The following is a 124422-nucleotide window of genomic DNA, read 5'->3' on the forward strand; positions in this document are numbered from 1 at the left end:
GTCTGGAATCTTGTATTGACATATTCACCACCATTATCGGTACGGAGGGTCATAATCTTGGCTGAAAATTGTGTTTGAATCATTACATGAAATGATTTAAACACACCAAACACTTCATTTTTCCATTTAAGTAGATACAACCAAGTCATTCGAGTACAATCATCAACAAATATAACAAACCATTTATTTTAGATGGAGTAATAGCATGAGAAGGTCCCTATACATCCGAATGGATTAAAGAAAAAGACACGTCTCTTTTTGTGTGGCTTACGGGGTAAGGAACTCTATGACTCTTGGCTACAATACATGTTTCACATTTGAAAGATGATGGTTGTAATGTAGAAAATAGGGCTGGAAAGAGATGCTGTAAATACCTAAAAGAAGGGTATCCCAAGCGGTTATGAAGAAGCCAAATTTGTCGTTCTTTATCATTGATGTGCCAAGCGTGATTTGCTTTCCCTGAATTGAAGTCATCCATGTAGTAGAGTCCCCATTTTTTAGTACCACGCCCAATGATCTCCTTGGTGAGAATATAATTAAGAAGACAGAAAGTAGGATACATAAATACAACACAATTGAGATCGATTGTAACTTGACTAACAAAGAGTAATTTATTTGATAAGGATGGAACAAGCAAAGTATGGTTTAAGGAAAGAGGGGAGGATAGGGTCACTGTCCCCGCTCCTGTGACTGGATATTGTACTCCATTAGCATTTGCAATACAAGTTCTCCTAGGCTGAGTGATATGTGAGAAATCATGGGGATCAAAAGTCATGCGATCGGTAGCTTCGAAATCTATAATCCACATGTCTTCATTGTAACCATGGCATGTAGCCAAAGCTTGTCCACAGTTACCTTGATCGCTGAGGGTAGTGAAAGGATTTGTTGATTCTGGTTGAGCAGTAAGAGATAATTGATGTTTTTCATTTGCAACGACTGCCCTTCTCGTGTCTTCATTTGTGCTAGTCCCCTCACATTTTTTCCATGCTTGAAAGTCATTCCACCACTCAGGATACCCATGTAACTTAAAGCAAGTTTCACGAGTATGCTTTACGTTGCTGCAATGGGTGTATTTCGTGCCATCAGATTGAGGTTTTGATCTTGGTTTGCCAGGTTTGAGTCCTTTAAATGCCATAACCGCACCTGAAGCAATATTACTACCTGATGTCATGATTGCTTGCCTAATATCTTCACGTCGGACATGAGCATACGCCAACTCAACTGTAGGGAAGGGTTGTAATTGAAGAACATCACTTCGAATATTGTCTAGTCGATCATCTGAGCCATCAAGGAAGACATGGACTCTATCTTCCTGTAAAATGGAGTTATATTTATGAATATCTCCTGCACATTTCATTAGGTTAGGACGACGAAAATCAATTTTTTGCCATAGACCTTGAAGATCATTATAATATTTTTCAATGGAACCACCCGCTTGGTTCATGCGAGTTACACGACGTCGAAGGTCATATACTTGGGATGTATCAGTCCCATAAAAAAATGTTGTAGCAATTGAGTCCCATACTTGTTTAGCAGTTAGGAATTGAATAAAATTACCAATCAACGAGGGGTCCATTGAGTTGATTAGCCATCCTTTGACAATGGCATTTTCAGTTCTCCATTTCCGGAACAATGGATTGGTTTCGAGAGGTTATGGAGAGTCACCAGTAATATATCCCAATTTGTCTTTTCCTGAGATATGCATCTCAATGACTTATGACCATAAGGCATAGTTGGAGCCATTCAACTTAATGCCAATAGGAGCATTTGGAAAATTATATGGGGTTTGAGAGGAGGTCTGGACTTTGTTCAAGAACTCTGTCATTTTAGTTGTCCAGTCGTCGAGACTGGAGTCTGCCATGGTTGCTGAATGGTAGAAATTTTGATCAGTGGGTGGACGGAGCAAAGATCCTAGGATCTTACTTTGATACCATGTCAAAAGTCTTTATTTTTCTGTATCTCTTCAATAGCAGAGTACAAAAGTATATAAAGATACAAGAAAAGCTATTCTAAGGCATACATGATCTAAGGCTATAGTTATGGTTGACCCTTTAATTGAGGGATTTTACAATGAGATACTTTCTATAATAACTTGTATGACAACTCATGCCAACATAACTTTCATAACAATAAGTAAATAAATAAAGAATTTGAGTCAAATGCCAACACATTACCTGTTATACGTAATTTAAAAAAGTATCTTATCAAATCAAGAACACTGTTGAAAAAAGTTTTGCGGCTCTACTTTATTCAGGTGTGAGTGTTGGTTCTCAAGTTGTTGCTTTCTTTAATTGAAATGGAAAACCTGGATTCCAAGGGGGGGGAGGGGTGCCACCTCCCTATCCCTCTACCTTGTTGATCGCTCAGATTTTTGTTGTTTATTGGATCAAAACAAAATTTATAACCTAATTCACTCTTCTATAGCAATTTGTACCCGATCAAAAAGTGGTTTTAGTACAAACTACTGTAGTATAGTGGTTTTTAGGTATCGTCCACAAGAATGGATTATTCTTGGTAATTAAGGCTTGAATGAGATGATAAGAAATGATTGTGATCAAGTGAAATTGACGTGAAATTGCATGATAAAATTCCAAAATAACAATGTATTCAAATTGAGAGGAAAATGAAGTGTAAAAGAGAAGAAAATTAATAAGATGTGAGATTCTCGGAGTTAGGATTTTCTAGAGAGCAATTTCCATGGTGAATAGGTGTTGAGATCTAATTTTCATCAAGTTAGATTGAAAACCTAAATTTTCATCTAAACCGATTTTTGATTTAGCTTTAGGTCTAGATCTAATTTCTCTTCAAATTAGGTAATCTAATCCAAGAGATCAATTCAAATCATATATTCGATTCATCTTAAATTATCTTCCAATGATTCACACAATGCAACTATTCAATCTCATCAAATCTAGCATTAAGAATTTGACGAATCTACCTAGTTTGCATTGTAGTAATCATTTAAGATAATTTGAAAGGAAAAATCCCCAAATTTCAATTAATCAATCAATTGGATCAAATTACCTTTGCAAATCAAGCTCAATTCTCTAATTCACCATAGATCTTGCCTCTAGATCTTCCTTCCTCCGAGAAAAATGAGATTTAGCCACTCATGATTGGAGATTTAATCTCACAAGACATGTTTGGCTACCGAGAAAATGAAGGAAAGTAGAGAATTATATAAAGAGAAGAAATTCGGAAAGTTCTACAATTAGAAAATATCCAAAAAGTTCTTTAAATGAGTCAATCATGTTTCTATTTATAGGCCAAGGTCAAGTGGACACTTGGCATCATCTAAGAGGTCTTTCGGAGGCTTCTTCATCAAGGAATCTGGAGAAAATGCATTTCGCACGAGCCCCTAGCAATTTCGCATGATGGTGCGAAGTGGAAAGTCTATTAGCTGCATTTTCGTTTTGCTGGGGCGTTTCGCATGGTCATGCGAAATCACTTTTCACATTTCCCTTATGTGCTGCAGCCAAGCCTATTCTGTTTCATTTCGCATGACTATGCGAAAATTTCTCATGGTTATGTGAAATTGAAAAACATGCTTTTCCGACTCTTCCTTGCAATTTCTCCCATTTCTTCATTTTTAATCCATCTCCACCACCTTCAATTAAGCTCCAAATCCCAATCCAAACTGATTGCATTGCTTTTTTCATTATGCATTTGGATCATCATCAACTTTATTTGTTTTCTTCAATTTGATTCATCTCCTCTGTCACCAATTTATCAAAATCATACCTTGAAATGACTCCAAAACTTCATAAAACTTGTTAGTAACTCTTGCAAGGGCAAAAACATGTTAATTGAGTGTTTTAGGCATAATTACTACTCAAAAGATGTGAAACTCATGAGAATTATTATATAAAATATGCTTTTTTTGAGTAGTATGATGAGGCTTTCTCTTTAAGGTATGGGATTTTTTAAAATTTTTATTTTCTTGATCATTACCAAACAAGTGTGGCGCTGTTATAATGATTGATCAATTCCTCTGCATTGTTTCACAAACCGACATGATCAAGTTCTTCAATGAAATTGATGAGAATGGAAATAAGGATTTTTTTTTTTTTCGAATTCTTATTGGCTCCATTTTTTAAACAAACTGATTATTCGATTTTCTGAACAATTTGTGTGTTATAAATCTGGTGTAGATGTTCGAGACAATTTACCATGAGAAGGAAAAACAGCAAACACAATGTAGAGGCAAAGAGATGAAGAGATTGATTGAAGTTCTAAAGCTAGAAGAACCCTCAAGCGAGCTTGAGAAACATTCAAAACCATGCTCTAACCCCATAGCTGATGACCAGAAAAAGAATAATTAGGCATGTCGAGATTCAACCCCGGGCGAGAAAGATGAAAAATGAAACATCAATCAAATAGCCAGTGAAGAGAAAAACGAAATTAATCATGAAAGAAATGTTGGCAATTCCATATTAAACAATTCTATGGCTGCGCTGGAATCCAAATTTGAATCTAAGAAGAAGAAACTCCAAGAATCATATCAAAATATTGAGAAATGTAATTGTTTTCCATTTTATTCTAAAGAAAAGACTTAAAACTTATAATTAATGTGATGGGTCCTTGAAATCTGTTGTCGAACAGTAACGAAGCAGAGAAGGATTCAGGTGATCAACTTTCAACCAATGTCTAAGCAAGTAGCTTGTCATAAAGTCCGGCTTCCCACATCCAAGAAGTGTAATTCACATTTTCTGATCGGCCAACATTAACAAAAATCATACAGTTCGGATTATGGATTTTTACGGTTTAGACAACCTTCCTGTAGACCCCCATTAGGGGCTCACTTTCAGGCAACCTGTTTTGCCAAGTGTCACAATCCCATAGGGCCATGTGTCGCCTCGTGTTTGGTGGTCATAGAATCAAATAGTGCTTTTGAAGAAGCAACCAAAAGGTGACACCTGGCAAAGAATCTGCAGGAGGTTTTCTTTCTGTTATGAGAGAGAGAGGAGCGTATTGGGTTACGGGGTGAGAAGCCAGCTGCAGGGTAGTGGAGTGAGGCAGCTGTGCGAGGCGGGTCTGGTGGGCAGGCCGTTAGAAGATTTTTTGAGAGGAGCGTAGGAGAGCTGGGGTCTTGGAGAGAACCAGGGGGTTTTGGACAGGAGAGAACCAGAGGCCTTTAGACGGAGGGTAGAGTGAGTGAAGCTAAGGAAAAAGAAAAACAGAGAGATTTCTGGAGCGAAGGGGGAAACAGAGAGAGAGAGGAGCTTTTGTTGGGTTTCTGTGAGAGAGAGAGCGCTTGAGAGGGAGAAGGAGATTTTTTCTGGTGAGGATTCCTGGAGCTGAGGCTGCGGCGGAGAGAAGGTGACTAGAGAGGAAAACCAGAGGGAGGCAGGAGAGATTCTGAGGAAGCAAGCTGAGGAAAACCAGAGAGAAATTAAAGAGACAAAAGAGGAAGAGAAGATACGAGAAGCTGAGTAAGCATTGCTTGGAAAAAACTCAGGTATAACCACTATGGTTTTATTTACTTTGGATTGCTTCACTTTCCTTCTCTGTTATTGTTGTTTTTGAGATAATTTGTTGTTGGTTTGGATGTGGATGATCATAGGCCACAGACTTGTTGTTAATCTCTCTGGTTGCTGTGTTTTTGTTATCGCCCTGTTCCCTTAGTTCTGTTTGAGCATGATTTGCCTCTGCCATAACTTTCCTATAAATGTTTGAATAATACCTGTGTTCTCGTTTTAAATATGTTGATTTTACTCACCTTCATCTGAGCCCATTGATGGACGCATGACATGAGGCTCGAATGGTTTCCCTTTGTTCCCATTATTGGTGCTTTGTTTTGCCGTTTTCCTTTGTTCCTGGTTCTCATCTATGGTGCGCACCAGTTCTGTCATCCCTGCCTGAGAAAACAAAGGACTACTAAGGTGCAAATGTAAGGAGACTAAAGCCGGGATGTTAATCGGATTGTGACTATGTATGCTCTGTTTCTGGGACCTCTCAGCTCTCTGTACCCGGTTCTCAAATACTTTCTTAGTTTCATTATTTCTTGGGGACAGTGCTTGGTTGCGCCTGGTGCTTACTTCATGGTTCCAGTGGCCTGCATGTTTGTCATTGGTTGTCAGAGTTGTTGGTTGGAATTACACGGCTTAGGCTTTTGCTTTCCAAGGTTCGGATTATAGGTTTGGTTCTGTTCTTCTGAAGTCATCTGAATCAGAGGTAATATATGCCAAGTTGAAAAGGATTTAATAGCTGCTATAAAGGGGCAAATAAATTGTGTGAAGATTGATCTAAAAAGAATGGAAGTGTGGTAATTTCTTAACAGAATTCCTGAAATGTCTTGGAGAAACTGAGATAATTCAGTTGAGAATCCTGCCCCAGAAATTGATTCATATCTACAACATGTCGGTATTGTGCTTAGAGATGAATTTAGAAGCTTCTCAGTTTGCCAAGACAGTCCAGCATCGGGTCTTATAAGCAATTTATTCTCGATTGTTTTGCCTAAACTAATTCAGCATGCGCTTGGCCTGGAGCTTGATCTTTCAGAGAAAGGCCTTGGCACTCAGTCTAGGAGGTTTGCCCTCTTGGTGGATGACCTTAAGGTGAAAGTTACAAACAATCAGATTTAGCAAGCCAATGCATTCATAAGAGTTTGATGCCGGTGCAGCCACCAACAGTTTAAGAGACACTTAATTTGTCTCCTAGAAAGAGGAAATAAAGCTGTCTTCGAACGACGCCGGCGGCAAGCGAAGTGCCTTCGCCATCACCGGAACGCCAAGCAACCATTGAAGCTCCTTCACTTTCCCTCTTCACCGTCTGATGGCCGTGATCTTTTTCCTGGATCCCACTTCCAGTGCTCCGCTGCTGTGCTGGGTCAAGATCTCCTTTGCCGACAACATCTCTCTGCTTTGACAAGCTTCCAGAAACACCGCCCGGAATGTGGTGCACTGGACCCACCGTGTCACAATGCCAGGTGTAATTGATAATGCTGATAGTGACAGTGACCTGGAAGTAGTTGCAGATTTCTTTACTGTCAATCTACGATGTCCTATGAGTGGTTCAAGAATGAAGGTTGCTGGAAGAATATAAAGGGCCTCTATGTGAAGATGAAGCAACTGATCCAAGTCTGGAAGATGAACAGGGGATGTTTTGTCTCGATGAAAGGTCCTTGGCTGATATGGATTTGGCACTGGTGCAACTGAAGAGGAATGGAGAAAAATTATACGTGATCATGGAAATTTCTGTCTTCGATCAGATATACAAAGAACGTCTCGGTGGCGTGCGCCCAGGTGGTGATAAAATTTACCATGTCTTTGATAACCAACTTCCTGCTGCTCTGAAAAGGTTGCAATTTGATAAAGCAACCATTCTTTCTGATACAATTCAATTGCTCAAGGACTTGACAGCTCAAGTTGAGAAACTGAGAGCTGAGAATGCATCACTAAATGAAGAATCCAATGAGTTAACTCAGGAGAAGAATTATCTAGGAGAAGAGAAGGCATCCCTCAAATCGGCTACTAAGAACCTTAATGTTCAGTATCAGCAGAGACTTAGAGCTATGTTCCCATGGCCTGCCATTGATCCCTCAGTTGTTGTAAGACCACCTTCTTACCTGTTTCCAGTGCCAGTCCTAGTGCCTATCCCTACAGGTTCAATTCCCATGCATCCATCTATGCAACTTCAGTGGCCATCTGGTCGCATTGCTGGTGGATTTCTCTCCAATAAATTGAAGCTGCCCACAAAAGATGAAGATTCCTGTTTGAAGTCTCATTCATCTGTGTCTCCCTCGGAGAAGAAGCCATTGGTTTTCTCATTTATTCTCAGCTTTCAATTCAGGAATCAGTCTCGATCACATGAATGCCCTCATATTGTTGTTGGAACACCTGGAAGGATACTAGCACTTGCTAGAGACAAGGGCCTTGCTTCAAAGAATGTGAGACGTTTTATCCTTGAGGAATGTGACAAGATGCTTGAGTCACTTGACATGAGGAGGGATGTTCAAGAGATCTTCAAGAGGGCTCCTCATGATAAGCAGGTTATGATGTTTTCAACAACCCCACTGCTAGCCAGTTCTGTAAGTGCTGCTGGACGGTTAGGTCCTGACCCCTCACCAGCAACGCATAGTTATGTACCTCAATCCTATAGAAATGCCACAATTGGTAACTCTGTTTCTTCAAGATTCATCATTAGCAACCCAGGTTCCTGATCCGGAGTTTCTCAGCCATCAGAATAATAGTGAGTCGGAACTGTTAGAACTTGAAAGACGGGAAGCTATTGGTGAGATATTGAAGTTAAATCCAAGTTACAAAGCCTCACCGGGTTATAAACCATTGTTGAAAGAGGCCAGAGTTCCTATCCTTGTGAAAGAATATCCTGGGTACAATTTCATTGGCTTAATATTTGGGCCTGGGAGTGATACTCCAAAGCGGCTAGAAAAGGAGACTGGAGCTAAGGTACAAGTATATGGTACCAAAACGGATACAAGACAGAAGGTTAAAATTGCTCCATCTGATGGAATCCAGGCTGCTCATGAAGAATTATATCTTCATATATCAGCCGAGACATTTGAGAAAGTTGATGCTGCAGTCGCACTGATTGAATTGCTAGTCACTCCAGTTTCAGGACATCCAGCTGCTGTTTCCACCACACCAACTTCAGTTTCTGGGGCTAATGCGAATGTTCATAATCAAAGCCATGAGTGGTTTGATGGGATTGATTGGAAGAGGATGGCAGATTCTGAGGGTGCACCCAGTCAAACCTCATTGGCAAAAGCCTTGCATGCCCACCATTAAGCCACGTTCCTTTCTTTTGTTTATTTATTTATTTATTTTTTATTTCTTCACCTTTTATTTTTAAAATAGATCCTAAACTCTAGTTTGCAAATAATTTTTCAAATTCCTTTTTTTTAAAATAATTACATCTCTTTAATTTTTCATCCTTAATTTTTTTGTTTATGTTCCAAAAATCCGCTTTTCAATCAAATTTGGTCGCCATTTTCTTTTCGGTGAGCCATTTTCGAATTTTTCATCACTTTAAAACGTTTTAAAATAAATATGAATTTAAGTTCCGTAATTCCGAATAATGGAATTTATGGAATTAATTCATGCAAAAATAAACGGGCTTTGGTGGGGGCCCCACATATGTGACTAATTGATTGATTGACTGAGTGATTGACTTGATTATCATTGATTTATCCTGCTCTCTGGCATGCATGCTATTATTTCTTAATTGCACACTGACCCTCTCTCTTGATAGCGCATTGATCGTTTGATGCCCAGGTACGCCCCGCTCTCACTTTGGTCATTCATCATTGAGTGCTCTGATTCTCATACTTGCATAATCATTCTGGGTATTTATTGATTTACTCCTCCATTGCCATGATTGCTTCATTTTATTAGTAGAGACCCGACTTTAGGGACTTAGAGGGGTGCTATGGTTTTTACCGTACCTTCCCGATAAGTAACCTGACCCCCGAACCCGATCCGGTTTTTCACAGACCACCTTTTCCAAAATATGGAGTCACACTTAGGGTTTTTCTTTCTTATTTCGTTTACCCTTTTAAAAATAAAACAAAAATAAGTGGCGACTCCAAGTCATTTTCTTAATCAATAAAAATCAATTTTTTTCAAATAAAAATCGAGCTCGCCATCGAGTGGGAAACGCATGAGCCGAAAATGCGGGGTCCACAAAATGGCGACTCCACTGGGGACTTTTAGAGGGTCAAGCTTGAACTTAAAGTGAAGCAAATGTGGCGTTTGATGAGTCGATCGGTGAGTACTCATCTCTTGATTGCACATTGGGAGTTCTCGAGTTTTCACTTGGGACATTGACGTGTTGATCATATTGGTTGATTATTTTGGTTGAGGATTATGATATAGACAGTTTCTTCATGCTTCATTGATATATTTGTATGAGATATTTGACATGTTGATTATGAGATTGATTATCTTGATTGAGGATTTTGATTTTTTTCTGTGCTTCATTGTCATGTTTGTTGAGTACATTGACATGCTGATTATATTGATTGATCATCTTGCCTTGCTTAGCATAGTCATTCTGATTTTGTCATGATTGTTCTGTTCACTTCACATGCATGGATTCACTGATGTATATCATTCGACTTGATGTGTTGTTTCTCTAGCTTGTATATTGCCTTGATTGTCTTTTAAGCATGATGTTTGTATGACTATTCGTCTTGATCGTCATAGTTTGTGTGGACTTGAGTGATATACCTGTACTCTGCTTGACTGTATGGTGCATGACTACCCTTCCTTTGTGTGATTGCGTGTTGCTTGTCCATGTGGGTAACACATCTATCCCCTTTATCTCCAACCCTCTAGTTTCGGTCATTTCCTTCATTTCGGTTCTCACTTTTGCAAGTGTGAGGCCTTGTGTGTGCTTGTACTCTGACCGAGATAGAGGTTAGGAGTAGGGTCTAGCGACGGGCTATACCGATGTTTGGGAGCGTTCTAGAGGAGACCGACATATCGATGCTGATTGGAGTCCGATCATTGAAGACCTGTATAGCCCCGAGCTAGGTTTCATGGATAGTTGTGCGACCAAGGTGTTTTCTCTCTTGTTTTAGCCTCTTAGGGTTTCGGATGCACCCACACCGATCACTGTGCACTCTAGTTGACTTTCGAGCGTTGAGAGTTTGAGAGGTCTCACCATAGGAGCCCCCTGGGATGTCGAGGTAGTGCATGTGTGGATATGATGTCCACCTTGCATGGAAGCGCCCCGTCTCTTCTGAGGCGTGCAGAGGGTTGCGTACCGCTGGAGGGTACGATCGCTTCTGCTAGAGATCTTTTAAAGTCCACCCATATCCATTTAGAGCCACCTTGACCTCGTAGGTTGAGCCATAGATCTTTCTATTAGGACTCCCTTCCTACACGTGGGTGCATCTGAGGGCCTTCAAAGCTTTTGTGGTCATAGTTCAGATTCGACACTTCCTCTTTTTAGTCTCCAGTTGAGAGTGCTCGGAGATTGGTATGAGTTTGAGTATCGGTTGAATCACCTTTGTCCTGTCACCTTGGATTGAGTTTTTCACTCGATGAGTTTGTCATGTTTTCCTCCTTAGGGTTTTCGTTCTCATTCCTTGGCTCGACACACCCTTTCACTTTGTTGACACTCACTTGCTACTTTGGGATATGTTCATTGATCATCTTTTTACACTGTACGCTTATCACGAGCTCAGTACCTCATCATTTGTTTGATCCTTGGTTCGATTTTTGACTCGATGCTCATATTTTCATTACGGAAAGGTGAAAGGCGAATTTTCACATCCACACTTTTTTCTAGAGATTCGCCTTGATCACCTTATTATCTTCCTCTTATGGAGCTCGAGTCGAAAGTTGAGGTAAAGATATATGTTTATAGATGGAGTACTGATCTCGTGATAGTGTGTTTTTTTCACACCTCTTTCATCTTGGATTATTGATGAGAATTCTCTAGTCACATTTGTAGCCACCTCACAGTGGACACCTTTATGACTCCAGAGTTCTCGTCATATGTCCAGATTTCTGATTGCCACCTCAGGACCATGTGCTTGTATGTTGTATTGTCGTCTTTTAGAGTTTTATCTCGTGTCCTTCATCCATCTTGTTTGCATTGTAGGAGTCGGTTTAGGAGTCGTTTGAGTCTGGAGTCACATTCTTGGAGGAGAGTTGGAGGACGATTGATCAGAGCAGATTCATATCCGAGTTTAGACAGTTCAGCTGAGATGTCAGACGAGCTAGCTTCCACACTTGCTTCCATTCAGGAGTTCATGGCCGGAGTCAGTAGACGCTTGGATCAGTTAGAGAGTTCTCGCCAGGATCCCCATCCAGTGGGCATGGTTATTGATGAGACAGTTCCTCATGCATCTCAGACAGCACAGACTTGTCCACCTGGGGTTTCACTTGGTACTCCATTCCATCTGGCAGATCATTATGAGATCATTCCACCACCTACTGTCACAGTGCCGCCTCCCATGGTTCCTACTATTGAGGATACTCGATTGGCTGAGCAGGAGGCCAAGGTTGAGAGGCTTGAGTCCATGATGAGACAGATCAGATTGCAGGACGGGGGCTTGACTTGGGATGACAGAGATGGCATACCGGCGGCTAGCTTGCCCGCCAAGTTTCGCATGCCAGACATTGAGCGTTACAGTGGGATTGGTTGTCCCAAGATCCACTTGAGGCTATACAGCACGGTCATGAGAGCACATGGGATAGATGATGCACAGTTGGTGGCCCTCTTCCCTATGTCACTTAGTGGGGCAGCTCAGAGGTGGTTTGCTTCAGTTGAGCCTTCGAGACTTCGCACCTGGGAGGACGTGGCTCGTGAGTTCCTGACTCAGTTCGCTTTCAGTGCCGATATTGATGTGTCTAGACGAGAGTTGGAGGCCACCAGGCAGAGGCCAGATGAGTCTATTTCTTCATTTGTCACTCGTTGGAGGGCAAAGGTGGCTGGTATGGTAGATCGGCCTAAGGAGCAGGATCAGATTGATATGGTTCTTCGGAATCTACAGCCGAGATTCGCGAGACGTCTTGTGGGCATCCCGTTTCAGGATCTCAGGAGTTTGGTTCAGGCAGCTTTCAGTGTTGAGGAGGCCATTGCTCGAGGATTATGGACAGATCTACTCCTTCCCCTGACAGTAAGGGGAAGAAGCCGATTGGACCATTTAGTAGATCTGGAGAGGTTGGCGCTATTAGTTATCAGCATCGGAGGCCTACGCATCACTCACTTTATAAGCCTCCTACAGTCAGAGCTCCTTACTCTCTTCCACAGTATCAGTATCAGCTGGATTATGCTCAGGAGCCTTACATTGCTCAGACTAGCATGCAGCCGCGACCACCACATCCGAGAGCCGTTACTCACCCGCCACCTAGACCATATGCACAGAGGGCTGCGAGACAGTTCACTCCTTTGGGCATGACTTTGACTAGAGCTTTTGAGAAGCTCAGGGACGCTGGAGTGATTGTTCCTTTGGCGCCGAGGCCTTTGCCCCATCCTATTCCTCCTCATTTCCGTTCACATGAGCACTGCTTGTATCATCAGATTCCGGGGCACGATACTGAGCGTTGTTCAGCACTCCATCATGCGATACAGGATTTGATCGATTCAGGGGTGGTTGACTTGGCTAGGCCAAGTGTGACCACCAATCCTCTGCCTACACATACTACACATGCAGTCCCTCCTCCTCCTAGTCTTCAGTAGATTGATGTGGATGTGGATGGTACTATTTGGCATATGGTATTTCGGGATCTTCCAGGTTGAGGACTTGATTTAGTCGACATGGATACATCACTTTGCAGCAGTTCACTCCAGAGCACCTTTTCATCCTGATTATGGTCGTCATCATAGTTGTTTCCGTTTTGTTGAGTCCAGTTTTCAGTTCGTCAGAGTTGTTTTTGTTTTGTTGAGTCTTGTTTTCGGTTTAGGGTCATTGTTTTTAGTTTCATGTTGAGAGTCTAGTTGTTTGTAGTCCTTTATCATTTCACACATGATGTACTCGTTGATTCATTTAGTGATATGATATTTTATCTGAGTATTGTGGCATTTTTCTTGTGAGTGTGTTTTACATATCTTGTGTTGATGCGTGTTATGCTTTCGATATGATACATCTTTCACTTACATCACGATCACTTTGGCCTGACCTATCATGGAGGATATTGAGCCTATTTGACTTAGGATCAGGAGATCGACCTAGGGAGTTTGGGACTATGACCCATTTCACCTTCTGATTAGAGCAGTACCATATCTATATCCACACCCTGACTCTGTGGACTTGATGACCTACCCATTTTGAGCCTGACATGACACCACTCATTTGTACCATTATGCGACATTTACCATTCTTATTCACCTTAGCATATTACGGTACCATTGCCTATCCTTTCCATCAGTTCATTGATCTGACCAGGTAGTGTCCGAGATGATTAGACCCGAGATGAGCTCTATACAATGATAGACGGATCACGATGAGAGAGTGTTTCGCTGCTTGATGATATTGCTGAGGTAGAGGGATCGCCATGGGGCGTTCAGATTTGAGTTGATGCATATGACTTCAGGTGTTTTGATATGATCAGAGGGACTGATTCTATGACCGATGACGAGTTGGATTATGATGATAGAGTGAGGTGATTGTCAGAGGACATTGAGGATTGTCACAGAGCATCAGTGAGAGATTTCACACGATTTCAGAGGAGTCGCCATGACTTTGTTGAATGGATGCCAATCTTCAGTATTGACCATGTGAGATCTTGAAAGCACGATGTTTGAGGTTGTGGTCAAAGGATGGGTGGCCATCATTTCATGAGCCGATTTATTTGATCACCTTTGCATATAGAGTTACCCGTTGCTAGCCCTTTGAGCCTCGCACGAGCATCATAGCCTTTTCTTTCATCACCTCGTTTACCTATTACACCGGGTTGGGAACCTTGTAGTGCTTGCATGCTATGTTTGGATATGTCATGAGTTCCAGACTTAACATACATATTCAAGCCTCATTCTTCACTCTTCATTGTGATATTTTCCACTTGGACATCATTTCATCATTATTTTCCGATATCACATATCACCACTTGTGATATTCATTCTCTGTCTTTTCTTTCATCATTGCTTACTCGACATTATCCGTGTTTCACCTTGAGTGGTGGTTTCTCACACGTCATTGCATGGAGGATTGTCACGTTCTTTCCCCCGTTCGCCTTATGGGCAGTGGTCCAGAGGTCCTATTTTTGAGAGGTTGTCTTGTTAGTGAGGATTTGTGTTACATCAGTATATGGGGAGAGTTTATTCATTTGGCTATGTATTTCATGGGAGATCATTCATTATTTATCAGAGTATGTGCAAAAAAAAAAAAAAAGATAGCGCATTATTCATTTTATCATTCACCATTGGGCATGTGTATGGACGTGCCCGGTTGCTTCATTGAGTTCACATGATAGAGAGAGTTCGTATGAGAGCTCCTTTCTGGGATTCATCTTGATGTATATTTTGGGTGAGAGTATGAGTCGCCCCTTCGATTTTTATGAGAGATGCGAGAGACCTTTCTTTAGTATCTCTGGATCCTTGCTCTATCCATCATTCCTTCTATTTCAGATGTGACTATTTTCCATGTTTTGATGCAGGTTGACCATCACTCACTTTTCTATCTCTTCGTCTTCTTCTATCACCTCCATTCCACTCTACCTCATCTGATTTCTTTCTTTTCTCATCCTGCTTGATGTTTGACTTGGGTTCAGCATCCACACATCATATTTGTTCATTCGATGTGACCATTCATTTATCATCACTTTTCGTGTGGGGACCCCTAGGTCCGGGACTTATGACGTTTTCTATGCATTGCATCTCATGCACGAGGGGTATGGGGGATTATATCATTGGGATCTTTGAGCCTAGTTTCCTTTCATTTCTTTCACCCTATTACCTTAGCCTACGTTACGTCCCGTGTCTGAAGACCACCCTGAGGCCATTACTTTACATCATGTTTGACAGCTCCACGTGGGCAATACTCGAGCTTGGTCGGAGATTATTTCTCAGAGCATGATGGATGGGGAGTTGAGATGATGATTTACACTGGGGCATACCCCTATTATCAGTGATGGATTTTCAGAGGCGCGGTTATCTACACTGGGGCATACCCCGCTCATCAATGACGTTTTCTTTTGGAATGATGCTTTGCACTGAGGCATAGTCAGTTCGTTTCTTCGCGTGGATTATGATGGATTGGGAGTTGTGGGATGACCCTACACTGGGGCATAGCCATTTCAGAGAGCGCTTTTATTGGAGATACAGTCACTCTACTCGATATTCTGCATTGGGACACACTCTACTCATTGATGGTTGATTTTTGAGATGATGATTTATTTAAGGCGTAGCCCTCACATTGGTGATGGACTTTGATTGTTCATTGGAGCATAGTCACTTCAGGTGGTTTATACTGGGGCATAGCCACCACATTCACATTCATGGAGCCCGGGGATTCTGATTCCTATGGATTACGTTGAGATGTTTCCTTTTTGGCACCAAGAGTAGAGGTTGATTGATTTGTTGACTCGGATACACTACTTTACACTGGGGCATAGCCAGGATGGAGAGTATTTTTCATTGGAGCATAGTCACCCTACTGGATCCCTCACACTGGGGCATATCCATCTTTTGGAGGGAGATCAGACTGATTCTTGACGTTGGAGCATCCGACGGGTGATATAGAGATCATTGGATTATTTCATGTTGTCCTCATTTCATACTGGGGCATAGCCACCTTGTTAGAGGTTTTGACATCGAGATTCGACTTTCTGTTTGTGATTATTGCTTTTGATGGATTATGGAGCTATTGATACCTCGGGTATAGTCTTCTCGGCATACTTGGACGATCTCGGATATATACCTTTCATCTCGTGCTCAGACATTTCACCCTTGATACTTTCACGCCTTCTATCATACTAGAGCCTGATCATCACCTTCTTTTATCCTACGCATCCCACCGTGACACATGACCTCACCCCTTTCTCGATTAGGAGGAGATGTAGATCAGTCCTCGATCACCTTGGTTGTGCTTTCATGCATCTTTCGGACTTTAGGTTCAACATCTTCCATGATGGTAGGGCTTGACAGATTGTTGATTTATTAGTGACGATGTTTTCACTTTGACAGTTGGCGTGTTGAGTGTTGATTTGCTTGTTTTTCGCATTTTGAGCACTGGTCATCATTGTTCTTATTCATCAGTTAGTTTTGTTTTGTCAGCATGGTGTCACGATGCATGGTCTTGTTTGGCATTACCTATTTGAGGTTGGGCATTTTCATTACCTGATGGATGAGCATATTTTAGAGTACAGTTAGTTTTGAGGTACTTTGCATTTCTGTCTGTTCATCATTGCATACTGGGGCATACCCCCATTCCCTGGGATCATCGAACCTTTCATAGGTTTCGTTCACTGATCTAGTAGTACTGACCCTTGTGAGTCACATACTGGGGCATACCCTCCCTCCCTAGATCATTAGACCTTCCACAGGTTTCATTCACCTTTTCGATCTAGTTGTTGACCTCCGAGAGTTGCATATTGGGGCATGCCCTCCTTCCCTGGATCATCAGACCTTCCACATGCTTCACTCACATTTGATCTAGTTGTTGACCCTTCCGAGTGGTCATACTGGGGCATACCCCCTTCTCCGAGAGCATCAGACCTTCCACAGGCTTCACTCACATTTGATCTAGTTGTTGACCCTTCCGAGTGGTCATACTGGGGCATACCCCCTTCTCCGAGAGCATCGGGCCTTCCACAGGTTTCACTCACCTTTGATCTAGTTGTTGACCTCTTCGAGTTGTCATACTGGGGCATACCCTCCTTCCCTAGGATCATCGGACCTTTCACAGGCTTCATTATTTTTCGACCTAGTTGTCGATCCTCGTGAGTTGTCATACTGGGGCATATCCCCTCCCGAGTTTGCTTGCATCATTATCTGGGTTATCCTTTGGCTTTGGGCCATTTGATCAGGTCATTCATCATCTTGTCTTATCAGTTCGAGTTTGAGTCGGGGCCGCACCTATATCGATCGGCCATCTCCTTGTCATGTCAGTTTTCGAGTCTGGGACCGCACCTATATCGATCGGTCATCATCCTATCAGTTTGAGTTTGAGTCGGGGCCGCACCTATATCGATCGGCCATCTTCCTATTATGTCAGTTTTCGAGTCTGGGACCGCACCTATATCAATCGGTCATCATCTTGTCAGTTTGAGTCGGGGCCGCACCTATATCAATCGGCCATCTCCTTGTCATGTCAATTTTCGAGTCGGGACCGCACCTATATCGATCGGTCATCATCTTATCAGTTTGAGTCGGGGCCGCACCTATATCGATCGACCATCTTCCTATCAGTTCAGTTTCTGGGACCGCACCTATATCGATCGGTCATCATCTTGTCAGTTTGAGTCGGGGCCGCACCTATATCAATCGGCCATCTTCCTATCAGTTCAGTTTCTGGGACCACACCTATATCGATCGGTCATCATCTTGTCAGTTTGAGTCGGGGCCGCACCTATATCGATCGGCCATCTTCCTGTCGTGTCAGTTTTCGAGTCGGGACCGCACCTATATCGATCGGTCATCATCCTATCAGTTTGAGTTTGAGTCGGGGCCGCACCTATATCGATCGGCTATCTCCCTGTCAGTTCGAGTTTTCGGGGCCGCACCTGCATCGATCGGCCATCTCATTTTCATGTTAGTTCGAGTCTGGGACCGCACCTATATCAATCGGTCATCATCTTGTCAGTTTGAGTTCAGTTTGAGTCAGGATCGCACCTATATCGATCGGTCATTGTTTTGTCGAATTGAGTTGAGTCTGGTTCACCTCTGAGACGTACCTGCATAGTTGAGTCTGTTTTGATTTTTGAGTCACCATCTTTACGTGTTTTTGACGTTCAGGGTCATTTCTCCTCAGCTGTGTCATTCAGAGTCACAGTTCTTGGCATTCATATCCACTGGCATTGCACGCTTTACCTTCACGGATTTGCACTTATCCTCGTTTTTCCTCACCTCGTTACCTTGTGCTTATCGCATGTTCATCATGTAGTCCACATAGGGCAGTCTCCTTTAGACGCGTTTTGTTCGTACTCTAGGGTGGTTCGACCGTTACTCACCTTTGGCATTGATCTTTGAGTACTTTTGGGAACGTCTTAGAGGGAGCCTAGATCCTTAGTGTGGCTTCAGAGGCATTTTGTGACATCATTTTGTTTTAGGATTAGAGCTTTTGTGTTCATCTATCAGCCTGAGCGAGTTCGTGTTTTGCTAGTGTCCCTATGGGGGTCTCCTTTCTTCTTCGATAGAGTTCACTTCATTCCACTCACTATTCACACTTTTCTTTTCATTCCAGTGTTCATATTCCTTACACTCGTGAACTCTACCGAAGAGGGGCATATTTGTAGATCCCCATTAGGGGCTCACTTTCAGGCAACCTGTTTTGCCAAGTGTCACAATCCCATAGGGCCATGTGTCGCCTCGTGTTTGGTGGTCATAGAATCAAATAGTGCTTTTGAAGAAGCAACCAAAAGGTAACACCTGGCAAAGAATCTGCAGGAGGTTTTCTTTCTGTTATGAGAGAGAGAGGAGCGTATTGGGTTACGGGGTGAGAAGCCAACTGCAGGGTAGTGGAGTGAGGCAGCTGTGCGAGGCGGGTCTGGTGGGCAGGCCGTTAGAAGATTTTTTGAGAGGAGCGTAGGAGAGCTGGGGTCTTGGAGAGAACCAGGGGGTTTTGGACAGGAGAGAACCAGAGGCCTTTAGACGGAGGGTAGAGTGAGTGAAGCTAAGGAAAAAGAAAAACAGAGAGATTTCTGGAGCGAAGGGGGAAACAGAGAGAGAGAGGAGCTTTTGTTGGGTTTCTGTGAGAGAGAGAGCGCTTGAGAGGGAGAAGGAGATTTTTTCTGGTGAGGATTCCTGGAGCTGAGGCTGCGGCGGAGAGAAGGTGACTAGAGAGGAAAACCAGAGGGAGGCAGGAGAGATTCTGAGGAAGCAAGCTGAGGAAAACCAGAGAGAAATTAAAGAGACAAAAGAGGAAGAGAAGATACGAGAAGCTGAGTAAGCATTGCTTGGAAAAAACTCAGGTATAACCACTATGGTTTTATTTACTTTGGATTGCTTCACTTTCCTTCTCTGTTATTGTTGTTTTTGAGATAATTTGTTGTTGGTTTGGATGTGGATGATCATAGGCCACAGACTTGTTGTTAATCTCTCTGGTTGCTGTGTTTTTGTTATCGCCCTGTTCCCTTAGTTCTGTTTGAGCATGATTTGCCTCTGCCATAACTTTCCTATAAATGTTTGAATAATACCTGTGTTCTCGTTTTAAATATGTTGATTTTACTCACCTTCATCTGAGCCCATTGATGGACGCATGACATGAGGCTCGAATGGTTTCCCTTTGTTCCCATTATTGGTGCTTTGTTTTGCCGTTTTCCTTTGTTCCTGGTTCTCATCTATGGTGCGCACCAGTTCTGTCATCCCTGCCTGAGAAAACAAAGGACTACTAAGGTGCAAATGTAAGGAGACTAAAGCCGGGATGTTAATCGGATTGTGACTATGTATGCTCTGTTTCTGGGACCTCTCAGCTCTCTGTACCCGGTTCTCAAATACTTTCTTAGTTTCATTATTTCTTGGGGACAGTGCTTGGTTGCGCCTGGTGCTTACTTCATGGTTCCAGTGGCCTGCATGTTTGTCATTGGTTGTCAGAGTTGTTGGTTGGAATTACACGGCTTAGGCTTTTGCTTTCCAAGGTTCGGATTATAGGTTTGGTTCTGTTCTTCTGAAGTCATCTGAATCAGAGGTAATATATGCCAAGTTGAAAAGGATTTAATAGCTGCTATAAAGGGGCAAATAAATTGTGTGAAGATTGATCTAAAAAGAATGGAAGTGTGGTAATTTCTTAACAGAATTCCTGAAATGTCTTGGAGAAACTGAGATAATTCAGTTGAGAATCCTGCCCCAGAAATTGATTCATATCTACAACATGTCGGTATTGTGCTTAGAGATGAATTTAGAAGCTTCTCAGTTTGCCAAGACAGTCCAGCATCGGGTCTTATAAGCAATTTATTCTCGATTGTTTTGCCTAAACTAATTCAGCATGCGCTTGGCCTGGAGCTTGATCTTTCAGAGAAAGGCCTTGGCACTCAGTCTAGGAGGTTTGCCCTCTTGGTGGATGACCTTAAGGTGAAAGTTACAAACAATCAGATTTAGCAAGTCAATGCATTCATAAGAGTTTGATGCCGGTGCAGCCACCAACAGTTTAAGAGACACTTAATTTGTCTCCTAGAAAGAGCAAATAAAGCTGTCTTCGAACGACGCCGGCGGCAAGCGAAGTGCCTTCGCCATCACCGGAACGCCAAGCAACCATTGAAGCTCCTTCACTTTCCCTCTTCACCGTCTGATGGCCGTGATCTTTTTCCTGGATCCCACTTCCAGTGCTCCGCTGCTGTGCTGGGTCAAGATCTCCTTTGCCGACAACATCTCTCTGCTTTGACAAGCTTCCAGAAACACCGCCCGGAATGTGGTGCACTGGACCCACCGTGTCACAATGCCAGGTGTAATTGATAATGCTGATAGTGACAGTGACCTGGAAGTAGTTGCAGATTTCTTTACTGTCAATCTACGATGTCCTATGAGTGGTTCAAGAATGAAGGTTGCTGGAAGAATATAAAGGGCCTCTATGTGAAGATGAAGCAACTGATCCAAGTCTGGAAGATGAACAGGGGATGTTTTGTCTCGATGAAAGGTCCTTGGCTGATATGGATTTGGCACTGGTGCAACTGAAGAGGAATGGAGAAAAATTATACGTGATCATGGAAATTTCTGTCTTCGATCAGATATACAAAGAACGTCTCGGTGGCGTGCGCCCAAGTGGTGATAAAATTTACCATGTCTTTGATAACCAACTTCCTGCTGCTCTGAAAAGGTTGCAATTTGATAAAGCAACCATTCTTTCTGATACAATTCAATTGCTCAAGGACTTGACAGCTCAAGTTGAGAAACTGAGAGCTGAGAATGCATCACTAAATGAAGAATCCAATGAGTTAACTCAGGAGAAGAATTATCTCGGAGAAGAGAAGGCATCCCTCAAATCGGCTACTAAGAACCTTAATGTTCAGTATCAGCAGAGACTTAGAGCTATGTTCCCATGGCCTGCCATTGATCCCTCAGTTGTTGTAAGACCACCTTCTTACCTGTTTCCAGTGCCAATCCTAGTGCCTATCCCTACAGGTTCAATTCCCATGCATCCATCTATGCAACTTTAGTGGCCATCTGGTCGCATTGCTGGTGGATTTCTCTCCAATAAATTGAAGCTGCCCACAAAAGATGAAGATTCCTGTTTGAAGTCTCATTCATCTGTGTCTCCCTCGAAGAAGAAGCCATTGGTTTTCTCATTTATTCTCAGCTTTCAATTCAGGAATCAGTCTCGATCACATGAATGCCCTCATATTGTTGTTGGAACACCTGGAAGGATACTAGCACTTGCTAGAGACAAGGGCCTTGCTTCAAAGAATGTGAGACGTTTTATCCTTGAGGAATGTGACAAGATGCTTGAGTCACTTGACATGAGGAGGGATGTTCAAGAGATCTTCAAGAGGGCTCCTCATGATAAGCAGGTTATGATGTTTTCAACAACCCCACTGCTAGCCAGTTCTGTAAGTGCTGCTGGACGGTTAGGTCCTGACCCCTCACCAGCAACGCATAGTTATGTACCTCAATCCTATAGAAATGCCACAATTGGTAACTCTGTTTCTTCAAGATTCATCATTAGCAACCCAGGTTCCTGATCCGGAGTTTCTCAGCCATCAGAATAATAGTGAGTCGGAACTGTTAGAACTTGAAAGACGGGAAGCTATTGGTGAGATATTGAAGTTAAATCCAAGTTACAAAGCCTCACCGGGTTATAAACCATTGTTGAAAGAGGCCAGAGTTCCTATCCTTGTGAAAGAATATCCTGGGTACAATTTCATTGGCTTAATATTTGGGCCTGGGAGTGATACTCTAAAGCGGCTAGAAAAGGAGACTGGAGCTAAGGTACAAGTATATGGTACCAAAACGGATACAAGACAGAAGGTTAAAATTGCTCCATCTGATGGAATCCAGGCTGCTCATGAAGAATTATATCTTCATATATCAGCCGAGACATTTGAGAAAGTTGATGCTGCAGTCGCACTGATTGAATTGCTAGTCACTCCAGTTTCAGGACATCCAGCTGCTGTTTCCACCACACCAACTTCAGTTTCTAGGGCTAATGCGAATGTTCATAATCAAAGCCATGAGTGGTTTGATGGGATTGATTGGAAGAGGATGGCAGATTCTGAGGGTGCACCCAGTCAAACCTCATTGGCAAAAGCCTTGCATGCCCACCATTAAGCCACGTTCCTTTCTTTTGTTTATTTATTTATTTATTTTTTATTTCTTCACCTTTTATTTTTAAAATAGATCCTAAACTCTAGTTTGCAAATAATTTTTCAAATTCCTTTTTTTTAAATAATTACATCTCTTTAATTTTTCATCCTTAATTTTTTTGTTTATGTTCCAAAAATCCGCTTTTCAATCAAATTTGGTCGCCATTTTCTTTTCGGTGAGCCACTTTCGAATTTTTCATCACTTTAAAACGTTTTAAAATAAATATGAATTTAAGTTCCGTAATTCCGAATAATGGAATTTATGGAATTAATTCATGCAAAAATAAACGGGCTTTGGTGAGGGCCCCACATATGTGACTAATTGATTGATTGACTGAGTGATTGACTTGATTATCATTGATTTATCCTGCTCTCTGGCATGCATGCTATTATTTCTTAATTGCACACTGACCCTCTCTCTTGATAGCGCATTGATCGTTTGATGCCCAGGTACGCCCCGCTCTCACTTTGGTCATTCATCATTGAGTGCTCTGATTCTCATACTTGCATAATCATTCTGGGTATTTATTGATTTACTCCTCCATTGCCATGATTGCTTCATTTTATTAGTAGAGACCCGACTTTAGGGACTTAGAGGGGTGCTATGGTTTTTACCGTACCTTCCCGATAAGTAACCTGACCCCCGAACCCGATCCGGTTTTTCACAGACCACCTTTTCCAAAATATGGAGTCACACTTAGGGTTTTTCTTTCTTATTTCGTTTACCCTTTTAAAAATAAAACAAAAATAAGTGGCGACTCCAAGTCATTTTCTTAATCAATAAAAATCAATTTTTTTCAAATAAAAATCGAGCTCGCCATCGAGTGGGAAACGCATGAGCCGAAAATGCGGGGTCCACACTTCCATTAGACAAGGTTATGATACTACATTTAATAATCAATTTTAAGAAAGACTTGAAAGCTCGTAGGATTTGGACCCACAATATATATCATACTGCTTTAAGAGTGATGTTGTGCATGTTCTTATACACAAAAACTCATTATACTACTACTTGTTGAATAAAAGTGCTAAATTACTTTGGATATAAGAGCCTTATGTCACAACCTACTAAAATAACCCTCTCTTGAGCTTATATATGTTAGTGGGAAGCTTTCGGAACCTTTGAGTCATCTACAATAGTGGAGGAATGTGGAAGGTTTTGGAGAGACCTTGAGATGTCCACACATCTCTATGCTAAAGTGGAAGACAACGAAAGAGTATGGAGCTATCTATAAAGTTCCAAAGGTCTCTTGTAAATACTTGTACATATTTTTTGTATAGTCTTTTAGAGAATTCTAGGATAGTGAGGAACCTTTGTGGGTTACAAAGAGTTTCACTAGTGCCTAAAAACGAAGTGAAATGCAAACCAACTTTTAAAGAATAAATTGAAATTGTTTTCATCGGTTTTAAAAAATAAAAGGAACACAAAAAAAACATAAAAAACAAATAAAATTGAACAAGATATCATTCTTTTTCTCTTTACAGGATCTAATAACATGATATTTTTTTCTCTCTCCATAATCTATTATCAATACCGGAAATTTTAAATATGATCCTCCTAATTACATGTGTTTTTCTAAATGTCATTTAACTTCTCTAAAATTTTTCATTAAACAAATAAACTACAAATCAAAAGTTGATACATAAAATTTTATTTGATTTTCAAAAATAATTTAAAACTCAAAAATTAATTTTTAATTAATATTAAAAAGTCATAGAACTCAAAATATTAGAAATTCATAAACTAAAATTTATATTAATTGACTTAGTTTCTTCTTTTCATATATCACATTTTTACAAATTTCTTTACCAGATAACTTAAATTCATTAATGGATGCAATAAATTTTTAATAAATAACTTAAAATTTTATATTTTGAGTTTTTTCTACTATGCAAATAAACTCCAAATTAAACAAGATTTAATGTGTTGGATTTATTAATGAGTCTAATAATTTTTAAAAATAAGCTAAAAACTCAAATAATGATCCAATTAATACAAAAAGACTATAGACAAAAATTGGTTTAGAATGATTTTATTGTTTCTCTTCTATATAGAATCATTATTTTTCATTTTTTTTTTTTATCATTAGGCAAATAAACTCTTAAATTAAATAAGACTTAATACGTTGAATTCATTAATGAATCTAGTAATCTTAAAAATAATTTAAAATTCAAATAATAAATCCATTAATACCATAAATTTATAGATAAAAGTTAGTTCATAGTGACTCTATAATTTTTTTTTCTATACATAATTATATTTTGTACAATTTTTTTGCACTAGAAAAATGAACTTCAAATAAAAAAATAATTTAAAACTCAAAAAATAGATATAATCACTATAAAAAATAATAGATTAAAAATAATGTATTATAAGTCATTACTTTTTCTCCTATACACTCAACTCTTTTTCTTTCTTTCTTTTTTTTTTTTTTTTTTTTAATTTTATCACTAGTTTAATATATTATAAATTAAGACATAATTAATAATTTAAATTCTTTAATGAATTTTAATTTATTTTTAATTACAAATTATTTCATCTTTAATAAGACTTAGATTAAATTTAATTAATATTATATAAATTGAATTTATAATGTTTTTATAGAATCAAAACTCAAAAATTATTTTTGAAAACAACTTATTTAAATATTTTTTATTTTTTATTTTAAAAACAACTTATCAAACCCCTTTATTTTTATAAAAATACTAAAAACACCTTTATTGTTTTTGGTGTTTTGGTGTGATCTTGAGCCTAAAGAATTTTGACATTAGTTTTCATTTATGAAGATTACATATTTGAGATATTGAAGAATTAATTTTAATAGAAGGTTATAAATAATTTGAACATAAGGCTAAAATTTCCTTAAGAAAGAAATTTAAAGTAATTGTTTAGAAAAAGAAAGTTAAGTCAATGTAAGGAATGGAAATTGGATATTTCCCTACATGAATTATTTTACCTAATTTTAGTATATTTGTGGACCCACATTTTTCATATGAGTCCCCATTCGACGGTGAAATTCACTTTTAAATGTGAAAAACTGTATTTTATAAAAAAATTGGAGTCACCACTTATTTTTATTATTTTTTCAAGGGAAAATAAATAAAAAACTAAAACCCTAAGAAAAATGACTCCTTGAATTTTGGAAAAGCGTGTCTTTGAAAAACTCTAATTTAGGTCCGAGAATCAATTATCTATCGGGAAGGTACCTTAAAAAGGTACCACATCTCTAAGCTCTAAAAAGGTCTCTACTAGCTAAGTTGAGCGAAGTATGACAATTAATCAATTAATTGAGGTTACCTAGGTAGGTTAAGGTGATTTTAAAACTCTATTATCACTAGAATACCAAACAAGAATTCAAAACACAATCATAAAGAAATGGTAGTATGCGTACCTAAACCGTAACTTAAGCGATATCATAAGACATCAAAGTTAGTTCAAACAATAAAATATATAACATAGAACATGCATTCTATTCTATTCAAGAGACCAGACACTAGTCAAAGCAATTCAAAACACAATCATGCATGAGGGTATTTTACACATAAAACATATCTATTTACAAAACTAAAAGGATAAAAAGGGGGAGAGGTGTACCTGGATAGTATGCATAATTTATAAGGTGCTTCCAAAAATGCTAGAGTGGGTTAGAACAAGTATAATGACAAATAATAATGATAGTGAATCCTAAAACACATTGTACATACATAAGTTAAATGAAATAGCAAGAACTTAGCAAGATTGAATGATAGGGAAAAAATAAACTCGAATATGTACATCTCATGCAATCAAGAAAACAAGCCTTCATACATTGTCCAAAAGTAATTTCTAAATAACATTAACTATTGTATATGACATACATGTAGTTCATACAAATAAATAAAATTCAATCAAAACAATTATTTTATTGGAGCTATTCTGATTTCTAAAACAAATAAATGGGATTCAATCAAGATATTTATTTTATTCAAACTACCTAATCCTCTAAAACAAATAAAAAGCATCAAACCAAACGTTAATGCACTCAAGATTTAAGCTATCCAAATTGCCAAAACAAATAAATAATAATAAAACAAATACTAATGAACTCAAGATATAAACTAATCACATTTCTAAAATGAATAGACAATATTCAATTTAAACACATGTTAAGGAACTCAGGATATAAATAAAATTCAATCAAAACAATTATTTTATTCAAACTAACTAATTTCCTAAATCAAATAAATAGGATTCAATCAAGACAATATGTTTATTCATACTAATAAATTTTCTAAAATAAATAAATAGGATTTAATCAAAACAATTGTTTCATTCAAACTAATTAATTTTCTAAATCAAATAAATAGAGTTTAATCGAAACAAATATCAATGAATTCAAGATATAAACTAACCAAACAAAATTGAAACAAGGTTTTTAACACATAGGATCAATTATGTTGACAAACTAAAAAATTATAAAACTCTTAAACCTAAAGATGAACTAAAACTAAGCAAACAAATATTTATAAACACTAAAACCCGAAGAGAATAAACTAGAACTAAACTAAAATGTTATTTTCACAATTTATTTTAAATATTAAAGAAATGATTTTTTATAATATTTTGAGAAATTATTATTACAAATCCTATCCACAAAAATGTTGTTTTTATAAAATGTTTTGAAGTTATCTTAGATTTTATTTTATTTACAAGTCGGATCATTGGAAATTTATTTTTATAAAGTCTGACTATTATATATATCTCCAATCTATCTCAAATGACCCAAATGCCTAAAACCCAAAATCCCCACAATAATGAGCAACCAATCTCAATCATATCTCCAATCTATCTTCAACTAAAAAAACATCAACCCCAAACAACTAATAGTGCCTATCTCAAAAATTAAAGCCAAAGTTGAAAATTTGCCTCAAATCCAAATTTAACATAAACATAATGAATGGCGTGATTTAATATGTAATATCAAAATAACATAGTACTAAACCCAAGTACATGAAATAAATCTCAAAACCCATATGAAACTGAAATGGGTGTGTTATGAAAAACAAGAATAGACAAGAAGAAAATAAGACACGGATTTATGTGAAAAACATGGGAGAAACCGAAGAAAAATAATTCACCGTGTAAAAAATTGGTACAAAAGGAAAGAGTATCAAGCAACTACTACATAACCCAAAATCCTATTGGCTCAATCCCTCCGCTACCACCATAGACTCCCAAAACATCCATAATTTTCTTCACCATATGTCGCACCGGTGAATTTTTTTATGGGACTAAAAAAGAATCTGGGTCACCAAACTCTAAAACTTTAACAGGGTGAGAAAGTTTACCTTCATGTTCTGATTTTGAAACTCCACAAGCAAGAGATCAACATCGGTGAGGAATGGGTTTGGTGATGGATTGGCGGATTCGTATGACCAAGAACGAGGATGGTAAGCGGAAGTGTCGATTGTGGAGATGGATGCAATCACGGGATTGTGACAGCATGGAGAGGGAAATCGTAGCCACGGTGTCGTAGGGGAGAAGGATTGTTGATGAGGGTGGCGCATGAATGAAGACTGTGGGTGGAGCCCCGCGCGGTGAGGATGAGGCTATGAAAGGTGCAGTGCTTTGAGATGGATGGGGACTGTCATGACGGTGTGGACCGGTGGTTCAGTTTGGCATGTGGCAATCGAAGGTGGCTAGATGGAAAAGAGGCTGTGACGGGGTCATGGAGGTCCTAGGATGATGATGCTGACGATCAGATGACCATGGGGCGCTGTTAATGGTGATGTGCCTACGGAGAAAAGTTGTTGACCCAATCCTGATGTCCCCAAAATACCCCTCTTTAAAAACCCGGACTGTTCCAATTTTTATTTTTTTTAAAAAAAAAGAAAGATCTGCCTCATTCTTATCTTCGAATGCTGCTCCAAATCCCATCCAGATCATCGTGTTTCTTCACCTTCCCATAATGCTGGATATCACTAAAAAAAATCACGCTCCATTCCCCCTACTCTGCTCTAAGATGGCCCCCTTTTCTGCAATCGTAGAAGTTCCAAAGGAGACTCCCAAAGGCATCTCAATCTCCTCCCTTTCCGTGGTTGGTTCCTTCCCAATGTAACCCTCTCTGAGTCCACTCTGGATGGTGCTTGTTCCTCCCAAAAAATCCTTATGGTAGCCGTGTTGACTTCCTCCCCAAAAACTCATCCCTTTCCCAGAAAAAATTATTGTCCTCTCCTGAAAAAATTCCCCCATAATCCTTTTCTTTCCAAACAAACCAAAAACAATACAAATGCAGCCATATATCCCTCCCCTCTGGTGCCTGTCAATCCTCTCAAAAAAAAATTTGCCGTGTAGGTATCCCAAAATCCCATATGCATGAAGTCTTTCTCAATCCTTCCTTAATGTGAATCCTTCTATATCAACCTCATTTTTAATTCAATCAAACACATATATTATCATGATCTCCACAGCTCAAGATCCTCTCAATGTATGCATGGTGCCCCTCGGATCCTCAAGTCTCCACTATCCCATGTACAGCCCGGTCCTCTTAATTGGAACGTCACCAAATTCTCATGCAAAAATAATTAAAGGGAAAGTTATATACAAGTTAAAAACTTGGGAAAAAAAAAATCAATACAAATCAAGCAAATATTTAAAAGGAAAATAGAAGATATCAATACATAGATATATGAGAAAAACTAAAATTTTAATTCATGCAAATAAAAAATAAATAAAATCAACAATCTCATGAAATTTTATGAAAATAATTAAGTAGATGAATAAATAAAAAATACTAGGCACATGCAAGTGTTAAAAATGCAAATCATGCAAACTATGTAAGCCATATATGAATGTGAGCCATGCGACCTAAAGGTGACCTAAATGGACCCAGGTGCATCTAAAATGTGTCTAAGTGAACCTAAGTGATCTAGGATGCATCTAAGTGACCTAAAAGGTGTACCTAAACATGCCTAGGTATGCTATTCTAAAGGTGTACCTAAATTGGTCCAAGTGATCCTAAACAAGCCAGGGTGTCCTAAATGGGCTTGAGTGTACCCTAATGTGAACCTAGGTGAACCTACATGGGCCCAGGTGAACCTAAGTGGGCCTAGTGAACCTAAATGGGCCTAGGGGTGTCCAAAAGGTGTTTAAGTGATCTAAGGTGATCAGAATAGTGCCAAAGTGACCTAAGGTGAAGTACAATGTGCCTAGGTGACCTATGGTGAGCCTAAATGTGCCTTAGGTGAATCTAGGTCAAGTGTAATGTGCCTAGGTGACCTAGGGTGAGCCTAAGAGACCTAAAGTGTGACTCAATGATCCTAAATGACCTAAGGTGATCAATAAGGTACCTAACTGACCTAGGGTGAGTGTGTGTAATTTGAAAGGTGCCTAGGTGACCTTGGGTGAGTCTAAGTGACCTAGGATGATCATAAAAGTGCCTAAGTGACTTAGGGTAATCAGAAAAGTGCATAAGTCATAAGGGTGATCAGAAATGTGCTTAAGTGACCTTGGGTGATCGAGAATGTGTCTAAGTGGCCTAAAAAGTGTACTTGAATATGCCTAAGTATGTTGTCCTAAAGGTGCACCTAAATGAGCTATCCTAAAAAAAATACTGAAAAGGAAAACCCTATATCTAACTTAGGGCCACCAATGGTCACAATGAAGGGCCAAAAAAAATCCCTCTCCAAGGTGACTCAAAAAGATAATTTGTATGAGTAGGAATGGGTCACTAGAGAACTATTGTGGAGTATTGAAATAACACCTCATAGGGCATGTGCTAAGAGGACAAATAGAGGGTCTACAATATTATTAAATAATAAAAATATATATATAATTTGAGTATAATATTTATTAGAACTTTAGTCTAAAAATTCCTTTAAATCTCAAGATGATTCATGGGAAATTTCTACATATGTTCTTTTAGGATTATATGAAATTTCTAGATATGTTCCTTTAGGATTACACAATTCAAGTGAGAGGATTATGAAAAAATATGTTTTTTTTTTCATCATCAATGATCAATCTATATATATTATCTAAAAATATTGATTTTCCTAAAACTAAATAAATAAAGAATTTGAGTCAAAACCTAACACATTAGATATACATATGCAATTAAAAACGTATTATCAAAATAAAAACTCTACAAATAGTAACTTTCTTATAAACCTTATCTTATCAAATCAAGAAATCAAGAACAAGCTGAGTGCAGACTCTACTTTGTTCAGGTGTGAGTGTAGGTTCTCAAGATGTCGCTTTCTTTAATCGAAATGGAAAACCTGGATTCTGCATGGGATCAAGAAGAAGAGGGTTGCCTCCCCATCCCTCCACTTTATGATGGGAATTTCTCTCCTTATCATCCCACCACATTGGCTCTCTTTTAGGTGTCCCATTTTTTAAAATTTTTATTAATTGATTTTTTGAAAATTTTACTTTCTTGATCATTACCAAACAAGTATGGTGTTGTCATACTGACTGATCTATTCCTTTGCATTGTTTCACAATGCGACATGATCAAGTTCTTTGATGAAATTGATGAGAATGGAAGTAAGGATATTTGGTTTTCGAATTTTTATTGGCTCCCACAAATTGATTATTCAATTTTCTAAAAAATCTGTTTGTTATAAATCTGGTGTAGATGTTCGAGAAAACACGGGAACTTCTTATGGTGGGAGAGAAAAGCAGCAAACACAAGGTAGATGTAAAGAGATGAAGATACAGATTGAAGTTTTGAAGCCAGAAGTGTTGGAAAAAAATTTTATATGGGCTAACATTAATTGAATAATTTGTATTTGCAAAAACGGGTTAATGGATAGTTTATATAATGAGCCCAATTAACTAGTGATCATATTTTGGATTGGGTTTTGCATCTTTTGAGTAGAAGTTCAATTGAGTGGCAAGTGTAGGCTATGGGTCTCATTGAAGCCCATTATGGGAGGGCCCAATGAGAATCCAATTTGAGTTATGCTAAGTCCCCTCTCTAATCTAGATAAAAAGGGTTTTTTTTGTTTTCCCATAGGGCCACCATAGTTGTTATCAAGATCATAGAGAGGGAGACTTGGTTGCAACAATCAATCACGGTTTTTTATCATGGCTCAAATAGGTATGTTTTTTAATAATGATTTCCTATTGTTAGTATCCTTTAATCATGTATGATTAATCTATGTGATTATGTAAATATTTTACAAATGGTATCAGAGTCGATCCCCGACCCCGGTGTGGGGGTTTGTTTGGCTCCGTAAGGGGTGTTTGTCTGTTTGACCCCGCAATTCCGTGGGACACAACGAGCACGTTGTGTCTGCATGGGAGGTGGGGGGTGTTTGTGATGTCCCACATCGGATAGGGGAGAAAATTCTTAGCGCTATATATGTAGAGGCTCCTCTTAACCAAGTAGACGCGTTTTAAAGCCGTGAGGGCCCCTTTGGGTCCAAAGCAGACAATATCTACACGGTTGGGAACAGGTTGTTACAAATGATATCAGAGCTTGATTTACATGATTTAGGATCTACAATTGGAAATCAAAAAATAAAATTTTAGTTTCTTATTTTATTTTCTCTTCGGAGCCGAATCTGTGATCCATGAATGTGTATGTTTTTTTTTTTTTAGTTTCTTTTGATTGTGAAACTTTAGGCCTTTTGTTCCTCTTGTCACAAGCTTCAAATTGATATATCATATGTGCAATTTTGTTGCTTAAATTGGGAGTAATTAAGTTTTTAAATTTTCAAAATTTTCTTATTTAAAGATTCAAGAAAAATTTTATTTTTTCAAATTATTGTGTTTTACTCAAATTAAACTCTTAGATTTTGTTGTTTACATATATTATAGTTGATATGTAGCATCAATTTCAATTTTTTGGCTCAATTTGGTGAAAATTGAAAATTCGAAAATAAGGGTATGAACCCTAGAAAATTCGTCTTATATTTTTTTTTAAAATTGAGCAAGATTGAGAAGTTTTTTTGTTTAATTAATTGTTGTAGAGAGATTTCTTATATTGTTAAGGTAAAAATACATGTAAAATGAGGCCGAAATAGGTGTTAAAATAGAGTTTTTCAATCTTGGCAATTGAGGTATGAAAAACCGAATTTTGTTAATCAATTATGGAGATCTTTAAGTTGTTTTTTTTATGATTAAATGTCCTAGAATTGTTAGAAACAACCTAAAGTTTAAAACCCGTCAAGATCCCGATCAAAAAAACCTTTTTTTTTCCAATTGTTTGTAATCCGGGTTGCAACCGGGTCATTTGATCCGTATTGCAGAATTTTTGACCCAATGCCGGAGGTTGAAGATGACCTCCAGCACATGCCACACGTGCCACATATGCCACACGTTCCCCACTCACGGGTCAAGTGTGTGAGGCGCATGTAACCTCATCTGATGTCTGTTTTGAGCCCCATTTTTTCCTATGCGCTCATTTTTTTGTAATCTATTTTTCTAGATATATTATTTTATTTTTTGGGGGTCAAAAATATTTATTAAATAATTATTACTTATTTATGTGATTTAATTAGCTTAAATTTATTTTTTGGTATAATTTTCTATTGAGAATTTACCAGAAATTATGCTAATATATATGGAATAGGAGTGTAGTACTCACTCTCTCTAGATTGAAACCTTTTCAAGCATACTCTCCCACTTGGTCTAAATCACATAAACTAGTTAAATAATTAGTTTAAAGTGTAATTAAAAAAAAAATTGTTGTTCAAATTCTTGCAACTATAATTGATCATATGCATATATATCGCTAATATGCACTATTGTTGTTGGGCAATATTTTTTTTTAATTTACCCAATTTTGGAACGTTGCATGTGAATTATTGAGGTTATTTCACCAAAGTGATTTAACCATCAAAATTTGCAAGTTTATGAATTCCTATTTTGTTGATGGGGAAAATTTTAGATTAATTTGTATAATCGTCTGCCCAAAGGGGGTTATTGTGCAAATTAATTTAACAACATGAGGATATTGAATGAGATAAATAATTTGATAAATTTATTTGCCCAAAGGAAATAAATTTTAATGAATTATTTGTTGATCTTTATGTTTAGAGAATAGTTGTTTATTGTGGACTCTGCCCAAAGGAGAGTTTATGATAGTACAATCAAAGTTTTCAAAGGGGTATCTCAGGCGCGCCTTGAAGCGCGCCTTAAGGCGACGCGGGGCAAAAACACCCTGACGCGTAAATAATAAAACGCAACGCGAGAAAGGCGTACGCCTTTTCCAGTGAGGCGTGTCTGAGGCACACTTTGATCTCGCCTTTTACACTCCGAGAAAAAGGCACATGCATTGTAGAAGCTGATGTGGCCATGAAGAAATTAAAAAAAAAAAACCCTAACTGATCCCTAAAGCAAAACCCGAGTCCCGATTGAAGGCAAACAGAAATTGGGAGAAAACTCCAAAAGGAAACCCTACCTGAAGCGGTGACGGAGTGTTCAACCTCAGGGGGCGACCAATCGCAGAGTATTTTCTCCGGCGACGACCAATCGCAGAGCATCTTCTCCGGCGGCGATCTCTTTCGTTCATTTCCAAGTATGTCGCGATCTCTCTTTCTTCGTCTCCAATGTTTCCCCCCTCTCAGCTTCATATCTTCATCTTTTTCTCCATCTGCCATGGTTTTCTCCATCTTCCATGGCAATCGACAAATTGACACAGAGGCTGGCTCTCTCTTGGCAGTCAGGGTTTCTCACTTCATCAATTTTTTTTTTTTAATCAAATGCCTCTTCATCCAATATATATGCATATATATATATATGACCCCTCAGCCAATAATTTTGACCAACTCTCAGTCTCAGACTCTCAGCCAGCCGTTTCTCCTTCATCAATTTCTATTTTGTAAATATTCCAATAAATCCTTTGCTTAAAATTATTTTTATATTTCTGGTTTAATTTTATTTTTCATCCAAACCATTTTTATTTTCTAAATATTCCAGTAAATTGGCTGCTTAAAATTATTTTTTTATTTTTGGTTTAATTTTATTTTTCACCCAAATTTTCTTTATTTCATTATTAAATTACAATTAAAATATATGTGTATAATTTTTAAATTCCTCTAAAAAAAATATTGGTTTTTTAAAATTAAAACCAATTAAATTTTGAATTTCATTTTTAAATTCCTTTCAATTATGTCTTGTTATTATTTTTTAGTCAATTATATTGTTATATAGAAATTTGAATATTATTATTGGTGTTTTTTTTTAGAATGAGTTCCTTCGATTCAAAAAATTCAAGAAAAGATTTTGTATGGAAGTATGTTATTGAAGTTGTCGGGGAGCAATATTTAAGATGTAAATTTTGCAATCAAAGATGCATGGGAGGGGTGAATAGACTCAAGCGTCACTTAACCGGAACTCATCATGGTATGAAACCATGCAACAAGGTTAGTGAAGATGCTAGATTGGAATGCAAAGAGGCATTGGCCAATTTTAAGGATAAAAAAATGAAAAGAAATGAATTGCTCCTAGAAATTGGTATGGGTCTAACTTCAATTCATGGGAATGCCTTGTCTAAAACAATAGGGACATTAGGGAGTAGGAGTGGGAGTGGGAGTGTAAGTGGGGAACCTATTCCTAGGGGACCCATGGATAAATTTACCATTTCACAACCTAGACAAACTACTTTGAATTCAAAGTAGAAGCAAGAAGAAAGAAAGGAAGTGTGTAGAAAAATTGGTAGATTTATGTATTCAAAAGGTCTCCCATTCAACACTGTGAATGATCCTTATTGGTTTCCTATGATAGATGTTGTTGCAAATTTTGGGCCCGGGTTTAATCCTCCATCTATGCATGAATTGAGGACATGGATTCTTAAAGAAGAGGTGAATGACCTAAGTATCATTGTGGAATATCACAAAAAAGCTTGGAAACAATAGGGATGTTTAATTATGTCAGATGGTTGGACAGATGGAAAGAGTAGGTGTCTTATCAATTTTTTGGTGAATAGTCCTGCTGGCACTTGGTTTATGAAATCAATTGATGCTTCTGATACAATAAAAAATGGGGAATTGATGTTCAAATATCTTGATGAGGTGGTTGAAGAAATTGGAGAAGAGAATGTTGTGCAAGTCATCACAAATAATGCCTCTAATTATGTGAATGCTGGAATGAGGCTTATGGAAAAAAAAAAAGAGAAAATTGTGGTGGACTCCTTGTGCTGCTCATTGTATTGATTTGATGTTGGAGGATATTGGAAAGCTAAATGTCTATCCTACTACACTATCTCGAGCTAGGCAAGTAGTGAAGTTCATATATGGGCATACTTAGGTTCTTAGCTTGATGAGAACATTTACAAAAAATCATGAACTTCTTCGTCCAGCAATTACACGATTTGCTACTGCATTTCTTACTCTCCAAATTCTTTGTAAGCAAAAGCAAACTCTTATAGCAATGTTCTCCTCAGAAAAATGGTGTTCAAGCACATGAGCTAAAAATGTAGAAGGTGTGAAAACTCGAAGTACAGTGTTGTTTGATCCAAATTTTTGGCCTCATGTTGCTTTTTGCATAAAGACTACTATTCCATTAGTTAGTGTCTTGAGAGAGGTTGATTCAGAGGAAAGACCGGTCATGGGTTATATGTATGAGTTGATGGATTCAGCTAAGGAGAAGATTGCATTTAATTGTCGGGGTGTGGAAAGAAAATATGGCCCAATTTGGAGAAAAATTGATGCAAGATGGACTCCGCAACTTCATCGACCTTTACATGCAGCGGGTTATTATCTTAATCCTCAATTGCTGTATGAAAATAAATTCTCTAACGCTGATGAGGTGAGAAAGGGATTATTTGAATGCATGGATAGGATGTTGGATTATCAAGAACGTTTAAAAGCTGACATTCAACTCATATGACCAAGCAATGGGTGAATTTGGGAGTCATATTGCAATTGATTCTCGAACATTAAGAAGTCCTATAAGTTGGTGGATGTGTTTTGAGGGTTCAACACCGGAGTTGCAAAAGTTTGCTATTCGAGTCCTTAGCCTTACTTGTAGTGCTTCAGGATGTGAAAGAAATTGGAGCACATTTGAGTCGGTAATACTTCTATTTTTGTAAATTTTTATACATATATTTCTATTTCAATGTTAGAGAACCTTATTTCATTATAACACATAAATTTGTTTCTTTTATTATTTGTAGATTCATACAAAAAAAAATAAAAAATAGACTTGAACATCAAAGGTTGAATGCTCTAGTGTATGTAAGACACAACACTAGATTGAGAGAGCGAAGTCTACAAAGGAAACAAAATGTTGATCCGATTTTGGTAGAGGAGATTGAATAGATTCATGAAAACAATTTTGAGACTCAAAAAGCTTACGCCCCAACGCCTCAAGGCTTACGCCTCGCCTCATGAACACAAAAATGCCTTGTCTTACGCTTTCGCCTTTAAAAACTTTGAGTACAATTGATTCTTGTATTGTATTGCTTATGCTTATTTATTTTTTTATTTTTTTACCTATTGCCCATAATTGATCTAGTTGCAAAATTTTGTTAATCAATTTCCTTTGCTGTGAACAACAATAAAGCTACAATTGAAATTCTAAGTGGGTCGAACTATAAGAGATGGATATCAGACATAGAGTTTGTTTTAGGAATGATGGACTTGGACATGGCTCTACGTGAAGATGAACCTCATAAGCCTACTAATGAAAGCACTGAAGCTATGAGAGCTCATTATGCAAAATGGCAAAGATCGAACCGTTTGAGTCTCATTTCAATCAAGAGGTCCATTGTTAAGCATCTCCTTGGAGGAATACCTGAGAGCAACAATGCTAAGGAATTTCTCGTTGCTGTGCCAAATAAATACCAAACATCTGACAATGCTGAAGCTAAGCTTTTTATGGATGAATTGATGAATATGAGGTATGATGATATGAAAGGAGTTCGTGAGTATATCCTAAAAATGGTGCATCTTCATACTAGATTGAAAGCACTAGACATTCCCATTTTCGATAAGTTTATTGTTCATCAAGCCCTCAATACTCTGTCATCTTCTTTTAGCCAAATCAAGACTGCATACAACACCCTGAATCAGTCTTGGGGTGTGAATGACCTGATCACTAAGTGTGTGGCTGAGGAAGAAAAGCTGAAAAAAAGAAAAAAATGAATCTGCTCATCTTGTTGCTCTTGGAAAACCGAATAACCAAAATAGAGTTGAAAAGGCTAGAAAGCCCAACTTCCATAGTCATAAGAAAAATAAGAATTTCAAGAAGAGTGGGAGTGAAAAGCAGAAGAATGGAAATGCCAAGAACACAGACCTTAAGTGCTATCACTGCAACAGAAAGGGTCACAAGAGGATTGATTGCTTTAAGTTTAAGAATTGGCTAGAGAATAAAAGAAAGAACAGGGTATGTTATCTAGCTATGTCTGTTTTGAATATAATTTAGTTAATGTTCCTTTAGATTCATGGTGGCTTGACAATGGTGCTACTGTTCATGTTGCAACTTCTTTACAGGGGATAATAAATCTGAGGAAGCTAAGTGAAAAAGAGTCAAAGCTTAAAGTTGGCAATGGCATCGAGATTGATGTTAAGCATATTGGGGTTGCTGTTTTAGAATTAGATTCTGGTTTTCAGCTTGTTTTGGACAATGTTGTTTGTGTACCTTCGTTTAAAAGGAATTTAATTTCCCTTTCAGTACTTGATAAAGTTGGATATAGTTTCACTTTTGCAAATAAAAAATTTGATGTGATTTATGACTGTAAAGTGATTGGCAATTGTGTTTTATCTGACGAGCTTTATAGATTGTCGTTGTTATCTACTTGTTCTTACAATGTTGAAAACAATGTTGCTAAAAGACCTTTGACTAAGAAAAGATCTTCATTGTTATGGCATAAGCGTTTGGGGCACATTTCTAAAGAACAAGTAGAACACTTAATTAGTTCTGGGATTCTTCCCCGCCTTGATTCTGATGACTTAGAAATTTGTGTTGATTGTGTGAAAGGAAAATTGACAAAGAATAAGAAAAATGGTGCAACTCGTAGTCAAAATTTGTTGGAAATTGTTCATACAAACATTAGTGGACCTTATTCCACTACCTTGTGTGGCAACAAGTACTTCATTACATTCATTGGTGATTTTTCCCGTTATGGCTATGTATTTTTTATCAAAGAAAAGGCAAATGCTCTTGAAATGTTCAAAGTCTTCAGAACTGAAGTTGAGAAACAACTGGGGAAAGTCATCAAAATTGTGAGATCTAATCGAGGTGGTGAGTATTATGGGAAGCATGGTGATGCTGGACAACAAAAGGGACTTTTTGCAAGGTACTTACAAGATAATGGTATTGTTGCTCAGTATACTATGCCTGGTAGTCCTGAATAGAATGGCATGGTAGAAAGGCGCAACCACACTCTTATGGAAATGAAGAGGAGCATGATGGGTAGATCAAAGTTGCTAGAATACTTATGGGGTGAAGCCATTAAAACAGCAACCTACATTCTGAACCGTGTTCCTAGTAAGTCTGTGCCTAAAACACCGTTTGAACTATGGACAGACAGAAAACCCAGTTTGAATCATTTTAAAGTATGGGGATGTCCAGTTGAGGTGAAAATCTATGATCCTTCTTTAAAGAAGACGGATTTGAGAACTACTAGGTGCTACTTTATTGGGTATCCTAGTCATTCAAAAGGATATAAGTTTTATTGTTTGACTCGTGGCACTAGAGTTGTTGAGATTTAAGTGGCAAAGTTTTTAGAGTTAGATGTTGCTGATAGTATACCCTCTCAATCCGATGAAAGAGTGGAACCCATGGATGTTATTTATTTACCTTTGCCAGTCTCAAACATTAACCTTGATGTTGGAGCTTTTGATTCTGGGATTCAACAAGGAGTTACTATTGTCAATTTCCCCACTATCGAAATAAACCCTATTGTGAATGAGATTCCTCCTGTGGAAATGAGGAGATCACAAAGAACTAGAAGACCTGCCTTATCTAACGATTATTATGTTTACCTTGGAGAGGGAGAGTATGACATTGGAGAAGAAGTGGACCCTACTACTTATCGTGAAGCTCTCAGTAGTGATAAGGCAAATGAATGGCTGATTGCCATGAGGGATGAGATGCAGTCTATGTCAGACAATGATGTTTGGGAACTTGTTGACTTCCTAAAGGATATAAACCCATTGGATGCAAATGGGTATTCAAGACCAAAAGAGACAACAAAGGAAATGTTGAAAGATACAAGGCTTGGTTGGTTACTAAAGGGTATACACAACGAGAAGGCATTGATTTCACAAAGACTTTCTCACCAATCTCTACCAAAGATTCCTTTAGGCTAGTTATGGCGTTGGTAGCTCATTTTGACTTAGAGCTTCATCAGATGGATGTCAAGACAGCTTTTCTCAATGGTGATTTGAGTGAGGAGGTCAACATGTCACAACCTGAAGGATTTAAGGAAAATGGAAAAGAAAACATGGTATGTAGATTGAAAAGGTCAATTTATGGTCTCAAACAAGCTTCTCGCCAGTGGTACTTGAAATTTGACAAAATTGTGACGTCTTTTGGTTTTATAGAGAACAAGTTTGATCAGTGCGTTTACATGAAGGTTAATGGGAGCAAATACATTTTCATGGTTCTCTATATCGATGACATTCTACTTGCTAGTAGCGATGTGAATCTCTTGAACGATACCAAGCGTATTTTGTCTGCTAATGTTAACATGAAGGATCTTAGAGAAGCATCTTTTGTGTTGGGTATTGAGATTTATCGTAATAGATCTCGAAACCTCCTTGGGCTATCTCAGAGAGCCTATATCAATCGTGTGCTTAAAAGATTCAATATGCAGACGTGTAAAACTGGTGATGTACCTGTTGTGAAGGGAGATAAACTCAGTAATGAACAGTGTCCAAAGAATGATTTGGAAAAGGATGCCATGAAGACTATTCCTTATGCTAGTGCCATTGGTAGCCTGATGTATGCACAAGTATGTACGAGACCTGATATTGCCTTCATTGTTAATGCTCTTGGTAGATATTTATCGGACCCTAGACATGATCATTGGGTTGTTGCAAAGAAAATCATGAGATATCTACAAAAAACGAAGGATTTTATGCTGGTGTATAGGAGGGTGGATAATCTCGAGGTAGTTGGATACTCAGATTCTGATTTTCGTGGTTGTTCTGATGGTCGCAAATCTACTTCAGGATACATTTTTATGTTAGCTGGTGGAGTCATTTCATGGAAAAGTGTCAAACAGAGCCTAATTGCATCCTCAACCATGTATGCTGAGTTTGTAACTTGTTATGGTGTATCATCTCAAGTTGTTTGGCTAAGAAATTTGATTTCAAAGTTGCAAGTTATTGATTCCGTCTTTCGACCCATTGTGATTTATTGTGACAATAATGCAGTTGTGTTCTACTCTAAGACCAATAAGATTAGTACGGGTTCTAAGCATATGGAAATCAAGTACCTTACAGTCAAGGACTTAGTGAAGAAATGAGATATTGTGATTCAGCACATAAGAACTAAGTCCATGCTAGTTGATCATCTAACCAAAGGTTTAAAGCCCATAACGTTCAAGGAACATGTTGTGAATATGGGTGTCATTAAGTCTTTTGATTCTTTGGTTTAGTGGGAGATTTTGCGATTTCCCTTATTTCAATTATTGTTTTATGTAAACATTGATCATTATTGTTATGCGACTTGCAAAATTAAAATCTTTTTATTATGATCATCATAATTAAGTATTATATTATAGCATGTCGTAATTGAATTACATACAACATGGCATATTGAGATATTGAACCTTAAGAATTACAGTTGTATACTATTGGATGTCACAAATACCACTATTTTGAGATCTTGTGGTGCACTTTTGGTGACATATGACTTGAAAAAGTCAAGCAATTTCATATTGTTTAGAAATTACAGCAATTTCATTTTGTTGAGAAATTGCAGCAATTTCATTTTGTTGAGAAATTGCAATTACAATTTCATTTTGCTAGTAAATTGTAATGAGGACTGATAAGAAACAATGCATATAGATGATGATCACATGTTGGCATTGATTTCTTACTACACTACTGGGTTTACGATCCATGTCGATATGGTTATAAATATTCATGACTATAAGGGGCATTATGTTTGTTGAGATTAACATATAGACCATTATAGTCCAATATTAAGACCATGTTGGACTAGATAAGTTTAACAAGATGATACTTATAGACTATCATTTCTTTAAAAAAAAAAAGGTGTGGCCACACAAAATAAACTTTTCTGTACTTAACCCGAGAATCTTATTTTCAAAATGAATTTAATGAATCCTCAAAAACAATTAATGTAGCCCAAGTGGGAGAATGTTGGAAAAAATTTTTATATGGGCTAACATTAATTGAATAATTTGTATTTGCAAAAATGGGTTAATGGATAGTCTATTATATAATGAGCCCAATTAACTAGTGATCACATTTTGGATTTGGTTTTGCATCTTTTGAGTAGAAGCTTAGTTGAGTGGCAATTGTAGGCTATGGGTCTCATTGAAGCCCATTATGGGATGACCCAATGAGAATCCAATTTGAGTTATGCTAAGTCCCCTCTCTAATCTAGATAAAAAGGGTTTTTCCGTTTTCCTATAGAGCCACCATAGCTGTTATCAAGATCATAGAGAGGAAGACTTGGTTGCAATAATCAATCACAATTTTTTATCATGGCTCAAACTGGTATGTTCTTTATAGTGATTTCCTATTGTTAGTATCCTTTAATCATGTATGATTAATCTATGTGATTATGTAAATATTTTACAAATGGTATCAAAGCCGATCCTCGACCCCGGTGTGAGGGTTTGTTTGGCTCCGTAAGGGGTGTTTGTCTGTTTGACCGCGCAATCCTGTGGGACACAACGAGGACGTTGTGTCTGCATGAGAGGGTGTTTATGATGTCCCACATTGGATAGGGGAGAAAGTTCTTAGCACTATATATGTAGAGGCTCCTCTTAACCAAGTAGATGCATTTTAAAGCCGTGATGGCCCCTTTAGGTCCAAAGCGGACAATATCTACACGGTTGAGAACGGGTCGTTACAAGAAGAACCCTCAACTCAAGCGAGCTTGAGGGACATTCAAAACCATGCTCTGTCCCTATAGCTGATGATCACAAGGCATGCAGAGATTCAACCCCGGCCGAGAGAGATAAAAAATGAAGCTTCAATCAGAAAGCCGATGATGAGAAAAACGAAATTAATCATGAAAGAAATGGCAATTCCCTAGTAAACAAGTCCATGGCTGACATGCAAATGGAATCCAAATTTGAATATACAAAGAGGAAACTCCAATAATCGTATAAAAATATAGAGAACAACATTTTTTTTTCTAAAGAAAAGAGTTAGAAACTTATAATCTGATCATGGGCCCTGAAATTTGTTGTCCAACAGCAAAAAAGTAGAGAAGGATTCAAGTGATCGACTTTCAACCTCAACCAAGGCTTAAAGAAGTAGTTTGCCATAAAGTTCGGCGTCCCACATCCAAGAAGTGTAATTCACGTCTTCTGATCTGCCAACATTAGCAAAACTAGACAGTTTGTTATTTGTTTTTCTTCAAATTCTTTCTCCATTAATCATGGACCATTCATCAATGGATTATGGATTATGGATTATTATAGTATAGTTGTACAAGTGATTATGTCTATTCCATGTACTCTGGAAACTCATTATACTGCTATTTGTTAATATAAATACAAATTGAATTTCCATAGGTTGTGCAGACGTCAATTAATTTGAATTTTCATAAGACTATTGTGGAGTTAAATATAAAAAAATTGCATGCTTAAAAGTATAATATTTATCAGAATTATAGTTTGCAGGATTCTTTAAATCTCTTATGTGATCCATAGGAAATGTCTATATTGTGCCTTATGTAAAGGAATTATGAAAAAAAATATATGTTTTTTTTTTGTTATAAATGATATGTTTAGATAAAGTTAAAGTACTAAAATTGGAAATTATTTTTTATTTGACTACAGTTTTGCCTTCTTGTACATTTTGGTTATTTGGCTCGAGTCCACAAGGGAAAAAATGTTGACATTTGTTACTCTTAGTGAGGATAACGATGATCTGAAAATCCAATCAATAGGATAGTTTCTAACTTCTATTATACTATTAGATTGGTTATGATTCTGTCTACCAACATGTACGAAACATATGGGACTAACCATTTTTGTAAGTCCCACTATGATGATTGGGCATTCCATTTACAACCAAAATTTTTTAACATACGCATGTTTTTCAAAAAAATCAATTTGATATTTTTACAAAAATAATATATATAGTAGAAGTTTGTTTTGATTGATCATACTCATGTTACAAAAAATTTATAATATAAGTACAATATCTACACGATTGAAAGCTGATCATCATGCTTATTCAATAACTTTGCCCATACAAAAAAGTAAAGTGTTTTTGGCAATGCTTCTAGTTGAAGTATCCCATTAATGAACCTGATGTATTAAGTTTGCTTAATTTGGATTTTATTAATTTGCCAAGTGAAAAAATTTGTAAAAATGAAATATATTGATAACAAGGATCATTCCATGGTAAGGAAGGGACCCTAAGGATCCCTCCTTCCTCAACGGTGTGTTACAAGTACTTATAAAGTTTTTAAGTAATTCTTGTTTTTGTCCCTATAACTACTTTTCAACAACTTTCTTTCCCAAAGCAAGATTTAAAAAAGAATTGTCATCTACATCCAACTTTCATTCTTTGAATATTTCCACCTCACTTGCATTCCAAGGTCACTTCTTTGAGATTCGACGCTCGACTCACTAGGTTTTTAAAACTACAATTGCAACTCTACGCTTAAGGAACCATTAGTATTTACACATATTTGGTGAAGTCACTCATGTTAAGCCTTTGGGTTCCACACATGAAATGATCATGGTGTGTCATATTAACTAGTTTTCTTCAATTTTGGTCATGACGATTGCATCCTTGGTTTTCTCTTTTCATCATTCGATTTTGGTCATGACAATCGCCTCCTGGGTTTTCTCTTCCAAATGCTTTACATATGAAATGATTGTAGCGGTTATATGGATTCTTGATCTTACCACTACAATCGTCTTTGTTTGTAGTATTTGTTTATGGAATGTATTAATCTATAGGATATTCCCATCATATCTAAGCTTTTATCTTAGGGTTATTATTATTATTTTTTTCTCAAATCCTCATCAAATTAACTCTAAGTTTAAGATTTATGAATTTTAGATTCGCCTAAATATCAATTTATTTATTCACATACTTTTCTATTAATTATTTTTGTTAGAAGCTTTCATGCAAACATCGTTAATCAAGAATACAAAGATAAAATAATCAAAACAAATAATACACAAGGTTTTAACGTGGTTTGGCCAACCATGCCTACGTCCATGGTTGAGATTGCAGATTGACTTCATGGAATTTGGTCCAAGGTGAAGATTGTTAGGAAGTGTCCCAAATTCCTAATTCGTATGGATTTCTTTTTTGTAAAGAATATTATAGAGGTATTTCCAACAATCTTCCTTGTTCTATAAGGAAGTCTAATATTACAATAATATATTAACCAAAAAAATATTCTATATAATATTCTTTACAAAAAAGGAATATATACGAATTAGGAATTTGGGACACTTCTTAACAATCTCCACCTTGGACTAAATTCCATGAAGTCAATCTTCAAACTCCCCATGAACCAAACTTTTTTGTATCATATCACTACGAAAGAGCAATCGACTCCATCTTCACTAAAAATTCCTTTGTCTTCATCTTGTGTGCTTTGTGATAATTTTATTATTCTAGAAATCTTCAACCCAAGCTCTTATACCAATTTGTTACGACGGCGGAAGCTTTCATGCAAACATTGTTAATAAAGAACACAAAGATAAAACAATAACACATATGGTACACAAGGTTTTAACGGGGTTCGACCAACCATGCCTACGTCCATGGATGAGAGATAATCATTTTCAACAACCTTCCTTATTCTATAAGGAAGTCTAATATTACAATAATATATCAACCTATAAATATTCTATATAATATTCTTTACAAAAAAAAAAAAAATCTATACTAATTAGGAATTTGTGACACTTCCTAACAATCTCCACCTTGGACCAAATTCCATGAAGTTAATCTTCAAATTCCATGAAGTCAATGGTCACATTCCATGAAGTCAATCTTCAAACTCTCCATGACACAAACTTTTGTATCATATTACCATGAGAGAACAATCGACTCCACTTTCAACTAAAAATTCCTTTTGTTTTCATCTTGTATACTTTGTGATCTTTTATTCTTCCAGAAATCTTCAACCCAAGCTCTGATACCAGTTTGTTATGACGATGGAAGCTTTCATGCAAATATCATTAATTAAGAACAAGAAGATAAAATAATCAACACAAATGGTACACGAGGTTTTAACGTGGTTTGACCAACTATGCCTACATCCATAGGTGAGAGAGAATCATTCTACTATATGATAGAAAATATTACAGAGGATAGAACCAGAACATTACAGAGGACATAACCAGATACAACTATTGGATTATCGAAACATCCCATGTTTCCCCACTCTTCTTATCTTTACCCTACCACGAGCCATCTCACTCCATTGGGTACCTCCCGTTTTTCCTCACATCTCTATCCACCTCGTATAGTCATTACAGATCCATCTCTATCTCCTAACTTTTTCTTCCTCGTGACCTAGAATATTTATAGAGATATTTCCAACAACTTTCCTTATTTTATAAAGAAGTCTAATATTACAATAATATATCAACCTAAAACTATTCTATATAATATTCTTTACAAAAAAAAAAGAATCTATATTAATTAGGAATTTGGTACACTTCCTAACAATTTCTTTTTCTTCGTGAAACCAAAATAATAATTGTATGTTAAGGAGAAGGAAATTTTTTTGAAACAAAGCCCTTATACCTTGAAACTTTTCACAAAAAGAGAAAAAAATAACATCTTCTTTTCACCTTAGATTTGAAATCTCAACTTTTCTTTGGCCTTTATTCTCTACAACGTCTTAAAGTGTATTTAGAACATGTTTTAAGGTTTTTATATTATTATTGTTGTTGTTGTTGTTGTTGTTGTTGTTGTTGTTGTTGGCTTACAGTCCAAAATTAAACCTATAGGGCTTTAAACTCATGGGGCCTAAAATTTAAGCATATGAGCCAAAAATTATATTTTTAGGCTAACTTGACTCTTAGGTATTACATAAATCATGAGGGAGGTATTATTATAAGAGAAACGATTGTTCATAATCATACTTTTAGAACGATATAGAGTGTTATTATTGCCACAAAAAATACACAAAAACAACTTTAAAAAAATGATTCATTTTTTTAGTAAAAAATTTTCATTGAAAATATTAAAATATAAGGTGGTTCAGGCATGTTTTTAGATGCTTGTTTTTAAAAACTGTTTTAAAGTTAAGGAATAAATAATAGTTTTTTTTTTTTTATTTTATAGAAGTAAGCGCATTTGACAAGTTGTTTTTAAAAACAATTTTTAAAAATAAAAGACAATAAACTTGTTTGGATAAGTTGTTTTTAAATTGATTTTTTGAAAATATTATAAATTTTATTATATAATATTAATTCAAGCCTTATTAAAAATGAAAATAATTTTATAATTAAAAATAAATTTAAAGCAAATAGTTTTAAATAAAACATGAATAATAATACTATAATAAAATTATAAATTATATATTTTATAAAAAAAAAAAATACACTCTTTCAGTATATGTTAAAAATATTAGGATATTAACATCTTCCTATTTTTTTTAAAATGAATAATAACTTAAAAATAATATTTCTTTTAATAATATTTTTTTTAAATGAATGATGAATAAAGTTTAGCTTTTTTAACATGTAAATGAGCTAAGTTTTTTTTTATTATATGCATACATTTAGTGCTCAATTATGAAAATAATATTCTATAATGTTTTAATTTAACAACTCCCTTGATTGGTTTTTTGAATTCCAAATTATTCTTAAAAAATAAAAAATTCATTAAATAATTAAACATTATTAATTGTATCTTACTTGATTTGTTATCTTTTTTTTTTTTTTTTGAGTGATTAGATCTATTTTTTGAGTTTTAAATCCTTTCTAAAAATTGTTGAACCTATTAATAAATTCAATAGAAAGTCTTGGTTGATTTGAAGTTCATTTTCCTAGTAAAAAAAATTATAAAAATATAATTATGTGAAGAAAATAAATAATAAAGTTATTATAAACCAATTTTTATCCAGAAATTTTGTGTATTAATGGGTTTATTATTTGAGTTTTAAATTATTTTTAAAAATGACTAGAATTGTTAATGAATACAACACATTAAGTTTTGCTCAACTTGAAGTTTATTTGTCTAGTGAAAAAAAATAGAAAATAATGATTGTATATAGAAGAGAAACATTATGTAAGAATATAGTTTTTTTTTTTTTTTTTTTTTTTTGCTACGAAAACATTTGTCTTCTTATTTACTTTTAATTAGAAAAGCTTTTCTTTTAGGAAACTAAACATATATGCAATCATTGTTTTGCTTTAAAAAATTAGCTATTTTTTGGGTTCTAAATTACTTTTGTAAAATTTTAAACCCATTAATAAATTCAATACATAGCCTTGGTTGATTTGAAGTTCATTTTCCTAGTGAGAAAATTTTTTAAAAATATAAGTATGTGTAAAAAAGAAATAATAAAGTCATTGTAAACCAATTTTTATCTATAAATTTATAGTATTAATGAGTTTATTATTTTAGTTTCAAATTATTTTAAAATTTCTATACTCGTTAGTGAATCCAATGCATTAAGTATTGTTTAATGAATCTATGAAGAAAACAAACAATAGAGTTGTTTTAGACTAATTTTTATCTATAATTTTTTTTTTTTGTATTAATTGAATTACTCTTTGAGTTTTAACTTATTTTTAAAAATTATTAGATTCATTAATAAATCCAACATATTAAATCTTGTTGAATTTGGAGTTTATTTTCATAGTATTTTATTGAAAGTGTTTTTTTTTCTTTGATGCCATGCTTCTATAAAACACTTTTGTGAGAATCTAAAAAAGTGATTATAAGAGTGTTTTTCACAATGTGTTGCATAAGTACAAAAATACTTTTAATATTAGTAAATTATAAAAAGGACATACAATTTAATTACGAAAAGGAAATACTATAATAAACCAAGAACTTTTCATCAAAAAGAATATATAAATATTTATATTGATAAAAAAAATACTAAAATAATCATTTTTATGATTAAAAGAAAATTTTGAAAAATATTTACAAAAAAAAAGGACTAATAAATAAACATCAATCATAATATAACAATTTTTCAAAATAAAACAATTTTTTTTTATTATAGTAGACTAAAAACAATAAATTTTTATCACTATAATAAAATTTTGAAAAATACTAACAAAAACATTTAAATCAATAAAAAGAAATATTGAATAAAAGATAATCACTATAAAAAATAATAGACTAAAAATTATGTATTATGAGTTTACTTTTTCTCATATACATACAACTCTATTTTTTAATTTTCTCACTAGTTTAATAAATAATAAATTAAGTAAGACTTAATGAATAATTTAAATTTTTTATTTTTTTAAAAATAATTTGGAATTCAAAAGATTGGACTTGCAACTAAAATATTATGTTCGTAATTGAGTATTAAATATATGCATAAAATGAAAAACTTGGTTCATTAATATGTTAAAAAAGTTAAACTTCATTTGCTATTCATTTTAAATAAAATATTATTTATAATTATTGTTTTTAAATAGTTACTCATTTGTAACAAATTTTTTTTAAGAAAATGTTAATATTTTTTGCTATATACTAAAATACTATTTTGTATATATATTTATAAAGTAAAATTATTAATTTTATTATAATAGTATTATTATTTTACTAAATACTGTTTATTTTTAATTTATTATTAATTAAAAATTATTTTTATTTTTAATAAGACTTAATTATCTCCAAGCATAAAAACAGAAGACATACAACAGTTCATGCACGCACTAATTAATTCTGTCTAATTATCTCCAAGTATAAAAACAGAAATATTTAATGTCTAATACTGTCTAATTTATCGCAGAAATTTAAGCATCGTAACAGAAATATTTGAATCTGAAAATTTTGTTTATTGAAATATACCTTGATTTACAGAGAGTTGATGACTACAGGTTGTTGACAGCAGAGGGATGACTCGAACTCAAAAAGAAAATTACAAGAGAAATTTTTGAACTCTCAGAATTTTTGAACTCTCTAATATTTTTTCTTTTGAACTCTTGCAGAACTCTTTCCTAAACTCTTGCAAACTCTTTTTTCCCTTTCCGAACTCTTCTAACTCTTGTAACTCTTTTTACTCTTCCTCAGGAAGGAGCCTTCAATCTCTATTTATAGCAGAGGCTTTGAGCTTCAGGAAGGCATTGTGCCTTTGATTTCTTCCACGTGTATGGAGATTGCAGGAGGTAAGGTTCTTTTCTATTTCTTCACATGGGTGATGAGTCACCTTTTTACTTTTGAGTCATAGTAAAAGACGAATTTCACTATTCACAAAACACTATTCACTTTTTTTTTTTTTTTTATCTGCATTCTTTTTACATCTGCAGACTTTACATACTTTTCTTTTCTTTTTTTTTTTCTTTTTTTTTTTTTTTTTTTTACTGGATAAACATAAGGGAGCAGAATTTACAAAGATACAGATGTACAAAAGATTCTTGAAATCTTTTATCTGGATTGACCCATAGGTCCTCCGTAAATGATAAACTCAGGGTCTACGTATGAATCATCTGATAAGACTGCATCTTCAGTTTCTTCATTTTCTTGATCTCCAAACTGTTTGAGGGTTTGAATGAGTCCTTGACGATATTGCTCTAAATCAGTAGCGGCTGCTAATGAGGCTTGACATTTGCTTTTCGGAGTTAAGAATTCTTCTTGAGTCGGTCCTTGAGAAGAACTGGTTGAATCTTTTGAATTTGATGATCCTGGCCTTGTTGAAATTAATTGCAAAACCTTCTGTTGACATACAAAATCATGATTGAATTTGTCCCACCATTTGATGCTGAACTCTCTCGAAAGAGATAATGGAAATGGAAGAGGTTGCTCTTGCTTTTTGATAATATTCCATGAGAGAATCCATGGAATCCTTAATCTCGAACAGAAAGTCAGGAGTCTGGGCTGAGTGATAGCCTGATATGAAGTCTTGCTCTTGTAGAAGTTGAATTTTTCTTGAATTTCAAGAGGAAATAAGGAATCTAGTAGACCAAAGAAAGTCCACCATTTTTTAAACCAAGCAGGAAATTGGGTATTGCAATTTCTTGAAAATTGGATGAACCAAGAATGCTGGTAGCTCTGTAGATAAAACATATTATACCAAGCATCCATATAATCTATGTAGTTGTAGCTCATGGGATGAAAAGGTTGACTAAAGGCCTTGCAAGTGAAGGGTTTTTGATTCCAATCAGCAATGGTCATGACTCTGAGAATTTGACATTTGGAAAAAGCAATCCTCTGAGGATTGTTTTTGTCAGTGTTATGAGTAATTTCAACTGAATCGGTGTCGACCAAGATGAACTCATAGAATTGACGGGTTTTCAAAGGATCATTAGAATTGAAGTTGACTCCTTGAGGAAATATGTAAGGAAGAATTTTAGGAATCTCTTCAAAATTGAACTCTAGCTCTATGAAAGCAATTTCTAAGGTTTTGGGTTTTTTGACATATTGACTAAAAGAAAATGAAGGAGAAGGAGACTGAGAATGAGAAGGTAATGTTGAAATAGTGTTGGGGATGGATTGTCTTTGAACAACAGTGGTTTTAGGGGTTGATTTAGAAGCTTGAATAAAACTTTTTGAAGGTTGAAGAGGAGGAAACTCTGGACTCAAAACTTGAAAGGAATTTGAAGTTTGTAAAGGAAAAGTAGGACGAACATTTGAAAAGTTTGAAATCATGGCATATGAAGCTTTTGTTTTCTTGGATGAAGAAGGAATTTGAGGCCTAACGGGAGTACCCATTAGGATGGAGAAGGATCCTTACCCTGCAAAAACTCCCGAGTAAGGAAGTCAGGAAGGGAATTCAACTCTCCTTTGATAAATTCGATTTCAAAATCAAAATTTGAAAGTAAAGCTTGCCATCTTGCAAAAATTTGTTTTGAAACCAAATTTTTAACATCTTTTTGTAAAATATCTTTTGCAACTTTGCAATCAATTTTCAAAAGAAATTTTTTATTTATCAAATCACTTTGAAATTTTGAAATACATAAAACTATTGATAAAACTTCTTTTTTGACAGTCGAATAATTTATTTGAGCGCCCAACCAGATCCGTGAATGATATCTAACTATATGCACTTGATTGTTATATTCTTGCTTTAGTATGCCTCCATAACCTAAATTAGATGCATCTGATTCTACAATGAGCAATGCATTTGGATGAGGGATGTTGATGCATGGTAATCGTTTGACTCTTTGTTTAATTTCTTTGACCAAACTAGTATGCTGCTCAGTCCATGCGGGTGCATTTTTTCTAAGTCTTTTGTATAAGGGTTCACAAATGATTCTCAAATTTTTGAAGTAATCAGAAACATAATTTAAACATCCTAGAAATCTTTGCAATTGTTTTTTTATCTTTTATTTCATCAGGAAATTTGTCAGCAAATTCTATTGACCTTTGAATCGGTTTTGTTTTTCCTTGAAAAATTTCATGTCCTAAAAATCTAATTTTTGTTTGAAATAATTTCATTTTTGGAGCAGAACAAGCCATTCCATTGGCTTTAATGACATTGAAAAACTTTTTTAGATGAACAAAATGTTTTTCTAATGAATCAGAAAATACTAAAACATCATCAATGTATACAATTATGAATTGAAAATGAGGATTGAAAATATCATTCATAATATTTTGAAATTCAGAAGGGGCATTTTTTAGTCCAAAAGGCATGACATTCCATTCATAATGACCAAAAGGGACAGTAAAAGCAGTTTTGTATCTATCTTCATCTTTAATTTGAACTTGCCAAAATCCAGATTTCATATCAAATTTTGAATATATTACAGAACTATGTAGTCTTTTGAGTAAATCTTGCTTATTAGGAATAGGGTATCTTATCCATTGTAATACTTTATTTAAAGGTTTATAATTAATGACTAATCTAGGTGCTCCTCTTTCTATCTCAGCAGCATTCTGTACATAAAAAGCGGCACAACTCCAAGGAGATTTTGAGGGTCTGATTAATTTCTTCTTTAATAATGAATCAATTTCTTGTTTACAATATTCTAAAAGTTTTTCATTCATTTGAATAGGTCTAGCCTTAGTAGGAATTTTAGATTCATCAAAGTTTTGAACGTAAGGCAGACTTATCTCATGTTTCTTTCTAGACCAAAAAGCCTTTGGAAGATCAGAACAAATTTCTTTTTGAAAAAGATCTTGAATCTCTTTTATTCTCTTTTGAACCTTTTCTTCTACAAGTTGTTCTTCTATCTTTTTATATTGAATTTCTTTAGATAGATAATTTATATGAGCTTGTTTTCTTTGAATTAAATTTATTCTTTTATTTATTGAATCACTTTAAACTTGATGTATTTCTTTTTTAGTTAAGGGATATATAAAAGGGAAAAATATGGTATTACCTAATATTGTAGTTTTGAGACCTTCATCATTTACTTGAAAAGGGTAAAGTAATGTAATAAAAGGAGTTCCTAAGATTAAAGGTTCATTCATATTTTGTACTTATATAAATTGAGTTCTAAAGCAATAATTATCTTGACATATATGAACATTTTGAAGTTTAAATTCTATTTCTAATTTTTCTTTATTTGCAGCAAAAAGTTCTTGTCCGGTTTGTTCATAATATTTAACAAGAATTAATCCTTCTTGAATACAATTCATATCTGCTCCTGAGTCTATTAATGCTACTATTTCCATTTCAAAATCTTCTACTATGAGTTTTATATTTGTATACCATCTTTGAAAATCTATTTTTGTTATTGTATTTATAAATGATTCTATAGGAGTTTGTTTATTATGTATAATTATTCCTGGTTCTTGATTATCAGAGGTTTCAGCAAAATCTTGTTTATATTGTATTACATTTCTAATTTGTTCATTTTCTTGTTTTATTATTTCATTTTCTATTTTTATTTGTTCATTTTCTAATTTTAATTGATTTATTTGAAGTTTTATTTCTTTTATTTCTTCTTCCAAGTCTTTAATAGTTATTGGCCTTTGAGTCTTTTTGAATCTATTATAAATTTCATCCATTGAATATTGTGTAGGTTTAATTTGAATTTTATTTGAGTCTTCATTGAGAATTAAATTTTTCAAATTTTTTAAATAATTTCTTTGTGTTTCTTCATCTTGAATTTTATCTACTACATCAAAAAATATTTGCTTATCTACTTTTGAAGATATTACATTTATTGTTTTTGTTTTTTCTTTATTTTCTAATTTTTGTATTTCATTAATTTCTTTTATTGTTTTTTCTTCTATCTTTGCTTCCTCCACCTCTCCCGGGGCAAAAGAAAACAAAATTTGATTAAATTTTGTTTCACTTGACTCTTCATTTGATTCTTTACTTGACTCTTCTTGATTTAAGTTTTGTTTTTCTAACAGTTTTTTATTATGTGGAGAGTTTTCTATTGCTTTTCTTGAAGTTAATGTTGCAATTCTTTTAAGGGGTTTCCTATATTTGAAAAACCAAAGGAAAAAAGGAATAGTAATCCTAACTTGTTGCATATATTTTTCATATTGTTTTCTTAAAGCATTTCTAACTTGAGGAGGTAGTTGTTGAAAATAATTTCTTTTTGCAGTATTTTCAGGAGAAAAATAATTTGCTTTGATCAATTCTACATCAGGAACAAAAAGATTTCTCTTAATATATCTTTTCCTAATGATATTTATGTTTAAAGGAGTTTTTTCATGAGAGAAATTAATTGACTCAGACTCTTCTTTAAAAAGAGGAATTTTCGGAACAAAGTTTGACATAATTTTTAGTTGATTTTCTATTTGACTCATTTCTTCATCTAATTTTGAAATATTAAGTTTTATGTGATGACTATAGAATGATGCAGATGATGATGCAGCAGGTGATGATGCAGCTAATGATGCAGCTGATGATGTAGTAAAGCTGATTATCTTATATGAAGATCTTTCTAAATCATATGCAGAATTATTTAATGCAGATGCAGAACTATTATGGGACCTAAGAGATCTGGAAGAACTATTTCTACTTAATTCCCTAATAATATTACTCATTGTCACAGAAAATAATCACAATTTTATCCTTAATCAATTCAGATAATTTCCTGAACAGGGACCACCACAAGCGGATCAACACGGGACTTACGCTCCTTCTGCCCTTAAACACCGCTTATCACAGGCTGACCAACCGTTCATAGGAAATTCAACCCGAACTAAGTCAAGACGAAATCTGCGATTAATTACTGTTCCAACTCGTAACACCACTCGGTTCTCAAGCAGAAAATGGCTCTGATACCATTTGCACCCAGGACATACAACAATTCATGCACGCACTAATTAATTCTGTCTAATTATCTCCAAGCATAAAAACAGAAGACATACAACAGTTCATGCACGCACTAATTAATTCTGTTTAATATTTTTATTTTTAAAAATTGGTTTTAAAAACAACCTGTCAAACATCTTTACTAAAATGCTCAAAACACCTATATTTGTTTTTGGTGTGGTTTCAAGCCTTAAAGAATTTTGACATAAACATTTGTACGATATTAATCTAAATAGAAGTTTAAATAAATAATTTGAATGGGTGGATGTCAAACAAACATAAGGCTAAAATTTCTTAAAGAAAGAAATTTAAAGCAATTGTTTAGGAAAACAAAGTTTAGTCAACTTAAGTAATAGAAATTGGATATTATGAATTATTTTACCTAATTTATTATAAAGTTAAATAATAATAAAAAAATATATATACTTAGATCTGTCAGTTTTCCTTTCAATCTGTCAAGTATTCATAGGAAATTTTTACATCCCTTCCTTTGGAGTACCTGAAATTTCTACATCCATTGCTTTGGGATTTTCAAATAAGGGGATTTTGAGAAAACATGGTTTTTTTTTTATTATTATTATAAATCATAAATATATTAAATTTTGAAAATATTGATTTTCCTAAAACTAAATAAATAAAGAATTTGAGTCCAAACCCAACACATTAGATATACATATGCAATTAAAAACGTATTATCAATAAACTCTATAACTATTAACTTTCTTATAAACCGTATCTTATCTAATCAAGAAGTCAAGAACATGTTGTCTGCATACTCTACTTTCTTCAGGTGTGATTGTTGGTTCCCAAGCTGCTGCTTTCTCTGATCGAAATGGAAATCCTGGATTCCGCATGGGAAGAAAAAGAGAGTTGCCTCTCTATCCCTCCACTTGATGATGGGGCTTTCTCTCCTTATCATCCCACAACGTTGGCTCTTTTTCAGGTATCCCATTTTTTAAAATTTTTATTTTCTCGATCATTACCAAACAAGTATGGCGCTGTCTTACTGACTGATCTATTCCTCTGCATTGTTTCACAAACCGACATGATCAAGTTCTTCGATGAAATTGATGAGAATGGAAGTAAGGATATTTGTTTTTCGAATTTTTATTGGCCCTATTTTTGAAACAAACAGATTATTCGATTTTCTAAACAATCTGTATGTTATAAATCTGGTGTAGATGTTCGAGACGACACGGGAACTTCTCGTGGTGGGAGAGAAAAGCATAAAACACGATGTAGAGGCAAAGAGATGAAGAGACTAATTGAAGTTCTGAAGCCAGAAGAACCCTTAAGCGAGCCTGAGGGACATTCAAAACCATGCTCCGACCCCATGGCTGATGATCAGAAGGCATGCATAGATTCAACCCCGGCTGAGGGAAATGAAAAAGGAAGCTTCAATCAGAAAGCGGCTGATGAGAAAAACGAAAGTAATAATCATGCAATAGAGGGTGACAAGTCCATACTAAACAAGCCCATGGCTGCTTTGGAATCCAAATTTGAGTCTACGAAAAGGAAACTCCAAGAATCGTATAAAAATATCGAGAATGGTATTTGTTTTCTTTTTCTTTTTCTTTTTCTTTTTTTCTAAAGAAAAGACTTGAAACTTATAATCTGATCATGGCCCTTGAAATTTGTTGTCCAACAGTAAAAAAGAAGAGAAGGATTCAGGTCATCGAGTTTCAACCTCAACTAATGCCTAAGCAAGTAGGTTGCCATAAACTCCGGCGTCCCACATCCAAGAAGTGTAATTCACGTCTGATCAGCCAACATTAGCAAAACTAGGCAGTTTGTTGTTTGTTTTTCTTTAAATTCTTTCTCCATTAATCATGGACCATTCATCAATGTATTATGGATTATTATAGTATAGTTGTACAAGTGATTATGTCTATTCCTTGTACTCTAGAAACTCATTATACTACTATTTGTTAATATAAATACAAATTGAATTTTCATAAGATGTGCAAACATTAATTAATTTGAATTTTCATAAGACTATTGTGCGGTTAAATAAAAAAAATGTATACTTAAAGTACAATATTTATTAGAATTATAGTTTGAAGAATTCTTTAAATCTTTCATTTCATTCATAGGAAATTTCTCAATCATTGCCTCATGTAAAGGGATTATGAAAAATATATATATCTTTTTGTTATAAATAATATGTTTAGATAAATTTGAAGTACTAAATATGGAAATTATTTTTTTATTTGACTATAGTTATCTGGCCCTCATCCATAAGAGAAAAAATGTTGACCTTTGTTACTCTTAGTGAGGCTAATGATGATATGAAAATTTAGTCGATAATTGTTGGCTTCTAGTATACTATTAGATTGGTTGTGATTTCGCCTAGCAACATATAAGGAACCTTTGGGATTAACCATTTTGTAAGTCCTTCTATGTTGATCGGGCATTCTATTAACAACCAAAGTTTTTTTAATATATTCATGTTTTTCAAAAAAATCAATTCGATGTTTTTCAAAATATATAGTACAAGTTTGTTTTGTATGATTATACTCATGTTACAAAAATTTTATAACATGAGTACAATATTTACATGATGGACAACGAGTCATCATGCTTACTCAATAACTTTGCTTTAGTTACACTTTCATGACTTCACGTTGATGGCCTTAGAGAGCAAAATATTTGTCTTGTAATTGTAGTTCATCTCTTACAAAACTTATTTAATGTAAAAGAAAAAAAATATTGTAGATGCAAGTCAACTTTTCATTGTATAGGAAGGTGTCCCCCGTGTTCTTTTTATGTGCTAACTCATTTGTTTCCTTTATGGGGTGGAATGTAGAGGTGGTTCATTGGAAAGATGGTAAGACTACTAGCCTCTAAGGCAGAGAACCTTGCACTAAACCTTGCTATATTGCTTTAAAATTTTTAGGCATTTTTATGATTCTTGGCATATTCTCTCATGATATGTCACAATGCTCCCTGATGTAGGTCCCTACTGCATCATCTAACCATTCTAAGAGTCACTCCATCTCCATCCATGAGTCCTCCAAATGGCATCCATGTTTTTTCTAATGGTGTTTCCACTCTTTGCCATCTAACACAACAAAAATATTTTCTATTGATCATATCGTTTATTATAGATGTAAAAACCTAATATTTTTATATGTTATTTAAACCCTTTTTACTAATTTTAAATTTGTTATACAAACATTAAATAATTTAAAAATATACTGGCTTTTAACTAATTTGAATTATATTTAGTTTTCTCTTGTATTTTTTAATGTAAAATCAAACCTGTGAAAATCATTTTTCTTATTAGTTTTTTTAGATCAAACATAATCCAATGGGTTGTCATTCTTGGTTTTGGTATATCATAACCAATATACAATTCTAGGAATTTTGCATACCAAACTAAATGATTTTGATTTTTATTACATAGGTGTTGTTTCCTATCGCTTAGGCACAACTATAACTTCGAAAAACATCCCTCTAAAATGTCTTTATTTTGAAAGAGATAGAATTATTTCTTTATAAAAATTAAGTGTTTGATAATTTTTTAAAATTCACTTCTAAAAGCTTGGAGAATCACCTAAAGTAATTCGTGGATAATCACTTGATAGCTACAAACTAAAAGTGTTTTAATCAAAATCCTTGTTATGTGAAAATCTTGGTTGAAAATTTCAAAATCTCTTTCAAGAAGCACCTTAATAAAAGCGTCTTGTATCTAGGCTTTCTTAGTCTTTCCAATACCTCGATAGCATCATGATCAATAAAAACTAATCATAAATAGTGAAAATAAATATTTAATAAACTAATAATCAATCTTGCTTAAATAATAAAATATTTTTATCAAATCTTGGATCAATGTACTAAATTAATAACCTCCTTAAATGTATATGACAATAAGTTTTCTAAAAATCCTTTAAGGACTTACATAAATATAAATTAATAACTAACGAAGTATACAAAAATAGTAAATAAAAATTTATAATATAATATTAAGTAACTTTTAACCGTTTTTATTTTGCACAATTCAATACTTTCTCGGAATCATCACATACTTAAAACCTCTTCCTCTTTTTCTTTTTTTCTAGGGCATTAAGTTTTAAAAGACATTTCTTCTTTTTAGGAATCTTTCTATCTTCTATAATTAATGATCATATTTTCTTTTTTTGAAATTTCTTATATTTTTATTTACTAACTTTTGACCATAGCTATTTTTTTATAAGGCGTATATGATAAAGTATTATATAATAAAAATATAATATTCTCTCTAAATTAATAAATATTCATTCATCAATAAATCAATAACTTTTTGCACCATATGTATTCTCATGAATTAATAATAGTTAATACTATTATATTTTAAACTAATATAAAAACAAATAATTTTTTTTAAGGTATAAATAAGTCAATTTTTTTTACAAAGATCGTATTCAGAATTATTTTATTTAATCCATAATTAATTAGTCAATTCTTTGAATTTTAAATTATTCTTAAAAATGATAAGATTTACTAAAGAATTTAAAGTATTTAATTATGTATGTTAATATTTATATTCGTAGCATATATATTTTTCAAACCGAGAGATTGTGGTTTAAACTCTTTCGTCATCCGAAACGACGCCGTCTTGCACTGCATCCAGGTAGCCCTAACCCTAGGCCCTTTCCACCTCCTGTTGTTTCTCAGCAACAAAACATTGCAACGAAAAGAAAGAACAAAGAATTTTTCTGATTGTTAGGTTTGATTGCAGATGAATTGAGCGAAAATGTTTAAGAACACATTCCAGTCAGGGTTTCTATCAATTCTATACAGCCTCGGGTATGTTTCTTCCCTTTTTTTTTTTTTTTTTAATTCAAGTTCTGCTACTTTTCAAAGCTCTGATTTTTTTTCCCCGATTTTTTTTTTTTGGGTATTATAGGAGCAAGCCTTTGCAGATTTGGGATAAAGAAGGTGAGTGTTTCTTCTTGTCTTTACCGGTGATACTGTTCATATTCACGCTATTAGAATGGGGTATTTGGGGGAAAGTAAAGGAATTGGGAAGGGATTTCTAGGAATTCGAGTCCGTGTTAGATTTTTGGAAATTTAGATATTTGGCACTTCAAAATTCTTGCACTTTGCTATTATTTGTGTGCAAAAAGAGTTAATTGGAAATTCTTCTGTGTTTTTGCTACTATGATAAACGAATGAATTCCAATTCCCTCCCTCTCTCTCTCTCTCTCTCTGTCTCTCTCTTTTGCATTAACGAACTTTCTTTCTTTCAATATTTTTCCCAATTGATTGTTAGTTGTCAGATGAATTTCCTCATCCTGTTGGCTTTTTATCCCTTTTCGTCCCTATTAGAAAACTTATCATGCATGGAAAAGAAATGATAAAAATCTATTTTGCATGAAATGAGCTTGAAAATTTTTGCAAGTTTCTTTTGTGTAGGCAATAAGTTGTTTTATTTTTATTATTATTTTTATAAATCCAGTTGTTATTTTGATTGAAGTCAGAGAAGAATGTAAGAATTATAGTTTTCTCACCTTATTTTTCATTTTTTTATTTTATTAATTGTGGAAGGCATTCTAGATAGGGTGAAGATGTTTAGTTCAATAATTTAGGCCTTGAACATGCTGGTATATAAATGTGTAAGGATTCTATTGACAACCAAAGAATTGTGGGAAGAGAGATATGTTGAGGCATCTAGAGGTAAAGTAATGAAAAGTAGATAAGCACATGCACACACAGAGACAAAGAGGTGGTAAAAATATTTGCTTCCCATCAGTGCCTTGAACTGAAAAGTTTCAATCCAATATAAACATAGTTGGGTCTTAGGTGCTAAGTAAGAAAGGAGGTTGCTTTGTGCTAGGTAATAAAGGAAGGAAGTGCCCTATTTTTCTGGATTCAACAACTAAAGCTTTTAGACAACTTAGTGATAAATAATTTTCAATTCGAAGCGACCAAAGGTTGTATTTATGAAAACTTGCCTAATGCATCTAGAGCTTCTAAATTGCAAAAACATTTCATTAAAGTAAATTTTAACTAACCTTACCTTTTGTTCCCTTAAAGTGGTATTTATCATGTGGCATCCATGATGGACCTTTGGTACCCTGGGCTTTGTGAATTTTTATCACACCACCTTCATCATGACATTCATGGGTGCTCCCCCCTACTCATGGGTGCTCCCCCCTCATTGATGCTCCCCCATCATGGTTGCCATGGGCTTTTGTTGTTTGTGTTTCCCTCTTAGCCTTTTGGTACCCTTTGTAGCTTGTATACTTGCTGTGTCCTGCTTTGTATCCTTTTTTTCATTAGGTGCATCTTGATAAATTCATTTTTGCCTGTCAAATTTTTATTTTTTTTTTAATTTAAAAAAAGACAAAAATAAAAATAATATATTTTTGTTAACATATAATTACCACTTAAAATAACTCAGATTATGAAACCTGTTCCCAATTCTCTAAGTGTGACTTGATGTTAAGCTTCTGCAAACTCAAACTTCGATTTGGTTTGTGGGTTACACTTGGGTAACCTTTTCCCATGAAGCAAATTTCCATGTATTAAAGGGAAAACATATTTTATCCATTTCGGATGCTCTGCTTTTATTGGTGTTGTGCCTTTAATTTATTTGACCTGATGATGACACAAGCATTTAATTTGTCAAAATAAATGTGCAAAATGCCTCCTTTTCTGGATTTTTTGCAGTTGTCAATGGCCAGATAAAACGAACTCAAGATGAAGATATACACTCCAATGTCCTTGAAATAGTTGGGTCAAATGTCCAATCCACATACATTACATGCCCAGCAGACCCTGCTGCAACACTTGGTATAAAGCTACCGTTCTTGGTTATGATTGTAAAGAATCTAAAGAAATATTTCACGTTTGAGATTCAAGTGCTGGATGATAAGAATGTCAGGCGACGTTTTCGTGCTTCTAATTTTCAAGTGTGTAAGTCTGCCCAATTGTTTTAATACTGTGCTATTTTCTCTTGATTTTCTTGTTGTGACAACAATTTTCACTTGACAGGATCTTATTAGATTAGTTTAGTCTTTAAGGAATATTCTATTATTGGCAGCATGAATTATTTGAACCAAATGATCGATTTCTAAGTAATGAATCCTAGGAAGACATGTGATCAATTATCTTGGCTGGATACTATGGTTTCCCAACACCATCAACTGATATGCATATAGCCTTTAATTGAGGTTCTCCTATTTGTTTGGTTTCTAATAAAATCTTATGAATAGCCGTACCATTGTTTGGTTTGGTTATGCTATAAAAATTGTAATCTATGTATTTTCCTTTTCCATCTAAGATTAGCTGATCTCCCTTGAGTTCCATATGCTTCAAAACAAGTGGTTGTCCATGTTGTCAATAACATTTTTTCTTCAACATCATACCAAGAGTTTTATGGACTGAATAAATGTCTCATTTGACCTTTGGTTTTACTGAGATGGCACGCTTATCTTAAGCTTTAGTGGAGTTTGGAAGGACATGTTTCTGTTCCAGCTGGCATCCACAATGGGCTGATAAGTGAGTAGATGGAAAACTTAAGGTGTTAAAGACTTAAATATGTGTGTGCTTGCTCTTTTGTTTCCCTTGGAGATGTCACCAGATAGCTTTTGTTCTTGCTTGTGAATCCCTTAGAGATTGTCCACAATGATAAGTGAGAAAACCTGTACACACATGCACAGGCAGTCTAGCATACCCCTGCACCAACCACACTCACACATACCTATTTTTTATGGGCACAAACACACACACATGCAGGAGTATGATAAAGAATTCAGCTCATGATTTTTATGAACGGTCTAGAATAGTTCAGTTTCTCTATTCAAGCAGTTGAATAGAACTTGCCTCTATAGCTTAGTGGTATCTCATGGCTCCCCATGGGAAAGGCTTTGGGTTCTACTCTTGGGAAGGTGGTCTTGGTCTATGGAGTAGGTAAATGGGTTCTCTAGTGCTAAAAAGGGAGGGGAGTGAAGAGCTTGTCTTCAACATGTTGTTTATGTTTACTGCAAGAGAACTTTATTCTAGTATTATTCTGTGAATGCTAAGATTTTTGGTGGAGGTATTATAGCCATTCTTGAACAATGGGAAAGCAGGGTGTAAGATGATAGTTGTATATTTTTACTGCAAAAAAAGTATGTGTTGGCAAATGTTCTTGCTTTAGTAGTTTAAGGATACTGAAATATGAATTGGGCATGGTGATTTGTTTTTCCTAGATACTCTTTTTTGTGGTTAACTTTGCTTGGTTTGTTTGTGTGGTCTTTCTTTGTTTGAGGTGTGTTTGGCTTGTTTCTGTGTATACAACCTGTATACGTAGGGCGCGCCCCCTCATTTTTGGCGCTTTTTAATGCATGTTCTTGTTGTCTATAAAAAAAAGGAGATCATATAGCTGTAGTTTTAAAAGAAGTGCTGTAAGCATACCTAGGCTCAAGGTGCAACCACTTCCTAGTTAAAGTGCCTTGCTTGCCAAGACATGCGCCTTATTGTAGAGGCACATTTTGTCGACTTTACTCTTCCTTTTTAAACACTTCTATTCATGAAAATTTTAATTTTATATTGAAATTTATATAATTTTATTACTTTTTTTATTAAATGTTTCTTTTAAGTGTTTGGAATCTTAAATTTTTTATTAATTGGATTAGATTTTGAATTACATTTTATAAAATTGATATGCATCCCACGTCGCATTTCACTTCACTCAGGTGCACGTCTCTGTTACACCTTGTGCCTAAGCTGTAGGCGACTTTTGTGTCTTTTAAAACTATGCATATAGCAACATAGGTAAAAATGATGCAAGTATGAATTTGGTTTTTTATGCTGTAGGCTGTGACTCGAGTGAAGCCATATATATGCACTATGCCATTGAGGATGGATGAGGGATGGAATACGATCCAGTTGAATCTGGCTGATTTTACCAGAAGAGCATATGGAACCAACTATGTTGAGACATTGCGAGTTCAGGTTCATGCAAATTGCCGGCTGAGAAGGATTTATTTCTCTGACCGCCTTTACTCAGAAGAGGAACTCCCACCAGAATTCAAACTGTATCTCCCAATGCAGGTACCATAGCCAATAACTATAAACTTGGATTTTACCACCTTCTCATTGGCTGTCAATAACTATAAATCACTTTCGTTGCAGAAAGCATGATGAGTTTCAGCAAAACAATCGCATTTGGAAGAGCTGGCTGTGGTTGATATTCATGTTTTGTGCATTTCCTTTGAGTCAGCCAACTGGTTATATCCAAACTGGTCTCTGTGAGTTCAGAAAACATACAGTAATGTATCAGGTACCTAGATCTATTCTTGCGGTGGTTAAAAAAAATTATGTTCAGCAGCTTATTTGACATTAGGCTATGGAAGTATGGAACCCATACTAGAAGTACTGTAGCTGCTTTTCTTGATCCCAGAACCTGTACCTCTTATTCATATCATCTACTTCTTATGAGTTCCTTGATATGTTGTTTTGATGTTGGTGATTTCCAAGTGAGGATAACTCCCTAGGTTCTACAGCAAGATTGTTTTATTGATTGATCTAGAAGAGGTAAATAAGGGGCAGGTAGTGTGTAACTGAATGGGTTACTCCTGAGTAGGCGGTGGCACAATAAGCTAAGGGGCTTGTGCCGCCCATATTTTTCTAAACAAAATATCATCAAAATTCAGAATGTGTTTCTTCACCAAGGGATGGCATCTAATCCTGCTGAGATAAACACCATCATGATTTCAGCTTTAAACTGAAGCTCATATTGTTAAATGCAACTTAAGTTTTTTCAATTGAAACCTTAATTACCAAAGACCCAACAACTTCATGTGCTGGCACCGGAATCGGAAGTCATCTTCACAAACTGCTTCACACCCATCTGTTTCTTCTTTAACTTCCTTCTCATCCCTCCTTCTCTGCAATCTGCATTTTCCCTTCAAACACACCCATTTCCCATGGAGGTCGTTGAAGAGTTGCTTCTTTTTGCCGCCTTTCTAGTGCTGTTTGATAAGTTGGCCTCCTCTGATTTCCTCGGCTTTGCCGCCAACACCACATTCATTCTCAACTCAGCCAATGGAAGACTCAACTTTTGAGCATTCATGATGTGCTCAACGACGCCGAGGAGAAGCAGATAATGAGTCCCTCTGTCAAACTCTGGGTTTCTAATCTCCGGAACTTGGCCTATGACCTGGATGACATACTGGACGACTTCAATACCGAAATGCTGCGACGCAAGCTGGCACTGCAACCTCATGCCGCAGCCACCACCACCACCACCACAAGCAAGGTATGGAGTCTCATCCCTACTTGCTGTACTCGTTTCACCCCAAGTCATGTTTCTTTTAAGGTTAGCATGGGGTCCAAGAATCAAGGATATCACCAGAGGCGTAGAAGATATTTCCACTCGCAAAACTCAATTGGGTTTGGAAAAGGTTGCATGGACAACGACTTCTACTGGGAAAAGACCACCCACCACATGTTTGTTTAATGAACCATAAGTTCATGGCAGAGATGATGACAAAAAGAAGATTGTTGATTTGCTGCTCAGCGATGAATCTGCTGTGATCCCCATCGTTGGTATGGGTGGGGTGGGTAAAACTACACTTGCTCAATGATGGTAACCACACGTGATCAAGGAGTGGCATCAATGATGGAACCGTCTGTTAACTACCACCACTCTCTTAACCATTAGCAGATGATAATTGTCGGTTGGTACTTGTACAATATGCTTCTGAAAACAGAAATATTGAACAACACCCGAATTTAAAGTCTAATGTGGTTTCATTTTCAAATGATGACTGCCGCTTTCTTCTTCCCACATCTCACTTACCTTAGTATAGGAAGATTCCTGAATCTGGAATCTATAGCCTCCGTGCCTCTCCAAACCCTCATCTCTCTTGAGTATCTTCATCTATATGGCTGTCCAAAGCTCCAGCAGTTTTTGCCAAAGGAAGGGCTGCCAGCAACACTTGGATGGCTTCAGATCATGAGATGTCCTATTATAAAAAAAAAAAAAAAAAAAAAAAGTGCTTAAAGGGCAGAGGACAAGATTGCCCTACAGCCCACATCCCCTTTATGCCAATATGAGATTATTGATGCAATTTAAACTCACTCTGTTTTCTCCGTGCAAAACTAATGAGAGCAGACACTATTCAACCAGGTACTCCCCATTCTCAACACTCAAAGCACAAAATCCTCTTTTCAAATTCCTACTTATGAATCTACAAATCTCACTACTTATAATTTGCTTACTCTATTATTATTTATTTATTTGAAATTCAACCAGGAGAAAGCTTTTGACATGAATTACAGGTGGAATTAATTTTTTTTCTCTCTTTTCAACTCTTTTTTTTTACCCTGAGTTGTTAATATCCCACAATTGCATTTAAGAATCATCAGATTAGCGTCTCCAAGATAAAATTCGATTTTATGGTATAATTTTGAAGCGTCACCAATCCCCCACCAATGCATTCTAAAGGATTTCGTGTTGAATGTGAGGGGTGATATCAGATAAGGGTGCATAAAAAATATAAACTTGCTACTTGGTTCAACTTGAGTTTTCAATTTCCTTTCACAATCAGGAGACAGTTAACGCATACAAATATGAACTTGCTTGCCAGTTGGTCTTTCTTTCTTCTTTTGGAATTTGCAGCTCTGTCCAAGATAATTTTGGCTTCATGTTGGAGACTCCAAGTTTGGAGTGAATCTTGTGTGGCCACTTGCTATTTCTCAGTTTGTTTTTGTTCTTTACAAAGTCAATGTTTACAGTGCAATGGGAGAATCAAGGTGGGTCAACCCAGTGAGGACAACGTGGGTCACTTTCATTTTGTTTATTTATATGTTTATTAATTTATTTGTTTTCCTTTTTCCAAAATGATCATCCAAAATTTCAAACTCTTGCTGCAGAAGGGACTTTAGCAGTAGTATTATGTTACACTGATTGTACCTGAAGTCTTGCCTTCTTGATTTTGCCTGAAGTAAATATCTACTGGAACAATTTTGTGTCTGGGATTTGGTGGGAGCAGATGAATAATTATTTACTTTTGACACTTTTATAAAGACCCAGAAAGGCATACAGTTTGGCAATTCATTTGATTTTAGCTCTGTTTTTCAATACTTGAGATGACCACACAGCAATGGTAGTTTTCCTGAATACTGAGAGATGAAGTTTTGTTCACCTCTGATGTTGCTTGAGAGAGAGGAGTTACAAATGGATTTGGAAAATCTTCAAGATTCTGGTTCAAGTATATAATATTGCTTTAAGGAAGGTTATATGTTACAGATTGGTACTGACTTGAAGGTTCTCACAGTCAGGTCTGTAGGAATGAGAAGTTTAACTGGGTGCCTCTGCTGACTCTTGCATTTAATTGAACCTTATATCTGCTGACAAGTACAAGTAGAACCCTCCATCCCTCTTTACATGCAATCAGGTACATTGTTGGCAATGAACAACAATGATCTTCTTTAATGTTAAAGAAATTCTCTGCAGTACATCAGCACATGGAGGCTCTGGAGAAGGAAATAATCTCCTAAGAAAAATGTATTTGTTAATAAGTCTTGAATGTGGTGTTTTTTCAGTTTGGCAAATCATACTATATTGTTACTTTCCTAATTCAGTTTCATTCAAGCTTCAGTCCCTTTTTTTTTTTTTCCTTTTTACGGAGTTTGTGGGCTGCTACAAGGCAGTAGGTTCAAGGACTCTTAAGAGTTTCCCCAGTTCGCAGCTTTCTTGAAGTATTATGGATTGAGGATCATCCTAAGTTTTTGATATTCCTTTCTATAAGAAGGCCAGAAAGACACTCTCAAAACTCAAAATTTGGAGTTGTTGCTCTTCTAAAGTATAGGTCCTTGCTAGAGTAAGGAGAAGATTGTAGTGATGATGACCACATCCCCTATGCATGCGTTAACAATCCTAGTTTCCCTTCATGGAAGTATGAGCAGAGACACAATTCTTACCTTACCTGGTATGAAACTTGCCGCTTCTTTCATATTCATTGAATTCCCAACTGTACATGAAAGATGAAAAATAAGAAAAGGTGAAACCCAGGTGTGGACCCCGCATTTCGTGCTCATGCGTTTCCCACTCGATGGCGAGCTCGATTTTTATTTGAAAATTTGATTTTTATTGATTAAGCAAAATGAATTGGAGTCGCCACTTATTTTTGTTTTATTTTTAAAGGGTAAACAAAATAAGAAAGAAAAACCCCAAGTGTGACTCCATATTTTGGAAAAGGTGGTCTGTGAAAAACCGGATCTGGTTCGGGAGTCAGGTTACTTATCGGGAAGGTACGGTAAAAACCGTAGCACCCCTCTAAGTCCCTACAGTCGGGTCTCTACTAATAAAATGAAGGTGACGTGGCAATTGATGAGTAAATCAATGGATATTGAAAATGATCATGCACATGTGAGAATCAGAACACTCAATGAAGAATGATCAAAGTGAGAGCGGGGCGTACCTTAGCATCGAACGATCAATGTGCTATCACAAAAATTGGGTCAATGTACAATAAAGAGCATAAACATAACTCACATGTCACTAAATCGAGTACAAAAGTCATCACATGTCACAATTCATTCAAATTGATTTTTATTTTAAAGAAAATTCTTTGATGTAGGGCCCCCACCAAAGCCCGTTTATTTTTTAGTGAATTAATTTCATAAATTCTATAATTAAGAATTACGAAAATAAATTCACAATTATTTTAAAACACTTTTTTTAAAAATAGAAAATGTGAAAGTGGCTTGCCGAAGAGGAAATGGCAACCAATTTTATTGAAAGAAATGAGATTTTTGGGTCCTAAAAATTCTAAGATTGAGAGATTGAAAATTTGAAATTATTTGAGGATTGAAAATCTAAAAAAAAAAATAAAAAAATAAAATAAAATTGTTTGGAAATTGGAATTTGGGGAATTATTTTTAAAATCAAAGATGAAACAATGGCTTAAGGACATGTGGCCCTAAAGGTGGCCATGCATACCATGCAAAGTCAATTCGCCAAATTAATGGCACCCACTTTAATCCTGGCCCCGCATTTGAAAGCCTGGTTGTAGTTGTACTTCCCACCATGCCCACAACAGACCTTAAAAGGGTCCATGAAGCCCTGCTTCCTCGCTTGGCTGATTAGGCGGTACTTCACTGAATACACATCCACGTAGGTGATTGCAACCTCTGGAAGGTCCTTTCTGAGTTGGGCCACCACTCCTTTTAACCTACTGTTAAAATATTGGGCTACCTCCTTGTACGGGCTGGCGCAGCCATGCTTATCCACCTGGGCCGCAGTAATCGGAAAACGATCCATAACGTAAGGATAGCAGCCCACTGGGTCAGTGTTGTGTATCCAAAATGACCTTGCTCCTCGTGCGTGTACGTACTTGATGATGTTGGATAAACTATCCAGTAGATCAGGCACATATGCCTTAACCTGCTCCGTTGTCATATTGAGCTTGTATCCAGCAGTGAGATCATTCTGGCCTATATCAAATGTGTACAAAGCACCCGCAAAGTCCTCTTCTTTTGGCAACAATTCTTGAAATACCTCTCCTCGGTTGCGAAATATTTGTGATCCGTTTCGAAAATCACTGAACTCTACAAACTGCACGTTTAATGAAATTGGGCTGTATCCACTTTGGGCCATAGTGGTGTTCTGGGAAGTATCCCCTTATCTTTAAAGTCCAAAAACCGTGCCTTATCCAAGTGAATATCACGCCTGAAGACGTTGCATGCAATCATGATTATCAACCTCACTGTGAACCACATTGAGAATAGCATCAATTAACTGTACCCATTCGGTATAATGATCTTAAACCCATTTGTACCATGCATCAGATTGTTTTAAACACGGTCGTCGGGATGAAAGACCTGGTCATGAAGATCAGAGCGCACACTGTCCATAGTGACAGGCTCCAAATTCTCGACAATGACACGCGGAGCAAATCCCCATAAGAAACCTCGTTGTAGTAGACATTCGTCCGTTCTAATCGTGAATCAAAGGTCTCAACATATCATCCAGTTAGATCAATGCCATGCTCATTAGGAACAACTTCCCAGGACTTGGATCTAACCTGGTCTCCATTTGGTCTACCTTGAACTTGAGGGACATCTCTTGGCTCCAACACATACACCCCGACCCTGGTATTTCCACACTTAGCCTAAGCGGATCCTGTTGTAGCATTAAAGGTAATGGGAGAAATATCCCGGTGGGCATGGAGAATGAGTATGATATGAGTAGGAGGATATGGGTAAGGGATTAAGGATGGATGTATGAGTGATAGGTGAGATAGTGGTAGAATCACGGATGATGAATGCAATGGGTATAATGATATGCATGAGGGTATGAAGGATGGCAGTGTATGCATGGGGATTAATAAATGGGTTGAAGACAGTGGGTTCGGAAAATAAAGACATGGGTGTGGTTAGTGGAAATGGGTGTGAGGTGGCGGAAAATGGTGAACTGAAGGGGACGAAGATGTTGTGGTGATTCGATCCTGTGAAGGTGGAGTATAGGAGTTCATGGGTGAGGTGAATTCAGAATTTAAATGGAGGCTTGGAAGTGATTGGGGGTGGCCATGTGTAGTGCAGGAAATGGGTATGGAGAGTGGTTTAAGCTAATGAAGGTGAGTATGGCATGGGTATGGTGGGTATGTGGGGTTTTTGGCATGAGAACTCAGGGTAAAGTCTTCCGGGATCATTCCATAACCAATAACGTGCATCTTTCTTATTACCTCATCAAGGACGAGTCCATTTGACTGGTCCACTGAACCTGGGACCATTTGACCTGCGCAAGTAGAGCATGCTCCAGCCAGGCGTGAATAAAGTAGCTCAACACTTGCATTCTCAGCTGAGTCTAATATGTATGCATCATCTGGGTCACCAAAACTCGGGTTCTTCGCCTTCAAACCCAATCAGAATAAGCTTGTATACTTACCATTGCCATGGCTCTGAAATAGGACGGAGATTCCAAGCCCAAAAGTTTCTCATGAAAACAGTGGCAGTTTGGCTCTGGGTTGCACTTCTGAGCATAGTTTTCCCTTGAAGCTCTAAATTAGGCCCAATCACTCCAAACCAAACCCATAACAGTTCAATGAAGAGAACCAGTGACGTGCTAGTGAAGGCCAGTATTGAACAGTACTCAAAGAAGTCACCAAAGAACCATGAAGATGAGAGGAAAAAATGCAAATGAAAACAGAGCATAACCACGGGAAAACAAACAAGTCTTCGAACTAGATCCTGCTTCATACATTAATCAGGGGATCTAGGAAAGGTGGATGAAAAATGGAGTAATGATATGATTAATAAAAAGATTGAGCAAACAAATCAGTACAATAGTTACTCATCAAACAAACCCATGCAACTCAGTATGTAATGAGATCAAATAACGATACTCAAGTAGCAAAATCAGAGATGATTAAAACCAGTGACCGTGAAGAAGAATGCATGAGAAAGACACCAAGGATTCATACCTGAGATGCTCTCCAAGACGTTCCTCTAAAGCTTCAGCAGATATCGTCTCACTCCTTCTCTCTGCAACAACTTGTTTTCCCTGGAGAAACTGAAAGCCCCCAGCCTCCTCGCTCAGAACTCTCCTCACTAAGGGCAATGGATACCTCACCGGAAAAACTCTCTCCCCCTCGCAATAGAAAAAAGACCCCCCTCAAAAATATCCTCCCACGGCAATCGAAAACACCCCCCTCAGAAATCTCCCAACGGCAGCCCAGACCACCTCTCCCTGCAGCTGCCAGCCTCCACTCTCCCTTTCAGAAAACGTTTTCTCTCCTCCTTGCTCTCTGTCTGCCAATCCTTTTTTTCCCCCCAAAATATCTCTAACCGTAGCACTCAAGACCTCCAGCAGCTGCCTCTCTCCACTAGCCTGCCACTGCCATCCTCAACGGTTTTCAACTTTTTTTCTGCTGAAAGAAATCTCCACGTGTCCAGCTTTCATTGGCTAACAAAGCCATTAGCTTGATACCTTATCAACCAGTCCTGGAGTGACACGTGCCCATCCCAGATGATGACACTTGTCATAATCGGGCTGTAGAGATGTCTCCCCAAAATGGGGGTCTACACCAGGACACCTTTTTTACGTTTGTGTTTAATCTTGAGCAAGAATTGTTTTTTGGAAACATATATTAATTTATTTTCCATCTTGCCAATATCTTCTGTATCCCCATTTTCATCTCTCCATGCATTTGTTGGATCATAATTCTCCTTCAAAAGAAAATTTTTCAACTAATGTTGAGACGAGAATCAATGTGAACATGGAAAAGGCATGGATCAATCAGTGCCCTTGTCACTGAAAAACAAAGTTTGTTCGATAATTGCCATGATCTCTACTTGTGCTCTTTCAGGCATATCTATTACTGGCACAATTATATGCTTGATACCAGTTTTGGTTTGTTATATTATTTGAAGTCGTGCTATTAAATGTGAAAAAGGATGCAAAGGGAATCCAAATTTTCTAGTTTTAAAGAAAGAAAAGGAGTTTTTGAATGTTTATAACGTCAAGTCCTAATATTAGATTGTACTTTTGTTTCTTTTTATTTTTTGTAAGCCTGATTTGAATGAACATGCTTAACTAGAAAATTTAAGTTGGAGGGGGAATTTGACAGAAGCTGCAGGGTTTGACCACAGATAGACTCATTTCTGTGAAAAAGATTCCTCATATATATGTTTGTCCTTTCCATTTTCTTGTTCCTATGATATAACTTTTCTTAAAGACTCCTGATCCTAAAATCTGTCTTCAATGGGCCTGCTAAAGTTCACTTTAACAAATATTTATTAAGGGCTTTTCTTTTCCAAAATAATGATGCTCAAAGGAGAAAGAAGGTTGGCTTCAGAACATGGGCATCCCCTGCATGTAAGCTGATGGTGTCCTTGATAATAAAGAACTTCTTTTTTCTACTTGAATTTGATAACAAGGAATGCTTTCTAATTGACTTTGGCTTGTATATTAATATTGCAGGAAACCTATCTTATTTTCATGTCAAAATTGAGGAAGATTCTTCCACCAACTTAAAAATGTGGTCTGCAGCAAGGGGGAGGTGAAAGGTGTTGATTTCTCTAACTTTTGAATTACTCATGTTATGCAACAGTTTGGAAAATTTTCTAATGCTTTCCAACTGTGTTCAATTTATTGTTTTCCACCTTATCTATTTAGGATTACATCACTTTCTTTCCTTTTTCTTCTCTCTTGAAGGCTATGGATCAAGGAGTGACTGAAGTTTTGACTTTCTTTGTTATAGGAAAAGTTGTTTTCTTGCTCTTCTTCAAGACGAGATCCAGTATCCCCTTCTGAAATATATGTTCTTCGGAATGATAGAATACTGAGTCATCCTTATATATCCTATTTCTCTTCACAGAAATATTAGCAGAGACCATTTTTCCCTCCTTATATTCACCATTTAGAACACACGTGTCCTGTATTATCTGCTATGCCACTTCTTACTTTCATGTTCATCAAATGATCCAATGTAAATTTAGAATGAAAAGGAGAAAAAGATGAAGGTGGAAGATGTTCAAAATTTCCTAACCATGCACACGAGAAATTATTCCTGGTAATTTATTCATATATGATTTATTTTCTTTACATGTTTCTAATGTATTTAATCTCAACATGCATCCTTATGGAAACCATCTTTATATGAGCTTCCCTTTTTTCTCGTACTAAATATGCATGCAACTCCTACTAAACTAATAACAGTGTGCAACTTTTCTTTTTTTTTTCCTTTTTTTTTTCATTTCCTTCTTTTGGCCTTTTTCCAAGTAATTGGGAACATTAATTTGCATAGTAATCTGTCCAACATATAAATTTTTCAATTGATTAACAGACTGAAAAATTTTCAATTCACTCCTTCTCTGCTCCTCTCTGTAGGCTAAAAAGTTTGTTTTTGATGTGTAGTATATCTTTGTTAATATCTTATTCACATCTAATCTTTTCATTACATTTTTTGTTGAACAATTTGACTAAAGGGAGGCTTTTGAAAACACTTTGGGATTGGCATTCTCTTTAGAGGGAGCCAATTGTCTTTGTATAAAATTTTATTCCCTTTTTAATCTCTTATAACATACAAATAATAACATTATATGAGCTTTTCCTTTAATCTCCCCCCTTGTAATGTTTTCCCCTGAGACTTCTGCATCATTCCCTCTATATTTTCACTAATGCAGTGAGCACCATGCATGCAACTGCAAATTCTTTTTGACTTGAAATATAATCCACATCTTAAACTGCAGTAAGCTTTCACCATAATTGAACTCATGGAGTTTCTTTGTTATTACATCTTGTCAAGGCATTTATCCTTTGTCATTAGTTTTATGTCTGCACTCAAATAGTTACTTCTATCTTTAATTGGGAATACTTGTTGAACTAAAATAAGATAAAATAGCAACTGTAGAATTGGATGACATCTACACTCTCATCTTGCCATCAGCAAAGACAATGAATGCTAGTACAAATAGTTTTTATCAAAAAAAATTTCCTAGTTATGACAAAATAACTTCTTCTTTTTTTTTTAACTTCAATAATGTACTGAAATTTTATAGCAACAACTCCATCTTTTTCTTGGAACTTGAAGGTTTGTCAAAAAGGATGGATTACCATCTTTTTATTGTGTCAACTGCTGTTCTCTTGATTGCATTGTTTTTTACAAGGTTAATGTTACTTTCATATGTTTATTGATATTTTCACTCATATGATTATTTTTATGTCTTTATAATGATCATTACTTTTTATCTGTTTATTAATATTTTTACTAATAGAATTTTTTTCATATAAAAGTTTCCATCTTTAGAACTTCGGCTATTCTTCAACAATCACTGCAGCGGGCTCTTTTCATAAGTCTCATGCAAGGATATATGGCCTCATTAGCTTTCCAAGTAAAGGCTAGGTGTTCATTATTCTCAAGGATATACATTTTTTGAAATTGAAATAAGTCCATGGGATTAATATGCTGCGTGAATTATGCATGATGTTCCTTTTTCACGTTGTTTCAGAGAGACGAGTTGACCTCATTTTTAAGAAACTTGATATTCTGGACTGCAAGTAACTAGAGTTTGTTTAAGAGAGGATATTAAACAGATCAATATGTCACGTGAAGGCCCTGCAGTGTGATTAGGGTGCCTCCACAGCCTCTTGCATCTAATCGAATATCATATCAGTGAGAAGCCAAGTATAATCATCCATTCCCACTTTAGATGCAAGCAGGTGCACCTATTCGTGATATACAACTCATATCTTCTTTACTATTGGTTTCAGGACTTCATATTAAGTAGAAAATAATGCAAATGGAATCCAAATTAAAATCACTTCAAAAGGGTTAACTGCTGAAACATGAGAATGTTTTATCTCATGCATCGTTTTACTGTAATTTTTCTCATTCAACTATATTCCTTTCATTTAGTTAAGCTGCAACATTTTTTTTTTTTTTTTGTACAGTATGTCTCAAAGAATTGCACCTTGATATCCTTTTCTAAAGGAAGACCAAAAAGATGCTTTTATGGCTTGAATTATAGTTTCTTGAGGAGAAATTGTCTTCATGATGACTCACATCCCCTATGTGTGGAGAGATGGTTGAGTTGTTCATTAAATCCTAGTTTCTCCCTATGGACGTTTATGTAGAGATCATTCTGTCCTTATATTGAGTGAGGTACAAGTGTTCCCAACAAAAATCTTTCCAAGAGTTTTACTCTGAGTTTAAGCAGGTGCATCATACCGATAGTTTTATGGAAAGAATAAATGCCTCGTGTGCCCTTCATTTGACCTTTGGTTTTACTGAGATGTGTGCTTGCTCTTTTATTTCCAATGGAGATGTCACCGGATAGGTTTTGCTCATGTTTGAATCCATTAGAGATTGTCCACAATGATAAGTGAGGAAACCTGTAGGCATATGCACAGACAGTCTAACATACACCCAACCACCACCACCACACACACACACACACACACACACACAAGCATCGAGTGTGATAAAAAATTCAGCTCGTGATTTTTATGAACAGTCTGTAATAGGTTAGTCTCTCTATTCAAGAAATTGAATATAACTGGCATCTGAAGCCTAGAGGCATCTTGTGCCTTGCCACTAAGGAAAGGCCCAGGGTTCTCTATTGGGAAGGGATCTTAGCCTTTGGGCTAGTCAAACGGATTCTCTTGTGCTAACAAGGAAGGGACTGAGTGAAGAGCTTGTCTTCCGTAAGTTATTTGTGTTTTTATTGCAAAAACATAATTACAGAGACACAACTTTATTCTAGTATTCTGTGAATGCTGAGAATTTGGTGAGGCACAGCTTTATTATAGTATTCTGTGAATGTTAAGAATTTGGAGGTATTGTGACAATTCTTGAACAATGGGAAAGTAGGGTGTAAGATGATGCTTGTATATTTTTACTGCAAAAAGTATGTGTTACAAATGTTCTTGCTTTAGTAGTTTAAGGATACGATTTATTAGTTGGACATGGTGATTTGGTGATGTGCAATTCCTATTCATTCTTTTAAGAGATAGTATGGAATATGTTCTTTTTATGTTGTAGGCCATAACTCGTGTGATGGCAGATATATGAAGTATGCCATTGAGGATGGATGAGGGATGGAATACAATCCAGTTGAATCTTTCTGATTTTACTATGTTGAGACATTGTGAGTTTAGGTTCATGCAAATTGTTGGATGAGGACTTATTTCTCTGACCACCATTATTTAGAAGAGGAACTCCCACCAGAATTTTGAACTGTATCTCTGAATGCAGGTATCATAACCAATCACCTGCTTAATAACCATAAACTTGGCTTCTACTGCTTTCTCATTGGCTGTCAATAACTAAATCACCTTTTTGCAGAAAGAATGATGAGATCAACAAAACCGTCGGTATCAGAAGAGCTAGGCACCCTTGATATTCATGTTTTGCACATTTTCTTTGAGTCAGTCAACTGGTTATATCCAAACTGGCTTGTAAGTTGAGAAAATATGCAGTAATGTATCAAACTCCTAGATGTATTCTTGTGGTGGTTAAATTATTATGTTGAGAAGCTTGTTTAGATGTCAGGGAATGGAAAGATGGAACCCATACGAGCATCTATGTAGCTGTTTTTCTAAATGCCAGAACTTGTATCTCTTATTTGTAGCATCTACTTGTAATCAGTTGTTTAATCTGTTGTTTTGATGGAAGTGGTTTCCAAGCGGGCATAACTCCTTGTGTTCCACAGCAAGGTTGTTTTAATGATTGATCTAGAAGAGGTAAATAAGGCGGAGGTAGTGTGTGACCGAATGGGCTATTCCATACTTGTTTGTGGCACAATAAAAGCTATGGAACTTGTGCTTCTTCGCCCATATTTTCTAAACATGATATCATCAAAATTCAGAAGGTGCTTCTTCAGTCCTCACCAAGGGATGGCGTTTAATCCTATCGGGCTTCAGGGTTGCATTTGAGATGAACTCCATTCTTTCTAGCTGCTTAGTACTTGTCTAAATATTACCATTTTAGGATTTCGTGAAGTGACTCTATTTATCTCGTCTAGCTCATTTTGTGGGTCAGATTCATGACTTCATGATTGATTCAAGTATTTCTATTTCATATTGTATTTTTGTGGTTATGACCACGACCATATTGTAATCTCAATATCTGTATGAATTATATTCAATTTTCTCCACGAAATCTTACAATCATCATTGAGTTTGGTCACCTTATCAGTCAAAGATCAACTCCACCATCTTTCCTTTTAACCTTGGCTTAGGCGACAGACCTTATACCTTGTCTTTAAAGTTGAGCACATATTTCTGTCCCGCATAGTTGCTTCTACCTCCACTTGGGGTTGATCCTCTTGTTTCTTTTTAATTACTTTCAGCTCCACATTAGGCCCAAGCACCCCTAAAAGTACAACAATAATTTTAAAAATATCATTAGATCGAATTCACAAAAAATTGACTATAAAGTAAATGGGGTTGGCTCAAAAAGTCAATGGCCACTTATAAATGGCATTGCCATCATCCTGCTTTCAACAAATGGCTGGCAAAAGTCTTATTAAATTGGATATTTAAGTGCATCCGTCGGTAGGTAAGAAGATAACCCATATGAGAAGGGAGCTGGAAGTCCACCTGGAAAATTTAATTTTAGTCACTGCCACAACTTTAATTTGATTCCTACTCTATTATTTTGTACGTCACGACAATTAAAAGAGACGATGATGGGCCAAAGTACAGCTGGAATTCATAATTGGTTGGCAACCGATCTGTTTCTTCTTCACTTCCTTCTTCGCTCTCTGCATCTCTCTCTCTGCATTTTCCCTTCAAAGTTCAGACCAACCATGGAGGTTGTTGGAGAGCTTCTTCTTTCTGCCGCCTTTCAAGTGCTGTTTGATAAGTTGGCCTCCTGTGATTTCCTCACCTTTGCCCGCCAAGAACACATTCATGCTCAACTCAACAAGTGGGAGACCCAACTCTTCAATATTCGTGAAGTGCTCAACGACGCCGAGGATAAGCAGATTGCAAGTTCCTCTGTCAAACTCTGGCTTGCTGACCTCAGGATCTTGGCCTATGACATGGAGGACATCCTCGACGAGTTCAACACCGAAATGCTGCGACGCAAGCTGGCAGTGCAACCTCAGGCCGCCGCCGCCGCTACCACGAGCAAGGTATGGAGTCTCATCCCTACTTACTGTACTAGTTTCACTCCCAGTCATGTTACTTTTAATGTTAGCATGGGGCCCAAGATCAAGGATATCACCAGCCGCTTGGAAGATATTTCCACTCGCAAAGCCCAACTGGGTTTGGAAAAGGTTGCAGGAACAACAAATACTACTTGGAAAAGAACACCCACCACATCTGTGTTTAATGAACCACAAGTTCATGGCAGAGACGATGACAAAAACAAGATCGTAGATTTGCTGCTCAGCGATGAATCTGCTGTTGTCCCCATCGTCGGTATGGGCGGGTTGGGTAAAACCACATTAGCCAGACTTGCTTATAACGATGATGCGGTGGTGAAGCATTTTAGTCCAAGAGCATGGGTTTGTGTGTCTGTTGAGTCTGATGTGGAGAAAATAACAAAGGCTATTCTCAGCGACATCTCTCCCCAGAGCAACGATTCCAAAAATTTCAATCGACTCCAAGTTGAATTAAGCCAATCATTAGCTGGAAAAAGGTTCTTGCTTGTCCTGGATGATGTTTGGAACAGGAACTATGAAGATTGGAATAACTTGCGATCCCCTTTCAGGGGAGGGGCTAAAGGAAGTAAAGTCATAGTAACCACACGTGATCGAGGAGTGGCATTAATAATGCAACCATCTGATAACTACCACCACTCTCTTGAGCCTTTATCAGACGATGACTGCTGGTCAATATTTGTACAACATGCATTTGAAAACAGAGACATCCAAAAACATCCCAATTTAAAATCAATAGGCAAGAAGATTGTGGAAAAGTGCGATGGTTTGCCGTTAGCAGCAAAGGTGCTTGGTGGTCTCTTACGCTCCAAACAGCGAGACGATGAATGGCAGCGTATATTGAATAGCAAAATTTGGAGTTTATCAGATACCGAATGTGACATCATTCCTGCATTACGGTTGAGTTATCATCATCTTCCAGCGCAACTAAAAAGATGCTTTGTTTATTGCGCAACATTTCCTCAAGACTATGAATTTAGGGAAACTGAGCTAGTTTTGTTATGGATGGCAGAGGGATTAATTCAACCATTGGAAGGAAATAAGCAAATGGAAGATTTAGGTGCTGAGTACTTTCGTGAATTGGTGTCAAGGTCATTTTTCCAACAGTCTAGAAATGGTGGATCACAATTCGTCATGCACGACCTCATTAGTGAACTTGCTCAATCAGTTGCTGGACAACTATGTTTCAATTTGGAGGATAATAAGAACCATACCATTTCAAGAGACACTCGCCATGTGTCATACAATCGTTGTCTTTTTGAGATCTTTAAAAAATTTGAAGCTCTCAAGGAAGTGGAGAAGTTACGAACATTTATAGGGTTACCAATTTATGGTATACCTTATTGGTGTAGCTTAACTAGTGAGGTGTTTAGTTGCTTGTTCCCCAAACTAAGATATTTAAGAGTGCTATCTTTGAGTCAGTATGGCATAAAAGAGTTACCAAACTCAATCGGAGATTTAAAGCATTTACGATATCTTAATTTGTCCAGAACTGATATTGAAAGGCTACCAGAATGGATAAGTCAGCTCTATAATTTACAAGCACTAATATTGTGTCAATGTGATTCTCTTAGAATGTTACCTATGAGCATCGGGAATTTGGTTAATCTTCGACATCTGGATATTACCGATACAAGGAAGTTAAAAAAGATGCCTCCGCACTTGGGTAACTTGGTAAATTTGCAAACGCTATCAAAGTTTATCGTGGAGAAAAATAATAGCTCATCAAGTATAAACGAATTGAAGAAGTTGTCGAATATTGGAGGGACACTTTCCATTTTAGGGTTGCATAATGTGGTGGATGCTCAAGATGCAATGGATGCGGATTTGAAGGGGAAGCATAACATTAAAGATTTAACAATGGAATGGGGCAATGATTTTGATGATACTCGCGATGAACAGAATGAAATGCAAGTTTTGGAGTTGCTTCAACCCCATAAAAATCTGGAAAAGCTCGCCATCTCATGCTATGGTGGAGGAATATTCCCAAGTTGGATGAGGAACCCTTCATTCTCACTGATGGTGCAGTTGTGTCTCACAGATTGCACAAACTGCACACTGTTACCATCTCTTCGGCAATTGTCCTCGCTCAAAAACTTGTGCATTGGAGGAATGAGTGGAATAAAAAGTATAGGTGTTGAGTTTTACGGGCAGAATGTGGAGTCTTTTCAATCGTTGGAGTCTCTAACCTTTTCGGATATGCCAGAGTGGGAAGAATGGCGTTCTCCCAGTTTCATTGATGAAGAAAGATTATTTCCTCGCCTCCGTGAGCTTATGATGACGCTATGTCCAAAATTGGCTGGGAAGTTACCCAGTTCGTTAAGTTCCCTCGTAAAGCTAGAGATAGTGGGATGTTCGAAGTTGATTCCTCCGCTTCCAAAAGTTTTATCTCTCCATGAATTAAAATTAATAGCATGTAACGAAGTAGTGTTGGGCAGAATTGCAGTTGATTTCAACTCCCTTGCAGCGTTAGAAATTGGAGATTGCGAAGAGGTGAGATGGTTGAGATTAGAAAAGCTCGGCAGGCTGAAGCGTTTAAAGGTGTGTGGATGTGATGGACTCGTATCCTTGGAGGAGTCAGCTCTACCATGCAGTCTTGAATATCTGGAAATAGAAGGGTGTAAAAATCTTGAGAAGCTGCCAAATGAATTGCAAAGTCTCAGGTCAGCAACTGAATTAGAAATCCGAGGGTGTCCGAAGCTTATGAACATTCTGGAGAAAGGGCGGCCGCCCATGCTAAAGAAACTTAGAGTGGATAATTGTGAGGGTATCAAGGCACTACCAGGTGATTGGATGATGATGAGGATGGATGGTGACAACACCAACTCCTCATGTGTCCTTGAAAGAGTGGAAATTAGGAGGTGTCCATCTCTCCTTTTCTTTCCAAAAGGTGAATTACCCACCTCACTTAAACAACTGATAATTGAAAATTGTGAAAATGTCAAGTCCCTACCGGAGGGTATTATGCGCAATTGCAATCTCGAGGAGTTGAATATCAAGGGATGTTCATCTCTCCTTTTCTTTCCAAAAGGTGAATTACCCACCTCACTTAAACGATTTATAATTGAAGATTGTGAAAATGTCAAGTCCCTACCGGAGGGTATTATGCGCAATTGCAATCTCGAGCAGTTGAATATCTGGGGATGTTCATCTCTGACCTCATTTCCAAGTGGTGAGTTACCCTTCACCCTTAAGAAACTCGTCATTTCGAATTGTGGGAATCTGGAATTGCTGCCGGATCACATGCCCAACCTCACATTCCTTTCCATTCACGGATGTAAGGGTCTCAAACATCATCACTTCCAAAACCTCACTTCTCTTAAATGGCTGTATATAAGTCGATGTCCGAATCTAGAGTCATTTCCGGAACGGGGTTTGGGTCTCTCCCCCAACTTGAGAGCTGTTCGCATTATCGATTGTGAGAATCTGAAGACGCCTCTGTCAGAGTGGGGACTCAATTGGCTCCTCTCTCTCAAAGAACTCATCATTGCTCCAGGTGGATATCAAAATGTGGTTTCATTTTCACATGGTCATGATGACTACCACCTTCGTCTTCCTACATCTCTCACCTATCTACAAATTGAAAATTTCCAGAATCTGGAATCCATGGCCTCTCTGCCTCTCCCGACCCTCATCTCCCTTAAAGATCTGTATATCTTGGATTGTCCAAAGCTCCAGCAGTTTTTGCCAAAGGAAGGGCTGCCAGCAACACTCGAACGACTTGAGATCCGGGGTTGTCCTATCATAGAAAAGAGGTGCTTAAAGGGCAGAGGAGAAGATTGGCCCCACGTTGCCCACATCCCCTACATTTATATAGGCCACAATTGAGACCTTCACTCAATTTTCTCTCTGCAAAACAAATGAGAGCAGACGTTATTCAACCAGGTACTTCCCATTCTCAACGCTCAACAAAAATTCTTACTCTTTCAATTTATAATTACAAATGTCACCGCATATAATTTTCGTGCAATACTTTATTTATTTATTTATTTGAACTTTGACTGGGAGATGCTTTCGACAGAATTACAGGCATTATGGACCACAATTATTCATTCAACTTGAATTTCAATTTCCTGCATAATTGGAACACAACTAATAAATGCTAATACAAAAATGCTAAATCTTATCATTTTTTCCCTCATTAGACATGTACTCAAAGTAAAATGTTTTTTTGCTTTTAATCTATTTATGATAACACCATATTTCTTTCTTCTTTGGAATTTGTAGGTCTGTCCAATTGAATTTGGACTTCATGTTGGAGACTCTAAGTTTGGAGTGAATCTTGTGTGGGCACTTGCTATTTCTCGATTGTTTTTCTTCTTTACAAAGCAATGTTTACACTGCGATGAGTGAATCAAGGGTAACCCAGTGAGAACAAGGTGGGCTACTTTTCATTTGTTTATTTTATATATTTAATTAGTTTTGTTTTACTTTTTCCATAATGATCATCCAAAGTTTCATCATTGTGACTCGAGCTATTTTCTTGAAAACTTGTTGCAGAAAGAGTTGTTGCAGTAGCCTTATGCTGCTGATGCTATAGTTTACCATCGAACCTAAGAAGTCTTGTGCTAAGTGATTGTATTTGAAGGAACCACCTACTGGAATGATTTTGTTTCTGGGATTTGATGGAAGCTGATGACTATTTATTTATTGTTCACACTTTTGTGAATATCCAAAAAGTCACATCTTGGCCATTGATATGATTTTGACTCTGTTTGCTCTGTTTTGAATACTTGAGAAGGCCACATAGCAACAATAGTTATCCTAAATACCGACAGATTAAGTTCTGTTCACTTTTGATGTTGCTTGCGAGAGTTGAGTTACAATTGAATTTTGAAAATCTTCAAGATTTTGGTTGCAAGTAAATAGACTTGTTTTAAGGGAAGTTATATGTTACAAATCGGTACCTTAAAGTGTTTCACAGTCGAGTCTTTAGCAATGGGAAGTTTAATTAGGTGCCTCCGTAGACTCTTGCATCTTATTGAACCCCATATCTGATGACAAGTACATGTAGAAGTAGAGCCATCCATTCCCTCTCTTGTATGTAATCAGGTATATTATTGGCAATGTACAACTCTTACCTTTTTCAATATTAAACTAATACATCAGTACATGTAGGATTTGCAGAAGGAAATAATCTCCTAACAAAAACATAATTGTTAATAACTCATGTACATGGTGTGTTTTTCAATTTGGCTAATAAAATGACATTGTTACTTCCTAATTCAATTTCATTTAAGCTTCAGTCCTTTTTATGCAGTTTGCTGGCTGGTACAAGTTAGTAGGTTCAAGGACTCTAAAGGATCTCCCAAGTTCGCAGCTCTCTTGAAGTGTTATAGGTTGAGAAGGATCCTAGGCTAACATTCCTTAATTTGTAGAGGAAGGCCAAATGACAATCTTAAATATAGGTGCTTTCAAGAGAAAGGAGAAGATTGTAGTGATGATGACCACATCTGACCACATCCCCTATGTATGCATTGAGAATCCTAGTTTCTCTTCATGGAAGTCTAAGCAGAGATGATCTCACAACATATAATTCTTACCTTATTGGGTATGAAACTTGCCACTTCTTTCATATTCATTGAATCCCCTACTGTACATGAAAGTTGAAAAAGAGGAAAAAGTGGAACCCAGGGCATCTTTTTCACTTTTGTGTTGAATCTTGGGCAATATTTGTTTATTGGAAATATATATTAATTTATGTTTCATCCTGCCAATATCTTATGTATCCCCTACAAGGAAATTGATGGCGTCCTTGATGATAAAGTTTATTTATTTATTTTTTTCTAATTTTGAAATTTATCTGCTTGCATTTGATAATAAGGAATGCTTTCTAATTGACTTTGTCTTGTTTGTTAATATTGCAAGAAACCTATCTTATTTTATTATCAAAATTGAGAAAGATTTTTCCACCGACTTGAAAATGTGGCTTGCAGAAAGGGAGGTGGGTAGTGTTGATTTTCTCAAAAATCATGTTTTTCAGCATTCTGACAAATTTTGTAATGCTTTCCAACAGTTTTCAATGTATTGTTTTTCATCTTATTTGTTTAGGATTAATTACATCACTTTCTTCCCTTTCTCTTGTATCTTGAAGGCTATGGATCAAGGAGTCGCTAAAGTTGTTTATTTGTTTTAGGAGAAGGTGTTTGTTTGCTCTTATTCTTCTTAAATACATTTTCTTTTAAATGATAGTTTACTCAGTCATCATTAAAGAATCCTATTTCTCTTCACATAAATATTTTCCCTTCTTATATTCACCATTTTGAACACACACGTCCTATCTTATCTGTTATGCCACTTCTTACTTTTCATGTTCATCAAATTCTCCCATGTAAATTTAGAATGAAAAGGAGAAAAATAGGAAGGTCGAAGAAGTTCAAAATTTCCTAACCATGGGCTCAAGAAGTTATTCCAGGTAAATGCTTTCATACACAATTAATTTCCTTTACATGTTTCCAATGTATTTAATCTCAACAAGCATCCTTATGGAAACTATCTTTGTATGAGCTTCCCTTTTTTCAAACTAAATATGTGTGCAACTCCTACTAAACTAATAACAGTGTGCAACTTCCCCCCCCCCCCCCCCCCCCCCCCCCCTTTTTTTTTATTGGGCCTTTTTCAAGTAATTGTGAACATTTATTTGCAAAGTAATCTATCCATGATATTAAATTTTCAAGTGATTAATAGATAGTGCTAAATTTTGAAATCACCCTTTCTCTACTTTCTAGGCTAAAAAGCTTGTTTTTGATGTAGTATATCTCTATTAGCGTCTTATTCTCATCTCATCTTCTCATTACATTTTTCTTTCAACTATTTGACAAAATGGTGGGTTTTCAAAATAGTATGGGATTGGCATTCTCTTTATATGGAACGAATGCCCTTCCTATAAGGTTTTATTCCCTTTTTGATCTCCTACAACATGCAAATAATAAAATTATATGGACTAGATTCTTTGCCTTTAATCTCCATCCTTTTTTTTTAATGTTTTCATACTTCTTCATCATTCCCTCTATATTTTCACTAATGCAGGGTGCACCATACTTACAACTACAAATTCTTTTGGACTCAAAGAAATATAATCCACATAAGTCTTACTGTAGTAAGCTTTCAGCAAAATTGAACTTGTGAAGTTTCTTTGTTATTATATCTTGTCATGGCATTTATCCTCTGTTATTAGTATTATGATTGAACTCAAATAATTACTTCCCTCTTTATTTCTGAAGACCCTAGAATTGGAAGATATCTACACTCTCATCTTGCCATCAGCAAAGACAATGAACAAACAGTTTTTATCAACAAATTTTTCCTAGTTACGACAAAATAAATTTTTTCTTTTTAAATTTAATAATGTACTAGAATTTACTGTAACAATTAACAACTCCCATCTTTTTTCTCCTAGACATGCAGGTTTGTCAAAAGAATGAATTACCATCTTTTTATTGTGTCATCTACTGTTCTCTTGACTGCATTGTTTTCTACCAGGTTAATGTTACTTTCGTATGTTTATTAATATTTTTAGTTATATAATTTTTTTTCCCATTTTTATAATGACCATTACTTTCATTTGTTCATTAATATATTCATTGATGGAATCTTTTCCTGTTTTTATAGTTATCATATAAAGTTTCCATCTTTAAGACTTATTCTAAACCACTCCCTGCAGATAGTCTCTGTCATTAGTCTCGTGCAGGATGCATGGTCTCATTAGCTTTCCTAGTTAAAGGCTAGGTATACATTATTATTAAGGATCCACATTTTTTGGAATTGAAAGGAGTCCATGGGCTTAATATGCTGACTGAATCATGCATGATGTTTCTTTTTTTCATGCTGTTTCAGAGAGACAAGTTCACCTTGTTCTGAGGGTGCCTCCACAGCCTTTTACATCTAACTGAAACTCCTATCGGTGAGAAGCACAAGTAGAACTGTCCATTCTCACCTTAGATTCAAGCAGGTGCACCTATTCATGATATGCAACTCTTATCATCTTTGGTATTAGTTTCAGGACTTTGTATTAAGTAGAAGATAATGCAAATGGAATCCAAATTAAAATCACTTCCAAAGGGCTAACCGCTGAAACATGAGAATGTTTTATCTCATGCATCATTTTATTGTAATTTTTCTTATTCAAACTATACTCCATTCATTTAGTTAAGTTGCAGCATTTTATCTCATGCACCTTGATATTCTTTTCCAGGGAAGACCAAAAACATGGTTTTATGGCTTGAAAGTTGAAATTTAGTGTTCTCTTCTAAACTATGTATACATTTATATTGAATACATGTGTTATTGATACATATATATATATATATATATAGTCAATCTCCAAAATTTATACTTTTGATGTTCACCATCACATTCTCACAAATAAATAAATAAATCAATTTTTGAATTGAACATGGTGTTTTGGTGATGTGCACTTCCTATTCATATTTGAGAGATCATATGTCAGCATTATGGGACGATAAGTGAAAATGCTGCTTGTATGAATCTGTTTTTTCTCTTCTTTTTATGTTGTAGGCCATGACTGGAGTGAAGCCATATATATGCGGTAATGGATGAGGGATGGAATACAATGTAGTGGAATCTTGCTGATTTTACCAGAAGAGCATATGGAGCTGACTATGTTGAGACATCGTGAGTTCAGGTTCATGCAAATTGCCTGCTGAGAAGGATTTATTTCTCTGACCCCCTTTGCTTCAAAGAACTCCCATCAGAATTCGAACTGTATCTCCCAATCAAGGTACCATAGCCAATCACCTGCTCAAATAGCTATAAATTTGGATTCTACTTGCTTCTCATTTGCTGTCAATAACCATAAATCACTTTTGTTGCAGAAAGAATGATGGGGTTTGTGGCACAGTAAGCTAAGGGACTTGGGCTGCCCATGTTTTCAGAGCACAGAATCTTCAAAATTCAGAATGTGTTTCTTCACCAAGGGATGACATTTGATCCTGCTGAGATGAACACCATCGTTTCCACTTGCTTGAGACTTGTTTAAAATATTACCATTTTAGGATTTCATGAAGTGAATATATCTTATTTCGTCAAGCCCATTTTGTGGGTGGAATGGGGATTTCATGATTTGAGTATTTGTATAGCTTAGCTTGGTGATCACTGATCCAATGGTATAAATAAAGTCTGTCTTGGTAGTTTTAGAGCAAATGGAGTCTCATTCAAATCGAGTTAAAGATGCAAAAGAATCATACGGATAATAGACAAAAGGCCCTTAAATCAGTTATTTTTATACATGGTTCAGTCATTAATTTAGCAGGATCGATGAACAGATGAAACCCAGTTAGCCCTATTGGCTCTGTTATATTCTCACTTTTCCTCAACATGTTTCCTTTTTGTTTGCCGAATTTCCAAGTTTAGTTATAGCCTATCAACACTCACATGATACAGCAAGGATAATGGAATATTCATCAGTGAATGTGATCTGCAACCACCTGGATGATCTACAAAGATCTTGGCAGCTGTTAGAAGGCGCCAATTTTATATAAGTTTGGAATTAATGTTACAAAGAAATGTTCCTAAAAAATTGCATTTATCAGTGATATAATGCTTACTGCCTTGTTTAGTAAAGAGAGATAAACAGCTAGCACTGTAATTTTGGCTTTGGGTCAACTACTAAGGCCAGTCCAGAAAGCCGGTCCTGCATGTCTCAGCCAACTGCATCTAAATCAACCTCTGCATCTGTCTCCCCATCTATCATTCCAGCCTCTGCTTCAGCATCTGCTTCTGACTGCCCTGCCTCCTGACCCGCATCGGTGTCAGAGCTTTGCTTCTGATTTTCATCTGCTGTTGGAGTTGTGGCTGTGACATCAGTGTCCATTGGTGCTGCTGAGGCTTCAAGATCAACTCTGGTTCCCTCCCCATCAATCTCACTCGCAGGTGTTGCGATCTTGCAATAACAATAAAACAAAACATCTAAAAACCACCAAAAAGGCAAAAAAATGACCATACAAACATCAATCTCACTCGCAGGTCATTTTTTTATAAGGCAATACACTACTTATACAGAATCCACTACAATTTCTGAAAATTGATGCATATAACCTCTTAAAACAAAATTCTAGCAGCTAAATTTTAGAAAAGGTGGCCAACTGTATTCTTACAAGTTATAATTCAAAAAGGGCAGGTAATACAGGAGGAAGCAGAGAGATATAAAAGGTTGACACTCCATAATTCAAGGCAGGCTTAACTCATAAAATTAACATTCCTTCAACGGTTGAACTTATACCTTACCTATCTTAAACTCTCAAAACTTACCAAATCAAAGATGATCTATCCTGAAGTTTAAAACACAGCAAGGTTCTTTTTTGAGAACCACAATCATAAGGAATAAATAAATGAGTTGGCAATCTTACTGCAGATCCCGGCAAATCTACCATACGACCATAACTAGTTCAAAATATGCCCAAATTGGTACCAATATTTATACTTTCTAGCAAACTCTGACACAGAATAAAGTAGGCATCAAATGTGTGATTTCACCCTTCATCCATGCATTTCAGTCTTGTTTCATACTGCTTAGTTTCTACTAAGTTTAGCCAGTAATGTGACTGCACTTGTGTTCAACACAAGACCAATCAAGGCCTTCGGCAGAAGATTTTCATAGTACAAGCTCCAAATATTGTTCTTTGACCTTAGGACCTACATGATATTGGCTGGCTGAGAAAGTATCAAAAATTCAATATATTCAGAATGAAGTGACTCAATTTGGCCAAGAGGATCCTCAGCCCCAGTGAAAGATCAATGTAGGGCCCCTGGCTTGTTATTAAGGGCACTACAAAGGCAGAGGTTATAAGCTTTTTTCAAATTCCCATTAAAAAACAGTACTGTAAAATCATGTTAGCTTCACAATCAACTTTTCAGGAATGATTAAAATAAAATAAATTGGAAAGCTTAATACTGCCAAAAATACCTGGTTTTCCTCTGCTTGTTGTGCAGCACCTTTTGTTTCTTCTTTTTTAGCACGTTTAGACCTGTCACTTGGTTTAGCTTGATATTTGGACCGGACATCTGAAGGCAAAAGTTCCATAGGCACAACCCCTTCAATTCCATACTCAGTAAACTGCAGCAAAACCAACCCATTCTGTTAAATCAAATGTTAACCCACTTCTTTAATTAACTAGTATCTTGTAGAAAAAGTAAATCATACTCTAGAAAATCCATCCAAGTCCTGCCGAGCTGCAAATCGAAGACCTTTCCAGCAATAAACCTGCATCATAAATAAGCAAAACATTTTTATATAAAGGAAAGTTGACATAAAGACAAATGACCAACATTACAAATATAATAACATACTAAAATTCATGCTTTGCATAACACATGAAAAACTCAATGCACCTTTTGAAGAAAGCAAGATGGTGGATCTGTCAACCACATTTTAATGTCGACAGAGCACAACCTCTTATGTCAACATTTTGAGACATCCTACTTTATATATAGGTATAGATATATAGATATAGGGAACTCTTGAAAACTCCTTGGCAATTGAAATATAGGAACTTGTGAGAAGCCAGTTTTCTCCCACAATGCAGTCACTGATAACTTTCTATACTAAGAAATCCTCATATTTGCTCATTAGGATAAATAAGATCCCAAATGAAATTTGATAACTCAATCTAAACGTTCATCCAGAATTTCAGGATTCTGGTAGCAGTGCAGAGACACCTCAAACTCAAAAGAGAATAAATGTGATGGAAGAGATGGCATAAGGGATGGTCTTCCCAACCATAGATAATTCTAGAAATGAATTAAGAGGATCCATCAGTGACAAGAAGATGAATATGACTAATGAAGTCAAGATAACATGGGGCTATAGATTTTCAGGGGTATTGATGCAATTTTCTGACCACAACATTGGCAATCTTACCTGATGCTACACTCAGGGTCAACAGTGCTACATTTTCCCTTTTTTTTTTCTGTTCCTTTAAGGGAAATTTTATCTTCTTCCAGAACCTCTCATCTTTATAAACCCAAGTAAACCAACAAAGCACAAAGCTCAAAGAGAACGAGAGAAAAAGGTCATTAAAAGTTCATAATTATTTTCTGACATGACTTCAAACAAGGGCCACCCAAAATCTAAGCATTTGATAATGGAAATTTTGGTCCAACCCCAGCTCCTCGCCTTTCACTTGCATAATGGCTCAATGAAACGTTGAATGTTACATGCGTCTAGCACATGCATCACTTATTTCACATGTTCCCAGCAGTTATGTGATAATCACCAGTATTTTGACAATATTTCGAGACTTTCACTAAAAAGTCAATCGAGGATATCTTATTAGATGGATAACACATTGGGATAAAGTGATACTTGAAATTATATGTGAGATTTCAGCAATAGTTTCAAAATTTTCATCCATGCATATATGTATCAGATTTTCATTATTTTTTTTAAATTTTTTTGCTTGATTGTATGTGTCTTTGAGTTGTTTCATCCAGCCTTAACTTCCATAGATCTTGGTATCTAGATATGTAAAAATTTCTTTTTATGCTTAGATCACTGATCATGTGACTATTTTGATTTCATTCAACAACCTAAACACCATAATTTAGGGTTATATAGTGTTGTAATGACATATACTGTTTAATATAATATTTTCCTTTTTATAAGAACTGTTTATTGTTATAATCAACACAGAAGTTATGTTGAGGATGTTTGACTGCTAATGTTGGGGAGTGATGTAGGATCCTAAAATTTCTACCACTATGCAACTTTCTTGTGTTATGGAATAAGGTGAAGAAACTAAAAGATGGATTGGAAAAATAAAAAGATATCCTTAGCAATCATACCAAGGTTCCTAGGCAATCACAGTTAGGAAAAAGGCGATTACACCCTTAAAAGAAGCATAATGGATGCTGAAGCTTTTACTAAATTCTCTTCTCACTTTGAAAAGTTACATAGGACAACTGTCCTAATCACCCTTTCCTAACAGGACAACTCTCCTAATTCCTTATCTTCCCTTGTAAGAATAAGAAAAGATATAGGAAAGGAATATCATTTAGAAACTAAAGAAATAGAAACTTTTCTAATACAATAAGAAGACTAAAAGAAATAGAAACCTAACAAAAGTTAACAACTATAATAAAAACTTAACTAACTAAAATAGAAACTTAACAAACAAACTATGCCATATTAAGGCTTGGACATTGGAACCAGCCTTAACCCTTCTCTTATAAGTCTTCAAAGGATGTTTCCATCGTTGTTCCCCCCATCAGGGAGAGTTTTGGATACTAATAAATATCATGTTAGGCTTATGTTCTGTTCTTCGCTTCAACTGAGATGCAAGTGAAACCACTAGATTTCAGGTTACATTTCCAAATGTTCTGATATTTCCTAATTTTTATGCAATCATATGTTTTAAGCATTTTTCATGTTTCCAAATTTTTACGTCATTTCCAGAGTTCCTAAAACATCTTCTCACCGGGTGTTCCCATGTTATTGAACCAAGTGGGATGTAATATCCTCCTGGAAGCTTATCATATGGAATGCAGACCAATGGAACCTAAATGTTTATGGGTAAGACCATCTACCCGGTTGTTTTTATGGTGGTATTCAGCTTCAATTCCAGCGGATAAGTCCATCTGCAATTCCAACAAGAAATTAACTTTATTATGATAGTTCACATGGTCAAGTAAAAGCTTAAGATCAGAAAGAAAAACTCCAGAAAACTTTTTTTTTTATGTTATGAAGGGAAAAAAGGAATCAAAAGTAAAAAAAAAAAAAGATCACTGTATTAATTTGAAATGTAGAAGTAACTGAGGATGCTCACATCTTCAGCCAAGGGTTTCCAATACTCTGAGACAGCAGGAGTGCGGACACGCTGTGGATCAGTAAGAGCATTCTGGACAGGCAAATAAAAACCAAGGCATGAGAACAGTAGAATGATTATCCAAAACTATGAAATAATATTATGTTAGAATGTCCCTTCATATCAAAATAAAAAAAAAAACAAGTATTAATGTATTATGAAACACTCAAAAGACCGGTAACTTGGGAATTAGCAAAGTTATACAAGATGGATCTAACTATCTCATAACACACTTTTTAAATTAAAATGGTTGGAAGATAAAAACAGACAACTATCTTGGTATCTTGTGGCATTTCAACCATATGAGGCATATCGATGCCCACTTTTTTTCTTTTTCCCCGATCAGACATCAATGCCCACTTCATTCTTGATCTTGATAATACTACTGATCTAGAAATTAAAATATCATAGCAATCAACCTGAGATTTAAAGGGAAAAAGAGGGAAAAAGGAAGAGAGAGAGAGAGAGAGAGAGAGAGAGAGAGAGAGAAGGTGAAAGTCCTGTAATGATTTAATTCTCATTACTAAGGATGTGCTTTTTAGGGCCTAGTTTGCATTGATTTTAAAGGGAAAAAGAGGGAGAGGGAGAGAGAGAGAGAGAGAGAGAGAGAGAAGGTGAAAGTCCTGTAATGATTTAATTCCCATTACTAAGGATGTGCTGTTTAGGGCCTAGTTTGCATTGATTTTATGGGCCCCATGGGCCAATTGTGCAGCTAGACCACAATTATTCTCTATTGAACTTTAATTATTTTGCCTTTTGAAGTAATTGGCTACAATTCTTAAATACACCATGTTCCAGATGCATCAATAACTATCACAATCCAATTTTTGTCCTACCAGTAAACAGTAACCACACTCAACTTAAAAATCAAATGGGGTTGTGCAGCATTTTTCAGCCCATCCACAAGCTATTTCAACACATTTATCCCTTTCAGCTTCTAGTGACACCCTAATTTCCTCCTGATCTCACCAATAACCTGCTTGCCTTAACTTCACCCTGCACCACTTATCACTCCAAAATTCACCTTTGTCCAATAACAACTTCAAAATTCATAAAACTCAAAAGAAATTCCATTCCTCCTCTAATCAAGCCCCCTTTTTTATACTTACGCCTGGATGAATGAATTGTAAAATTGCTCCTCTTCAACATTCATCTCCTCTTTTCCCCAAACCAATGAATCTTACTTTTCTAAACAAAGAAAACTTTTTGTCTCATAGAAGCAAAGCTCTGGAGTCTCGAATGGAAGTAGAAAGTTTGTCAGGAGGGTGAGTGTGAGTAAGAACATTTTAAGAATTAAGTTTTTGGATATGAAAGAAAGCCCTTTTTACACTTCCTTAAGAAAAGTTGGAAAATCCAAGCGTAGCTTGGTTTAACAAGCTGGTAAGCATGACCATTCAACCCTATACTAATATTTTTTTCTTTTTCTTTTGATCCAAATTCAGCCCTATACTTTTTTTATTTTTGATAAGTAAATTTACATAATATTAATAAAGCACCAAATAGGCACACCAAAGTATAAAGGACATATACAATAGTCGCCACAAGGCGCCAAAAAAGGACAAGGGAGACAAAAATACTCCCTCCCTCAACAAGAACCCAACCAAACAATGAAATCAAATAAGGACAATGGTCCTTCACCTATCAAAAGCTACAAATGAACCCAGTTTTTAGTCCTTGGTTCGAAAGTTCCTCATTATCAAAAGCTTTTCTATTTCTCTCTTTCCACAATGTCCAAAAAAGGCACAATGGGGCTGCTTCCCACACTTTTTTCTATTTCCTTCCAACAAAGGAGCCATGACACCCTAGCAAAGTTGCTTTTACAGAAGACAACACCGCCAAAGAAACACCAAAAAGGGCAAAAAAAAACCCCCATTCTCACAATGTAGAAAAATGTAATCAACCGACTCCTATTCAACAAGATAGAGAGAACATCTATTTGCTATACCCATCCTCTTCTCTGGAGCTGATCAAGAGTCAGTACTTTTCCCTAAGGCGCCTCCCAAGCAAAAAATACACGCCTTAGGAAGAACCCACGGATTCCAAACAACTCATATTGGAAAGGGCACTGATAAGCTCAAAAAAGTGTAAAGAGACTTAACCGAGAAAGTTCCATCTTTTGTATTAAGCATTAAATCTCATCCTTGACTTCCAGTAAAAAATATTCCTAACAAATATTCAACTTCCTAAACAAAAAGAAACCTTGTAAAAAAAAAAAAACCAACAATGAGATCATCACTCAACAAGGAAAAGAAATAGGAAGTTATGAATTGTAAGATGTGGATTTTTATGAATTAATTATTGTTAGATAGCTAGCTCACTTTATGTTTGTTATGAGTAAGAGGATTTCATTGGGCAACACATGTCAAGTGAGAAACTTTTGTAGTGACTAATACGTGCGTAAAATTGATAATATAAAAGCCTTTTCCTTTTCCATAAAATTAATAATCATTAGGTACTAGAATAGGGGCTAAGGCCATGTGCAATTGTAATATATTATGCAGCAAAGTGCAAATGTGCACATCTGACTCCTGATAGCAGTCATTGTGTGCAAAAATGCACGAGGTTAACACCTTACTGAATCCAATCCTCATATATAGGACCAACAAAGGGTAATAACCTGTTTAATAAAAGGTAACAGAAATTGAGGAAAATTACATCTAGAAAAGAGGACTGTGAAAAGATCCATACAACATTGATAGACCAACTTTTCTGAGTGTGATTTGAGAGAAGGAAGCTTTACTGTGCTCCTTAGGCAATTAAGCTATTTACACTAAAGTGACCTATTCTTTAAAGGAACCTCCCAAGACCTGAACCGTCCTTGTGCTTTGGCTTAATGCCACCTCCTACCCAACTAAATGATTTCAGCTAGATTCCCCATGACCTGGCCAAAGTGAATCTCACTCAATCTTTCAATTCTGGAGGTACACTAACTGGAATCCTAAGAGAACAAGCAGGTTGGAAGGTCGGCCAAGAAAGACTAAATCAAAGTAATCCCTTAAAGAACAGAGGTTTTTTTCCAACAATCAAGCTCCTTCAACACTTAAACTAAATAGATCTCAAAATCCCTGGGCTTTTAATGTCACCTCTCAGCAGGATACCTTTATATATTTCAAAAGCCACTTGATAGTCTCATAGCCCATTGAAGGAGGCTATTTTTATGCTGTCTTCCTCATGGATGTTGACTCCTCCACAAGGCACTCAGTGAAGGCTAATTTATTTTTTTATTTTAAGACTAGACACCAGCTTGCAGACTTTAAGATAGGCTTCAGGCTATATAATCTTTTCAGTAGAAGAGAAAAAGTTGTACTATTTGCAAAGAAGTGATGGGTAACTGTAATTCGTTCTTGACTAAAATTAAAACCTTTCACCCTATTAATCATTCTCTCAAGTACATCCATCACCACCCTTTAACAAGAAAGGAAAGGGGATTGAACTTCCCCTTTTCTACGGCTTCCTAGAAGCATTAATCTAAACCTAGCTATTCTGTCATGTACATCAGCTAGATCATCAAGGACTAGAAAAACCCTGATCCACCAACACCATCTTATGCTAAAGCAGTTCCCATTCCTAGTATGGTCCAGGAAATCAAAATCAACATGATTGTCTTCTTAAAGCCCATTTTTAAAAACACCTTCTGTTCCAAGATTTCGTTAGCTATGACTTGCATTAGAAGTTCATTGAACCGTATCAAAAGCTCCTTGGGAATGGGAAATTATGTACTAAAGAACCTTTCTTTTTTTCTTTTCTTTCTTTCTTTCTTTCTTTTTTTTTAAGTTTCATTTCTTTTTAATGAAATGACATTTCATTCAAAGACTTAGAGACTGTTTGTTTTTTTAACTTTTTGCTAAAAGCAATTTGCTTTCAGACTTTAAGTTGTTTGTTTTTCTACTTTTTCATGACTTATTATAAATTTTTGGTTGAATAGAAAAATCCAAAATTTTTGGCTTTTTCTAAATAGAAAAAGTAATACATTGATTTTTCTTTATTTTTTAATGTTTAATAGAAATAAAATATTACAAAAACAAACAACCTAATACTTAACACTATTAAATACTATTTAGTTTTAAGTTTTACTTAGGATTAAGGAAAAAAAAAAAAACAAACACCATCTTAGTTAGCTTTGGGGTCAGTTCAAGAGATGGAGTGTCCTAGCAGAGAATCAAGTTTTCCACGTTATGGGTTATTTGATGAGAGCAATGCCAAGATCAGCAAAGACAAATGCAGGCCCCCCAGGGGAAACAGGCTAGTTGGAAATTGAGGGTTTTCTGGAGAGTAGAGATCACAGTCATGCTGTGATGCAGACTTTCTCAATTAAATGTTTTGACATTCAAAGAAGTATCATACTATTTCTTTCTATGATGGAGAGAGCTGCACAATGTATAAATGAATGACAACCTTAATTTATTGCCTATCATCCAAAACTATTGAGTAAATGAGAGAATAAAACATACTGGGTTTTGATCTGCCCACTTCCACAACTGAGAGAGTTCTTTATTTCCCATTCTCCACCTTGGCCTACTGGAAAAGAAATACATATTCCATCAGCAGCTGTAGATGGATCTAGTAAAACATTTTTTAAAATTTTAATATAAACATGATTGCTCAATGACAAGGATGATATATAGTTGATTATGCATTTTCCAAATTTAATTGGTTGGCACAGGTACAAGAACAAAATAAACACATTAAAAGCAAAAAGAAAATCACTGGATACATATTAACCCTCTGATTACAAAATGAAAATCCATTTTGTACTGAATTTTCACCATATTAAGAATCCACTGACATACTCTCTGTCAAAGAGCTTGAAGTCATTCAGATTTACAAGTATAAAAATAATTGGAATATAATTCTCTCTTGAATCAAAGTCAAAGATCTCATGTGGATTCCGCTTCTTAACTATGTCTTATTTTAAGGTCAATGTTTGTCGGTAATTGAAATTTCTGAAAACAAAATTTCTAAGCATACTTCAGAAAATCAGAACAATTATAATTTGAAATGAATATAATTGGTTAGAATATAAGTAGTGTAAAGTTATCTGAATGTGATTGATTGATACATTTCATGGTTGAATCTCAGTTATTGAAAAATTATTTTACAATTTTTTTTCTTAAAGAATAAGTTCTAAACAAAATACATAGGGAAGTTTTTTTGTGGTTTAAGAAATATGCATGCAAGAGATCTTTCTGGGTAATTGAGAGGGAAAAAAGAAAAAGATTTTATACATGACGAAAGGAACCTTAAAACCTAAACTCCACATAGGTGTCAACTCCCAAAATTGTATAATACGTGTGTTTGACAAGGGAAAAGGTAATTCTAATGAGAGATTTCTTAGATTAACTGAAGGACTGAGAAAGAGGTCTAAAGATTGAAAGGAGATTCTGTGCAGTGGAGAGGAAATTGCTTGAGCTCAGAAGACTTTTATTTGGAAAGGGACAAGGGGTTCAACTGGAAGGGCTACAGAACAGTTGAACAGGGCATGTTCTTTGGCAAGGGATATGGGGTTTTACAGGAAGTTTAGAGGAAGATCAAGGGCACATTTATTTGAAATTGGTTTGAACAAGAATGAGAGATTCAATTAGCTTATCAGAATTTATGATGAACAGAAGGCCTGTCCCTTTGAGAATTCTGAAGGGGCCTAATGGCAGCAGCTGGATTAATTTGAAATTCCTGATTTTCTCCTCTCACACACCAAGAAGGGTGAAGTGCAGTTTGGTCCAAGGGCATTCCTGAGGTTGAAAAGTTTCATGGTGAGGCAGTGTTCTCCATCCCACACTTTTATGAATCTTTCACATGAGAGTCCATGTAATGGTAGTTGAGCAGCAGTCAGCATATGGATGAGAGCATTGATTTGTGAAAAAGCATTTAGCAGCAAGAAAGGGGGTTTTAGCTGGGATGGATTAGAGACCTCAGGCATTAAATGAACGGTTATATCAGCCATTTCTTGGCAAAAAAGGGGTCTTCTTTATTGAATTCATGGAGGATGCAGTATATTTAAGTGGGATCGGCAAACTTGTTTTGGAAAATATAGTTCAAGTAAATCTTTGATAGTGGTGTTCAAGTGGGGCTGTGGGGGTTTTCCAGCTTGGGCAGGTTGAGGTGAGAGGTATTCCCTTTCATTTGTTGTCAGAGGAAGATTGGCTAGAGAAGAATGCCAAGATTTTCAACAATAGACAGAGGCCTACAGTTCCATTGTGGGATCTGGCGGGTATCAATTACTAGCAAGTTATCATTCCAAAATCCTTATCCATAATGTACATGAACTGTCTGGGATAGAAACACAAGTCCAACAAATTGGAAAGACTTCTTTCTGCTCTCCCATCTTTTTTTATTCTACTTAAATCACATCAATATCTACATTCTCCATAAGATTATAGATAACATACTGAAAACAAATTAACCACTATACTGCCTACCGTTTTTTGGCACCATCTTGAACAGCTTTCTTCTCTATTGGCTGTCTTTCAAATGGTGGGCAACCATCACGTTTCCACCATACCTAAAAGCATGAAAGTGTTAGAATAAAGGAAATTAGATGACAAATATCACAATTAAGAAAAGGTGGAGGGAGGGAGGGAGGGGATATATATATACAGAGAGAGAGAGAGAGAGAGAGACCCAATTCTTTTCACGTTCTAGTATATGCTCAATGTTATGAAGAAACTCTTTCCCTTTCGGTGGGGTCATCTCAAGCAGTTTCTTCACACGCTCTTCGCAAGATTTAATCTCTTCTTTCTGAAATCAGCAGACATGTCTATGGTTGAAGAAAATTGCACATGAGAAAAAAAAAAAAAAAACAGATGTATATATGTCTAGCCATGTCTGCAAGCATACATATCATTCTACTTAAGCAGACATGTAAATAAGTACCAGTAGTGATACATTATTGTAGAAAATAGGGGCAGTAAAGATGCTTTTGTAACTTTCTTTCTTAAACCCAAAAATTAATAATGTTCTGTCAAGCTGTGAGTAGAAATGAAATCAAAAGGAACACAAAGCATAGATGCTCTAAGTGCATTCCAGCAACATTAAAGGCCTACTGGAGAAGGATACAAAATAATGAGAGAACAATGACACATGTAACATAGCATGCAATTATAATCTTATCACATAGGAAAGACACGCAAGAATGAACTCATAATTTCAACTCAACCCAAATGAAATTGTTGCAGATCAACTGGATGACTGATGACTAGGGACTGACCACTTTTCCAGTAACTTCCATAGGAAGAAACCATATAATAAGTGTATTGTTTGCCAGAAGTGTGGAATACGATGTGATTAAAGGTCAGCAGGTGAATATTGGGTGACAGCGATGTGCTCAGTTGCCCGCCTGCAGGTTTATGCACATCCTTCTCATCATTGTGGACTAAACTCCACTAATGTTCCAAATGAAGCTTAGTGCCTATTTGACAACATTTTCGAAAACAGTTCTTAAAAGCAGTTGTCATTTATTTTTAGCAATAAAAACTCTGTTTGGAAACTCAAATATGAAAAATAATTTTCTCAACTTATTTTCTATGAAGATACCATGCATTTATGTGCAGTGCAAAAATTTAAAATATTCTTATCCTTCTTGCACAATACAATTTTTTGTTTCAATTAGAAACACAATATATTCATTTCATTGAATGGTAAATACAAAGAAGGATGAGCAATCCTACCAAAATGTACAATTGTTGATAAAAAAGTAGAAATGTATATTGCTCCTCGAAACTTAAAACTATGTACCCAAATTATAAGCAGAAAAAGCAATGTATACACGCTACAAAAGCTCCACATATTCACGGAAGGAAAAAAGTCTCCAACAAAAGAAACCAAGTGTTTTGCTCCTTACTTAGCTAACTGGTTTATAGTTTGATTAGTTGAGCAAGGAATTTGAGAGAAAGAGCATGCCATCTTATAAGCAACATTTAGAATTTTGCGGAGCCAACTATTGAGTTATTTTCTCTCCTATATCCCTAAAAATATCTTTTTTCCACACTTTCAATGTAGCTTTGACAAACCATAGTTTTTGCAAAAACTTTTTTGATCAGATAGTTTTTGCATAAACTTATAACCTTGATCCAACAACTAGGCCTCCTTCCACCAAACATTGAACAAAACCCCAAAACCTAGGATGTGGGTCCACATGTTTTCAAAATGAAAGGTACTCGAGAAGAGAATGGGTTGGCACTAACCATAAGAAGACTAGTACTAAATTACTAATTTGTTTAGATGGTTTTTAAAAATTTTCAAGAAAAATAATGGAAGAGAAAGCAAATTAAAATGGGAAGGAAATGGAATAAAAGAAAACCAAAACAAGACTATCAAACAACAAAATCAAAATGAAACCGATTCCTTTGATTTATTCACTGGTTGTAAGGAAACAGAATGAAATGTATATGTATTTCATAATGCCTTATACAAAGGGATACCAAAAATTTTAATATGATTTAGATTAAGCATATGAAAATAATCCTTATTTGAATGTTATATCTTGAAAATGTTAGACCTTCATCTTGAAAATAGTGAGAGAAATTAGAGTTAGGCATACGAATTTAGATTAAGCATATTTATATTTTATTGATTAGGAATAATTAGTGAGAAGATAATATTCTTAATATTCTTTACAACCTCTGAATTTGATAAATGATAATCAATATTTAAATAAATAAAATAAAATGAGCATAAAGAAATTATATATTAATTTAGCTTCCATGTGCTAAGGTTCATTAGTTGGATGTTATTTAATATATCAAAAAGCTCATATTTATAATTAAAAATTTTATATAAGTGTTCTTAATTTACAAAAGTTCATTGAACCAAAAAAATTAAAGCATGTACTTAGCTCATGAATTACACTATTTAATAAATAAAAACTTCTAATTAAAAATATTAATGATCAAATAAGTTATTATGTCAATTAAAATATTAAAATAACTCTTTAATCCTAAAATATTATTATTTTTAATACATCAGCCTGCCATATTTTTAATATCTAATTGTATCAATCATTGTTTAAATTCAACATAATTAAATATACCATTATATTAATTTAAAATAATTATGAAAACATGACAAGGACATTTTTTATCCAATCCTTGGGGCCCTCAAGGAAACCCTTTCTCCATTTTGGGGGAATGGGTTCTGCAAAATGAGGTGGAACTCAAACCTTTACTAATTCCAGAAGTGAAGTAAACATAGGAAACTAAGGTAAGGGAACAACTCCCTTTTATTTCATTCCAGAGGAATGAAGTGAATGCATTGTTAATAAATTGTTTGTTTACAATCAAAATAAGGGGAATTAAAGAAAGGGATAACAGTTCAAAATATGACTTGGAAAAAGCCTTTTGAAGAGTGGTGGAATCTTGATTCCCAAACAATAGATGGCAAAAGTCTTACAAGGTCATGCTAATTATTAGACCAAGTGAAGATGCATTCCTCGAAATCAAACTAGCTCACAACTTTCGACAAGTTTATAAAATTCTCTCATGCTTGTAGTAACTTTAGAGCCACCAAACATTTTCAATGATCTCTTGAAAACATTAAAGTCAAATGCCCAACATCATCCCCCCTTCCCCACTCAAATGAACAAAGAGAGAGAGATGGGTAGAGAGAGAGAGAGAGTGAGTACAAACAGACAAACCAAATAAGTCAAGACAAGTAAATCCTCTAACTCCCTAAGAATTCCCGAGAAAATCTAGCAAACATTGAGAAGGATCATATCATGAACTCATTGACCTTAATTGAATTGCAATTCCAAAAATCAAAACAACCCCTGAAGTGCTCCAAGAGGGGAATTCAGCCCCCTCTCTACACCTAACCTTCTAAACACTTCTAATGTATTTTTTTTGTCTATTCCGCCTTAGTTTCTTGAAACAAAACCATATCCATAGCTTTTTATGAAGGAAAACCCTAATATCCTCTTTCTCTAGAGCCTACGCCTTTCATGGTTTAGGAACCTTCAGGTTTTAATGTTTGCATGGTTCAACAAAGTTTTTAAGGTTTATTGGTTAAATATGTGTGGGAACTAAACACAGTTTAGATATAATTAGTTGCTCAAATTTCTTGCTAGAATTTATGGGCAACAATTATTTAAGGGTCTATGGTGCTTGGGTCAATCCAAAGGTAAAAAAAGGCTTAGGAATACTAAAGTAGATTGGAGAAATGAGAAGCAATGACCGTTTTATGAAATTTGTTGAATATAATGTATTTATAGTGTACAATCTTTCTTTCCTTTCTTAATATAGGTCACATATATGGTAGTTAGTTCAACCTAGCCTTGTATATAAATTTCTCTATTGTAAGAAGTTAATCATATGAATGAGAATTAAGGTTTTCTCTCTCTCTCTTTCAACATGGTATCAGAGCCAAGGGAGAAAACTTTATTCTTTCTGGTTTACCCGTGTAATTAATTCCGGGAATCCGTCCAGTGACCGTGTTTCATTCCGGTCACCTTTTCCATCTCCCAAAGCTTTCCGGTCAATCATATTGTGGTCAGAGAACCCTCATCACCGTCAACATTTTTTTTTTCCCGACGATATTTTCCGACACCCACCACATCATCAGGAGCGTAAAGAGGAGATCTGCAACTTTTCTCAAAGCACCGGAGCCAAAAACCGATCCACGCGCCTCCCACCAGCCGTTTTTCTCCGGCAGCCTGAATCCCACGCGCCAGCATGTGAGGGCGCGGGGCCCACTTTCTGGTGCTGAGCTTCTACCAGCAGGCTCGTCCGGCGCCGTCTTACACTTCTATGCCTCCCCTCCTCCGGCCTCCGACGGCAGCTCCCTTCCTTGGTCGAGACCTGTGTGTGCCTTGGGAAGACCTCTTCTTCATCTCCAGTCACTTTTCTCCTTTGTTTGGGTCCCGACCTACCAAGTTCTTCTTCCACAGCTGTGATCTGACCTCCCTTTAAGGCTCTCTTCGATCCAAACGTGATTCAATCTCAGGTGAAGTGGATATGGCGATTAAAAATCCTATTTTTACATCCGTCATCTTTGGATCTCCTGCTATCACATCGGAAAAATTGATTGGTAGTGAGAATTATCTCTCCTGGTCAGCGTCCGTGGAACTCTGGTTTATGGGACAAGGTTATGAGGATCATCTTGTTACACCTGAGAATGCTATACCTGATGTTGACAAAGTGCAATGGAAGAAAATCGATGCACAATTATGCAACGTATTATGGCAATCTGTTGATCCCAAAATTTTACATCATTTTCGTGCCAACAAAACCTGCTTTAAATTTTGGACTCGGGCTAAAGGATTATACACGAATGATATTCAACGATTTTATAAGGTGGTTTCTGATATTGTTCATGTGAGACAACAGGACATGGATCTATCTACTTATTTTGACCGGATTGTGTCTCTTAAGGAGGAGTTCTTAACTTTGATGCCCCTCACTAATGGTGCTAAAGCTCAACAAATACAAACTGACAAGTTCTTTATGATGTCAACCCTCATTGGCCTCCGTCCAGATCTTGAGTCTGCCCGAGATCAGATTGTTGCTAGTCCATCAGTACCATCATTGGATGATGTGTTCGCTCGTCTCTTACGCCTCTCCTCTATTCAGACCTTGTCGACTAATGGTCCTTCAGATTCATCTGTATTAGCCTCTCAGACTAACTCTCGAGGAGGACGTAGTGGCAATCGGGGTCGAGGACAACGTCCTTAGTGCACCTATTGTAATAAGCTTGGTCACACTTAAGATCGTTGCTATCAGTTACATGGACGGCCTCCTCGCACTGCCCACATTGCTTAGTCATTTGATCCTCTGCTATCTCGACCTGACTCCGCTGCGAGCTCCACATCTCAGAGTATCACCCTTACTGGTAGTGATTATGATGCCTATCTCCAATATCAGGTAGCCACATCAGCTTCTGTTGCTTCTGTTGCCCAAACCAGTAATGTCTCTGTCTGCATTACTCAGTCTCCTTGGCCCGTGGATTCTAAATTCTGGAGCATCTGATCATATCTCTGGTAATAAACACCTTTTCTCCTCTATTACTACTACCTCTGCCTTACCTACTGTTACTCTAGCTAATGGTTCCCAAACTATGGCTAAAGGTATTGGTTTGACTCATCCTCTCCCTTCCCTACCTCTCCATTCTGTCCTTTATGCCCCTGAGTGTCCTTTTAATCTTATTTCCATCAGCAAAATAACTCGCACTCTTAACTGTTCTATCACTTTTTTTGATAAATCTGTGATCTTGCAGGACCAGAGTACGGGGAAGACGATTGGCATAGGGCGTGAGGCTCAAGGTCTCTATCACCTCACATCACCTTCATCTCCTCCAGCTTGCATTTCCACCGATGCTCCTCTTCTCATTCACAGTCGTTTGGGTCATCCTAGTCTCTCCAAGTTCCAGAAGACGGTCCCTCGATTTTCCACTTTGTCGTCGCTTGCGTGTGAGTCGTGTCAGCTTAGGAAACATACTCATGTCTCATTCCCAAAGCGTTTGAATAATCGGGCAAAGTCTCCTTTTGAACTTGTCCACATTGATGTTTGGGATCTGTGTCGGACCGCGTCTACTTTAGAATTTCAGTATTTTGTCACTTTTATTGATGACTATTCAAGATGTACTTGGTTATTTTTAATGAAAAATCGAGTTGAGTTATTCTCTATTTTCCAAAAATTTTATGCTGAAATCCAAACACAATTCAATGTTTCTATTCGAGTGTTACACAGTGACAATGCTCGAGAATATTTTTTTACACCCTTTACTTCTTTTATGTCCCAACATGGGATCCCCCATCAGTCATCTTATGCTCATATTCCTCAACAAAATGGGGTTGCTGAACGTAAAAATCAACATCTTGTTGAGACAGCTCGTACCCTCCTTCTCTATAGTCATGATCCTTTTCGTTTTAGTTCAGTTGTTCAAGAGTTTGAAATGCTTCGAAGTGAAGCAAATCATTCAGTTTTTTATCATCATAACTCTTCGAGCCAGTGCATCTATTTGGTAGTTTATGTGGATGACATTGTCATTACAGGCAGTGATCAGGACGGTATCCAAAGACTAAAGCAACACCTTTTCAACCACTTTCAAACCAAAGACTTGGGCAAACTCAAGTACTTTCTGGGACTTGAAATAGCTCAATCCAGTTCAGGTGTGGTTATGTCACAAAGGAAGTATGCCTTAGACGTCTTGGAAGAAACAGGTATGTTAGAATGTAAACCTGTTGACACTCCTATGGATCCAAATGTCAAACTTGTACCAGGAAAGGGGGAGCCTCTAAGAGATCCTGGGAGATATCGACAACTTGTAGGCAAACTGAATTACCTCACCATCACTCGGTCAGACATTTCTTTTCCTGTGAGTGTGGTTAGTCAATTTCTACAGTCACCATGTGACAACCATTGGGATGCTATGATCCGCATTCTTCGATATATTAAAGGAACACCAGGCCAAGGTATATTGTATGAAGACAGGGGTCATACCCAAATTGTTGGTTACACAGATGCAAACTGGGCTGGTTCACCCTTAGATAGGCGTTCTACCTTAGGGTATTGTGTTTTTATTGAAGGTAACTTAATATCCTGGAAGAGTATGAAACAAAATGTAGTGGTCAGATCAAGCGTCGAAGCTAAGTATCGAGTTATGGCTTTGGCAACATGTGAACTCATATGGTTGAGGCAACTCCTTCAGGAATTGAGATTTGGAAAAGATGAACAGATAAAGTTAGTCTGTGACAATCAGGCCGCATTACATATTGCATCCAATCCAGTCTTTCATGAAAGGACCAAGCATATTGAAGTTGACTGTCACTTTATTAGAGAGAAGATCGCATCAGGGTGTGTTGCTACAAGTTTTGTTAATTCAAATGATCAACTAGCAGACATCTTCACTAAATCTCTCAGAGGTCCTAGGATTAAATACATTTGTAACAAGCTTGGTGCATATGACATATATGCTCCAGCTTGAGGGGGAGTGTTGAATATAATGTATTTATAGTGTACAATCTTTCTTTCCTTTCTTAATATAGGTCACATATATGGTAGTTAGTTCAACCTAGCCTTATATATATATTTCTCTATTGTAAGAAGTTAATCATATGAATGAGAATTAAAGTTTTCTCTCTCTCTCTTTTAACAAAATTAAATAAAGAATACAGAAGTTCAGATAATTAGAGAATAACCAGAAGAGAAGAAGAAATTACCCAACAGTGCGTTCTAGAATCAAACTAGAACAGTTAAAATTCCTTTTATCAAAATTTAATTTTGTTTGACACCAAGGGTCCACATATTTATTTATTTGTTTGTTTATCTATTTATTTATTGATAGTTATCAATAGTCCATATTTGATTTATTTATTGATAATTATGAATAGTCCATATTTTGTTCATTTTGTTTTATTTATTTTTTGAAAAATATTTTTCTTTTGATAGGCAAAAACCTGATAAAAGCTAACGGTGCCTAAGCAAATGGCACGCCAAAGCACATATGTATACAATAGGCACCAACAAGTAAGAAAAAAGGAGGGGGGGAAAACTCCCTCATCTTACTTGGAACTAAGCCAATCAACAAAGTCTATCATGATCAATGAATGATCATCTGTGTACATTCTAAACCATTCTAAAAAATACTCATCAAGGAAGATTGAATTGCTTGATCCGCGAAGGACGGAAGATTTTCTGTTAAGTCTCTTTACAAGGCGTTGGAGCAGGAAAGACTAAGAGATTTTCCTGCAAGTGTTATTTGGAATTCTTTGGTGCCTCCGAGGGTGAGTTTTTTTGCTTGGGAGGCTACGTGGAAAGAGGCCTTAACCTTGGATTGTATTCAGAAAAAAGGGTTCTCCTTGGCTAATAGATGTTATTTGTGTCTGACAGAGGAAGAGTCTATTGATCATATCTTCTTGCATTGTGGGTTGGCCAGAAGTTTATGGAGCTTACTTTTTTCCCTCTTTGGGGTTTTGTGGGTGCTCCCCTCTTCAGTTAGAGAGGCGTTGTTGGGGTGGTTTCGGCCTTGTGTGGGAAAGGAAAGGAAGAAAGTGTGGTTTTCAGCTCCCTTGTGCCTTTTTTGGATTGTTTGGAAGAAAAGAAACAGTAGGGCATTTGAAAATGAAGAGCATTCGTTTCATGGGTGTAAATCATTTTTCCTTTGTGGGCGTGGACCAGGGGGTTTTTTGGTTCTGGTCCCCCTTCCGTTGTAGATTTTGTTGATTGGTTAGGCCCTAGTTAAGGGTTTTTTCTCTCTTTTGTATACCTCTTGTATACTCTGAGGTGCTTCCTTGAAGTGCCTCTTTTCTTTTAATATTTCTCTTTATTAATAAAAAAAAAGATTGAATTACTTGATCTGACTGTTTGAGATCTTCAAATGACCTCCTATTTCTTTCTTTTCATAACATCCAAAACAAGCAAAAGGGAGCTTAATTTTGTTTCTTTCCCATGAATAATCCATGCCAACTTAATAGAGTTCCTCTTATTGTAGAGCACATCACCCAAACCATACCAGACATAGAAAAACCTAGCTGCCACAGGATACTTGTGTTGGAGCAGAGAAGGAGCATATCATCAATTGATTATTCTTCATCTTTGCATATATAGCATCTATTCATCATTATCCATCCCTCCCTTTGAGCTGATCAATTGTCAAAATCCCTCCCCAAGAAGCTTCCCATGCAAAGAATCCCACCTCCACATGTACCTAGATATTCCAAACCATGTTTGCGTGATGGGGTTCCCATGTATCTTTAGCGGTGGTTATAAAGAATAATGTAGGGAAAACCTCTTCCAAAGACAAGTCTCTATACCATCTATCTTTCCGAATTTAACTCCTTCAAAAATATGAAGTGAGATATACTTTTAAAGACATTCCACCCATTCTGATTGTCTTCCACAACTGTACCTCATAACCCATTTCCAAAGGGACTCTCCCAATAACATATCCCTAATTCCACTTGCCAAAGAGAGTCTTGTTTAGAGTGGATAGATTTCTAATGTCGAGGCCTCCATTCTTTTTATCCAAGCAAGCAATAGACCAATTTACCAAATGGAGTTTGTTCGCAAGTGCATCCTTACCCCAAAAGAATTTATTTTAGATCTACTCCAATCTTAAGCTTACCTTATTCGAAATGACAAACAGAGACATGAAATAAATTGGTAGGCTAGATAGTGTAATTCTAATCAAAGTATTGAGTGGTATTGCCTCTTCCATAGAGTGAGCCTTATCTAAAATCTCTCCTCCATCACATCCCAAGCCCTTGTTGTTTTGTAAGGAGCTCCCATAAGCAAGCCTAAGTATATAGTGGGTAGATTCCCTACCCTACAACATGGCAAAAAAGCTATTCCATGTTTGATCATGAGATTAAAGAAGTTATTAAAGCTCTCAATGTGCTGCAAAAACTTTTACATACTTTATCCAAAATTCATTCATTGATCATAAGATAAAGATGTTATTAAACACGTTAGCATATCAACTATGCTTGTCCACAAACAATTCCGCCTCATAACTGTGCCATATCTTCTTCTTTTTTTCTCTCTTTTTTTTTTTTTGGCCACATCATCAATTTTTAGTTGTCTAGCAATGTTTTCTTACTAAAAATTTCCTTGTTTTTTGTACTTCCACAAATGCTTATACATTATCCTAAACATCAATAGATCCATCAACATTACATATTTTTTCAGTCACTACACCCCAGATTTTGAGGCTGACATTTGAAAACTTGCCACTAAGAGTTCAATAAGAAGAGCAGCCACCAATTTCAACAGTTTTCAGAACTAGCAACAAGTGATTCCAAGGGTCTTTGTTTCTTGATGAAACAGGATATCAAATATACCAACAGATGACTCCATAATTAAAGAAAGACATAAAGCATATCTTAGGAGTTTATAATAAATTTGCACTAACCATACTATCAGATGGCAGCTCTTTGTCATTCTTTCCAGGGGCCTATACACAAATAAGAGTCAAATCAGTTGACAACTAACTTGTGATGGAAAAGGAAAGCTTTGTTAAGAACAAAAAGATAACAAGAGTCGAATCTGTTGACTACTACATTGAAAAAGTAACATGGAAGTCACATATAAGACCAACAAGATCTGCTCTCCCAAACCAAAAGGGAAAAGGAAAAACATCAAAGAATTTGAACCTTTCAAGTTTTCCATAAAAACATTTTACACTTATCAGCACATTTGCCTTACAAAATCTAAAACAACAGAATCCCCTGATCGAAGTTCTCCCATGATAATGTCATGCCACATCAAAAGAACAATGAACAAGTGCTTTATAAGTATATAATAAGTATTGTAGTAGTTCAGAAAGAAAAAATACACAGCTAATCAATAAAAGGAAGAAAAAAAAAAAATTCCAGCCATAGCCCTAGGGCATGGTGATGCTCTTGGAGAAAGAACTCTAAGTTCTAAATTCCGGTCAAAATAGCCAACAAGGTATACCACGAAAAAATTGAAACATGAAGTACTCTAAATGATACTGAAAGAAGAAAATGTCCACTAACATCTCATGGACATATGCCAAGAAAAAATTCCAATAAACTAAGGAGTTAGAAAATAAGCCGCATAAACTTGCCAGTTCAAAATAGATATCCAAAAAGAATTACCAGCCTTCTTACAAATCCTCAAAACATTTTAAATGTTGTTTTCCACTACTCTCACTCTCTAATTCTCACATCATAACAACAGCTTTTAAGATAAATTCTGGATAAGACTTAAAAACCAACCAACATACCTAGAGAATAATCCAGGAGGTATAGGAAAGTTAATTTGCTGTAATACTGTTTACAGGACAACAGTCTATGCACATCAAAGACATCTCACCTTTGCACCTTTGCCTTCACTCCAGAACCAAGAAAAAAGGAAAAAGATAAATCTAGGTAAAAAATCTATGGGAACCACTGAAAAGAAGAGAGAACAGCAGTAGAAAATCTCAGATACACATCCAACTTCTCCATTACTTATCAAGAACTATTTTCCAAAGTCACTGATCAGAAAGTCCCAGTTGACATGATTATATGCCTTTCCCATGTCACTCTTTCACATATACCCAGAATCACCCTGCATCTTGGATAAATGCATTCATTGGAAATTAAGACCTGATCAATGATTTCACTTCCACTAACAAAGGCAGTTGGAATTAAGAAAGTCAACCCATCACCCCTCTTAAGAGAGAAGCAAATAACTTTCGAGAAAATTTTATAAACAATACTAACCAAATAAACAGGGAATAATCCTTCAATGCATTCCGAAATTAATTAATCAAAAAATCCTAATTGGCATGGCCCTAAGCCTTTCGCTATCACTCATTCACAAGATCCTAAGAATCTCTTCGCATTTTGAATAAATACACTCCTTGGCAGTTAACATCTGATCAATCATTTCAATTCCACTGACCAAAACAGTCTTGAGTTAAGGACAAAAGTCAATCCATCACCCTCCTATGTAAGAAGAAATAACTTGCCAGGAAATTTTATGGAGTACTAACCAGATAAATAGGCTATAATCCTTCAATGAGTCTAAACCACCAAATTTTGAAAATAAGAGATTACAGATTACAAATAACAGATCAATGAAAGACTTAAATTTGAGGTCTCCAACTAACCAGAATTTCGGTACCATGTTAAACTACCAATTGACCTATAAACAATGGACCAGCAACTCCTGCATATGTGACGGGTGGGCATGCTGGCACAAGCAAAAGTGATCACACACAATCTCAAGAACTAATGCTGACAGTCTACTTAACATCAGAAATGCTTTTAAGGGTAGTATGATTGAGACGGCATTCTTAGCATCACAAATGCTTTTAAGGGTAGTGTGATTATTCAACCTCTAAAGCCGCATTCCCTTTTAGATTTCCTGGAGTGGCTTGCCTCCAGTTAAGGGGTGGTTTGTTTTTTTGGCTTTTTGCTTGTTTGGCCTTTGCTGCCTTGTATACACCCTGTATACTTTGGGGCTCTTTAGCCTCTTCTTAATGAATTGTGCTTGCTTATCAAAAAAAAAAAAAAAAGTTACTAGCCTTGTTCAAACATACAAAACTCAAATTTACATCATCATGTAACATAATTAACAATAAAACAGTAACCTCTTTGAAACATGCACGTTATGAAAAAGACCAAGAGATGAACATCAGTACCTTCAGATAATCAAACAATATGAGGCATTGAACAAGAATATGGCGTCGAAAACTTGGGTCTTTCAACTGATGTAAAAGAAAAGAAAAAGAAAAGGAAAAAGAAATTAATAGAACCAAGAGGATCTACCAAAAACCGGAAACAACTTCTCTGCAAGAAAAATTTAATTCATCAACACTTCTCAGAATTTCTTACCTCTAATCCCATTAGTTTACTGCTTGTAAGATATTTTATGCTGAAAGTTGCTGCCTCTTCCTCCAGATTATTAGCATTGCCCTCTTCATCACTCAAAGGCTGAGCTTCAAAGGTATTCAACACAACCTAAACATCATAATTCAAGAAAGCAATTGATGTAACTTGTGATGCAATATAGACACATAATGAAGACAAGCAACAACATAAAAACCTGGTTTCCATAGAGAAAAAGATATACCATTAAATTGGATGTAAATTTCTGCCACTTGGTAGGAGCAAGAGATATAGAAGCAGGATTGCAAAAGTGTTCCTGAAAACCAGTAAGACAGATTTATCAGGAAATTTACTATGATGGGATAATGTATCAATCAGTTCATGCTGTCTAACTCTTGGGCTTTGTTCCTTTTTTTCCTTTTAAATATCACTCATAAAAACTTTTAAGTTTCTAGGTCAAACTCTGGTCATTTTGAACACAAAGATGCAGTCAAAAGTGCCTCGTTCCCCTTAGCTTGTTAGGGGACTCAACCACCCTTTTTTCTTGAATGGCAATGAAAGAAAACTTTTTTCCAGAAACTGGTCTTGGCAACCAAAGCAAGCATTTCTTTTTTGCAGTAAGCAAACATTTCATTACCAAAATAGAAAGAAGATGCAATGAAGCTATCCTTCAGCTAAACAGGAAGCAAAGTGCAAACCAAAGGTCAAGAGAAACTTCAAAAGCTTAATACACTCCACAAACATCCGATGGGAAGAGGACGTTCTGTACGGAAATCTATAATGAGGAGTTCCCATGCTATGCCAACCATCCTGTGAAAAAAGCATCCCATCTTTCTTGGGAGATCCAAGATTCTGCAAATCTAGGCAGTCCTCTCCTAGCACCTCTTCTACCCAGGGCCACCAAAGAAACTAGAATACACAAGAACGCTTGCATTACCTTCCACAACATAATTATTAATACCCATAATCTGAGGCCTAAAGAGACCTTCCCACAAGGCTAAATCTCTTCATCTATAGCCAGCATGAACCAGCAAGACTCAAGAAAGCTCTAACCGCATTAACACTTTGATCTCTAAACATGTAACCACCATCTGGCCCAAATTTCCCAAAGAGCATATAAGTTTTAGACTCCCCACTGCAACCCCAATCCAAGTCCTGCCTCAACAAACTTTTCTCCAATCAAGCAAAAAATCTTGCCAATAGAAAAGTCAATAAACTCCAAGAAAACCACTCCTTAAAGAGAAGTACGATAGTGAATACCATTTTATAATTTCCCCAACCATGAGACAATTTTCCAACTTTACAAAAGATTGAATAGGCAATCAATGTCAAGAATTGACCATTTCCTTATTACGGGCAATTGGGAGGAACACTTCACAAATACAATGCTAATCTTGTTGCCAAGGCCAATGTTTGATCATTCCCCTAGTTTACTGGAGGAAGGTGGGGTAAGAAGGGGTATGACCCCTTTCAGATTTGAAAGCATGTGGCTCAAGGCAGAGGGATTCAAAGATATGGTGAAGGGGTGGTGGGAAGGTTATCCTATAGCTTCTTCTTAGCTTCCAAGCCGAAAGCATTAAAAGGGTGGGGAGTTTTTCAAGCCAAAACAAGATTTGAAGAGGGCAATGGGAGAAGAATAAAATTTTGGCATGATGTGTGGTTGTGGTGATGTTCCCCTAAAGGACTCTTTTTCATCTCTATTCTCCTCATAGCTTCCTAGAAGGCATGGGTGATGAGAGGTAGAGGGTAGGATGGTCATGTGGAACCCATGCTTCTTAAGATATTTCCAAGATTGGGAGATGGATAATGTTGTGGAGTTTCTTCGAAAGCTCTACACGTTAGGAAGAAGTAGAGGAGAGGAGGGCAGAATGGTGCGGAAGGCTAGCAAAAGTGGGGAATTCTTGATGAAGTCTTTCTACTCAGCCTTGGAGTTAGAAGGTGAAGTGTCTTTCCCCTCAAATATAGTGTAGAGCTCTTAGACTCCTACCAAAGTGGGTTTTTTTTGCATGAGAAGCAACTTGGCGAAGAATTCTAAACACGGACCAACTTAAAAGGAGAGGATGGTTTTTGATGGGTTATTGTTGTATGCATACAAATGCAGAAGAATCAATAGACTATCTCCTCATCCATTGTGGGAAAGCTAGAGGATTGCACTTTTTATTCTCTTTATTTGGCATTTTGTGGGTTCTCCCATATTCCGTAAAGGACTTGTTAATGGATTGGAATGGGAGCTTTGTGAGCAAGAAGAGAAGAAAGGCTTGGAGAACAACTCCTCTTTGCCTTTAATGGACAATTTGGAAGCAAGGCAACCAAAGAATCTTTTAAGGGGTGCAGTGCACAAACCAATCTCTTAAGGACTCCTTATATTTAATTTATAAATGTGGTACCATGGCATATTCTGGTTGATGGTCAAGCTGCTCCACTAAACTTGATAGATTTTATTGAGTGCTAGATTGGGGTTGTGGTTGTAGGTTGTTTCTTTTTGTTTTCTCACATGTATACTTTCATGTGTATTGTGTTTGCCTCCTTTTGTTTGGCATTTTATATACATTTGACTTCCAAGTTTTTGGATAATTTAATCCATAACCATTTTTACGTTGAATCCACTGTCACCATATTCATATTTGAAAGGGAAGACCATAGACCAGGTCTATCTTGAATGCAGGGGCAGTTAAGCAGCTTGCCTTATGAAACTAGGAGTGTGGGGAAGGTCTTTCCCTTCATCCCTCTATTCTTGTTGGGACCAACTAGACAAAGAGGAGGGAAGAGCATTCTTCCCAATAAAGAGAGAGAGGGAATGGGTGGCAATTTTTGAAATGAGTATTAGGTTGGACCACCTCCAATTTGAATGCAAGGCTCTGACATGCTAAAATCTTTCTTTGATTGATCCTCAGGGTGGACAACGTGCTCTTGGTAAGAACAGCTAGAGGATATTTGTGATACTCCAAACACTTCCAAGCAAAGTGAAAAGTTATGTATAAGATCATTTTGAAATTTTCACTGATGACAATGAAATTAAAAGATATTGTATTTAGTAGTAATCTGTATGGAATATATATATATAATATATATATATATATATTTACTTACCAAAAAACAATAGTGGATAGCTTCTTAAACTAATTCTTGAGGCCTCCACTTGTCTTCAAAAATTAATGCATTCCACTTCAACCAAAATGACCCACAACTTAAATCAAGTGCACTGCCCTGCCAAATCACTCTACCCTTGTACTAATCCTGAAGTCTATGAAAAACTAGCATCAAATCTGCAATACCTTTAAGGGAACCTAAGACAAGCTACAATCCAAAAAGTATTCTCCACAGTCCCAAAATGACAAGGCAGTGAAGGAAAAGATGATCCATGTTTTTGTCATACGCAAAGCAAAGCACACAACTTTAAGGACAGAAAACTAGATAAGGTCTCAATTGGTAAATTGTTAGTATTTAGTAGCCACTGACAAAGCAGAAGCTTTAAATTTGGGAGAAGTTTTAGCTTTACAGATAAAAATAGCTTAAGGAGAAATAGCAAGAGAATCACTCTTAGAAAGGGCATGAGGGGAAAGGCATAAAGGAAAAGATGCCTAATGAACCAAAAGTATAAACCCTCTCATTTGGAAATGACAAAGAGAGGTTGTGACACATTGTGCACAGAGAACAAAAGAGAAGAGGTTGCCAATTTTCCAATTAGGCAAATTAAATCGAAAGTCAAAATTCCAAGAGAGGGAAGAATATGACTTCTCATAAGACATAGGAACATTCTTAGCCCTTCAAATGAGATGGAGATTAGGATAAAGAATATTGAGAATGATAGCCCACCAAACAACATCCAGGAGCAAACTTTGGAGCCATCACATGCTATGAAATGCATGAACTTAAGAAGTCTGAGAAAACCTCAGAAATTGCCTTTTAGAAGCACTATGCTAACCACCCTACAACAACTTTTTTTAATTAAAAAAATAAGAAAAAAACACATATTTAAAAAGGGCTGTCTAGGAGTGCAACCCAAGTACATAGGAAGTATACAAAGAGATTCGACGGCTTAACAATAAGAACAATAAGAGTATCATAAAACCTAACATCTTCCAAGAAAGTCAATAAAATCAAGGAAACATAGACAGATTTGAACAGACTTTTTTACTCCCTTCGTGTATAGAGAGTTGATAATGTGTGCATGTTGCTTTTTCTACTTGTAGTATGAGCAAATAGTATTAGCTTTTTGTGGAGCAATATATTTTCCAATTTCCACCCTGCCAATAACCAATTGTCATTCTTCGTATTTATCATTCAATGAAATGAATCTAACTATATATGTATATATATTAAAGAGACACTAGACCAAGAATACAAATTTGTTAAAATAAAAACAAAAATCTTCACCAATAAACCTGAACTTTCTTCACCTCAAAATAACTCTTTTGCACTCTTCTCATAAGCATCATATCAGAAACAGAGTGGCAAACCTTGAAAACATCCTGTGGCCCCTTTCAACAAACTTCCATATCAACCAAGGAGCAATTCTTTTGAAGACCGAAAAGTACCCAACAAGTCCAAAAAAAAAAAAAAACAAACAGAGAATACCAGGGCCCACAACAGTTCACCCATCTACTATATACCCCATCCTCTAAACTTTCACCAAGGAAAGAAAAGTGCATTCCTCCATGAAATTAATTCCTTTTCTACCCTTTCACAGACAAAGCCTGAATTCTCTTAAAGGACAACTAGGCAGCAAGACGAAACACATGTTAGGAAATCTAGAATGCCATTTCAAGCAATTGAAGCTTCTAGCAGAATTTTAAACACACTAATTTTTGTATCAAATTTAACACAAACACACACACACACACACACACACACACACACACTACATTTAATTTACTTCTCAACTTCACCAATGCCTATTTTGGTATGAAATTGCATCTTTTGCCAATGTAACTTTGATAGCACCACCCACTAATCATTCCAACTTCATGTAGAGGGTACAATCACACACCACTAGGATCTTTTTTTCATTATATTAAAAATGAATAAAAGTACATGAAGGAGACGTAACGTAGCCAACCGGTGTAGACTAAAAATAAAAAGAAACACAAAACTCCTCTCATTGCTATTCAAACCCTTTTGTTATACACACTAAGGGTCAATCAAGCTGAACAACATTAAGAGGAATGTCTTAAAAGGCAAATGTACAAGAAGTCCACAAAGAAGAATAGAAGTGGATTAGATCCCACAGTGTCTCTTCGTCCTCCACTTAACCTCAAAGACCTAGCATTTCTCTCTCGCCACATGAACCACATCAGTGTGAGACAAGTGATTTGCCACAACTTGCCTCTTAGGGAACTCCTCAAACTCCTATATGAGATGATCATCATGTCACATATACTCCTAGGTGGAACCCAGTCCAGCCTAGCATGTCTAAATAGATGGTGGCATAGCCTCATTGTCACGAGACAATGAAAAAAATGATGATCAACCATTTCTCCACTTCTCAAACACAGAATGCACCTATTAGGGCTAAAGGCTTTGTAAGGTCTTTTCAATAGATGCATGTCATTGGTATTTACCCTTTTATGTGGAGAAGCAAGGCTTGGACCTTAGATGGGTACAAATTTGGCTAGAGAAAAGGGACATAAATTTGATAGATTGGACAAGGCCACAAAAAGGGATTTTACTAAGAACAAACTTGAGAAGGATAAAGATCAAGCTCTCGCATTTGGAATGGTTGAAGACAAATGCATACGATTAAGAGAAGACACATATCTTTCAAGGTCCTCAATCTCAAAATCAATAAGAATATGATGACAACTAAGGTTCCAGGAAGACGAGGAAGAGCTCCCAAGGATAGCTAAGATGGAAAGGTTTTTCTCTAAGACTCCTCTGGGAAGTCCTCGAAATTGAGAACATAAAGGTTGACCCCCCAATCACAAAGTAAGTGTGTAGAAAAATTTTGAGAAACTTGTGCAATGGTCAGTTAGTGGCACTAATGTGACCATCTGACTAGAATGTTGGTGTCTCATCCATTAGAATGTGTCTCATAAATGGTTAAAGTGACCTGATGCCAAAGGGTGAAACTTTCCCTAGGGACCTCCATAGCCACTTCCCTAACGTAATATGATTCCTCAAAGAAACCTTCCCTAATCCTAAACCTCCATACTTCAGCTTACACACTAGGATCTTACCTAAACTAGATAACCAAACTTACCAACTGTAAAATATTTAACCTAAATCACCACCTTTCTCTGCTACAAATTGATAATTTTTTTCCCCAGCAAGATAGGAGGAAATTAACTGGTTTTAGTTTAAACTCCTGCTTCATTTTTCAATTATAAGTAGATCCTAGCATAGTCACAATGGACTCATTCTGCTGAAAGTTTTATTAAATGGGACAATGGTAAGATATTTGGGATAAATGAGAAAACTCTCTCCTTCCTTAAGTTGCATATTTTACCTGTAAACTCCAAAAAGTCTTGTAAAAGTTGAAATCAATAGAAATTCCTGGACAAAAAATAGTAAATTTATTATTTACACTTCAGCCAGAGACCTTTACAACAATAACACATAAATAGAACTAGAAGGAATGGAATTTAAAGATGGTTAAAAATCCTGTGCAGCATGGAGGTACCTTCAGGGGCATCTTTCTCATATTTTGTTTCATTAGATGTGTTGAAAACCCCCTTTATATTCACAGCTGTAAGCATAGAACAAAAAACAGAGGTAACACAGATGCTCACATATATATATAAAGAGAGAGAGAGAGAGAGAGAGAGAGAGAGAGAGAGAGAGAGAGAGATCACTTAAAAGTAAAGATCAGGAACAAATTCAAACAAACCTGAACGCTCGGACAAGGGAAAGAAATGAGCCAGAAACATGAGAATTCGTCCACAAAAAACCACATCGTTTGCCTACAAAGTCAGTTTTCCCATGAATCAGCAGAAAAACTGAAATTCACATAACATTTTCCAAATGATAAATGATGAGATAAAGATATCTTTATGACATTCTAAATAAAAATTTAGCCCAAAAGTACTGCTAGATGAATTTCTAAAAACGAATTTCAAGTGAAATTTATAAATATTGATCTACAGTCTCAATAAAAACATCAGAATAACTCTTATAATTTATCCTCAACTTCTAGTAAAATATCCCTATAATTTTCTATTACATTCACATTGTTTTATTGTGAGCGTTTATGCTGACTTCTAATTTAGAGGAGGTCAGCCAGTGGAATAGTAGGCCATCCAGGTTCATGGGGAGATTGAAGCAAAGCAAAATGCAAGAGAGCTGGAGAAAGTGGCATAAGGGAGATGGAAAAAGTGGCAGTGCTCTCCTGTGGGAAGCTGACACATAGGAAGACCTTAAATTTAAAGGGACTCTTGAAAAGCAAGAGCAAGTTTCAGTTTTATTCATGTGTACTCTATGAAGTGAAGATTTTTATAGTGGCCCAAAAAGTAACTCCTGTTACTTGTAATATGCTGACATGGACACTGTCAGAGATGGTGACTGTCTTGCACACACTGGTGGATCCCACCTACTCTGGTTAAATTGGGCATGATGCATGTCAATCCTGCCTTATGAACCTCGTGCTCTGGAAAGAAAAAAAAAAAACACAAACCATCCCAATGTACCCATTGCTGGGAGGGTCAGTTCTGCTAGTAAGGTACACCAACCCCATACTCATTGGAACCCCAAGTTTTCTTTGCAGCTTAGAAAAGCATATTAATATAAGAGCATTGTGTTAAGGAAGTATCTTTGGAAGGGCACAAGAGATTACTAGCCATCTTTAAGGAACATTGACCAATTTTCTTGGCAACAAGGACATGGTCATTCCCTTTGGACGCATATGGCATTGCCTTTGGAGGTGAGTTAGGAGTTGTAACAACCTCCATGACAAGCATTCCCATTTCATGGGCATCTAAAGTATTTGGCCATCTACCCATAAGTAGTCATCCATGTCCAAAATATGCAACACTATTACAGAGGAGAAGATATGGAGGTGGTCATGCAGTACATTCATCCAAAGGTAAGAGACATCTGGCATGCCAGTGGAAATTGAAAATTGTTTTGTTTATATGATTTTAAGTCCCAGAACATTTAGCACTTTAGGATTGGTTGTATCACAATGATGCCTACATATCAGAAACCAGACACCTAGCAGAAAATGACTATGCCCAATATTTTATTTAAATGCACCTTTGCAGAGGGTGCATTAAAACATTGCTAGCAAAAAGGCGCATTAAAACCTTGCTAGCAGCCTAGCAATATTGACACCATTTAACATGGAATATTTGAAAGTAAGTTAAGGTATATTAAAACAACCTTTGACAGACGACGAAGAAGTTGATTGCACGTCCTCAGCATCACAAGCTTTCCACGTGCAAAGAGCTCTTGCTGTATGTAATGGAAACACAGATTTAAGAACAATGCATCATGGCCATGCATGGATAACATGAACTAAAGAATTTCACCAGCCCGACAATTAGATCAGAGCATACCTTCCCCAATATATCTTGTTTACTCTCTATATAAGCAAAGATGTCTTTACAGTTTCTCATTGTAGACATTTCTGTTAAATCTTCCAATAGCTGGAATATCATACCACCCTCAACATGTTCTTTCTCACAAAGATACAGCACAATGTCTAGTAATAACCAAAAAAATTGAGAGAGAGAGAGAGAGAGAACAATTACAACAATGCCGTTTAAGGGTAAAATTAATTCATTGAAGCATACATAAGATGTAATCAGGATAAACAACTGAAAAGATCAAAAGGTCAAGGAAAAAAGAAACATCCAAAAAGAGAAAGGAAAAAGCTAGCAAAGTGGTCAAAAGTCCAAAGGTGTTAAACCTTTTGTTTTTTTTGGAAGAAAAACAAACATCTTCATGCATTAAATAATAAATACAAGAAGGATGAGCAATCCTTCAAAGATGTACAAATGTTGGTTCGAAAGTGTTAGCCTAGGGTTGAGTAATCTCAATTTTGATGATAACAAAGCAAAGGTTAAAAGACAGCAATAAGTCTATTGTTTAAGTGCAGCGGTTCAAAAGGATTGCATCACCACATATACTACAAAACTCAAGTGTCTCTTTCAAGAAGCAAGACAATTTGCAAGACTCGAGAGGAAGGTGCAAGAGGACTTTATAATTTTCATGAAGACCTTAGTTAAGCTCGTCTTTGAGTTGTTTTGCATGTAATTGAAGTGTTTTGTGCTCCCATGAGGATGGCAAGACTTACCTAGTCTAAGGGACTACCTTGAACCTCAAACTTTTCATGAAAATCTCTTATGTTTCTTAACAACATTATCGACTTAAATGAAGTGCCTTAGAAGTTATTTATACTTGAAAAGTTCTCAAAATATCGATTAAGATTTGTTCAAAGGTGGTCTAAAATTCATATGTGTTAGTAAAAGAAGGTCTTAGTCCCAAAACAATGCATGAACTTCGAGGAATATATTGGGTGAGAGAACAAGTGGACAACCACTTGGATGTCAAATTGCTATGTTTTAGTTGGGGAAGTTACTGTCTAGCATGTGGATGACCACACGGTGGTCCGCTTGCTAACATGGACAAACATATTGTTGGTCAGAAAGTCCTTGATTTTAGGACACGAAATATACACAGAGAATCTCACAACCATATATGTGTGTGTGTGTGTATGATATATATAAAGAATGTTGGATGAGGAAATTATGGACACAGGCAAAACAAAATCGTGTATTGCCATTTATATTTGGCAATAGCATGTAAATCAAATCAGAATTGTATATTGTCATTCATATATTTGGCAATACCGTGTGATCTACATGGAAAACTTGGTGGTGGTAGGAGCCTATAAATAAAGGTCTCCTCTCCTCATTCTAGCCATCCCAAAGTTGAGAGAAAAAGAGAGGTACAAGTCTTTTGAGTGAAAAAGTGAGGTTCTCTTGAGAGTTAGAGAACTATGATCACTCCTCCAATACCCATCTATCTAGGATTACCTAAGGAACATCCATCAAAGTTTAACTTTACCAAACCTCCTTAAGGGGTAACCAATGAATCATAACTTTCTTTTTTGACATGTTCAATTAGCAAGCACTCTTCCAATCTAGCATTCAAATATATAGAGGAATATCCGCAAAAGGTTCAACAATCAAGGTCCATACAAAAGAGAGAAGAAGAAAATCCAATCACGAATGGGATCCACAGTCTCTATTTATCCTCAAACATCTGTGCATTCCTCTCTAACCATATGAACCATATCAAGGATACAATAGCCACCTACCAAAGAGTCTTCCCTTTTGATAGGCTTCCAAAGCCTTTAAAGAAGATTCTCAACATCTCTACAAGCGCCTCTAGGAGGAACCCACTAGAGATTGGCTATGCAAAACAATCTATGCCAAAGTTCTAGTGTAGTGGGACAACGAAGAAAAAGATGATTAGGTGATTCTTTACTATTTGATCACACAACACACTAATCTAGGTTGAGAGCTTTGTAAGGCCTCCTCAATTGAAGTAAATCGTTGGCATTAACCTTCTTATTAGTCATAAGCTAACTGAAAGCCTTGACCTTTGGTGGAGCTCTTGAGTTCATTAACTTAATGGGAGCAAAAGGGTTCAAGACAAGAGAAGCTAGATAGACTGAGAGGGCTTTATAGAATGAGCTCATAGAGAAAAGTCCTAAAGGAGTCAAAAACCAAACCCTTTCATCTAAAAAGGAAGGTGATTACACATGTAATAAGGTGGAAAGGAGGCTACATAGTTAATTCCTCAAGCTCTAGATCACAAATGTTTCATCGAAAATTGAAATTCTAAGATCGACAAGTAGAGGATCGATCTACAGTTGATGAAATAGGCACATTTCTACACCTTATAACTGTAAAAAAATTTGGAAATTGAAACTTGAGAGGTCATTTGCCCAACCAAGATCCTTCTAAAACAAATTTTAGTATCATCTCCCACTGAGTACTAAGTAAATATAGAAAAATTGTCAAGAATCTGAGAAATAGCTTTTCAAGAACAATAATCCGACTTCCTAACAACAATGTTGGCATCACAACCATTGGAGTGCAACCCATAAATACTTAGATGACTCTATGCCAAAAAGTGGTGTTCTCTATAGGTAACCTCACAAATACTTACCTAGAAGGGCTCTATTCCTTAAGGAGATTATCCCTAACGCCAATCCTCCATCCCTTTTCGGTTTGCACACATGATCCCAACAAACTAGGTGATCTCTTTCCCTTTCCTAAAACCTTACCAAAGAAAGTCTCTTTGCAATTTCTCAATCCTAGAGGCCACTTTAATTGGGACCTTAAAAATTGAAATGAAATAAGTAGGGATAGATGATAAACAAGATTGAAGCAATGGAGGGCAACGTGGTTTCTTACAAAGGAAGAGAGGGTTGAAGCTCCTCTCTTGACTAGTCTATTAGCTTCTTGTTGTGCCTCTCTAGACCTCCTGAATAGATCACACCTCACTATTCTAGACAGGTCCAATATCCTCTTAATCCAATGATCTTATCTACAAGAGGGCAGGAAATTTTCTTGTACCTTAAGTCAACAAGGAAAGTACTATTGTCGACCCCCTTCCACCATTTTTGAGACTCCCAAAGAAATGAATGTCGTGAGACCATCCAATACTACTATCATAGCCAAATGCTCACTAGTGAAAGACTAACAAAGCAACACCTATGATTGCACTATTATTTCAAATTTCATAGTTAATAGTGATCTTTAAAATTGAGAATATTACAAAGTACAAAAACAAAAAGTCATAGGATAAGAAAAGGCGAGGGCTTTTCTTCTTTTATGGTTTTTCGTTTCTTACTTCGTAATATTCCCAATTTTAATGATCACTACCAATCGTGAAATTAGAAATAATAGTGCAATCACATCAGTTTTGGGTCAATTTCTTCTTGTATCAACATTCATTCATTTGGGAATCTCAAAAATGGTGAAAAGGAGTCAACAACAGTACTTTCCTTGTTGACTCAAGGTACAAGAAAATTTCCCACCATCTTGTAGATAAGATCATTGGATTAAGAGAACATTGGACCTGTCTAGAATAGTGAGGTGCACTAATTATCAGGACATCCCATATGAACTACTGCATTGTTACTACTTCTGGACTTTACAATTTGGATTGTTTTCAGGGCATTCCTGCAGTTGTTTCCTTAGTTATTGTGCACTAATGATCAAATTCTCCTTCACATTGTGGTAGCACTGAATATGTTTGTTTGTCAAGAGTATTCTACTTCTACATGCTCAAGAGTGACACTGGGATTATTAATTTATTACTTGACATGATGATATGTAAACATACTGGGTAAGCAGATTTATTTGCTTATTCTTATTTCATGTTCAGATTGCATAATGTTATTATTATCGATTGATTGGAACACAACCATGTTATGCTTAATGATATACTGAATACTTGATTTATTGC

At 36.2% G+C, this 124422-nt stretch overlaps 3 protein-coding genes across 9 annotated transcripts; 2 read left to right on the plus strand and 1 right to left on the minus strand.

Moving 5' to 3' along the window:
* The first annotated feature begins 59916 nt into the window (after positions 1 to 59916).
* On the plus strand, positions 59917 to 64774 carry LOC117927435 (cilia- and flagella-associated protein 20). 2 transcript variants are annotated; one of them, XM_034846915.1, is made up of 6 exons: positions 59917 to 59947; positions 60056 to 60123; positions 60224 to 60255; positions 61990 to 62231; positions 64120 to 64356; positions 64438 to 64774. In XM_034846915.1, exons 2-6 carry the CDS (start codon positions 60071 to 60073, stop codon positions 64444 to 64446), a joined length of 573 nt encoding a protein of 190 aa, XP_034702806.1. In that variant the 5' UTR covers positions 59917 to 59947; positions 60056 to 60070; the 3' UTR covers positions 64447 to 64774. The 2 variants fall into 2 exon arrangements, with proteins under 2 accessions (XP_034702806.1, XP_034702805.1); XM_034846914.1 differs by lacking the exon at positions 59917 to 59947 and having other exon boundaries at positions 59975 to 60123.
* Positions 64775 to 78475: 13701 nt separating this feature from the next.
* Positions 78476 to 88165, plus strand: LOC117927478 (putative disease resistance RPP13-like protein 1). Of its 5 annotated transcripts, XR_004653356.1 has the most exons (8): positions 78476 to 81215; positions 81282 to 82806; positions 83149 to 83300; positions 83422 to 84865; positions 85263 to 85336; positions 86758 to 86872; positions 87439 to 87661; positions 87756 to 88083. XR_004653356.1 is itself a non-coding variant. In XM_034846992.1 (3 exons), the coding sequence occupies exons 1-3, from the start codon at positions 78565 to 78567 to the stop codon at positions 82563 to 82565; spliced, it is 3837 nt and encodes a 1278-aa protein (XP_034702883.1). In that variant the 5' UTR covers positions 78476 to 78564; the 3' UTR covers positions 82566 to 82648. The 5 variants fall into 5 exon arrangements, 1 of the variants encoding a protein (XP_034702883.1); XR_004653357.1 differs by lacking the exon at positions 86758 to 86872; XR_004653358.1 differs by lacking the exons at positions 83422 to 84865; positions 85263 to 85336; positions 86758 to 86872 and having other exon boundaries at positions 87756 to 88165.
* A 136-nt stretch (positions 88166 to 88301) lies between these two features.
* Positions 88302 to 120663, minus strand: LOC117927479 (THO complex subunit 1-like). Of its 2 annotated transcripts, XM_034846993.1 has the most exons (17): positions 120495 to 120663; positions 120319 to 120390; positions 118832 to 118904; positions 118625 to 118690; positions 118451 to 118497; positions 112250 to 112321; positions 112012 to 112137; positions 111819 to 111884; positions 109578 to 109619; positions 99360 to 99476; positions 99158 to 99240; positions 97193 to 97256; positions 92703 to 92774; positions 92464 to 92514; positions 90083 to 90142; positions 89846 to 89995; positions 88302 to 88822 (listed from the first exon to the last, which is right to left on the minus strand). In XM_034846993.1, the coding sequence occupies exons 1-17, from the start codon at positions 120594 to 120596 to the stop codon at positions 88583 to 88585; spliced, it is 1503 nt and encodes a 500-aa protein (XP_034702884.1). In that variant the 5' UTR covers positions 120597 to 120663; the 3' UTR covers positions 88302 to 88582. The 2 variants fall into 2 exon arrangements, with proteins under 2 accessions (XP_034702884.1, XP_034702885.1); XM_034846994.1 differs by lacking the exon at positions 109578 to 109619 and having other exon boundaries at positions 97193 to 97259.
* Between the last annotated feature and the right edge of the window lie 3759 nt (positions 120664 to 124422).

The sequence above is a fragment of the Vitis riparia genome, chromosome 13, assembly GCF_004353265.1.
Source record: "Vitis riparia cultivar Riparia Gloire de Montpellier isolate 1030 chromosome 13, EGFV_Vit.rip_1.0, whole genome shotgun sequence".
Taxonomy (NCBI): Eukaryota; Viridiplantae; Streptophyta; class Magnoliopsida; order Vitales; family Vitaceae; genus Vitis; species Vitis riparia.

What these genes read in the sequence shown, in the direction of transcription:
- LOC117927478 (XM_034846992.1), top strand. Translation starts at nt 78,565, where the DNA reads ATGGAGGTTGTTGGAGAGCTTCTTCTTTCTGCCGCCTTTCAAGTGCTG. An exon ending in ATGATGACGCTATGTCCAAA is followed by an intron (nt 81,216 to 81,281) that starts ATTGGCTGGGAA and finishes GGGATGTTCGAA; the next exon opens with GTTGATTCCTCCGCTTCCAA. An exon ending in AGAACTCATCATTGCTCCAG is followed by an intron (nt 82,418 to 82,515) that starts GTGGATATCAAA and finishes GAAAATTTCCAG; the next exon opens with AATCTGGAATCCATGGCCTC.
- LOC117927479 (XM_034846993.1), bottom strand. Translation starts at nt 120,596, where the DNA reads ATGATATTCCAGCTATTGGAAGATTTAACAGAAATGTCTACAATGAGA. An exon ending in AACAAGATATATTGGGGAAG is followed by an intron (nt 120,391 to 120,494) that starts GTATGCTCTGAT and finishes CATTACATACAG; the next exon opens with CAAGAGCTCTTTGCACGTGG. An exon ending in TAGAACGTGAAAAGAATTGG is followed by an intron (nt 99,241 to 99,359) that starts GTCTCTCTCTCT and finishes TCATGCTTTTAG; the next exon opens with GTATGGTGGAAACGTGATGG.
- LOC117927435 (XM_034846915.1), top strand. Translation starts at nt 60,071, where the DNA reads ATGTTTAAGAACACATTCCAGTCAGGGTTTCTATCAATTCTATACAGC. An exon ending in GCAGATTTGGGATAAAGAAG is followed by an intron (nt 60,256 to 61,989) that starts GTGAGTGTTTCT and finishes GATTTTTTGCAG; the next exon opens with TTGTCAATGGCCAGATAAAA. An exon ending in TTCGTGCTTCTAATTTTCAA is followed by an intron (nt 62,232 to 64,119) that starts GTGTGTAAGTCT and finishes TTTATGCTGTAG; the next exon opens with GCTGTGACTCGAGTGAAGCC.